The following is a 144179-nucleotide window of genomic DNA, read 5'->3' on the forward strand; positions in this document are numbered from 1 at the left end:
GGCAGCGATGCCCACTTTAGCTTAGTCTGTTTAGTTTAGCAATTACCTATTGAAATGTATGCCTTCATGCTCTTTATGATTTCATGTTTATTATACAATTACCGGTATGAAGCCCATACCGGTACTGAGACAGCTATTGTTGTAATATTGGGCTGTATAAATAAAATTGAATTGAACCTTGTCGCCTCAAAAATAGCTTGCTTGCTAGTGTGGGGACCCTGGTAGTGTTAGCTACAACCTCCCAGGTGCAGCGTGTCCGTGGAAAAGAAAACCTTCAACCTTGCTCAGGCTTTCACATTTCACTCTTTGAGGGTGCAACTATCTGCCACTGACAAATAGTTTTTTTCAGTTTGCATTACCATTTTTAGTGGTGCTTTTAGTGGATGTCATATTCTGATAAATATACCAGGTTGCATATCAATTACCCCATTGAATAAAGCAAACCCAGAAATGTGTGTGTATCTACACAAAAAACCATAATTAACAATGCTAACAATCTAGCATCTTGAAAATTACATTAAAAAGTGCTTTAATTTAGTTTTTCTAGAAAAGACCAATGACTGTCTCTGTCAACCAAACTGAATCCCCAGGCAAAGCTTTCTCTGCAAAAGCCTAGATTTGACTTATAAAAGATTGTCGAGAATCTCCATCAAGAATTGCAGGCTTTATTAGACACATTCCAGTCATGCTTATGTATTTGAAAAATGCTCAGTATGGCTGTTCTACAGTGGATGGCCTGAAATTCTTGTCAATCAAATGGTCACACCCTTTGAAAGGGCATTATCGAATATAAAACATGAAAGTTGTAGTGAGTATAGAATCTACTGACCTGGGGAAGGAAGGTATTTAAGCCACAATGACAGGCAGTGTGACAGCTGGTCTTTTTTATATTAATATAAATAGGAACTCATTTTCATAATAAGAAATCTAGTGGTAACCCTTTGAACTAACCTAGTTTCAAAAAATAAAAATAGTTTCAAACCCGAGAAAGTGGTTGTCCTGAAGAATAAAAAAAAAAAACCGTCATCCATGTGAATGTTAGTCAAGCCCCAATACACCACAAAAAAGGACTAGACGGTAGAACTGCTGGAAATTGTTCAAGACCCACTCTAAAGAAAATTGTGACATGTTTTTGTAATATTTTCTTAAAAAAAGTGTAAAGAAAGAAAAATGTAAAGAAAATGAAGATTAAAAAAAATGCAGTTGGAAAAAGCCTATAGCAGTGATGTAGGTGCTAGGGTCAGCAGGCCACAAGCCCCTCGGATGCATTCACAGACGACTAAATCCATGTACGTCTTTGTTTTCCTGGTCTGAGCTGGTATCTGGCTCAAAACTGTAGAGCTGGATCAATCCAATATAGCTCACTATTTTCTGTTGCAGCGATAATATAGGTTGGTGTTGTGAGGGTCTATAAGCTAGCAGGAGAGTTTGTAAACAAAGGGATGATGGGAAATGGGGAAGGCTTATTCCATGCCAACAGTCCTAGAAAATAACTGTTTTTTTATTTTGCCTGAAAACAATATTATAATTTGAAAACCACTGGTAACGCTGTGAAAATAGATCAAAAGATGATCGGATTGGGACTTTAAATGTTACCCAAGAGAAAATTTAAGGTCTACAACTAAAGTTTAGTGAATGCAGAATGTTTTTTTACTGCAAGTTAATGAATAGAACATATTTAAGATCATATTGGTGGGTTTGTAAAATGGCCTTAACTTTTTGAAATGATCCCAACGGTCATTTTCTTATTTAAACAACAGTTTACTGAACATAAATATGGCATATTTACAAAGACAGAAGTCTATTTTTCAGCCTGAGAGTGTGTTTGTTTGTGTGTGTGGCCCCTAACTCGACCATGTGCTAACCCCACACAGCTGCAGAGTCCCCTAGAGGGTTTGTCGCACAGGCAACAGAGGAAGGGCGGAGGAGGGAAATGGGGGGGGGGGGGGGGGGGGGGGGGGGGGGGGTGCAGCGAACACTCATTTCCATGCCATAGTGTTCTGGCAAAGACATTGTACACCTCTGTGGTTGTGCGTCTCTAGTGCTATTGCTCAATCTTTTTAGACCTGTCAGTTAGGGTTTTCATCAGCGAATTCTCCCGGCGCCAAGGTTGGAAGGCTGATTGTGTACTTCAGTGTGGTAAATGTGTGTTTTAATGCATGCAAACAGCAGATAGAAGAGCGGGCAAGTTGTTTAGAGAGGATTGCAAAGTAGAAAGCCTGTTTGTTTTTCTTTGTGGCACATCAAAAACCCAATTTCAATTAATTCTACTTTTTCTTCCTGCTTTATCAGACTTTTTTTTATCAACCAATTTGTTGATCAGTTTTGCAAAAAACACAATGGCAGTTCCTAACAACGGCTTCTTGGCGACATAAGACAAGACATAAGGCAAAAGAGTCCAGCCTAAAGACCGCAATGCAGAAAGCTAGGAGTCTCAGGTTCCTCAAATATCCCTGTCAATCAAACACCGTTTCCTCTGAGTGCGTTTTTCTATCAGTCAAGGGTCATAGAGAGTGAGGATGAGACCCATCCCTCCCTCCTCCACCTCCATCCCTCCTGTCCTCTTCTGCTCCTTAGAGGTGTATCTCTACCTTGTGCATCACGTCTGGGCATGACCTGTTGCTAGGTAACCCTGGGTCACAGCTGCACACTATGGCAGACCCTTTTTTTTTATTTATCAGTGAGTTATGTGGGAGACGGGGGCTGTAATTTATTAGTTTGATATTGGGCAGCCAGCGCAAGTTTGGGGATTGTAAAAAGAAGAGACGTGTACAGCTCATCAAAATGCTTATTCTGATCCGGGGCCTCGGTCCGCTGAAGAGATTCACAACAGAGGGGATTGGGGCATTTTAAATTCATCCGCTTTTTACTAAGAAAATCAAGCATCTCCAACAACAAAGCCAATGGTAATGCACTTTCCATGCTGGTAATTGAACAGATGTGGTCAGTGCTCAGAGGACAGATGAACAGGAATTCATCTCGGTACAATATGTGACTGATTCATGTCCAAGGATGAAGTGGGTGCAGGCGAATAGTGTTAGCCAGCTTTGTGGTGAAGACTGAAAAACCAGGACAGAATTGATTAAGAAACTTTCATGTCAACAAGCATCCTAAAAAATGACATGTTGGCAAAAAAGTGACAACAAATCCAATATGTCACAAACAATGTAAGCTTTATTCCAAGTTGTATATCAGATGGAAGTTGGTGGTTCTAGGCTTTGGAATGAGCTTTTCCTCCCCAGATCATCATTACCTACTTTTAAAATTATTCTAAAATCAAATCTTAATTTTGCTGACTGACTGATTTTTTGTCACGTGTATGTTCATGGTGTTATATTGGTTTGCTTATTTATAAATGGGCTCTGCATCTTGGTGTGCCCAAAATAATTCTCCTAGAATTGTTTAAAGGTTTAAGGAAGAAGTTTCAACCAACCAGTAACAAGAACAGTAACAGTAAAAACTGATATTTTACTCTATTTCTTTGAAAGAACTAAGGTATAGTCAAATGCACCTTACATGGTTTGACCTGTATGGGTGCTGTGGAGTTTGGGTTGTCAGGGCCCGAGGAGGGTCGTAGAGAGGAGCGTCCGGTGGAAGGTTTATCATATGCTATATAGACACTGGACCTGTGAAACGTGTTCAAGAACACCCTGAACGCAGGTTATGAACGTGCTTTAAACATATACTAATTGGTCAAACTTCAACTGGCTTAACTTTCAGTGCTCGTTCAATAGTCACGCTTTTTATACAAAGAGCCCAAAAATAGACTTAAAAACTTGCCTAGCTATGCGTAAATGCGAGAGCTTTGAACACAGAAGTTGGAAACAGGCATTTTTGGCTGCTTACATAGACTTTTTGTTGGAAGTGGTATTTTAGCTGGTGTGAATATAACATTAACAGGAGTGTAGGTGTAGTTACAGTTCCCTTTAGGCTCATTATAAATTGAATGTACGATCGTCATCCATGTGGTTAGTGTATGGGGAAATATTAATTAGGATAATGCAAGTTGCAAGCACTTAACAGTTAACACTGTCATATGGTTAGCCATGTTACAGTCATTCGTAAAGCCTTTGCCACAACTGCCTTTACGGTTAAATACGGGTTTTTGGCGAAAAAATGTCAAACCTCTAAGGAAGACGCAAGGAGCATGCACTTATGGGTCAATTGCGCAGTACACATTTGGGAGGGGGGCCTAGCCAAATAGCTAAATCAGCATTGATCTATCTGTGTTGTTATCTTCTTCAAGTAACCTAAATGTTTTTGTTTTCATATACAAAAGTACATTTAGGCTAAGAGCCATTTGTGATCATTTCTAAATAACGTTTCTATTTTCTTTCTGCACTACAACTATTAAAATCAAAATTTAGTCTTGTGAGAAGATGTGCTCAACATGCCCTTTTATGTTTAAATTGTTAAGAATGAACCCTATTGTTTATGCCTTAAGGAACCAAGAAAACAACTAAATTAAATGGAAGTATAACCTATTCTTGCACATTTTCTATATTTTTTGTAATTTTTTTAGATGCCTCTAAAAGAGCAAGTGGACAGGTACAAACAGAATTTAGGCATCAAGTTGATTACCAAATTTCCATGATTGAAGTTTTAGGTGGGTAGAATATTTACACAAAAAAAGTACAATAAAGAGAGTAAATTAAAATATATAATGCATGCTTTTGTAAACAGTAAGAGAATATTTGCACGCATCCTCTGTGCTACATTGACCATCTGTGATCTGGACATGAAAATGGAAAACCAAAAGCCTGTTGCTTTCACACAGAGCTCAATTTGGAAAGTTTTTTTATGTAAATTTAATTTATTTGATGGTTTTTATAGTAGCCTTGAAAATATCCTTGATGCTCTTATTTGTACAAAGACGTAATAAACATAATTTGTGAACACTTGGGTACCAGTTAATGAAGCACACATTGAGTCCTTCATCATAGAAAGTGGGAAGTATTGTTTTGAGCTGTTACATTTTTGAATGTGTTATTTCTTAATACATTTTTACTCTGATTATGTCCATCCGTTGGTTCATTTTCCATTCTTACTTTGTTCTTTCAGGATTTTACTGAGGGGTAGTGGGGATGTAGGCATTGGAGATATCAACAGACAAACAATAATTGTATAAAGCTATTTTACTAAATATGATTTGTAAATTACACATAACTTGGTCGTACTGTAACCCTTGTTCTATCTTATGGGGTCCAGATGACCCCACCCTTACATTGACGTGTTATCCCTACCATGACAAAAGTGGATAAAGGTGGAAAGATTTCATGTAATCCATGGACACCAGTGAAGATCACAAATCATTGAAGAAAAAAGGTCAGCGTTCTGTCTAGTGGGGTCCAGATGACCCCACTCCAAATGTTAAAGTGCCTTGGATAGCACCAGGGGTAAAAACTTGCCCAACGATGTACTTTGAATGTTTTTTTAAATGATCAACAACACGTTACTGCGTCCAACACTGCAGTGCATTGTAACAGGATTATGTAGAGTTTTAGCAGGAGGATTTGCTGCCAGCCGCTAAACTAGCATTAGGCTAGTTGGGCAGCATTAAGCTAAAGGCTCATGGTAAGGGTATCTTAATTTTTTTTAACAGATTAAAACACTACAATAAAAATATTACACAAAAATTGATGAATTTGATCAATGTTTAAGGACAATATGATAATCATTTTTTTTGTGGTGTATAAACTTGATGTTTCCGGTTCCTATCTGTGATTGGGACTTAAGGAAATAATCAAGATGCTTTCAAAGTCCGACTCCAATCGTCTTTTGATCTATGTTAAAAGCTTTCCCAATGGTCTTTTAAATTTAATTATGCCGTTTTTAGTCAGCACATAAAAATCTGTCTGTATATAGGACATAGTTTCTGTTGAGCGACAGTAGTTCATTAAAAAATCACCTCTGAGTTGTGGGTGGGACTGTTGATACACCAACTACTCTTGCCCCTATGCTGAGAGTTCTCGGTTTACAAGCTCTCCAGCTAGCTTGCAGCCCCTTAAACCCCCTTCCTAACATTAGTGGTGCAACAAAAATGGCGAGCTAATAGAGCTATCCAGCCATACAGTTTTGAGCCAGATCCCAGCTCGGATGAGGAAACATGGATCTAATAGTCTACATGTGGATGCATCAGAATGGAGCAGAGCAGGGAGCTTTTGGCCCGCCCAACGTATTTTCTATGTAACAAACACAATTTTTTTCAATCAATAATTTTTCAACTGCTCCATTTTCAGAAAATGCTACAAAAGCATGGTAAAAACACCAAAAACACAATTTGTATCAGAGTAAGTTTTTAAGAGGTGTTTTTTGCATTTATTGATCTTTTAGTGATAAATTGGGATCCAAAATTTTCTTTTACAAAGAAATATGTTTAAAAAAAAGAAAACTTAAGTATTTTACAACATGAAAGAAGTTCAACAAAAAAAAAACTGACGGATAGTACGTCCAAAATATTCTGATTCTACTTGCAGAGTTCCTTCATTACCAAACCTTCGAAATCAGATCAGCAAATTTCAGGACACTTCCATTTCCCCCTAGTTTGACAGCTTCTGCAACACTTTTGCGTGACATTAATTTGTGATGCATCTGTTGCTGTCGACTCAGTCGCCCATCTCTGCCGTCGCCCAACAAAGGCTCCCCCTTCTCCATCCCAGGTCTCACCCACTACTCTTCTTTTAAACTCCCCTCTCTAATGTTCGTCTGATGAATATTTCTCAGATGCTTCCTCTAGGCCACGGATGATCAAAACAAATGCACCTGCACTTTTTTTTCCCTCTCCTTGCAACTGCAACTCCCCCAGGACGGGTAAAAATTGACTCCCTGGCTTCCTCCGCCAGGCAATTATGTGCCATCTGTTCCCATCTTGGTTGTTCCAGCTCGTTTTGTTTCTGCGATTGTTCATCTAATATTATAGGCCTGAAAGTGTTAGAGAGGATGTGTGTGTGTGTGTGTGTGTGTGTGTGCAGGGAGGTGTTTGAGTAAAGGCGAAGGGGGTGGTTCAAAAATGAGGAGTGGCGTGAAGAGGAATTAATCGAATCTAACAGCCGATCCAGATCTTCCCCTTTGAAAGGAGATAGTCCCACAAGAATGAGGACCATTACCATATTCATCATCTAATATTGCTGTGGAGGAGAAGCGTGCAATATCTTTTTTGACCGTCTTTCAACGTGAGCGTACAGACTTAATTTTTAATTGTTTGTTAGCAACAAGTCCGCTCAACAGAGTTGCTTTGCTGTTGCCGTTTGGTAATAAAAACCCATTAACCTTGCTGTCACACACTGCACAGATAAATATATACATATGTGGTTGTTACACTGCCATGCTGAATCACATTATTGTTTTGTTACAGTAACTATTGGGCCCATTACTCTCTGCCACGGCGACGGGCTGGAAGCAGCGTGGAGATTTAATTGTAGGCGAGGCGAGCAGCTGGATTGAAGAGTTTTAACAGTGATATCAATAACCCAGAGCCACCTTAGGCCCGTATAATTTTCCATCTCTCCTGACAGAGCGGAAGATGGAAATAATCAGTCACAACACCAGAGAGACAGCCTCTAGGACCCCGCGTGACATCCAGCGACATTGGTGTCCAGAGGGCAAGGCTCCCTGTGCGACTGTGTGTGTGTGTGTTTTTGAGTTAACGATAATTGGCGAGATCTCACCGGTTCTAAGCAACAGATCCTCAAAAAGCAACATCTATGTCCATGTGGTGCCTAATTTGTAACTTTTAAAGTTAGGATGAATCTGGAAAATGAACTTACAAAATCTTAAACTTTGTTGTAAATATTAGAACCAATATTAACATTCAATTAAACACTACCTCAGATCTCCATCTAGCCATTTATAGTAATGGAAATGTATTCCCATAATGAGGCAGAAGATCACAGGGCCAATTTTCAAACCAGCACAGCATCGGGAAACCCCCCCCTTCGTCCCGATTGTCGCCAGAAGTGGCAAAACCTGTAGATTTGGAGCAACCTTACACAGATTTCAAGTGTAATTGAAACTCCAGTCAAAACACAAGGAGGCTAGGCAAGTGTGATTCTTTAATTGGCTCTGATTTTGTCAAAATCTGTTCTGAAAAAACATCCCACTACACCACAGATAAGACTTTTTATTGAACTGTTTAAATTGTTACTTTTAGTTCAGTTTTAAGGATTCAGATTTCCAATAATCATAATTAACAAAAAAATGATGATTATTATAACTATGCAGTTTTATTTCAACACACTTTGCTTATAAACCTTCATTAAGAACCTTGCCATGCACAAAATAAATTTAACATGACAATTTATTTAAAAAAAACGTATTTTTGTGACAACCATTCAAAAGGATGTTCTCTTATCTTTGTATTTGCTGACACCTTGTGGTGGACAGGTGCACTGCCCATTTAATCAGCACGTTGAAAAAATATTTGAGGAAACAACATTATGAGATTCGGTGCATTCAGAAATTAATTTTCTTTGAGTTTATATTGTAAAAAACAAAGTGTCCACATTAACACTGCCAGTTTCAAACTGAATTTCAAGACAGAAGTCTTCACGAGGTTCATGAGTCATAGACAGACATGATTTGTACACAGACCAAAAGCTAATAATTTCCAATGAAAGCCATTTACATTAACCCATAAGAACCCATGGTGACATCAGTGTAACAGAAAAATATTAGAAATGTGTTATGTGTTCCACTTGGTTTTTGGTATATTCCACATAATTGTATATCTAAAGAAAATGTATCTGGGTTCTTATGGGTTGCACTGCAGAACATAAGTTAAATAAAAAAGGTAGCTTTTTGCTGTAGTGCTTCTTTTAAATTTCTCAAAAAGTCACTGCAATTGAACCTGTAAAACTTGACTGTACAAGCACACATTACACATCCCTTCTAAGACATAGATGTTTATGATAAACATGTATACCTTAATAGGGATGTGTACATACAAAGATACCTTAAACTGAAACAGACCAACAAACTTCAATGCAACAGGTTTTTTCAGCAGACTCCTGGCTGGCCAAATCCTGATTTATGAAGCAGTTTTATGGCAAAACCCAGCTTCACATAGGACTGTTACTTAAAGCTCTGAAGAAGTACAACTTAACTAAACCTCCACAGTTCGATTTCTGCTAGGGGTATAAAATAAACTACATCCACTACTGCCTTGCAAAAATATATAACTTTGATAACAAGAAACAACTACTTCACAAAAAACACAGTTCTTGAGCGTCTATCACACCAGCCAGGTGTGAAAAAAGTTTTTTCCATTCTCGTTTTAACTTGTTTTGTCAGCAGTCTCCTGGCTGGTGAAGCACACGCTGATTTACAAAGAAGTTTAGTTGTAAATCCATCTTCTTCATTTAAAACTCTTAAACCTCCACAGTGGTGTTTCTATTAGGGGCCAAAATAAATTGCATCCACTACTACCTTGTAGAAATATTTCTTTGGCAACATTAAGTAACTACTTCACAAAAAACACAGTTCTTAAGCATCTTGAATTTAAAAAGTATTAGTTTTACTAATATTATTTATTTACATCTATTTAAAAATGTCCTTCAATAATATTTGTAATTAACTCACAGCAACAATTGTTAAAAACCAACCCATGTCATTCTTATAATGATACCTTCCATTCTTCCCAAGTTAAATTAAATTAAATTAAATTAAATAAAGAGGTAAGTATTCAATGCAGAAGTTATACTCCTTTCTGTACTGGATATGGTAGTATATCAAAATGTAAGTAAAGCTATGAGGAAAAACAAACTTAAAACAGCAAAAAATAATTGATAACTGAAGTACATTTGGCAACATTTGTTTAATCAATTAAAGGGAATGGGAAGAAATGTTTTTAAATAACATTACTTCTGACAAAGTTTTGTGGACACGTGGGATGAACAATTTATTTTTTAAGAGACTCAAATTACAATTTTGTCTTACAATAACTTTGCTACATAAAAAAGTACCTTGAATGACTGTAGGGTAAAAGAGGGAGGGAAGAAGGGAGAGGTGGAGGTGTGACAGAGAAAAGAGGAGGGGATAAAGAGTGAAGGCTGCAGGTTAGAGAGAGCAACAGAGACCAAAAGCCTGAAACCAGGTAAGAGTTGATTGTTTCCTCATATTCTGATATAAAAACTGTTTTGCCTCATAAAGTTTACAAAATTTATTCCAGATCAAATTTTCAATATGTACTAAGCGGGAATATTATGCCTTAAAATGGTACAATTTGCTGGAAAACATATGTTTTTCCAAAAGAAAACCCAACTTTTTCTATTTCTATTGAATTAAAGTCCATGTAAGCCAGCACCTTGAAATGACGGTGAACAGCTCGATTGTTGTGGATGCTGGAATGCTTCTAAACATCCCGGATAGTATCATTCCTATTTTGGTCTGGGCATCTCTGTGAAGGTCGCACGGTTACTTAGCAACTCCCATTCAACATTAAAGTAGGTAACCGGAGAGGACTCTGGGATTTATTATTAAAAGACCCAAACAAAGCATCCATAACTTACGACTAATTTCACTTTTTTTACTACATTTATTCAAAGATTTAAGACATTTCACACACATTTATTATATTTTCAAACCAAAAGAAGCATTACTTTGCAGGAAGAAGGCATTCTTATTGTGAACAGGTGATGGTAAACTGACACCACTTTTTCCATCCTTCTGAAAGACTTGTTGTTTCGGTCCAGGTGACTGAAAACCTTTCAGGTCTACACTATTAACACACAACTCAGAATATGATCCATATGTGCACAAAAGAACCCTTTTTCGTTGCTGATGCCTCCCCAACCTTGTTAGACGGATGAAAGAACGAGTTCAGAGCCAGTCCAAGTGACAATGGGGGTATGTGCTGCAGTCGGAAGCAGCAATCTGAGACGACTGCTGTTGATGAGTGGAAAGGATTCTGCACAGTCTGTGCGTCAGTGCTCATTTAACGCTAGGAATAATTAAATGATCCCTTTCAGATGGTTTTGATACCAGACGGAAGGCATGTAGACATGCTGACTGAGGTGAAGATAATCAGGTGAAGTCTGACGAAGACCTCTAGGTGGAGGAACGGCGGTCATCTGAGAGGAGCACCCATGAGAAACTGAACACTGACTGAAAGAGATAATGAAAGGGAGCCTGTGACCCAGTTTTAACACAGACGGGTCCCCTGATGCAGCTCCTTCAACAGGTGGGTCGAGTGTTTTTCCAGTGAACAGAAAGGTACATTTACAAAACAAAGGAGTGTGAAAGAAAGATTCTTGAGGTGTGATAAAGGCAAAAAAAAAAATATATATATATATATATATATATATATATATATATATATATATATATATATATGCAGTCCCATCCAACTACCGGCCAATAACCTGTCTGTCCACAACATGGAAGCTCATGTCAGGCATCATTGCAACCAAGATAAATAGGCACATGGATCAATTCATGAGTAACACACAGAAGGGCATTGGTAGAGACTCCAGAGGAGCCAAACACCAACTCCTGGTCGACAGAACAGTCGCTCAAGACAGCAAGTCCCGACACACCAACCTGTGCACAGCCTGGATTGATTACAAGAAGGCCTATGACTCAATGCGACACACATGGATCACTGAATGCTTGGAGCTGTACAACATCAATAGGACTCTAAGAGCCTTCATAGGAAACTCAATGAAGCTGTGGAAAACCACCCTTGAAGCCAATCGGAAGCCACTTGCACAAGTGTCCATCAAATGTGGGATATACCAAGGTGATGCTCTGTCCCCACTGCTGTTCTGCATAGCTCTCAACCCCCTCAGTCAAATAATCACCAAGACTGGCTATGGATACCGACTCAGAAATGGGGCCAACATCAGTCACCTCCTCTACATGGATGACATCAAGCTATATGCTAAGAGCGAGCGTGACATTGACTCCCTGATCCACACCACCAGGATCTACAGTACTGACATTGGGATGTCATTCGGGCTCGAGAAATGCAGCCGGATGGTGACAAAGAGAGGCAAGGTAGTCCACACAGGAGGGGTCTCACTCCCAGAAGGAACAATAGCAGACATCAAGGACAGTTACAAGTACCTTGGAATTCCACAGGCAAATGGCAACCTGGAGCAGGCAACAAGGAAAGCTGCAACAGCTAAATACCTCCAACGAGTAAGGCAAGTCCTGAGAAGCCAGCTCAATGGCAAAAATAAGACCCGGGCAATAAACAGCTACGCACTGCCAGTTATCAGATACCCTGCAGGAATAATAAGATGGCCAAAGGAACAGATACAAACCACGGATGTTAAAACACGAAAGCTCCTCACCATGCATGGAGGGTTCCATCCCAAATCCAGCACCTTGAGACTGTATGCTAGCCGCAAGGAAGGAGGCCGAGGACTAGTGAGCGTAGAAGCCACTATCCAGGATGAAACATCCAAGATCCATGAGTACATCAAGCTCAAGGCCCCAACTGACAGTGTGCTCAGTGAATGTCTCAGGCAATGGAGAGCAGAGGATACAGTCCTAGAGGACAGATCCTCATGGGAGGACAAACCCCTGCATGGGATGTACCACCGGATCATAACTGAAGTGGCTGATATCAAGAAGTCCTACCAATGGCTGGAAAGGGCTGGCCTACAGGACAGCACAGAAGTGCTCATCCTGGCAGCCCAGGAACAAGCCCTGAGCACCAGAGCAATAGAGGCTCAGATCTACCACACCAGACAAGACCCAAGGTGTAGGCTGTGCAAAGAAGCGCCTGAAACAATCCAGCACATAACTGTAGGGTGTAAGATGCTGGCAGGGAAAGCATGCATGGAGCGCCACAATCAAGTGGCTGGAATAATATACAGGAACATGTGTGCAGAATATGAACTGGAAACCCCAAGGTCAAAATGGGAAACACCTCCGAAGGTGGTAGAGAATGAGAGGGCAAAGATCCTGTGGGACTTCCAGATCCAGACTGATAGGATGGTAATGGCAAACCAACCAGACATTGTAGTGGTGGATAAAGAACAGAGGAAAGCCGTTGTGGTGGATGTGGCAGTGCCAAGCGATGGCAACATCAGGAAGAAGGAACATGAGAAACTGGAGAAATACCAGGGACTCAGAGAAGAACTGGAGAAAGCCTGGAAAGTGAAGGTGACAGTGGTGCCTGTGGTAATTGGAGCACTCGGGGCAGTAACCCCCAAGCTGGAGGAGTGGCTACAACAGATACCTGGAAAGACCTCAGACCTCTCAGTCCAGAAAAGCGCAGTGCTAGGAACAGCTAAGATACTGCGCAGGACCCTCAAGCTCCCAGGCCTCTGGTAGAGGACCCGAGCTTGGAGGAGAAACCACCCGCGGAGGGTGAGAGGGGCGTTTTTTATATATATATATATATATATATATATATATATATATATATATATATATATATATATATATATATATATATATATATATATATATATATATATATATATATATATATATATATATATATATATATATATATATATATATATATTTTTTTTTTTTTTCTCCTTTCTAGTTTTAAAGATTTCCATTTTCATGTAGTATTTACACTACGAAATGGTGAATCGCCTGTTTTTGTCCCTTTCTACCAGATTTTGCTGCAGTTTCTACAAAGAACATCCTGGTGTTTTTGGTCATTTAAATAGCTTCGGGCACACAGTGGAGAAAACGGAAAAACTGGAGTCTAAACTTCAGCAAAATAGAACATATTACAAACTGTGAGCTTTTAAAACGTTTGTTTGCCACCTGATTTTTGGATAAGTGGTACATTTTTTCAAGGCGTCATAGGTTAATGTGTAGTGGCCAACTGTTACCTAGATACATTTGCATACTTGAATGTTTGAAATACTTGGTTGTCCATTTCTGGACCTAAATCATTTCCCTAAAACACATTTTTATATTTCTTTTTGTCTTTGTTTTAGCTTAGGTTTTTTAAGCAGCTTGTATATTTGTAGGTACTTTTTATTTAAATGAAATGTAGGTTTGTTATACATATTTGGGTTCAAAATAGAAGGTTTAAAGTTAAACCATATTATGGGAACCTTGTTTGGACTCTTGTTTTTGTTTACATTACAAAACTTTAGCACCAGAAATCCTCCCCTGTTCTAAAAATAATATTAAGAGTTAGTATAAGGTTATGAAACAAATTCAAAACAAATCCATATTTTAAGTAGATACTTCTAGTAGAAACTTCTAGTATACACTTCTAGATGACTCCTTTTTGCATAAAGAAACTTTCCAAAGATGTTTGCTTTTTGGGAGTTTGAGGGTTTCAAATTAGTGGGATTGTCACCAGCAAGAAAGTATTTAAGACATGAGGTAAAAGGTTAAAAACTCTGGTTCTAATGTGTTTCTATGTCCTCTTTTCTTTCCTTCCAGGGCCTTAAAAGGAGTAAAAATCTACTCATTTCATAATGTTGATGAGACCGCACTCTGAAAGAAGAGCCCTGCCTGGGTTCTCGGCCTTGTTGTCCTCTAGGTTTTCCAAGCAGTGGAACACGAGCTCCTCACCCTCCTTGTCCTTCCTCCCACAAAAATCTCTCTACGCACCTCCAGCTCCTGCTTCGCCTCCTACTTGGGTGCAACAGGCACTTGTTAACCTGGAGCAAGGAGAACAAGAACTTCAGAGCCTCAAGGAGCGACAACAAGCTGAAGTAGAAGAGGTAAATCGCGAATTGGACAACGCCATGATTGAGGCTCAGCGGGAGGAGCGGCGCCTTCTTACAAAGATTGAGCAGGACCACAGGGAAGCCCAGCGGCACCTCAGTCAAGTGAAAAGGGAGAATTCTGCAGCTGTAAGGGTTGTCCAGTCACTTCTTGATCAGCAACTTCGAAAGATTGGGCAGATTAGGGAGCAGATTCAAAGATGGGGAAATACAGCTGGTGAAGCTAATAAACATCAACTACAAAAAGGTGTAATGGAAGTCACTCAACCATGGGAAATCTCTCTAACCCTTAAAAGGGTTATATTCACCCCAAAATCCCAATCCAAAACCATTAACTTTGGAGAAGTGGAGGTTCGGGAGCAGAGTATGGCCTACCCCGTTGGTGTGTGTGGTTTTCAAGGGCAGAAGTGCCCCTTGCACTCAGGTGATAGAGCACTCTCAAACGTGATTCCTCTAGAAATTAGAAAGGAACCTAAACAAGCAAGAGGTGGGAAACGGTGCAGCATAGAGGAGAACACGGGAAAGGCTTGTGTTGTTTATAAAACCAATCTGTCAAGCTCAACTGAAAACAATGAAGAGCGGAATTCCTCAAAGTCCCCCACACCAAGATCCTATGGGGTTTCCGAGTCCTCTCAAGATGAAGATACAGGTTCAGACCTATTCGTTGATATTCCACCAATCTCCAGCCAAGGTGAATCAGAAGGTGATGAATCAGATGGAAGACAAAGTAAAACAAGGAGGCGCATCACCATGAAAGGCAAAAGAAGACAGAAGGCCTTGGTGTCATGTGAAGAATCATCCTACTCTCCTAAAGAAACAAAGGACAAAAGCAGGGATTCATCTATGTCTCCAAAGGCTACTCATAAGAGCTTACTGTCTAAGCAAAGTCTTTCCAAAAGACATCTTGCCCTTTCAGAACAATGCCTATTGAGAAAGAAGAATTCAAACGAATCATCGGTGGACAGTGAAAGCCCTTCGTCCCCCATAGAAAGTGAAGATTCCTATTCCACCTACACATTTAGCACTCCAATTAATGGATCTCTGAAGCAAGAGCGCTCCCGTTCGTTTTCTACAACTGATCTCTCAAGCAAGTTACGCCCTTTGATAAATGGGAACAGGACCGAATGCAGAAAAGTTAGAAAGGTCAACAGGTTACGTCTCACCTCTGAACCATCAACCTTTGAGCAAAAAGACAGAAATAAGCTAGAATCTGACAAGGAAATTGCAGATTCTATCAAGGGACCATCTGCTACCCAAACCTCTGCTGCACAGAATTTGAGCCAGAAACATGTGAACAGATCTCAGTCTATGCCAGCACTTGAATGTGATGAATTACATCAAAGCAAAGAACGACACAAGTATGACAGCGAAACAATCTGGCCTGACCTGAAAAACACAAAGGAAGAAGGCGGTTCAACTGCTCTGGGCTCTGCTCATCTTGTCAAGCAGTTTGGAAAACAAGGTTCTGGCCGAACTGACTTTAACCTGCCAAGCGGTGTCCATGCAACTGTCAGAGGACAGGTGTTTGTGGTGGATTGTGGCAATGCTCGAATTCAAGTGACTGATCTAAACAAAAATGTTGTACAACAAGTCTCTCCCTCTGGATCAGAAAGGTCTTCCCGAATCTGCAACTACTTTGACGTGGCAGTAAATTCAAAAGGCCTGATTGCCTTGACCTGCGCTGCAGAGCGAGCTTTGTTGGTGTTCAATCGACACGGACGATTCTTGCAAACATTTGGAGGCACAGCGATTGGTTCCACCAACGAGGGGCTGGATGCTCCCAGAGGGGTCACCGTAACGAGTCAAGATGATTTCTTGGTTGCTGACATCAAACGAGGCACCCTGACAGTGCTGAAACTGGATCCCAAAACTGGGACCAGGCTAGAGCGCACAGTTGTAACTGGATACCACAGACCCTACCTGGTAGCAGCCTGCCTAACCACTGGGCTAATGGCTATATCTGAACGAGGGAATGAGTCCGGACGAGTTCCTTGCATTCGAGTACTGGAGCCTGGCTGGAACACTATACATATCCTTGGAGTGTGTTCTGGCATGGGGCCCGTTCTCACTTGCCCATGGGGCCTTTGCATTGACAGCGATGGCGATGTCTTGGTGGCAGATTGGGGCAAGCAGCGCCACTGTGTATTTATCTACCCCTCCAAGGGCGTTGGCTGGTCTCTGGTGTCTGAAAACCTCAATAACCCACGGGGTCTCGCACTTCTCCCAGACGGGCATGTAGTGGTGTCAGACAGCATGAATCACTGCATCAAAATCTATCGCTACAAGTAAACTTTTCAGTACAGTCAAGGCGTACTGCCTTCCCAAACGCTGTGCTAATATGAGTTGAATCTGCTTCTCTCTACCTCTTTCATGTTTAAAACATTTGTGTAGAAAACAATTAAACATTTGATGATTTTTTTTTTAATGGTTAAAATATGCCGGAATTTCAGCAATAGAAATCACCCTGGAGTATATGTTGCAGCAGTCAGAAAATTCCTAATAATGAAGAAAAAATACACAGGTTGTACTATAATTTAAGTCACACATTTCATCTTGACAGGCAATCCATAAAAAAAAGAATATAGGCTAAAAATGTCTACACTTCGCTAACGTAACCCATTGATGCTTATTAGCTATATGAATATAGAAAATGATTGTCAGGTATGTTCGCACAAAACATTAACAGTTATTAAGAAATACATAATAGCACAAAGAACATGCTAGAAGGCCAACTAAGACTCTTGGTATTGGTCCTAGTCATAAAATCCATAGATTTCCTCATCCTCCATGTCCCTTTTAACTCCACCAAACTCGGTATTAGACAAAGTGACACTTCTTCAGCAAGGCTTTCATCAACAGACTCCGGATCAATTCTACAAACTACAACATCAAATCTATAATATATACGTTGACACTCCTTATTCTACAGTGTGATCAGCCCTCTATGTGCCCAATTACTTTATGATAATGAACACCTCGTCAGGCTTTTCCCCCCTAGAAAATAGATAATAGTTGTATTGTTGTTGCTTTGTTTTAGTTCTGCTAAGAACAACAAAGTCGCACATTGATGACATCAAAGCAGCGACATGTCCAAAACAAGCGCCGAGAGCAATGTAAGACGCATTTTAAGCTGTGTAAAATAAAAAGTTAATACAAGTAAATAGTTGGACCCTTGTTTTTTATACTTGAGAACACAACAAAAGCTATGGATTTAAATTGACGATGCCCTAAAAAAAAAAAAAAAAAAAATCAATAAAAAATTTAATTTTTTTTTTTTTTTAAATCACACGCTAATTTGTCTGTACTTAATTAATTGCGATTAATGTGATAAATATCTCTGATACGTAAATAAAAAATAAATCAAGCACTGGGAGTAACAGCAGCATCGAAAAACCCTATACAATTCACACCTAAATATAAATTGAACCCACGACCAAACGATACAAAAACGTGACTTATACTCTGGAAAATATGGTGGACAGAAACATAATAGCAAGGCTTCAAAGTCATATGACAAGTTTTTTTCTTTGAATACTTAAAAGATCATACTTATGTTGGAATCATACATAATATTTTGTCTTTATTTATTACTTATGAATAAAATGTGGCATCATTCCTATGAAAAACAATAATGCTTTGTAATCCTGCTAAACCAAGTGTTGTTTGCAGACAACATTAAAAGTTGATTCAAGTTCAATTTTGTGTTTTCTGTCTATTGCAAATCTTCTCAATAAGACTTGAAAGTGTGTAGAGTAGATTCACAAGACGCCATTAATGGGAAAATAAAGTCTGTGTAGAGGACGCAGTAAGAAAAAGTGACACAATGTGTCTTAAACTGACCAACATGCAGCTATCAAACTTAAAAGGTGTAAAACATTAACCTAATGGATCAATAGTACACTACATAGACTACCTTAAAGGGAACACAAAACATTTGTTTTTACCTAATTTATAACATATTATTTCCAGCGAGTGATGAAGGGATTTCACAACAGATGACAGTGAATAATTTAAAATATTTGCATTAGTTTTGTAACTGCAAAACTTCCAGTTCTTTCCCTGTGCAAACAAACACAGAACCACACACACAGTTTCCTAACATCCAGCCCACACAGATTTGAGGATAAAAGAGCATGTTAAGCTGCTGCATAGCTGCACTTCACAGCTCTTTGCTCCAGTGGAGAGATTTCCGCAGGACAAGGATGGCGCTGACCTTCAAGGCTGCTTTTCTGGCCCTAATGCTAGCCCTGACACGGGCAGCCCCATTGTAAGTATTGGTGACACTTAATGGGCATTACAAACAAGTCGTGGGAGAATGTTTATGACCACATCGTGTGTATTTTTTTAAATAAAAATTGTCAAACAATAGTCAACAGAAATTTGGAGTTTGTTTTATGTATTTAAATTGAATTCAGTTTCACCCTGATGTAGTTAATTTCAGCTATTTCTGCTGTGATCACCAACAAAACGAAGCATGTTATTAGGAAAAACAGAAATGTCAGTGGATCTATCCACTCATTTTGCAACTCTGTTGGCTGGAAGACAAAGTTCAGAGTTTGAATCGATTAAACCGTTCGAAGAGAGCATAGTCACGGTATAATCTCCCTGTGTTGCTCATTGACTCACAGTTCAGTGCTCTGATGGTGAGTAAATCCAAAAATTCTGTTTTGGTTTTTTTTTGTCATCCACAGGGAGGATTCAGCAGCAGGCGGTGGGTTTCATACTGAGGATCTTTTGCATTTATTTTGCCAACTGTTTTGTTGTTATGTAGCAGTATATTATGGGTATCAGTTATTTTAATCTCGCACCCAGATGGAGATTCCGCTTTGCCAGATCGATGTGCAGGTATCGAGTTCGATGCCATCACTCCTGACGACAAGGGTCAAACTTTTTTCTTCAAAGGTGCGGGGACAAAAAATTGTTTTAGCTTAGTGACATTCGCATTTGACCTTGTTTGTTGTTCATGCATATCATTTTAATATCCATAAATTGCTTATTATATTGTTTTTCTAAGGAGATCATGTTTGGAAGGGCTTTGACGGTGACGCTCAACCATCCAGTCAGTATTTTAAGGAGTTAAACGGTCATGTTGATGCGGCTTTCCGTATGCACAACCCAGAGAACAAAGGGGACCACGACCACATCTACCTTTTCCTGGTAGGACATAGATATTGCTCATTTATGTTTCTGTTTATTAAAAAAACATTATTTATGCATTTTAATTTCCTTTTTTTTCCAAAACTTCATGTATTCTATAAAGTATCCACTTGGGGATGTGAACACATCACTAATCACTAGGTCTTAATTATTACACATTAAATTATTTTCAGTAATTTCATGGTTGAATAAGATTATACTGTGGATATAAGAGGTGTGAGTCTAGGAGTACTTCCGTAGATATTTAAGGTTCATTGATGAGAAATGTTTTAAGAAACTACACTTGATAACATGGAAGCATTTCCTAATAAGTTTGCACAATAGTTTTTATTTTATAGACCATAATAAACAATTTAGTAGGTGTGCCACAAGGCAGTCTTCTGGGCCCCCTACAGTTTCTCAGTTATAATCTGCAAATAATCAACACTGTATGTATTTCAATACCAATCGAAGAAAATGGGACTAACAAATAGAAGTGGGCCTAGAAGCCTGCCTTTCGGCACACCTATTGTACAGTCAAAAAGTGACTTTTTTTTTAACCAACCTGGGTTTGTTCTAGTATTCTTTAAAGTTTCCACTTGAGGGAATAGTTGAATTACTAAATTATCCATAAGGTGTAATTTTAATATATATATAAAATTATATATATATTTTTTTTTTAAATAAATTTATTAAATTATTCCTTATAAAATATCTCTGTTGCATAATAATATAAATGGCTTGCACATCTTTGACAGGATTTTTCCTAAAATAGCTATTGGACTTTTTATGAAAAAGCAGGAAGAAACTCAGACTTTGAATATTGGAATGATCTGAGCAATTTTCAACTGGTAATTTTTTTATTAACTCCTGATATAAGTATTTAAAAAGGTGCATGTGAAGCATCACAAAGAACACAAGTCAAAAGCTACGCAAAAACAAGATAAAAAAACAAATAAAACATGTTTAAGATCAAATATGCCACGTCATTTTTGGATTTGTTCATACCATTAAGTATAAACAGGAGCATTAATACCTAATTTACCTTTTTGTGCAACAATGATCATTTCCAGGATGACAAAGTGTTTAGTTACTTTGAACACACTCTCGAAGAAGGATATCCCAAAGAAATCCAAGAGGATTTTCCTGGAGTTCCCACCCACCTGGATGCAGCTGTGGAGTGTCCCAAAGGAGAGTGCATCACAGATTCCGTTTTGTTCTTCAAAGGTATGCCTATGCCGCTGTATCCACCTGTGTCCGTCTAAAAGAAAATAAAAAAATGTAACAGATGTTGGGGATCCCTTTCCCATCAACCCATTGGAGAAATGGTTGTGACATTGTTCCTGCAGGTCCAGATGTGCATGTTTATGATATCGTCACAAAGACAGTGAAGACCAAGACATGGCCCCACCTACCTGCCTGTACCTCTGTCTTCCGCTGGTTGGAGCACTATTACTGTTTCCATGGACACAACTTCACCCGTTTCCAACCCGTAACCGGGGAGGTGACTGGTAATTATCCCAAAGATGCCCGCAGGTATTTCATGCGCTGCCCCGACTTTGGTAAGAGGTTTTTTCTTTTACTAATTAACATTTGCAAATAATAAATGATTTCTTAGCTTTATCAAATTTTGGGGGCATTTAATTGCAGGTCACGGAGGCGAAAGAACAACTTTGAAATGCAGTGACTTCAAAATGGACGCCATCACTACTGATGATACCGGCAGAATGTACATGTTTAAAGGTAACTATTTTATGTACGCGAGTAGTTTAAAGTTTTATCCAATTATGAACTATTAGTTGTGGATACTAAAATACCCTTTTGAACATTTTTCAAACCACTTCACTGTCATACATTTCCTTTCCTCTGGAGAATGTCGTTTCTGCAAACACAGTTATATACAAATAGAGACCCAGGTTTGATCAGTTTTTATCTATTCTAATAAATGATGGTTTTTATTATAAAGCATCAATTTATAACCAAGGTTCTCTCAATGCATTACATGAAAAGCAATTTCTAGAATTTCAAACATTTTATTTGAAGTGAAAATCTAATTCATTTGAGTGTTTTACAACAATTATTTATGAATTAAAACATTGATAGTTTATTAAAAAATACATTTAAATACATTTTTTTGAGCAAACGTTGTTCAGACACAATCCATTGAGGTCTATATATTCACCAATTAGTGAGCATCAAGCACACTGGTTTTTCGCAGAGACTTCTGGGAAATTTCTAGGGCACAACAAACAAGGTTAAAAATGATTGAAAAATTAAAGCTTAGCAAGTTTTTTTTATTAGGTATACTTGAGTATAAGTATAGCATATTTACTGATTATCATGTGTAGGAAGTATACTAACTGAATACTACCTTAGACTAAATTGAAACATTTTAAGTATACGATATATAAAAAGTATATAAAAAATAAATTTTAGGGACACTGCCTCACTTTAAGAATACATATTGATTAAGGTTTCATTTATCTTGAAACACGTTTTTCATTCAAAATAATGTTAGAGAAAAGCAACACTTTCAGAAATGTAAAAAAAAAAATTGTATAAAAAGTAAGATAATGACCAATAAAAATTAAGATTTTCCCACTAATTCATACAAAATGCAGCTTACTAGCAAAACACTTGCAAGTCTCTGTTATGCTAGTACATCATGTTAGCATAACATATTAGCATTTGGCACGTATTAGCTTGCATTCAAAAGGGAAACGTTGATCATTTTAACGGTAATTTCGAAGATTATGCACTTAAATATATTTGCAATTTTTAAGCTTAGCAGCCACTTAGATTAATGAGTAAAATTTTGCATATTTATACTTTTCTAGTAATCGATTTTTTATTTGCTTTGCTAAGCTAATGTTAATAGCAGATGTATGTAATTTTGATTCTTTAGATGAAAGGAATCACATAAAGTTGACTTAAATATGCATTTTTTTTAACTTACTTTTAATTTTGAAAGGTTCCAACTACATGCGTTTGGACACCCACCGTGATGGACTGCACGCCTTTCCAATAACCAGGTCGTGGAAAGAACTGACCAATGGCGTGGACGCTGTTTTCTCTTATAACGACCGAATCTACTTGATTAAGGTGGACTCACATCCTCTTCAGAATAAAATAAAATAAAATTAAATTAAATTCAAATTCAAATTTTTACAACCAAATTTAAATTAAATTACATTAAATTAAATTAACATTTAATTTAATTCATGCATTTCGATTTAATTATTTTATGGAGTCGAATTTAATTTATTTTTATTGTATTTAACCACAAGCCATCTACTTAAATCTTACAGGGAGATCAAGTTTACATCTATAAGGCAGGTGCTCACTTCACCCTGATCGAAGGCTATCCGAAAACGCTGAAGGAGGAGCTTAACATTGAAGGACAGGTGGATGCTGCTTTTGTGTGTCCAGGCCAACGCACAGCTCACATTATTCAAGGTAAGCTTTCTACACCTCAGGTACGTTCTGTCCAACGGGCCCCTCCAAATCTTCACAAACCAAAAGAAATGCTAAAAGCTGTAGTGCCTATAGTGGCCTCTGGGGGCTGGTTTCATTTGGAGTAAGTTCCTATTTGCTTGTGTGTTTAAACGTTTTACTTTACACCAAAACAAAACAAAGTACAGGCAGGCTTTTTTTGTGTGTTTTTTGGTTTATTTTCTCATTGAACACTAATAAAATTAAATCAGCAACTGACTCAAGTTGATATGGCTGCTTGAGGCTTTTATTTTTGCCACTTGAGGTTTCATTTCATCAAAAAGTCTATGGACACCCAGTCACAGCGCACAATATGAAGTCCAAAAGCTGCAGCTGGGGGATGTAGCAATTAAAGCAGCTTTGAATACGCAAAGTACCAACACTGCAGGCTCTCACATATTCATCAAAGGTATGAAACAGACACACTTTTACCTTTTTAACTGATTTTTTTAACACATGTGTTCTTCAACAGGAAGGAAGATTACCTACATCAACCTCGCTGCCACGCCCAGGGAAATCACCCTCGACGCTCCTTTGCCTTTTGGCGACATAGATGCTGCTTTCTGCTCTTCAGACGGCATTAAAATTTTCCAAGGGTCCAACTACTACCACTATGATAGCCCGATGTTACTGGTTATGAGCAGGATTGCCCCCATACCTCTGAAGGTCACATCGGCGATGGTGGGCTGTGAAGATTAGGAAGTTTAAATAGAAGACTTTCTAATTTAAAAAAAAAAACAACAATAACTGAATGGAGGGCCTTTTTTTACCATATGGTAGAATTTAAATTAAATAAAATGATTGAGAAAAGATGGTCGTTTTCTTGGAGTTTGCTGGAACAAAATAAAAAGTGACAACAGCAGAGGAGGATTCTACAGTTTTGCCACTAGAGGACCTTCTGCACAAAAAAGTGTACCGCTGGAAATAAAGCACTGAACTAAACCAGTAACAAATCGGATTCTTTGTTTTAATATTTTCAGTGGGTTTTGTTCAGTTTTACCTGGGAAATGTGCATCCATAGATGCATCTAAAACACTTGTCCTTTTGCAAGAAAGTTCAAGCCATCAAACTGACACTTTAAAGGTGGAAATATTCAAATGTCAAAAATGAGTCAGAGTTTTTAATCCACCATATAATAAAAATTGTGTTTACTTTGAGATTTAGATGAATGAACTGCTTTTCTGAAGACATTTTTGTACATTGACTAATACTAATGGTGTGAATGCTATATGGGAAAAAACAGATAAAACATTTAAATAAATGCAATTTTGTTTTTACTACAAAACAAGGAATAAGCTTCTTAAAGATACATTGTTTTGACAATTCAGTATCACACATTTAACTGTCCTTATGATTAAATGGCAGTTTGATTAGAGTATGGATGATTTGGTGGTTTTTACTATAAAAATAAATCAATATCTTAATGAAAAATACAGTTTTACAATTTAAAGACTAAAGAAAGTTGAGCTTCATTAAAAATCAATACTTTATCATCAAGCCCCTTATAATCAAAGTCTTGAAGAGCAGCAAAGCCTCACTTGGCACAACAATTCTCCTAATTTAGCCACAGTTGTGCTAATCTATAACCTTTTTTTTTCCCCAAACCTTCTCCATTCGTTCATCTGGACGGACGCAGCAGCATCAATGTACAGCTCAGAACAACATCGGTTCTCATTCAAGGGCCTTTCTCTCACTGGAGGGTTTTGTTCGTCCAAAATCCCTGGGACTGTCAGCAAGCATAAAGGAAGCGCTGGCCTCAGCGGGTTTTTAGAAACCAGGCCAGGAGGACACAGATATCAGGGCACGACAGACAGTATGGACCATTTTCTTTTTTGCTGCAGGAGCAAAACATGTTTCATGCAATATTATTACACGGACATGAAAAGTTGCTACTTTGAACCATTTGGGGAAATATTTTTTGCTAATTTGTTAATAGCCTGATTGAGAATTATTTTTAGTATTTTTCGAGTTGTGCGAAAAAGCCACCAAAAATCTTGTTTAGTAAAAAATAAATTTACAATTATTTGGTGATTGGTATCATGTTTATTTTTTCTAGAGCTTCTTTTGTGTGTGTCCTTTTTAAAAGTTAAAAAGTTCTCTTTAGAGTTGAGTGTTTCAACAGTATAATTGTACATTATTTAAATATGAATATGCACAGCCCTACCACAATAAAACACCAAAAAAAGGGTATTGGTGGAAAAAAAATCTCAAAGGAACCAGTGATAGTGTTCCATCATTTATACATGAGAAATTGAACCTTCAAAATATTTAAAAAATAAAAGAAATGGTTTTTGTTTTTCTTAACCACTTCTCTACTTTTTTGTATTTAAAAAAAGAACAGGGAGTCAGAAAAATGCGAAACACGAAAATCATTAAAGACTCACTCCAAAGAAAATTGGTGTTCTAACAGAATTTGTGGCATTTTTCTGATGATAAAGGACAGATAAAAAGAAAATTAAGCTCAAAATTGCATTCCAGAGTATTTCTTTATTTAACCCTTGTGCTATCCTAGGCACTTTAACATTGGGAGTTGGGTCATCTAGACCCACTAGACAGTGCTGTGAACCTTTTTTCTTCAATGATTTGTGATCTTCACTGGTGTCCATGGATTATATGAAATCTTCTTCACCTTTATCCACCTTTGTCATGGTAGGGAGAACACGTCAATGTAAAGGTGGGGTCATCTAAGATAGCACAAGGGTTACAACGTGAATCTGGAGCATAAAAAAAAAAAACCACCGCGTTTTTGGAGACAAAAACAATATATCAGTTAAAATCGCTAAAAACACAACCAGACCAGGCATATACGGTACAAAAAGTTTATTCAGTAACAGTTCTGTAAACATTTGAGGTAAATGAACATTTACATCAACGTGTTCTTTTCACAAAAGCTTTCAGACGCTAGGCACTTCTCTTCTAAAGACGGTCATTCTAAAAGTGGGGAGTCACACTCCCTTTGAAACTATTTGCGGTGACTTAACCTGCCTGTGGGGGGCGCTGTGTGGTTCTGCAGTGTCAAAGCTTGAGGGGGGGGGGGGGGGGGGGGGGTTAAAAAGTCTATAAATCCATGTGCAAGACAGAAAAAGAACAATCAATCCATTTCTCGCCCATTCCAAGTCTAATTTGGTTCGTATTAATTCCATAAGTAAACACACATTATTCATGTCTCTGCAGAGCTATTAAAGTGTGCAAATCTTCTACACATCAAAGGCTTGAAACAACAAGGCTAAGGAAACACATTTCAGCAAAAGAAGTAACCAAAATAAACCTTTGTTCTTAACAATGAAGACAACATTTTTGTCCTTTGCAGCAGTTCAGACTTATGGAGTTGGGAGTCTCAGCTGGTGTTTTAGCTGTTAATCGGGTTTTATCAGACAGCTACTCAAATTCCCGAAAAACAGTCGGAAGTTGCTATAAAGAGATTCCTTGCCTGATTTTAAGCTTCTATGTGCAAAATCCTGGTGCCTTTTATGGTGAATTGGGTCTATCTCGAGTGTTTAATTAGGCTTACTTATCTTGCGAAGCTGCATTCAAGAAAAATGGAAGATAAGAACTTAAAAACTTTATACTTTCAGATTCTGGTTAAAAACCTGATTCCTGGAAAGCTCCAGTATTGCTTGCTGTTTTTGTTGCACCGCATCTACGAGCTTGAAAACTATGCACCAAATAGGGATTGGCTGTAAGAATATCCCAGGGGGTCAAAAGTTCAAAGCAAGACTCTCCAAAGAGCTCGATCAAACTGCATGGTGATTCACAAAACACACAAATTTGGATTGCAAACCACAATTTAGTCTACTTGGCAGAACAAAGAGGTATTTAGGTTATCTGTGTTTAGCTCTATAAGATCAATAACTGGTCATTTAGGCATTCACAAGACCTTTCTTTTCATTTTGAAAAATATCAAACTAATAAAAAGACTAGATTGGACAACGGATTACAAGTGGAAATAGTACCTCTTGGAAGAACCATGCTGAGTTCACCTCAAGACTACATGATCCATCTTTTTAATTTCTGACAAATCTGTCATGGTGCATTAGCTGGGCTTCTGCATCCATGCTAGCATTTTCACTGCATTCTTTGAAGTTTTGGCTCTAAACGGATCCCCGAATTTGAAACAAACCTCAAATTACAAAATGCTGCAGTACCTCAAATGGCCACTGGAGGCTGGTGTCAGTTTTTCACAGTGAATAATGGGTTTACAAAGTCACTAAATGGTGATAACTGTATTATATATTGCAAAACTTTCCCTCACAAATGCATTTCTCAATATTTATCTATTGAGTAGCAACATTTTTAAGTATTTCAGTGAATTCCAAATTGCTATGAATGCAGCTGAGCGACTCCTCCTGAGGTCACTCGTGAATGTTATAGGCACTATTTAAGGCACTTTGAAAAACATTCATAGAAAATCTAGTAGTTTTCCACATCAGCACCATTTTGGACAAACTAAAGTCTTCTTTCTTTAATTACAGCAACACATACCTAGAAAAAAAACACTACATAAAAATACAAAAGGGAGGAAAAGTGTTTTTTTTTTAATCAGATTTTTTAAAAAGTCACTTTTTTGGTATTTTGTAAGTCTGGTTATGGCCTAATATTTATAAATAATCTATTTCAAGTATGATTTCTTAACTATTAATAACTAATATACTGCTTGCAACACATTAAAGGAGGACATGAGGGTAGTTAGTTGGAGGCGGAGGACTCGCCCCCTAAAGGGAGCAGAAGGAGATATTGCTGGGAAAAAATGAGGAAGTGTTTTAAATTAGATATTGTCTTAAAAGTATAAAATAAATGAGTAAAATCTGCTTTATGTTGCAACACTAAAAAAAATGTTTTCTAATTGTTTTAGTTTTGGCAGGAATGCATTTTGAAAACAAAAAATAAAGGAATAACCATAAACAGAAAATTACCTTTTTTTTGGATCATTTTGCTTTTTAAAATTTATTTTCTAAAAATCTAATAGTTCTGGTATACTTTTTTTTTTTTTTTTTAACGAAACAGTGGAAACTTGAGAGTTCTGAATCACACTGCAAACACAACCACTAAAGAAGGTTTACTGAGTTTATGCTCCGCTCAAGCTGCAAAACCTACAACCTAAACTCGTCTTTTCTGCTGCAGCTCTTTAAAACTGCCTGAAATAAAAAATTGAACCAGTTCCAAAATGAATAATTCCGCTTTTTTTGTTGGATGTTAATTGCACCTTGAACAGAGAACAACTTTCATAATTAAGGCCGCTCTGCATCATGTGATGCATATCATATATTTACATATTTATATATTTTGTGCAGCTCTCATGTAAATGCAGAAATGCGTTTAAGAAGACAGAAGACAAGAAGAAAGAAGACACACTGGCAGCCTGAAAAGCCTAAGAGAGCATTGTCTCAGTGTGGGACTGCATCATTGCTTTCTGACAGTGCATCCCCTCTCTTCATTGAAACTTCAGGCTGGATGAGAGCAGTGCACATTCAACAGACACATTCAACAGACCCACAGGCTGATCAGCTCTATCGTCACAAAAAATTAGGATTAAGAAGTAAAAAGGAAAGAACAAAAGTGCAAACCTCTCCTGTGGCGTCTCCCATCAAAGAGCCAAAATAAATATAAAAATATGAATAAACATTATTAATACCTCTATGCTCCAAGTCCAATCATCACCATAATAAATAATCTTACTTTCCCCAGATCTGTGCTAAAAATATGTAAACAGTACCCGTGTCTACATACACGTAAAGGCACATAAAATAGCCTTCAGTCCTCCCTCATCCCTTTCAATAGATTTGGCCTCTAACGAGCTACCAATACCTATGTTATTTGTATTTATAAATTTAAAAAAAAAATTGAAAAATAATTATTTTTGTTCAAAGTCAGACAACATCAACGCCACATCAGTAATTTTGATTTCTAGGATGAAACCAGCAAAAAAAAAGTTACCTTAGCTTAGCATAAACACCGAAAGCAAGGGAAAGAACTAATTAGAATAGATGAAAAAAGTGGGACATATTCTGAAGCTTTCTTGTTAGCCTTAATTACCTTACTTTAATGTGTAATTGAAGTATATTTATTCTTTCCTACAGCTGTAAGAAATTTTCTGAAGCTTTTTTGTTAGCTTTAATTTGCTCACTTTAATGCAGGGGTGGGCAAACTGTGGCCCGGTGCCCGTATGCGGCCCGCCAAACTATATTAGGATGTTGATAATCCTTAAAGTTCATGTGTGTTTTCTGAGTCGGATAGTCATTTTTCCAATCTTTCCAACACCACATGAACGCAGCATTTCTTTATGTTGGCGTTTTTCCCTGAGGGACATCAAGTGATCAGTGGTATTGGCACTAAAATGAGAACTAAAGCCTCTGTTGTAACAATTGAGCGTTTGGCCGCCACATTCTGCTTTTCTAAATTTGTCCAAATTAAACCCTTTTTTCGTCCAGATTTCATGTCATTTCTTTCTCTTATGAGGTAGATTACCAAAACACTGATCTCCGGCCCTTCTGTTAAATTTTAGACCCCTCTGTGGTTCCAAAGTCAAAAAGCTGGAACATAACTGAAGTGTACAGGACTTTTTGCTGCTTATAAGTTTTTTGAAAAATGTTTACCGTTACATTGTATTAATCTTTGTCAATAAGGATGCTAACATTGAAGTAAAATGGGGGGAGGGCGGTTTGCTAGATGGGGCACCTGCTCCCTTTTGCTCCCCTATAGCTCCGCCCTACTATTGGACTTTGGCTCCACGAGTAGTTCCTATTTGGAACACAAGAGAGGAGGTAACACTCAGTCCAGTTCTCTTATACGGTTGTTGGTACTAACACCTAAAAAACTAGAAAAAGTTCTTAAAAGTACTCAATTTCCATTTGACTTCTAACTTGATTTATCAATAACTTGCAGCTTTTGACACGCATTGTGGTTCAAATGTTATAAAGGACACAGAGAAGGTGCATATATGTTTGTTATTTAACCCCAATAGCTGGTCTCTGACGTTGATAATAAACCATTTTCAATTCCAATGTGTACAATTATGATTGTTAATTCTAAAAGAGCGAAAATGCCAGTTAAAGATTTCTTTTGAAGTAGACATCATAATTAGTTCACTCATAGACTTGGAATTCTATTTATTGTATTAACGGCAAGTTAAAGAGCTGACAAAAAGTAGTTCAGCCAAACTTTTCACAGATTTACTAAATATGAGGCGAGCTGCTGCCTTGTTTCCAGTTGCGTATGCTAAACTGAGACAAATGACTCTTACGAGATTTCCTGCCTTGACCAATCGCATGTCTACACACGGCATTTTGCAAATCAAACTGACTTTCTAAGGTTAGGCGTCCTTAGATGTTTCTCTTTTTGAAGATTTTCTGTTTCGTCTTTTATACAAATTGACATTATTCACCCATGACGGAACCAAGTGTGTGCTGAGCTCCTCAGGACGTCTGGGCCTTTAGAGTTGGAGAGGCTTCGTACTCTGTTGGTCATGCTCTGCTTCTTTTCCAGTTGAAGCATCAAAGTGTGTGGATCTAGAAAGCTGCATATATTTGTATATTTATGTACCCTTTTTGCTGTGTAAAGAGTAGGTTTGCACTGTTGTGGTGAGTGTGTACGTTTTAGCTACACTTCCAGATCATCGGGCCGGGCTCTGGCGCCGCTGTACTTGCACGCCCGGCTCGGCCTCCTGGTGTCAGCAGGAGGCGGATGCATTTCTGCTGTGGCGTCCTCGTTCTGGACCGCCGGGCTTTCCTCGTCCGCTGCTCTCACCTCTGGTGCAATGATTGAAAGAGGCGTGTTGCGGGGGAGCGTGGGGAACATGGAGAGTTGGTTCTCCTGCTGAAGGGCCGCCTCGTCTTCGGGGGAGAACGAGGAGGCAGAGGTCGGGGAAGAGGGTAGAGGTTCGGCATAGGATGAAGATGACGAGGAGGAGCTATTGCCATTCGGATTGTGGAGCTCCAAAGCCATGTTTCTCCAGTTTTGCTCCATTTCCGACAGCTGCCCATGGCTGCCAATGCTTACTTTCTCCCCATTGGTGGAAAAAGAAGGAGACCTCACCTCCAACAGGAAGACATCCGAATGGAAGGCACCACCATCCACGTTGAGTTCTGAAGGCGTTGGGGTTGTAGCCATGTTGGGGTTGAAGATCACAGCTGGACTGGAGGCTCCTTCTTCGGCAGCTCTATCCCCCATGAAGCTTGCATTAGCATTACCATTAGCGTATTCCGGCAATCGGTTGAGCGCGGATGGCGAGACCTGTTCAGGGATCGTCTCTGCATCCCCAGGCCCATGTTGACCTAGAATCGACTCACTCTCAGGAATAAACTCGTTAGTAACCCCTTGCTTGACCTTCTTCCAGCCCAAGTGGTAGATCTCCAGTAGGTTGAGGACCAAAGAGACGCATGCAACCACCAGCATGAAGATGATGAAGATTGTCTTTTCAGTGGGCCTGGTGGGTAAAAACAGATTTAGTTAGCTAAAGGAATAAAATCTGGAAAGTAATGGTAGAAAAATGAGAAACGTTGCTCCTTATGATGTTTTTTAATTTGCTTAACCCTTCCAACCTTGAGCTTTAGTGTAACTCTTCAACTGTTTACGCAATGAACATAATTCCGGTGAGTTCTGAAAGCTGAGAAAAGCAGCTTTCCGCTGCTCTGCAGCATTTTACAGGAGTGAAGTGTTCAAGCATTTAGCGTAGAACCAACTGAAAGTGGCGCAGAGAAAAGCAGCTTTTCATCGATATCACAGCAAAGCCACTTTTTTGGTGGTATACACAGTCCAAAAATAATGGTAATTCAAAGAGTTTTGATGTCAAAGGGCTTAGCATTTTTGTTTTTGCTCTTAGGTCGAATGGTCTTGAAGTAACGTAACTCTTCTACTGTTTGCGCAATTAAGGTAATTCCAACGAGTTTTAAAAGCAACACTTTTTTTTAAACTTAACAGTAAAAAAAAAAAAGTGTTGTGAATTGGTGCAATACACAACACTTGTCCATACCTTGGAATTACGTTCTTCTCAATGACGTTAAGAAAAAAGGGTTGAAAACTTACGTTAAGACGAAGAAGTAAGAAATACATTTGGGATATGTTATTTCTGTTTACACTGAGACAAGCAGCCTTGTGATGATAGTGCTCACTCAATCAGCGTAAATCAGATAATTCTGTCACGAAGAAAAGCGGCTTTGCGCCACTTTACACTAGTCGTGTGTTGCTTAGCCGGTTGGAAAAGCTGCTTTTCTCCGCGTCATCAGCTGATCAATGTGAATCAGCTGATTCACATGGATTGCGTGAACGGTCGAAGAGTTACGTCATGTCAAAGAGCGTGTGTCATTTCGGTGTCATCTGCTAAGATACATACACACCGGACGTTTGACGTTTAGCCCATATTGTTCACACTAGACAAGCAGGGAGGGGCTTATTTCTTATTAGAATTTTACTAGCACGTGTCCACCACCTGCAGTTGGTAGGGGCTTAGTGTGAAATATTGCGATTTGGTTACAAAATGGAAACAGTTCGTTTCATTGCTACCGTCCTCGCAATGACAGACATGGATTACCATCATGTCAGGAGGTTGGCCTTGCCTATCTTTATTAGAAACACAAACACAGGTTAGTCGCCGTGTCCGGGTTCACCAGATAAACTAGCTACACTTAGCTTGGCGAGTTCCATCGCATCCCTACCAAATTAGATTGGTCAAAGTTTAACCTTGTTTAACTGGCAACATGCGTTGGAAGGCCACGCGTTTTGTACGTAGAGCCCAAAAACGTTCACATATAGTTGCTTAGCTATGCGTGAATGCGAGTGTGCGTTTACGGACTTTTCCTCGGAAGTGGCCACTTGAATGGCCTTGCAAAGGGTGGTATGAACGTAATAAATTATGAGTCAGTCATGTTGCATACCAAACTAATTATCTAAAGGTGACAGTACAGGAATGAAGAATAAATGGTATCCAACCCAGGGTCTTTTTCTGAATCTGTTCTTCTATGCATCTTATTTTAAGTTAAAGTACAATTTGAATGTTCTAAATACGTATGTGGAGCACATTTATAGTGTTATTTAGATAAAAACATAAAAACCGGAGAGCTAGGATTTCTCCATTTGTTCTGAAATATTCTTCTAGTATTAGAAAGGTTGGAACAAATTCAAAAAGGTGGTTTCTTTTCAACTTTGATTTTCAATTTTGAAACTTTTCAACTTTATCAGACAGTTTACTGAAAAGCAGTAACCTGGAGATGAAGCAGTCCACAGTGTTTGGGCAGGGCCAGCGGGCGCACTTATAGAGCGGCCTCAGGCGGAACCCGTACAGGAAGTACTGTCCTAAGATGAAGCCCACTTCAAACAATGTTTTGAAGATGATGTTAAAGATGTAGGTCCTCAAAAGGGCCCCACGAATCCGGATCTTTCCGTGCTCATCCCGGATCGGGCGCTTGTCCTTCTTTCCTCCTTTGCCGTCGCCGATTCCGTTGTGATAGAGGGGGTCGTGGTCCCCCTGGAGGCGCCCGGCCTTCCTGAGCTCCTCCTCCCTCTCCCTCCTCTTCTCCTCCATGCGTACGATGTGAAGCACATGGCCCAGGTAGATGAGGGTGGGGGTGGAGACGAAAATGATCTGCAGCACCCAGAAACGGATGTGGGAGATGGGGAAAGCCTCGTCGTAGCACACGTTCTCGCAACCCGGCTGTTGCGTGTTACACGTAAAGTCCGACTGCTCGTCCCCCCAAACCTCTTCGGCGGCCGCGCCCAGCACCAGAATGCGGAAAATGAAGAGGACCGTCAGCCAAACCTGAAGAGGCGACAAAGACAATCACTTAAAAACGACCCCAATCTATTGCATAACTGAGTATTAGTGACAAAACTAAAGCTAAAGTGGTTCCGATCCGTCACCTTTCCTATCACTGTGGAGTGTTCTTGAGCATTCTCCAGCAGACGCCCCAGAAAGCTCCAGTCACCCATGCTTCACTCGATTTTCTAACCTAGGGGAGAAAAAACTGAGAACTTTAGAAAATCTGTGCAAATCTTCCAATTGGAAGTGAAAAAAGATGAAACCCAGTCTTTAGAAACCAGTCATATCCAGTTTGTTTGTGTCATTTAGATGAAAACGTAGCTCTTCCTTGCTATTTCAAAAAAAGAAAAAAAACATTTAATTTACAATAAAATTCATTTTGCTTGTAAAATGATTAGTTATAGTTACAAAAAACAATTATAGTTTGTTAAAACGAAACAAAAACCACATTCATTTTGTTGTTCCACTTGTTTTATTTAATTTCGTAATGTTTTCCTTTACTTTTTACTTCTTAAGGAGATTCCAGCAATGTTTGTTTTTTTTGTATATATTGGTAACAATGTCAAAACCGTAAGGCTGTGATATTTACAATAACAGTGATCATGGAAGATATTGCTAAATTTGAAACGTTTTCTTGTAAAGTTGGCAGTTGTCTTTGGTTTGTGTTCCGTTTTCGACGTCTAATGGACAGCTTCACATTTTTCCTTAAGTTCTCCAAACCATGCCCATATCAGCATACCTCCACCGCTGTGCTTTAGAGTTGCTAAAGTGTCTCTTACTCCATTTAGACATCCCTCTTAAAGTTCATTTTAAATGTCAACTGACATAGACCCACATACAGAAATCATTTTTTAAACATGTCTTTAGTATAGATAACATTAAAAAAAAGATGCACACTCACTAAAATACTGTTGCGTTGTCAGTGGTAAATCCATCGACCAATCAGGAGATTGTCAATATCTAGAACAGAAAGACAAAAGGTTTCTGTCAGAATTCCATGGTAAATTATCACAAAATATTATTTATAATAATATTACCACAATAAAGTCCCTTTGTGATAACTTATAAACATTTATAATAGATGGGAAAAAGTCTTATCCCTTGTGCTATCCTGTGGGGTCCACATGACCCGATCCTTACATTAACGTGTTATTCCTACCATGACAAAGGTGGATAAAGGTGAAGAGGATTTCATGTGAAGTGAAGATCAAAAATCACAAATTGAAGAAAAAAGGTTTAGCACACTGTCTTGTGGGGTCTAGATTACCCAACTCCCAATGTTAAAGTGCCTAGGATAGTAAGGGTTAATCACACCTATCCTTAGAGTACGGCTGAAGAACCTGTATGAGGGATGCGGGTGAGCCACACAGTATATACCAAGTCATAGATCGATCCATGAGTCCATAGAGAAAATGTTAAGCTATCTCATGTCATCTTCTTTGTCTACTGTTTACTAGTGCATGTCTTCCACCTACAGTTGGTGCGAAATGTCGAAGCGATGTAAATGACATGAATCGTGCTGCGGGCTTTTTCTTTCGCAGCTCTATTCCAATTCGTGAAGGATTTGGCCGGGCACAAACCATATTTATTCATGTCTCCTTCATAATCAATTTTTAAACGCCACCCATATTTCACTACCAAATCCAAGTCCCTAATTGGTCGGTTAGACCGGGTTTAACTTGCAATATTTTGTATGTAGGGCCTGAAATCGGTCGTAAAAAATTGCTTAGCTATACATGAACACAATAGTTTTGAATGCGGAAGCCCAAAATGCAAATATACGTGCGTTTACAAGACTAGAAAACTAGAAAAGTTAATTGTTCCAGACCAAGTCTATTTAAATTAGTCCAGATCAAGTCCTGAACCTTGTGTTTGGTCTGCCTTTCAACCGGACAGTTCCGAGTCAAACCAAATCTTGTAAACAAAACCATGTGACTAAAGATCTCTGCAGTCATTGGCCAGGAAATTAGGCGGGTGGGGCAAAAAAAATGAAAGAATAAAGAAAGTCCTGCGCTTTGCAATCCTTCTTGGCATAATGCACTTATTCAAACTTTATATTTCGCTGATCAATTTTGAACGTCTGCATCAAGGTCTGGTAAAACACTTTTTACTTGCTTGGTACGGCGAAGGCTGCAAGGCGGTTGCTAAGGAGACGTTAGCTAAGAAGGTACGCTGATCAGTGTTTATGACACATAGATTGTCGGGAAAATAGTGTGGGAAGAAATGTGTATCACGTTAAAAGTCGTTTTAATGAGCCTGAATTCATCCGATCACGTTTCAGTGAATTGCTGTGTCTCATTGGTTGCTACATTCCAACTCTGCTTGCATCACGTGACCACCGGCTACGGTGGCCGTTTCGGTCCATTTGTTCCACTCCGAATACGGAGATGGAGGAATATCAGAGCGAACCAAAGCTCAGTCCAATTGGAAACAAACAGAGACTAGGACGGGTCCAAGAGCGGTTCCTGGTACTAGACCAGGGTCCACTTGGGTGTTTTCAGACTGAACTGAAATTTTTTTTTTTTTTTTTTGGATTCTGGTTCACTTTAGGCAAACCAAATGTGTCCAGTCTGGACACACCCATAGACTTTTTATTGGAAGTGGCTGCTTGAATGGGCGTTGTCTAGGGCAATGTGAACGTAGCTTCACACTTTGTGCTTCTTCTATTCCAGAAATTTATTTTTTTTAGGGTCAGAGCAAAAGGCTACCTAATAGTTATGTGTGTAAATCCCACTGTAGAATCCAAAATAAGACCCCCCCCCCAATATTTCCAATTGAAATGGTTAGCTTGAAAACGTTTTCATCTTTGTCGGTTTGTGTGTATTTGTGTGTGTGCGATGTGTGTCAGTTGGACAATGGCGGGCCATCTGCGGGAAGTGAATGTGTGGATAACAAGTCGTCCCGGTTGAATGCTGGACTCATCACATCCCAGGAATGCTGAGGGGGGCAAATGTTTTCCCGGGACTCGCCGACATGGAGCGCACACTTAAACCGACTTCCAGTTGGGGCTTTTTTTTTCTTCCGAAAAACAAATTCGTGAAAGCATTTTGGTGCTTTTGAAGAGGTTCAACTCAATATTTCTAAAATTGTATTCAAGCAAAGTTTGGAAACTGTCTGTTTTGTTGATAAAATCCTACATTTACAACCAAATTCCCAACAGACAAAACTACGGCGAGTACAGTAAGTGTGCACGCCGGTCTCACGGTGGCGTGTACATGATGTGTTGACATGATAAAATCCCGCCTGTCAAAGCGGGACAATGGAGAAGCCGCCAGATGGACATTGTTCTTGGCTGCTGCGTGTTTTCGATGGATCAGAGCTCTTTGTGCTCAAACCTCCCAAACCATTAACTCTTGGTCTGCCGTTTGCACCCTGGAACCCTGCAGAGCATGTGCAGACAGCCCAACTTCTAAGCCCCGCCTCTTTCTGTCCACTTTATAGACGTCAGTAGTTAGTTTGACCTGTAAACTGGAAATTATTTGAGTCACAGTGACAAACAGGAATCAAAGAAAATGCATTGAATCCAAAAATATAAAAAATAAAATGACAATTTCATGATTACACAAAAAGTAAGTCAAATTTTTAACATCTACAACTAGAATTACAAAAAAAGAAGAAAATGAACCGTAATAAAAATCTAAAGTCAGATTTCCTTAAATTAAATTGATTCTAGTATTTAAATACTTCAATTATGATCCAAATGTAATGATAAATAACTGGAGTTTAGACCTGTCCGTACCTAAACGCACAAATTTTTTGAAAAAGCAATTCTCCACTCCAAACAGATTGTGAAGCTTCTATCTCAATCACAAACACATTTTGGGATAAAAAATCTCTTGATAATAACAAGATTTGCGTCATAAATATCATGTTTATGATGGCTTTCAGAATAAAAGTCTCAACCTTGTGAAACAACTTTACTAGTTGTGATAAAAATGTTTTTTAAAACAGAAAAATTGGGTTTTTAAATGAAAAATTTAGTTTTTATGAGAATTATAATGAACTGATTTTGATTTTTGACAGTAATAAATACGATTTGATATAGTAAATACTTTATTTTTGCTGTGAAATTCAGCTTCATTCATTCAGGACTTTTTTAAATAAAACAACCTGTAGTGTGTATAGAGATAGATAGATAGATAGATAGATAGATAGATAGATAGATAGATAGATAGATAGATAGATAGATAGATAGATAGATAGATAGATAGATAGATAGATAGATAGATAGATAGATAGATAGATAGATAGATAGATAGATAACACAAGTGATAAGTAAATGTAATAGTTGGCAATTAGCATAAAGTTCCACTGCGTTATTATAATTTTTTTGCTTTAAACTCCAAATCAATTGTCAAAGGTCATCATCCACATCAGGGCTCAATCTGTATTTTGTACTTTTGTGTATTTTTCAGGGCAAATTTTAAGTATTTAATTAAGTAAATAAAACAGCATAGGCCTTAATTTCTTAACGATAGGGAAACCATTAGATAAAACCAAGAAAATCACCTGATTAAGTTTGCTTTTAAAGAAATTAAATGAGTTTTTGAAGTCTAATACTTCATAATTCTACAGTACCACACACGTACTGAGTATTTTAAATGCCCTACTTGATTACTTTGTGATATTCTGTAATCCTGGGCTTCAATTGAAGGCGTCTCGTCTTTCCCACGGGGTCGTGAACGCAGCATTTGATAATCCAGCAGGTGTAAAGATGCTAATCCCTCCTTTTCCCTCCCACCTCGGCCCCTCACTCCAGCATCCACCTGCTTACCTCTGCAGCGGCCTCTTTTTCCCCTTCTTAGACCCACGCGTGGGTGTGGGAGGCGGCGGGACAGGAGGAGGAGGTAGAGGAAGGTTGTCTCTCCTCTCCTGGTTTCAGAGAAGATGCTGAAAAAAAGAAAAAAGAAAGCGCGTGGAAGCCGTCCCGCGAAGGCGAAGCGCAGCGGCTGCGTCCCGCGTGGCCAAGGCCATGCGCCACTCTCACGCATTTTGGTGCCCTCGTGCATGGGGCGCACGAGGGGAGCGGGGCGGAGGGGGTGCTTGTGGGTGCGCGCGCATGTCACATTCCAGACAGAAAACAATAAAACAAAAGGTTCAACTAACAGTTATAACATTAGTCATTTAAAAACAGTGATATTTACTAAATGACGTCACTAAAAAGACATTTTCTATTATTTTATTGACTTTTTCAAACACATTTTATTTTTAACCGTTTCATTCTCTGTTTAGGACTGTAAAAATAAGGATAAATTCCTGTTTTAACTTCTTAAAATACAAATTGAGCAGATTAAAGTGTGTTTTGATGTTTCACAAAAACGAACCAACATAAAATGAGTCCTAAACATTCTTTATTGACAACTTTAAAGACAACAGATTGAAGCAAAACAAAAACCACCTGTAGTCAACTGTCTCTCCAGTTGTTTTCACTTGCAGTCACTAGATGGCGCAAACGCTACAGAACATGCTCCTCCTCGCTTTCGTATTTGCACATTCTCATTCTCCAACTGCACAAACTCAAGTAAATTGTTGAATTGATGAGGACTTTTTCACTTTTTACCTCAACACTGAAGGGATGGTGTTACCATAGCAACAGTCAAAGCCCCACTCTGAAGAAAATTGTGTTTTTTAACACGTTCTTGTGGAATTGTTCGTATAATGGAGGAGATATTTAAAGACAACTGAGCTTAAAATTGCATTTCTAAGTATTTCTTTATTCAAATGGACAGATGGATAAACAGGTTGATGACAGGAAGGGGGTGGGGTTGCTGTGCCCCAATTATCCCGCCCACAACTCAAAGGTAAATTCTTCTGAACTATTGCTTCTCTGCTGAAACTATATCCTAGAAAACGATACAGTTTTTTTTTTTTTTTTTGCCTTTTTATCTAGTTGCAGTGCCTTAAAGAACCAGGTGACCTCTCGTTTGTCCCTCGCCACATTTCTCTCTGCTGGTTAGCGTCTCGTCCTTCTGCCGCCAGAGGCTCCTGGAAGAAAACCAGAAAATGTTTTAAAGGAGCGAAAAATTCTCCAAAAACGTTTCTTTACTCCCAGAACACCTGAGGTAACTGACATCTTCTGATTAGTAGTTACAGTCTTGAAAAATCACTTCTATCTATCCAATCTTAAAAAACGGTGCCTCTACCGGCCGGGCGTTACCTCTACCTCGCGATGGCCTTGGTCACGAGGTAAGCAAGCTCCGCCCCGTTGAGGACCATGCAGATGGAAGAGGTGGTGGCCATGAAAACCGTGAAGATGGTCTTCTCTGTAGGCCGAGAGATAAAACAGTCCACCAGGTTTGGACAAGGCCACTGGTCGCACTGCACCAAGCGCGGCATCCGGAAGCCGTCGTAGACCACATACAGGGCGTACCTGAAACGCACGCAACGGCTTGATTTCATACAAAATCGCGGTGGAGGCGGGAGGAGAAACCCAAATCGCCGGTTCTTACATGAATCCGACTTCAAACAGGAGCTTGGCCGCCACGCTGAAGAGGTACGTCCACCACAGAGGTCCGGTTATCGGGAGTCTGCGCCTCTTCAGGGCTTCTAGCTCTTCCTCTTGGTTTTTGCTGCTGAGGAATCCGGTTCTACCAGAGCTCTGTCAGGGTGGTAAAGTTTGGAAAAACGAGCAAACTGAGGAGTCAATAAGGTTTCATAACACTGGTTCTGAAGATACAACCTCAACACTTCTAACCAGGAGTCCCCAAATCCAGGCCTTGAGGGCCAGTGTCCTGCTGGTTTTCCAGAAATCCTGCCTTATTTGCTACTGATTACCTGGATCAGGTGTGTTTAGCCAATAGGGAGCCTGCCTCCGGGCCTGGATTTAGGGACTGCTGCTCTTTAAACCACAGATTTAGAGCTTGGGATTGGTCAGTTGATCAACTGCTCCAACTGTCCCAATAAATCTGACATGACAACCATTAAATCATATGAAAAGCCGATTATCAGTTCTTTTCATTTTTGTCTTTAAAAGTAGAAAAAAATGTATTTTTTAACAGGTATTTAAGGACCAAGTCCACTAAACACACGTTTTAGGAACATGTACCACTGTTCGCCACTGTCACTGAAACAAATTAGTGCTTGATTTCCTTCATCGAGACCCATCAGTCCATTAGAACATTAATATCACTGCCTGGTTTTCAGCTATTCCCTTCCTACTGCCTGGTACCAGGCTGGATCTGAGGATTGAAGGTTCTGGTTCCAGAGCCTATCAGATCCAAACACTAACTATGCAAAAGGAAGTAGAAACTGAAGCTAAAGTCCTATCAAAAGTAAGATCAGGTGACTTTGTGGCTGTGACAAAAGGTGTTTTCTTCTGCCAGACATTTGTCAGCTTCATTTCCCTGACTTAACCCACATGGATCACCAAAATAAAAGCTTGGCTGTCCTGACTTTGTATAGTCTCTACAGAAACAGGAAGGAGCATGTAAAAATGAAAAATAAAAGACTGGAAGCATTCTTGATGGTCAAATATTGTGCACACACCTGCAGGAGCTTCTTCCTGTCGCCTTGGTTACGGTAGGCCACATACATGGAAACCAGAAGCGTTGGCGCGGCGACAAAGACGAGCTGAAGGCACCACAGGCGAATGTGGGACATGGGAAAGAACTGATCGTAGCAAACGTTTTCACAGCCGGGCTGGAAAGACAAGAAAGGAAAATAAAACAAACTTTACTGCTCGATTCCAGGACTTGCAACGGCGCACGAGGATCTTGTTGGGTAACCTTGAAGCTGAAAGGTGTCATACATGTAGTCATATAATAAGCATTTACAAAGAAGTTGATCTTTAAAGACAAATCAGTCAGATTGTTCTGCAAAAAAAGAACACATGATCGATTAAAGATAGGTGTGAGAGACGGGTTTATCAAAAACCAGTTTTCCAGATCCTTGATTGTCAGCACTTTAGCCAAATAGATCCCAAAACCCCAAAGAGCTCTAAAACAAGCAAACCTGACAGCTTTAGATAACGCCCAGAAAGATTCTTCTAGCACAGTGTTTTTCAACCTTTTTTGAGCCACGGCACACTTTAACCTTGACAAAAATACCGCGGCACACCAGCATCCAAAAAAATAGATAAATAAAAAAAAAAAGAAAAAGCTCAGTCTGTATTGATCTACAGCCGCTCTGCAATCTCACATGCATTTTTGTGATAATTGTTGCAGAAAACGCTGGAAGCTGCAGCTGTTTTTTCTAAAAGATGTATTAAAAATTAAGTCAAAAGATTCAAAAACTGTTTGATGTGTGTTCGTTGTTTTAAGACGTTGAGAGGAGAGACTCATAGACCTTTTTCGCAAAAACCGGAAACACGTCAGCAACGTGTTAACTTAGTTCCGGTTTGTGCTTCGCTGGCGGAGAATGGCAGAGCCTAGAGTGTTTTCGAAGAGTCTGAGTTGTGTTCCGAAGGTCATCAGCGCCGATGTAGTGAATAGTGTGAAGATGCATTCGTCCACTAAAGGAAACAAATTGGACAAGGGATATAAATTCGTCCACGAAGAGTTTATCCACCATTACCAAGGTAAGTTTCAGCTAGCTTAGCCATAGCCGCATCACCGGTAACTCTGTGTGTTTGTTTACGTCAACTGTAAATCCTGGTGTTATTTGTAATATAAAGAATAACACATCGCAGTGAATATGTTGTGTGTATGTTTAAGTGAAAAGGCATGAGATTAACATAACACCCCAAAATTTGGTGAAGCTTTAAATAAGAAATGTTAAGTTGCCCGTTTGCGTCTTCATTCTTTTTGCTGCGCCTGCGGCACTTTCTTCACTTACTATTAGTATTATTTTTCTGAAAGTAGGGTGACCAGACGTTCTCTTTTCCTGGACATGTCCTCTTTTTTGATACTTATATAATAAAATAACATTGAACATAGATGAAATGCAATCATATTTGCTTTATGTATGCAGCTCTGAACACCAATTACTCTCGATGAAATATCTCACAAACTCACTTCATTCCTCTTTTTTACTAACTCAAATCTGGTCACCCTACTGACAGTTATAGTTTCGTGTTACATTGATTAAGCAACATAAGTATGTCTTAATTGTAACCTATTTAATTTATTATGGTTAGATATCACTGGATGGATGCAGAAAGTGCCAACCTGAAAGCTTTCTCCTGCAGTTGTGCGGCTGCTAAAGGATTCTGCAATGACATCCTTTTGCCATCCTGTTCCGCACATTATTCACAGGCTGCCCCCCCCCCCCCCCCCCTGGCCTGCACGAGTGGCTTGCAAAGATGGCACAGACCAAGAGCACAGGTGGGTTTGTGATCAAATTATCATTATGATTTAAGAATGGATGTGTATCCATAACAACTATAAATTATTATAAAAACACCCCCAGTAGTGACTACAGACTGTAATTGCTTTTTGCCTTTTATTTATAAGGGAATCCATCCTGAACCGGTTAGTGAGCTGGTGGTGCAAAAGCCCAAAACATTTGGCAGGGACGGTCTGAGGTCCACACTGTACAAGGCATATACAGGTGAATAATTTAACTTTTTGTTGCTTTGTGAGAGCAAGTTAAGTTTTTTTGCTTGATGTTATGACCAACCAAATTATGGTTACAGCAGATATAATGAATTAAATTTAAATATAGTTATGCACTTATGTCTAACTTTTGTGTGTTGTGTTTCTCTTGTGTAGGACCACAGCCAGATCCATATATGATGGCATCTGGAAGCAGATTATGCCAGGTGCAGCCCCAACCTCTCATGGCTGTGTTGGATGGGGTTTCTGAGATGGAAAGAAAGAACTTGGATAGATATTATAGCAAATGCATGAATGCATACCTTAAATTACACTTATCTTGTCTTTAACAATCAGTTCAGCCTTCTGTCTTACTGTTGATGATCTGTAATGTTCTTTTTAATTGTAAATCTTTGTTATTTGTGTTGTGATTAATCAGTTGTTGTTACGCATACCAAAAAATTAAATGAGGCACAATTTTGACCAAAATTGTTTTATTTGTTCATCTAATTTTTTTGTGAAGTCAAAGTCACATTTCAACAGAAAAATATTACGAATATAACAATTGTATTTAATTAGATTTTAAGAATATGTGGAAACACTAAATTTTTCCATACTATTTGCACATTATACATTATTTACATACCAAACATTAATTCACTCTTCAACACAAAAAAGTCCTTGACAATTTGCCAAAACACGGCATTTAAGCCAGATCTGATTCACACTGCCCATCAGTGTGAGCGGCATGAGAGAGTCCCTGATGTGAAAGGACTTTATCCTACAGATCACTCTTTCCACCATAATTCTGAGGCGGGTTATGGCTTGGGTTTGTTCTGTTTCCTCGTTGCTGATGGAGCTGAAAGCTTGAAAGGTGGAATCATGATCTTAGATCCATTGTCAGTAAGGAGGTCTTCAATGAGGAACTCTTTGTCCGCCATGACATCGTCTCCTGGCTCCAGCAAAGCAACTTGGCTTCTAAGTCATGGATGTAATCCAAAGCCTCATCCAGAGCACCTGTGAAGATAAAGAAATTAAAAATCAGTCTAAACATATTTATTCTACCTTTTAACACAACACAGTAATCATGTTTTGAAAAGTATGTGAAGTATTTAATTACAAATGCGTTTCATTTATTTTTGTTAATGACAAAATACCCCAAATTAATTAAATACATGTAATTAAAATAGGTGAGAGCGTGAACAGCTTTTATTATAAACATTCATTTGTTCAGGTAGAAATGCATTTATCCAATAACAGTACACATAGTTGACTAATGTTAACTAAATACATTATGAACAACCTTACCTGCAGGTGGGTGTGTCACGTAGTGGTGATCCATCTTTACTGCCTTAGCTTAGCCACCGTGTCGCTAGCTTCACAGCACAGCTGCATAGACTGACGTTTGAGGTTCTGTCATACTGACTCCCTTCTCCAAGGAGCAGTAAAGTTTTTCCAAGGGAAAATACTCGGGACGACACCACTCTTCAGGCAACGAACGACGCAGCCGCACCACATCCGGAGCGAAGTGCCGGCAGCAGACGGTGCTACCTGTGTTTACATTAAAACTATGCCCTTCTTCTCTTCGGATCGCCTGTATCCATTTGGGTTTCAGGTTTGGATCCACAGGAAAATAATGAAATGAAAGGCTGGGCTGTTTTTGGTTGGAAGACGAACAGCCTGGAACACAACAGAAACTGCAACTCTTCGACTCTGCCATTCTTCATATGTGCCGCTATGCTAACAGGAAGTTGTTTTACACGTCATTGACGTATTTCCGGTCGAAAAATGCGGAAGTGTGAAAAGGTCTATTGTGCGCTAAGACAGTCACTCCACTGCATCATGGGAGATGTAGTGCCCGTAATCCGCCGACCGCAGAAAGACCAGCGTCTTTGAGCTTCATGGTTTTGTTCACTTGTTCCAGTCTGATACCAGATTCTGTGGGAAGCTACACCGCTAAAGACGAGCTTTAGCTGGTATTTTTGTTAGAACAGAGAGACTTTTTTGCGCTAAATCGAAACAAGGAAGTGAATACTTTAACCACTTCTGATTGGTCAGACTGATGACATGTGATTAAGCCTTCAAGAATGATTGGTGGAGACAGTTAAAGGGGCGGGACTTTTCCTTACACATTTATAGCTGCAGCTAAATCACGCTATCCCGTTATTCTTATCAAAATATCTTTAATAGAATCATATAAACACAAAAAAAAAATATTTTATGATATTTCATATTCTTAACTTCTCAGTGTTTTATCAGGGCCTGTTTGGATGAACAAAGAGCTGATTTCCTGGAGATGGTAATAATTGCTTTTAGATCAGTTAATGAGGGCAATTTCTCACGGCACACTTGACCATCTCCCACGGCACACTAGTGTGCCGCGGCACACTGGTTGAAAAACACTGCTCTAGGATTCATTGCTAAAGGTGAGGATAAAGAGGCCCCACCCCCCCTAAAAGCACACATTTGATCTCAAATATGAATTGGAACCAGATCATCTCAGTTTCATCATTGGTCTTCTTGGGTCGGTTTCATGTTCCGCTTCCCTCCGACTCCAGTTTGGACATAAACACGGGAACCAGGTTAAAAGGTTCAGTTCACTTGCAAGTGAACTCTGGTACAACTCACTTTTTTGTGAATGACACACGGCTTCCTGAAGGAAGATCAAAAAGCAGGTTTGTGAAATTGAAATGAGTTTGAACATCATTTGAATTAGCGTAACTCTTCGGCTGTTTTCCAAATGAGTGTTATTCAGATGGATTCCGATAGCTGAGAATAGCAAATTGCGCGGATGTATAACACTTTACTTGTAGTGAAGTCTTTACGCAATTAGCGTAAACCGGAAGATTCCGACGCTTTGGTTGGGTTATTTTGGACTGATTGCTTAAATGGTTGAAGAGTTACGATAAATCAGGGAGCGTGTGCTGTGTGCTGAGAGTTAAGCATGTTTGTTTGATGAAGAGTGAATTTTTGAGTAACACCCCCCTGGTGGTTACTCTGGGAACTACATCTGCATCTAGCTGGCCTGATTTTCAAAAAACCTTATAACTGAGAAGCCAAATGGCTGATTTTCGCATCAGTTTTTTATCCTCACTGTGCTTTTGTTTATGTATTTCGGAGGCTATCGTGCTTACATTAATTTCATTTTATTTTAACTATTTAGGTTTAACTATTTGAGATCCCAACAGAGAAAATGTCCATTTCAAAGACTGGACGTCCTACCTGTAGTGTGTTGCACACAAAGTCCGACTGCTCGTCCCCCCAGACGGTCTCCGCGGCAACCATCAGCACCATGACCCGAAAAAGGAACAGCACCGAGAGCCAGATTTTACCCAGAGAGGTGGAGTGACGATTGGCCCCCACCAGCTGAGCGTACAGAGCGGGCCAAGACATCCTCTGGACGCGCAGAGGGGCAGCAGCTGCGGCTCCGCCGGGCTGAACACAGGTCCAGCCTCCAGCCTGGAACACGGAGAAGGAGGATACAGGGGATGAAAAGGAATGAAGGGGTGAGGAGGCAGGAGACGGCCCGCCGCCAGCATTCGTGTGAACTGATCAACCCCCCTTCCCACTGGACCGAGCCCACTCTGAGGAAAACACACGGATCCCAGTGTCCGAACCTGAGCTCTGCCGCCCACACAACCCACGTTTCCCTCTGGGATCAGGTCACGCAGAGGCTGCAAACCACAGAAAACGGTGAAACTTGAAGGACTTGAACACTGCCGACTTTAGCAAACTTCCTAAAGACACTTTTTCTTGTAAAATGTCCGATTTTTGTTTATTTTTGCCACTCATGAAACCAAAAACAAAAAAACATCATGACTAATAAGATACAATCAAACACTCTTCTGCCTTGTATGAATGAAACTTTGACATACACTTCCAAATTGATGTTGGCTCAAAAATTGACTTCCTGTTATAGATTACCAAAATAAAACCCACGTCGGAGGAGAAAGTTGCACAAAAACAGGCAAGACAAAGAGAGAACATGTTATTTTAGATAAAAAAAATACAAAATGATTTACTAAGATATTAAAAAATAATATTATAAATGTATATATACTATAGATAGAAAGACAGGTAGAATTTATCCAATCAGTTAACAAGAACATATAACCAATAAAAACAGTTCTTTGAGTACAGAAATAATACTAATACTAATATTAATAATATTACTACTACTAATACTAATAATAATAATAAAATAATAATACATTTTATTTATTTGGTATCTTTCTGGGCACCCAACGTCGCCTTAGAAGTAAAAAAAACAATCATAAAACGCAGTTACCGGAATAAAACAGTAGTTAAATTCATCAAATAAAACAAAACAACATAAAAATATAAAAAATAAATAAATAAAAGTGCCATGAGTACACAGGATGACAAAAAAGGAGAAATACAATGGTAAAAGAAAACTACAGAAAGTAATACTATTGTTTTAGTATTTATGCATCAACTATGGACATTTGGTTTGAGATGTTTCAGCACTAAATGAGACTGTATTTTGTTGATAATTTTACAGTTTTTCATCATCAACACTCTACAGTTGCGTATGTTTTTATATTTTGAGCATTCATACGTTTCAAGGAGCCTCTTTTAGGGACTCTTAGAGACTTGAAGGACTGTAAGTTTACCTGAAATGTAGGTGAGGGGGGGTTATGTAACTCTTTGTGTTCACACCTGTCCTCAGGTAGAGGCCTAGGTGGGTGTAAAGACTCTTGGAATCGGATCAGGGCACCTCCATGTTCTTCTCATGGCAGTGGAAAAGAAGGTTTGTGTGTTGAAAAAACTTCCTGAAGTCAAAAGTGGAAAATATTCTGCCTCGTTTCATCTACTAATAATGGTGCAGATGATGTTGAGGCATCGGTGACTGTTAGGGAGTCTTTAGTGAGATAATAGAGCCTCTTATTTCCGATGAATATCGGTGAAGGGGGATCAGTGTCGGGGTCGGACTCAAAGAGCCTCTGTTTGATGCCTCGGTCCCAGCGGCTGGTCCTGGGTCAGCCAGCAGGAGAACAGAGGAGGGCCTGTCTCTTACTGTACAAACACACTGTACAGTGCTCACACTCACGCGAGTGCGTATCTGTGTGTGTGTGTGTGTGTGTGTGTGTGTGTGTGTATCTGTAGGGGGGGAGCAGGGCATGTGACTGAATAGTAGGTTTCAGGTCTGTAGGTGGTTGACTGATCCCAGACCAGCCATCCTTTGAAGAGTTGGACCAGTTTCTGGAGTCTTTTGACTTCCTGTTAGTAACATACCAACAATGGGATTGAATGGAATTCCTGCTGTAGTAAACAAATGACTTATTTATTTTAATCTACTATTATTTTAACCAAAAATGAATGGTTTCTCCCAGACTAAACTGAAAGGCTGTGAAAACATGATCCTATTAATGCTTCTAGGGAGGCTCTTTGCCCCTTTTGACACTGTGATCTAACATTGATCAAAGCAGAAGGTCGTGAAAAAAAACAACAACTATTTGGCACTTTGGGAACTGTCACAGAAAAGTTTAAAAAAGAATCACAAAGCGGTAAAAGGTGCTCTTAAACCTTGTGCTATCCTAGGCACTTTAACATTGGGAGTTGGGTCATCTAGACCCACTAGACAGTGCTCTGAACCTTTTTTCTTCAATGATTTGTGATCTTCACTGGTGTCCATGGATTACATGAAATCTTCTTCACCTTTATCCACCTTTGTCATGGTAGGGAGAACACGTCAAAGTAAGGGTGGGGTCATCTAAGATAGCACAAGGGTTAAGCCGACTTCTATAGAAATTAAAACCAACTTTTTATTTTGAAAGAGCAATGCACATCTTATTTTGAAATTTGTAACTCAGGAATGGTTTATTTATATTTGTCAATATTGATTATCTTATGTATATATTATGGTAGAGTATTATTATATTTAGTTTTTTAGTCAATCTGTTCAAATATATATATATATATATATATATATATATATATATATATATATATATATATATATATATATATATATATATATATATATATATATATATATATACATAATTGAAAAGTAGTATTGTTATTTAAAGTTGAAAAAATACTCAGAGAAAACAAAAAGCACAAAAGTAACTACCAGACAAAAATTGATATTTTACCTCAGTTAAAAGTTGAACAAAATAGATGAAACTTAAAAATAAAAATTATATATTTTACTTTGTTAAAAATAAATAAATAAAAACACCGGAAACGGAAACTCTAGTAATTCGTTGCTTCTTCGTTGCTGCAGCCTTGACTCTACAAACAAGAAGTCGGAAGAGTCTGTCTGGATTTTTCTTTTCTTTTTTTCTTTTAAAACAACACCACCGAGAAACGTAAATGGCTTTAGAATCCAGAATCACTCAAGAAGAAATTAAAAAGGAGCCAGAGAAACCCATTGACCGGGAGAAGGTAAAAACAGCGGCTCGTTAGCCACGGATGTAGCTAGCAGCCTGGTTTGCTAGGCTAACAACATGCTAAAGGGTATTAAACACAATAACGTCCAACGCCGAAAGCAGCAAAAATTACTATTTTTGTGGCTGAATTTTGCTGCTAAAGGTAGTTTATAAAAGTCTATTTAAATTAACCCAATAAGTGATTTAATGGTTAAAAGAAATCAACCGTTTTGGTGACATACGCGTGCTAGGGTTAGCCTGCTAGCTGATGGCTACATCATGTGAGATTACCAGGGTCCTGGTCCCTCGTGTCCCCCTACATTTGGGTCGCGTGGGCTTATGTTCTGAAGGGAGGCTTTATTCATGTGCTTTTTGGTCGAACCTGTTTAATCGGGTTTCCCGAACTTTGGATCAGTGGGTTCTAGAACCTCAACCCCCCCTTCCCCACCCTCCCTCGCTGAGACTAAAGTCGATACTACGACATTGAACTGGAACCACTTGGATTGTAAAATAATTGTAAATTATTTACTTAAAAATGCAGTACAATACATTTATCACATGCAGTGGTTTTAAATGTATCAATATAGCGCGAGGGGCAGGCAGTCTAATAGAATTCAGCAGCTGGCACACAGTACACTTCCGTTTCACTTGCAAAATAAAAGCATTTAAAAAAGGTCTTTGGACCCAGTATTTCAGTTACTGTTTAAATGTAATGCCTGTATTCTTTTTTGCAGACCTGCCCTCTTCTGCTGCGAGTTTTTACCACCAACAGCGGCCGCCACCACAGAGTAGACGAATTCGCTCGAGGAAATGTTCCCTCAAGTGAACTGCAGATTTACACGTGGTACGTAACTGGTTCCGACTTCCTGGTACTTTAACCCAAGAGTCCAAATGAAATCTAAAGTGAGTCTATTTCTTTCATTTTTTTTTTTTTTTTGGCCAGGATGGATGCCACTCTGAAAGAACTCACCAGTTTAGTGAAGGAGGTTTATCCAGAGGCCAGAAAAAAGGGGACCCACTTTAGCTTCGCTATAGTCTTCCCTGATCTCAGAGGGAAAATGTACAAGTACGTATAATTGTCGTAAACAGCTGTGAATTGGTTTTTTGCTTTGATTGAACCTGTTTTGTTCTGTAGGTTCAAAGAGATCGGCAGTACGATATCTGGCAGAAAGGGTCCAGATGACTCCATGACCTTGCAGTCTCAGCGGTTCCAGATTGGGGATTACCTGGATATCGCCATCACGCCTCCCAACAGAGCCCCGCCTCTTGGCCCACGAATGCGTCCTTTCTGAACCCATGCTCACCTAAATATGTGCTTTGATTGACAACTCTATTTCATTTGTGTCTTCAGTAGTTTTGTGTCATTTTCTAATAAAAAAAAACTTGTGTTCAATAAAGACTTTTCATTTCAAAAATTCACCCTTTTGTTTTTTCTTTCTTGGTCACTAAAATAGTTCGTCACTTTATTTTGAAAGGTAGGCCTACAGATTGCAGTCTCCGGTCGCGCATGCGTAGATTCTCAAACAGTCAGCTAGCAGCAAACTAGCGTAGTTAGCTTTGCTGCGGCGTGAAAACACGTTTTCTCTATCAGAAAATCTCCAAGGTGAAATGTTTCGTAGAAAACTCACTGCTCTGGATTATCACGACCCCGACGGATTCGATTGTTCGGGTAAGAAAACGTTTAAATACGGCGAAGGGGGGAGAAATTCACCCGTTTCCAGCTGACGTTGTCATTATTGTGGAGCCGAACTAAAACTACCCTTCTAAAAATAGCAACTTTATAAGTTATGTGTTCAAAATAGCAACAAGAAAGATTCAAATGTCGTTCTATTTATAGTTTAGAAAGTTTACTGTACCATAATTAATTCGGCGTAGACAGCTTCATGATTTGATCTACTTAATTGAAGAAATTATAACTTTTTTTTTAGCTGCTTGCTAGTTTTTCTAAAACGTTTGCGTTCGTGCATCACTATGCTAGTTTATACAATTGTTTTCAGGCTCTGTGTCCAACTACACCCAAAACCCATAGCTACTAGTACTTAATGCGCATTTCAAAGTAAACCAGGTTGAACTTTGACCAGATGACTGCAGTGCTTCTACATGATCTGCAGATGAGACTCAGTTCAGGAACTGCATCGTGTGGCTGGAAGACCAGAAGATCCGACACTACAAGATAGAGGACCGAGGTAACTTGAGGAACATCCCCAGCTCGGACTGGTCCAACGCCTTTCAGAAAGTGAGTGTCTGCTGTGCTGCAGCGTCCCCCCACCCGAACCTTCGGGGTTCTGACTGTGTGTGTGTGTGCAGTATCTGCAGGACCTGAACTGTCCGTTTGGCGCAGAGGAGAGGAAAGAAGCTGTGGACTGGTTACTTGGCCTGGCTGTGCGATACGAGTATGGAGATAACGGTGAGATTCAGCAGTGGCAGGAGCATTTGTGGGGGGGTGCAGTACTCAACAATGACCACTAGATGGAGATAGTAAAAGGAAATTCAACTAGTCTGATTCAGAAGTCCCTCCAAAATAGGGGCGATTAAGCCAGTAATTATTTTCAAAACAAAGAAGGGGAGATACTGCTGTTACCCTAAAATCATCCCCTCTACCCCTTTTTTCTTTGCTCTTCTTTATACAAACAAAATACAAAAGAAGCTGCATCACGCAAAACCCGGAAAAAATTTAATTCTGAACATTTACCATAAAATAGTAAGTTGCTAATGACTTAATTCCCTCACCTTTTCAAAATAAAAGGAGGAAATATTGCTTGGACTGTTGACCACAAGATTTGCGGTAGCTTTATACTGAAACATCAATCATTGTTTTTGAACAAGTGCAATGACACATATTTTTGTGTCTCTCTAAACCCTTTTAGATTATTTTTAGCGTTTTTGTTTTATTTTGTTTTTTTAAACAGTTGTAAAAAGAAACTAATGTGAAGTTTTGTATATGTTTTTCCAAGTTACACACTATAGCTCTGTGGGGGAGTATTTAGCATCACCCCTGTGTGTGTGTGTTTTTGGTTTTCTTCTGGGATACTTTGTTGCCAACTTTTCAGCTCTGCAGCATCAAATTCGCCCACAAAATGAATTATTCTGAACGTTGGACGTTGGTAGTTGTTGGAGCGCGCTCAGTAAGGCCCTTTAAGGGTTGAGAAATTACAGGGTAAACACCCCGTTTTGATTGCAAATACTTTTAAAAAACAATCAAATGAGGTCTATAGAGAAATGCATCAATAAAATGAGTAAATATTAGCCATAAATATTAGCAGACACTAGAAGTGAAAAGGGATCAATTTGTTTCTGGAACCAGTCCCCCAGTGGCAACCTTGGGTACTACATTAACTTCATATTATTGTATATTTCTGTTTAAAGAGCTTTTTTATTTCACCAGACAAAACTCCTGTATTAAATATCTTAGTTTTGACACTAGGTGGAGCTGCTGCCCCAAACATGTCAGCTTCTGCAAGAATGAGGAATTGCGGAAGGAAGAACTGTTTGTGGGCAACAATAAAGCACATAATTTGCAAATAATTTATGTTTTTTTTCATTTTCCCCCTGTTTTTGCTGTCAAATAAGACAAAAAACACCAAACTGAGATCACTCTAGACATGTCTTGTAGTCTGCAGTTACTGCAGGCTCACAAGGTGAAAATCTTGGCTACATTTTGAAATAATTCACCACTTTCTGTGGTCGTCAGGGGGCAGAAGTTGGATCACCGTTTTTGTTGTTGATTTATTTTATCAGTTGAAAAGTACAGGAACTGTCAGCCGCTGGCGTCCGGGAACAGCGACAAAGCGGTGGATCCGCTCCTCAACCTCGACAGTAAGTCTCTGTTTTCACTTCTGCTACTGGAAAACTTTTTATGTTATATTTTTTTTACATTTTGTCACATTCTTTTTCCAGGTAATTCTCCGGATTTCAAGGCAGGAGTTACGGCTCTGGCCAACATCCTGAAGATCCAGCGACACGACGATTACCTGGTCATGCTTAAGGTGGAATGAAGAGAGGGTTCATTCCCCATTTGAGTCAAGTTTGAAATGATTTATCCTTAATTTATCTCAAGTTTTTGCCTTTTTTTTGTTTGTGTTGTTTTCCCATTCTCAGGCCATTCGCATTCTGATCCAGGAGCGATTGTCTCCAGAGGCGATCACCAAAGCCAACCAGAGCAAGGAGGTAAATGGTGGCCTTAGTGTTCAGCTATGTTTACGTCGCCCTCGGCAACGCGCCTTCAAGCTACCACTTGCAGTGAAAAGTCTATGTCGTAGATGCACGTTTAGGGGCTACCGTGTTAGTTAACTAAAGTGCGTTAAAAGTTAAACCAGTTGAACTTTGACCTGTCAGGGACTCGGATTTGGGAGTGTCAACTTTTTGAAAATTGATCGTGGATTCATACGATTTTTTACAGCTTGAACATTTTGCACCAAGACTTTTCCAACTGCAGGTTTGCTAGTAAACGGTAGAAATGGGAAAGAAGAAGGAGGAGTAGCCCCTCCCTGCTAGTCCAGTGTGAACATTCCAGAGGCATTTCTACATCTTGTTCTCCTCCCCCCCAGGGCATTCCGGTCTCCTTAGAAAAGCACATCCTGGGTTTCGACACTGGAGGTGAGATCTCTTGATCATTTTTGGAGGCGTCTCCTGAAGTCAGAGGGGCATAAAAATAAAAACGTCTGGTCGCATTGCAGACGCCACTCTGAACGAGGCGGCGCAGATCCTGCGCCTGCTGCACATCGAGGAGCTGCGGGAGCTGCAGACCAAGATCAACGAGGCCATCGTGGCCGTGCAGGCCATCATCGCCGACCCCAAGACAGACCACCGGCTGGGGAAGGTCGGCAGATGAGGGGCGGCGAGGAAACAGGAAAAGGATAAACCAGTTTTTGTTGCCATAAAGGAGGACGGACTTTGGTTTTGTTTTTTTTTGGTTATGATGAGATGAAGCAGAAGTTCCGATTATGAAAAACTGGTTTTAATGGCAGTGATCTCTGCCCAGACTGGGGTTTAAACCCGTCCCCCTCCTGCTGTTGCGTCTTCCTCTCACACCTGTTTGTGTTTTTTGTTTTCTGCAGAAAAGATGAAATAAACGGTTATAAAGCAAATGTTCCTCACAGGCTCCTGTAGCTCTTTTTTTCTTTTCTTCTACCGAATCAACAAGCTCCCAAGGCGCCGTCAAGTATCAAATCACATTTTATTGTTATAAATATCTCATCAGCAGAAAAGGGATATTGAAATTGGAACCAATAAAAAAAAAAAAGGGGGTGGAGTTAGTGCAGAGGTGAGTTCAGGCAGTGGACACGGTGACGTTTGGCCTCAGAGTTTACAATCTTTAGGCGATTGTGGCTTTTAATCGATACAAAATATAAAAAAATACAGTAAAAACTTTAGGAATGAGGTATAAAACAAATGTACAGAACTGTGGGTTATATCTTCAGAGGGACTGGAGGGGAGCGGCTCTCCTGGACCGCAGGAAGTCCTTCCGTCCGTCTCCCGCCTTCTGTCCGGGGGTTTTGCCCCCTCCACCACTGAAGCGCCGATAGCCCCGCCCTCCCCGTAGCTGCAGGCTGGTGGTTAGTGGCTCCCTGTGAAGCGGGACACACAGGACCGTCTTTAGGAGGACGCTCAAGGTCCGCTGCCGCCGCCACCTCTTCCAGATGTGGGTGTCGCTTTCTGCCACGACGACCTCCAGGGCGTCGCTTTGGGGATTACGGCGCGTTTAGACGACTTAAAGGGAAGGATTTGAAAGGTGTGCTTTAGGGGGGGGGGGACTGCGCACATCAAACGGGATGAAGCAAAAACACAGGTAGAGGGGTGCAGACAGCTGTGTAATCACTGCTCTTTGGTCTGCGCTGCACTGATCACAAGCGGAGGGTCCCGCACAGCTGTGTAATCACTGACTACAGGGGCCAAAGCACACCTATGGGTGCAGGTTGCTATGGCGACGGTGGAGCAAATCACTAGATTCTGAAAAAAAAAAAAATCTATTTTCTGTTGGACAGCTGGAGCAAAAAAGGCTGCATGTTTTTTGGACTTGCGGGATCACTGAAATCATTTAGACGGAGGAACAAATCTGATAAAAACTAAAATTGATACACATTTTACTTTAACCCTTGTGCTATCTTAGATGACCCCACCCTTACATTGACGTGTTCTCCCTACCATGACAAAGGTGGATAAACGTGGAAACTCCCAATGTTAAAGTGCCTAGGATAGCACAAGGGTTAACATTGGGGATGGGTCATCTAGACCCACTAAACAGTGCTCTGAACCTTTTTTCTTCAATGATTTGTGATCTTCACTGGTGTCCATGGATTACATGAAATCTTTCCACCTTTATCCACCTTTGTCATGGTAAGGAGAACACGTCAATGCAAGGGTGGGGTCATCTAAGATAGTGCAAGGGTTAATATATCGTCTTATTTTTCATTATTTTAAGGTCTTTTTCTTGTTTGTTGTACAGTGCTTTATCAACAAAGCTAGACTGGATTCCGCCACGCCCCCAGATTGAATTAAGACCTGTGTTGACTTTCGTTTACACAATAAACATAATTCCATTGGTTCCGGCGACATTTCCGGCTTTAAAGTGTTCATTTGGGATTGTACATTGCTTTATTTACACATTTTGTGTTGTCTCGTATTCATTCATCTTTAGGTTTTTAGCTTTAATTTAAATTAAATTTAAATATTATTCTATATTTTAATAATTTCTTCTGTTCCTGTTTGTTGTAAAGGGCTTTGTTAATAAAGGTGGATTGGATTTCAATCTCATAATGTTGCAGTTCCTTTACTGTCCACCGGAGCCAGGAGCGAGCAATTTCCTATTGACTCCCATGTTAAATAGTCTTTTTTTATACCAAAAAAAAGCCTTTACAGTCCGGTCACTAGTGTGATTTTTTGTTTTTGGGCTCTATTAGTGCATTAATATATCTAGCAGTAGTTTCATGGGAGGTGGGTGGACCCAACACAGACGAGAACTTTGTCCCGCCCAATTGCAGTTTAACGCATATTTCTAACTAGGTTTGGGCGATGTCCCCTAAATTGGCCGTTGATGATGTTTGCTGTCAACCATCGGGATGGACGATGACATCGTCGGGGGGGGGGGGCTATTTTTAAATTTTTCGTTCTTATACAACTGCTATTCCTTATTTTACTTTTTTTATTTTATTTCCCAACTAATGACTAATCCGCAATGATCCAGTATAAACTGAGGGAAGTGACTTTAACAAAAAAAGTAACAAACAAAATAGAAAAGAAGTAGTCCACTCCTGCACTTAACTAGTGAAGTGGACTGGCGGAGCGCAGACTTCCAGCTTTGTGTTCGATGGGAAGGGAGGGGGGGTACTTTGTTACATGAGCGGTGTGTGTGGAAGATTTAAGACTGCGATCCGTCCCGCACCTCTAGGGGTACGAGGCTACGAGCTACCGAACTCAGAACCGGGTCTAAAAGTGTGTCTGAGCACAGCTCGGATCGTCAGCAGACACACAGGGGTTTGAGCTTCAAAGCAGAAATGCCGCTCAGTCCTTAGAAAATAGTCAAACAATGACGTGGATTTGTGTTTCCAGTTGTGTCCCGACTAAATAAAGGCTGATGTTATTCCCACATGTTTACGTGCAGCGCCACCCAAAGCTAATGTTGTTAGCCCGTGTTAGCATACTGCTAATCCTGGCTTCTTTCCGGCTCCGTCCAGAAAAAGCACTGACCACACGGATTAAAATTCAAATGATAAGCGAACAGGTGTTTCATAATAACCGTAACATTATTAAAAGCACGTTTAGAAGATCGTTTCGTATATTACCGAGCTGACATGTCAATGTATATAGCCGCTCTGCGCTGTTTAACATCGTTTTGTATTGAATTGTTACATTCAATAAAGTTTGGAAAAAAAAGCCGCTCGGCGGAATTTTCTCCCCTTCCGGTTTTCAAACCCTACTGCGCATGTGCGAATGATTTATTCCGACGGAAAGTGTGACCTTAGTGAACGTTTTTATATTCTGAAAACATTTTTCTGGGCCCATGTACACGGTTGGATTCTAATCCGACCATTGATCCCATCAAGATATTTTGTACATGTAACCGCGGCTTATGGTGTCGACTCGCAACGTGGCGGGGGCGTGGCATCACGATGGTGTCTCTCCATCGGGATGTCAGTCACCCATCACGATGATATCGTCCATCGGCACAACCCTATTTCTAACCCAACTGGTCCCAGTAAGAACAGAATTGGGTTGAACACTCTCAGCAAACCCTGTAAGACGTGGATTGATATCAATAATGAAGAAAAAGACGTAAATAATCCAATAAATCTAGGGAAGCAACCTAAATTAACAATTTCGAGGAAGTTAAACTGATCAAAACTGAAATGTCTTCTTTGTCTTTCATCATGTTTCATCGGTTGGGACTTTGAATCTCTCTGCTGTGAGTGTTGACCACACAACAGGAAAACTGCGACTTTTCTTCATCTCTGTGAGACCCTCGAACGTTACCTTGTAGACAGTGGTTGGTTGCTACAGCAATGCCGTACAGGTGCGAGCGCTGGTCAGGTAGATACTCCTCCGTCAACTTGTTGCTGTCTCTGTTCACTGCAATCACGCCATCCCTGTGAGGAGACGAAACGAACATTTTGAGGGAGGCTTTGGGGTCGGCTGATGAATGTGTGAAGACAGGAAGGGCTGGTACCTCCTCCAGTCTGTGTAGTAGAAGTGGTCTCTGTAGTAGACCATGCTGAACGGGTAGTTCAGGTTGCGGTGGATCACTCTCCTGCCGGAGCCGTTTGGAGATACGCACTCTAAACGCTTCGTACCTGGAAGAAGAAGAAACACTAGATCAGTGGTCTCCAACCTTTTTAAGGTCGCGGACCAGTTTAATGTCAAACAATATTTTCATGGATCGGTATGAAGCAAAAGTTGGCGTCCTATTTTTAATTTTTGGCCCGCAGCAGCAGCAGTCACTGACTGCAAGGACCATGTTGTTTTCACAACAACAAACAAAAACTCAAAAAGGTTAAAAAACCTCTCAAAGGACAGGAATAAGCCCAAAAAGAGATGAGCAATGTGTAGTAAAACACAAAATACAAATACCGCGCGCGCCTAAACGATGACATCACAGCGAGAGATGCCATAAAAAAAATGAATGGGCTGAAATTTTTTTTTAAAAATAAGTTACAATACAGTAACGAAACCAAAATACAGGTGTCGGGGATATCCCAAGGAACTATTATGGGATGGCCAAACAAACCCTACTGGCATTTTCTGAGAGTTTAAGAATTTTTTTTTAGACGTTTAGAGAAAACAACATTTTTGTTTGAGCGATCTTCACGATATTGTACGCACATCACCAACTTGCATTTTCAAAAAAAAAAAACACCGTTAGTTCCAGATACAAACGAAAACTCGTTTTTAGTTTCTCTTAACTTCTGAGGGTAAAGTTTTATCTTCTGTAAAACATCTGCAGCTGCTTTAAATTTTATTTGTACACTGGATTTCATGTATTAGATATAGACTTTCCTTCAACCCATAGCTGTCAAAGTGGAAGCTAAAAAGTTAGAATTTCCGCCTCCGACCTTTTTTTAAGGATGTGACATATAAATAATTAATAAACACCAAATAAAAAAAGGTCACTACAACTGGTATTTTCTAAATATAATCATAAATCCATAATTTGAGCAGCATCCTTGTAACATTACATCTACCCAATGTCGACGTAATGAGCACCCCCGCAGTAGAAATGGTTAAAAGTTGCGGTGTGTCAAAGAGCGTGTGTTATGTAGGTGTTGCCATTTTCTGTGTGAAAGAGTTCAAATAACAGTTACTCCAAAGGCTTCCATTCTAAAAGAAGATACAATCTTTGCATTCTAAAAGTCGCAGCAGTAAAAAATAACACTACAAACAAGTTTCTTCCTACATCCTGGATACAGAATAGAATTAAAAATGACATATTGAACATGTAACGCTATTAATATTATAGGGCTAGGCGCTAGGTTTACCTGCATCGGCCCAGCACACCTGATCAGTCGCGTGGTCGTAGGCGAGCGCGTTGGGTAGGCCGACGCCATCAGACACCACCACTCTGCGGTTCTGGCCGTTCACCGTCGAGCACTCGATCTTAGGAGCCTCTCGGTTCCAGTCTGTCCAGTACAGAGTCCTGCAGGGAGGATCATCGAACACTCAAAGCTCCTTTATCCAGTGATTCTGAAAGCTAGCGTTGACATGTGGACTCCATTTCTGGTGAGGGAGGTCAGGGCCAAAATGTCTGCAACACCTTCTTAAGATCCTCGATAATGAAGATCTGGAAACTAACTTCTCCTTGTCCCCTGTGCTGCCAACGTTAACGTGCCTCCGTTGGGAATTGGGTCATCTAGACCCACTAGAAAGTGTTCTGAACCTTTTTTCTTCAATGATTTGTGATCTTCACCTTTATCCACCTTTGTCATGGTAGGGAGAACATGTCAATGTAAGGGTGGGGTCATCTGGACCCCACAAGGATAGCACAAGGGGTTATTGTTCAAACTGCTAAAAAAAAACCTGCTCAGCTTGAAAATTAGAGCTTGTGAGCGCGGTCAGAAATCTCCCTGGCCACCTGGAAACACACATGCAACTTGGCCTGGAGTCAGGAGGATAAACTCAGAACGTCCACAGCAACACAACGAAACACACATCAGAGGTTTTATGATGGAGGTTATCGCCGCCGTTTCTAATGCTGGATCCAAATCAGCCGTATTAACAAACACCTGTCTGCACGACTGCTGTGGGTTGCGATGATGAAAAGCAGATGCTTCTCCAGCAGAGAGGACCAACAGCTGCTTTCATCGTGTGTGTCACAGATGAATAGTCGTAGTAAGGTTGTACATAAAATCCCTTCTATGAAGGGAAAAAATGGGCTGTACTGTTTTGGTGGGTTCAGTACAGACCGTGTTGACTCATAGGCTTTTGTATGATTTGTCAGTCTTAATGGTGGCCTGAAAACCACGTGTTTTCCTGTGACACCAAAACTGCTACATGACTCATGCCGTCTCAGCGGAGCACCTCCAGGATGTTTTGTTTCCAGACAGAAGCGTTCCAGTCTTTTGGAAACTGACACTTAACAATTTTTGTACATTTCCCCCCCCCAAAAGAGGTTAATGATGGTGTCTAGGTAAAGTTGTGTCTGATGCAAAAACCCTGTCTTTAAACACACGTTTAAAATTCATAGAATTCCTAAAATTCAGCATATGAATCAAAGAAATTGTTAGAAAACACTGAGAAAACGTCAAAATGACACGTGGACAGCAAACAAAATGGTGTTTATCGAGAACATCAAGCAAACTGTTTCAACACAGAAAAGGTTAAATGTTCTCACGCTAACTAAAGAATGCTAACGGGCTGTTTCACATCTGACTGGAACTTTTCTACGCAAATAGTTTTTGAAATTGCTTAAGTTAAAGGGCCTATACCATGCTATTCTTAAGCCTTTCAAAGCAAACTATATCCATATCTATGATAATATATTACCTTTGTTACACTAAACATTTTTTAATGTAATATCCGTATATATCTGTATTTTTGCAGCTCATTTTCTAACCCGGTAGTAAGAAGACTCATTCTCCAAGGCAACGCCTTTCTCTCCTTTTGGGTGTCGCCCGTTGCATGATATCAAGTTAGAGTCGGCCTTGGCAAACTTTTGTCGATCGCTGGAAAGTGTGTGAGTGTGTGTGTGTGTGTGTGTGTTAGTCTGGGGGCGGAGCTGGCACCAGGCTCTTCCTGTAAGGGGCGGTTCTTCACTTTGTGATGTCACAATTTAGTAGAATGGTGCTTAGAAATCATTTTTTAGAGGAAAGTACACTTAAAAGCTCAAAATGTTGATTTAGCATGATATAGGCCCTTGAAATTTCTACTTTACCAATATATGAAGATGAAAAAAATGTTTTTCATCAGCTTAACTTTGCGGCGTCACTCTACATTAATGTGAATAGTCTCTCAAGTTACAGCCAAAGTGGCCCTAGAGCCACTTAGCATAATCTCACTACACTGGTATGAAGCACACTAGACAAATAACATTTGATGGACAATCTTTTGCTGCATAAACTCACGATTAAAAGGATTGGAAAACGGTTTTACCCTTTGGATGAAACCACTATTATGGCTCTAGGGTTGACCAAATCCGTGTCAAACAGGGTCCGCCTCTCGCTGCCGTCCAAGTTGGCAACTTCGATGTTATCGGGCGATGAGTCGACCCAAAACATCAACCTACGCTGGACGTCCACGGCCAAACCCTCCGGACTCTCGAGATCTCCAAAAAAGCAACGAGGCCACATAAGAAACGTCGGATCCATGATTTACGGCACAAACAAAGGAAGTAGATGGGATCTCTTACTTGAGCTGATGAGGATCTCAGGCTCTGATCCAGAGACCAATGAGGCTCTGTTTATTGTTCTTGCAGACAAGTCTGTCCAATAAACTTGATTTTCTCTGCAGTCGTAGGCGATGCCGACAACAATAGAACCCTGGACATAAAAAAACGTTACGATTTACGGTTAGATCCACGTTCACTTTGACCCAATTGAGATGTTATTTTTGTGATTAAGAACTCAAAAGGTTGTAAAACTCCTTAGCTGAAAGCAAAAATATTCACCTGTAAATTTGTGGTAATGGTAAAGACATAAAACTAAGCCTCTTTTTAACGGGTTGTTTAATCGTTGCATTAAAATCATTTATTGTTATTTACATTTCTTTTCATAAGAAATTCGTAGTTAAGGACCCGTTACAATGAAAATTGTGTTTTCTGTGCTTTTATGATGTTCTTTTTTCCTTTTTCTAATAATGCATGAATAGGACATGTAAAAAAAAATTAAGATGAAAATGACTTAAATCTCTAAAACTCAAACCGTTGTGAATCAGGGGCGGACGAAAATGAAAAAAGTTTGAAAAAGAGCGTATGGTGGAGAAAGTGCACACAAAGGGATTATGGGAAATGAAGGCAGGCTTACTCCACGCCAACTCAAAGATGAATTTCTCTTGTTTTTCGCTAAGAACGGCATAGTCCAAAGACCATTGGGAATGCTTTAAAATAGATCAACAGGTGATTGGAGGGGATCTTCAAGTCACACGACCGGACCTTTCCTCATTTTAGTCTTTTTTACTTCCTTATTTGTGTTTGTGCTGGGCTCATACAGTCAGTGTTCATTGATTAAGTGTTCGTTTTCCCCATGTGAAAGTAAACTAGCTCTGTTCTAGAAACGCTGCTATTGTTTACGAATGAACGCAGCTCTCTGCCTGTTTTTTTCCGCTCTCACATGTAGAGTCAACAGCGTCTTGGAGCCGTTCGCATGAAGCTTGGTCCCGTTCAGAGGAAGGGCGTCAATTTTCTGTCCCTGAGCGTAAAGCAACGTCACATCAGCATTTGTAGGAGGAGTCACATCTGGGCGGGGCAATGGAAGAACTGTGGGTGGGGCCACTGATGAGAGACCTAGGAAGTAAATAAATAGGTAAGACAAAGATTTTTATTTGGTTGCTGGGAGAGAAAATACCAAAAATATGAGATTTAAAATAATAAAATAAAGTAATTTGTGTTTCTTTTCTTTTTAATTTTTGACTTAAAAATGTACAATCAGGGTAAAATGTATCTTTCTTTTCTCAGATTTCTAGTGTTTTATAAAAACTCTAAATGTAATTCGGGGGAAGATCAGATTTTACATACCGGTAATTTAAAAAAATATGCAAAATTTAAAATTCTTTTTTCTGTTTTTTTAAATTACTTTAAACATTGTGAATTAATTTTAATTCCTGAATTCTTATATTGAGCTAATTTGAAGCAAATGTCAGAATTTAGACATTGAATTCGTACTTTACTATTAAAATTTTGACATGTAAAATGTGACCAAATTTAAATTGTCACTTGGGTGAAATCTGACTACAAAATCCTAACTCTGAATTATATTTATTTCAAATTGTGATGTTTAAATGTCAAAAAAGGAAAAAAAAATGTCATAAGAAACATAAAAAAGTCAAATGAATTTAATTTGATGTAATAAATAGAGATATTTCTCTCACATGCAGGCTTGACCGCATCATGAGATCGAGTCCCATCAATCTCCCGTCCGTCCTGGTCCACACACCAGCAGTACGTGGTTTCCCCGTAGCACTGAACCGGACTGTGGCACAAAAATCCTTTTCTCATTTACCTGTTGAGTTTGAGAACGAGGATGCAGGTGCGGGGGCGTACCTGAACTCTCCGTCCGACCGGCACTGAGGTAAATACTGCTGCGGCTGGGGTTTGCCGCCGTAGTGCTCCATCAAACTGGCCCTCCATCGTTCACACACGCTTTCAGGGCGAGTGTATGGAGGCTCTGGCTCTACAGCAAACACAAAATCCCCTTTTATATCTTTTGATCATCTACAAACGCTCACCTTCCGTCCACATTTATCCGTATTTCTGACGGGCAAAGTTGTTTTTGTGGTTGGCTCAGCCTGTGGTGCAGCGACAGGTGGTGAGCGGCGTTTATGGCGTGTGAATGTTTAAAGAGGTGCGCAGGCTTCGTACTTCAGTCAAGACTGTTTACCATCTTGAAATCCTTCCACTTCACTGAGGGGCTTAAAAACTGAACCTGAAACCACTTTAGGTCTCCGCTCGTGTTGACATCGGTCTGTCCTCGGTCATTTCCGGAGTCGGATTTAACAACGCAGAGACGGAGGCGTGGGAACAAAGAGGGAATACGAGAAAAAAATGGTGAAACAAGTTAAATAATAATAATAATTATTATTATTATAGCAACAGCTGGATCCATCAAACATTTTAACGAGATCAGATGTGCTGGTTTCAGACGTGGATTCTCTAAAAACCCGTTGACTCCTAGCAAAACGCGTCGCTGCTTATCACGAGTTGGACCAGTCACTCGGAGGGTGTTGTGTTAGAAAACAGTGTCCCAACAAAACACAACCATGAACACAAAGGAAGGTGGGTTATCTTATTCCAACATTTGCACGTTTCTGAGGTAAACAGGGAAACCACATGTGTGCAGGACTTAGAGACGGCTCATTTTACCACAGCGTGACCGCTTCAGCGGTTAGCGAGGCTGTAAAGGTGATTTACGGAGCAGAGTGAGTTTTTGGAGAAGCCTCTGTTCAAGCCGGTGAAAAGACAAGGGTGTAGCCTGAACCTTTTAGCTCTTCCAGGTTAATCTGACACAACTGCTTTGATGTTTTTGATCGTGGAAAAAAATCAAAAGCCAATCAAAGCTTCCCTTTTCCCTTTGATCTACATTTAAGACAAAAAAACAATTAAAGATTAAGGTTAAATCCTAGACTTACCTGTTTGCAAGATGTTTTGGGATTATTGGTTTAGCTTGACTTCTTAGCATACAGGTTGGTCTCTACATTATTCGGGAAGTCAGGTTCTACCCTTTTATTCTCCTGAAGACACTCGTCATCTCCTGGTTTGGTTCCTGCATGGATCCTCTTAACTTACAGAATCACGCATCTAGAAATCTAGAATTTCTAGATGCGTGATTCTTAGAAATTTTCGCTTTTTTTAAATGATCAAAAGGGTTCGTCTTGAATAAGGCCCTGACACTCACTTAAAGAGCGGTTGGACCTTTCTACCTGAACCTTTCGCTTCAGAATAGTAGCAAGAGGTTCTGGTACCACACAGCAGAAGGTCACAGATAATGAAAACATTTAAGTTTTAGAAAATCTTAAAAAAAATCTAACTTTAAAGTTTCTTTTAAATTGGTTGAAAACCCCTTGACTTGGCCACCGCCTCACCTGGTCTTTGATAACAGTCTACTTGTGCGACTCCAGGTGGAGTCCTGGTTCCCGGCCGCTCCTGTCCCCTGCTGTCAACGCACCAGCAGTGTCCGGTAGAACCGTGGCACTGAAACCGTTTGAGAAGACCGTGAACCGCAACTCCACAGTTACAGAACTCACAAGTCTGAAACCCTGCCCTACCTGTTGGGACAGATACCGGCCTTCTGCGTCGCACTGGGGGACAAACCGTCCTGCTGCAGGGACTGCTTCTGGACTTGAAGCCATGGCGCGCTCTCTGAGCAGCTCACATTCGGTTTTAGGGGCTTCAGGTTCTTCTGCACAAAACGAGGACGCAACATTCAAGCAAAAATGTTAAAGTTAGCATCAAGTTATGAATCTGAAAACGAGGGGGGAAATCCACAGCAATGCGCTCCTCCTTACTGGCAAATATTCCTGCTAACCAGAAACTGATACCATCGGGTCCTCTGCAACCACTTAGTCCCATATGAGATCACAGGGATGCTGGAGCATCCTACTGTCAGGAGCACGGCTCACCCGTCCATCGCAGGGCTCCGACACACAAACTTTCCCTCCTAAGGGACAATCACTGTCATCGCTTAGCCAAATAATATCCTTGGAGTTAGAACGCTTGCATAAGTAAGGGTGCAGTTGGGATTCGAACCAGGACATTTTTCTGTGAGGTGACAGTGCTGACCACTACACCAACACCATCTAAAAGGTACAAATTTAACTTCAACTGGAAAGCAGTCTTATCTAAACATGTGTCTCAGGACCAACGCTGGTTTAACTGCTTTATCTGCGTGAATAGTTCCAAATGTTTATGATATAAACTGATGACAAATCAAAGATAAAACTTCTACGCTGCATCTAAACTGACCCCAACAGTCAGTTAAAGTGGTGTGTTTCGCATTGGAGCCACATGCAGTTCACCAAATACCCAAATACCTACAAGCTAGTCCATCTTTTACTAATGGGACTAAAATATTTTGGAATACTTTCATCCTTCTGGCTGGAATGACAGGATTACCAATCACAGCTTGTGGTGTTTTTTTTTTTTAATTCGTGAAGTCTTTTGATTGACATGTCATCATCAAATTATTGTTACTTCTTAAAAAAAAAAAAAAAAAAAACTCTATGCCCACTTTTCCCGACATATTTTGTTACAAACCATCAAAACTGTAGCATCGTGATGTCATATCATGTGAAGATGGTGAGACAGGAAGACCTGTCCAAACCTTTTGTCCATTATTTTTTACAGACACGGTCAATTCCAAGGACATTTTTGCAAAAGTAAGTAAAAAGCAACTCTTTGGTTCATAAAGTTGCAATTTACCTGGTAAAGGTTTATAAAGTTACACCTTTTTTGATCAAAGTGTAAAAACAAATAACTTTGTAAATCAAAGTTATTAAAGGTGTAATTTTATACATCGAAGGGAAAAACGTTGGAACTTTATTAACTAAAGTCAATAAAGTTACAACTTTATTAATAAAAGTTAATTAAATTACGTATTCAATAAACAAAGTCAATACTGTTACAACTTAATTGATCAAAGTTCATAAAGTTGCGACTTTATTAATTATAATGTATAAACATATACATTTATTCATCAAAGTTATTAAAGTTGCCACTTTATTGATCAAAGTAATTTTTTTTTAAACTTTATTACTTAAATGCAATTAACTGACAACGTTGTGAATTCAATGTAATAATATTACAACTTCAATAATCAAAGTCAATACTGTCGCAAGCTTAATGATCACAGTTAATAAAGTTACAATTTTATTAATCAAAGTCTATTAACGAATAACTTTATTCATCAAAGTGATCAAAGTTACAACTTTATTAATCAAAGTTAGTAATGGTTAGAACTTTATTAATAAATGGTATTAAAATGTTCAACTTTAAATAAAAAATGTATGCCAAATGAAAAATCAAATCCATTATCATTAATATTATGATTATTTTTTGTTGTACTGTAGTTGCTTTTTCTCCCTACTTTTTTACATTAGTAGTATATACAATTCTGGGAACACAAACAAACATGTTGAACGTTTGTTTTTTCACATATTCAATTTTTTCTTAAGTACAGATAAACAAGGTTTAAACGAGTGTTTATGCAAAAACAGGTTAAGCTAATAAAATTCCAGTTATTTAAGTCCATTTCCTCACCTGCTCTGCTGCAATCTACAGACGGTGCACCAGGTGAGGTCCTGGTTCCTGGTCTCTCCTGTCCACTACTGTCCACACACCAGCAGTATCCACTGGAGCCGTGACACTGAAGCAGACACGTCAAAGGAACGTGGGCATTAGGACTGCAGCACAGACCCACGTGGAAACGTGACACGTGCTTAACAGATGCTAACCTGACGTGGTACATAGTGTCCATCTTCATCACACTGCGGTGCGTACGCTCCAGCTAAGGGCCTTCCACCTGCACTGCTGGCCAGCACACTTTCTCTGAGCCGCTCGCAGGGAGTCTTCGGCTGGAGGGCTTCATCTGAGGGGGAGGGGCTTAAAGTTACGGATTTTGGATGGTGAATGTAAAGGCGTGGACTGAGTCTTTGCAACATGTCTGTGCTTTTGTGACTTTGATGCAAACTTAAGACAGAGGCTGCACCTGGTTTGCTGCAGTCCATAGACGGTGAACCAGGCGCGGACCTGGTTCCGCTTCGTTCTTGTCCCATCCCGTCCACACACCAGCAGTATCCAGTAGAAGTATGGCACTAACAGAAGAGCAATGCCCACTTTAATCAAAGCACGCACATGAGAATCTGTTCCACTGAAACTTCTTCTGAGATGCTAACCTGCTGAGGTACATACTCCCCGTTTTGGTCACACTGTGGTACATAGGCGCCGACTGAGGGGCGGTCCTCTCGCTCAGAGGCCAACACATGTTCTCTGTGGCGTTCGCATCGAGTCTTATAATGCGGTTGTTCATCTGAGGAAACAAAAGAGGTTAAAATGGGATCAGCATAATACAATTTTTCATTTGAATTCCCTCAGTAACTTCAAGAAATTCTAAATTAGTGGCTCAAACAGTCGTGCTTCCATCACCATGGGACAAATACTAATTAAAACTGGTCCTCAGTGATGGGTCAATTTGTGAGTAAATAGCACAGCTTCTTGATTAACACTACCTTTAGAAAGCCCGAAACAAACATGCTGTCCATCTCCCTTAATGCTAAAAAGGAGATGGAGCAATCTATTTCTCTGTCTACTCTCTCTCCGAGACCGTTTGAGGGCGTGTGGAGTATGAGGCGGGTCAACGCAGCTAGTTAATTAGCAGCTCGGCTCTCGTTTCCCACTATGAGTGACAAAGGTCGTTACAATGTATATGCGGGGAAAAAAAAGAAAAAAACGTACCGAAACGGTACAGAAGGGAACCGAAACGGTTTGGTTCGACCACGTGTATCGGGACTTTTCCAGGCTCTTGGACTCCATCAGACTGTGCTTGTATAAAATCGCTCTTATCTATTGTCATCAGATCTCCCATGAACCAAATCCCAAGACCAGGAGTTTGGTTGTCGAGGCAACCCAAACCTCATTACACCAGCCTCATTTGAGCTCTCCTGCAGGTGATAGGTCCACGGGAGAGGGGTCCTACATTTAGGCTGGACCCAACCTGAAGCCCATGGGAAGGGCCCCGGCCAACACTTGGTTCCAAAATGGGGTCAGGGTAACAGCATTCCACGGGAAATAACTGGGTCTTGCCTTTTTGCTTTCAAACAGGGGTTCTGAACTGCTGTTTGTCGGGCTCATCACCGAGGGCCTGTCTGCCATGGGAGACCCCGCCAGGGGTGTTAGTCCCGCAGTTGAGCTCTTGGGATCACTCAAGCTCTCAAAACCCTCCACCATGTTTAAATGGCAACTCATGGAGGGACTAGAACATCGGGTCTGGCTGCCTCCCTGGGGAGGGGAGCATGTCTCACTGGTTGGAGATCTCAGGGAAGACCAAGAACACGATGGAGAGACTATGTCTCTCAACACCTTGGAATCCCCCCAGGGGAGCTGGAGGAAGTGGCTGGGGGTGAAGGCAAAGACCCCACTGCTGTCAGCTTGAAGATGCCAAAGTCATGGGTCTCACCTGTTCTGCTGCAGTCTACAAGCGCTGAACCAGGTGGCGTCCTGGTTCCGGTTCTTTCCTGTCCGGTACTGTCCACACACCAACAGTATCCAGTAGAGTCATGGCACTGAGGCAGAAGGAAAACTCTCATTTAGTTTTTTTATTTGTCATAAAGACAAAATAAAGGGAAGCGGGTGAGGGGCATTACTCTCTTTTTTTTGTCTATTCTTCACATCTTTGTCCGGATTTCTTTTTTTTGCTCACAGTTTTAAGTTTTGTTTTAGGTACCGGTAACTGTTGTCTATTATGTGTTTATTCGGCCCAAGGATGAAGTCATTGAGTCTCAGTTAAAACTTCTGTTTCGGGGGAGAAAGTCTTTTTTCGGGGGGGGGGGGGGGGGGGGAACCAAGTTTGGAAACAGTTTGGGGTCAGAAAGTCTATCCAGAATGCATTCCTTCCCTGGTCACGAATTAGGTTTCAAATGTAAATTTGATGGTACGAAATCCCTTCAGGAATTGGCTGACCCCTCATCTTCATCGAGTAAAAACGGAACAGCTTATTTATGTACTGATTCGTGATCTTTATAAATGTAATAGAGCATAGTATATAAATACAAATGACGTACATAAAGCACATAAACTAAACAAATTAAACATGCTACTGTCACTGGAAGTAAATGCATTTTCAAAGTAAAGTGCCGGTAAAGGTTCTAATTTTTCAAAATAAAGCTATCCAGTGTTTTATATGATGGGAAAAAAACAAGACTGATGTTCAGTTTACATAAAGTATTTAGGAATAAATGACGTTTTAATATAGTCACAATTTGAATAAATAAGTATAATATATGGGAAATTATAAAAATCTTGTGATCAGTTAGGTGACGTCTTATCTGCAAGCGTGGTGGAGACGCCGTGCCGGAACACGTCTGCAAAGTGTTCATCTGGGAGTTTTTTCCACTAAAGCTAATCTAAGCTGGAAATCAGTTTTTATTAAGAGGACTGTGGCTTTTTTTTAGTTGTTAGTCATTTTTAATGGGGCGCTGCTGTGTCTTTATTTATTACCTTCTGTAACCGTAGTCAGCTAAATTTGAATATATTCAGGATTATTTGCTAAAACTCTACGAAAAAACATTTAAACGTTTTGTTTATTGTGGAAATTAACCAGGGAGTTAACAGAAAAAACTTTTTGAGTGTGACATTGTTTTAAAGTGACAAATACTGTTTTTTTTCTTTTAATTCTTTGCGTTTTTATCAGTTATATTTCGTTTATTCTGATGTCCTGTTCTAAATAAAGGTATACAAATATCATTTTCATATTCTTCCATTTAATAATAAGACATATAAATAGGTATACACAGTATATTGATTCAAGTCACGATCAGCAATAGAATATGACATAAAACCATGTAAATAAAAGCGGTCATACCTGCTGAGGTAAATACTTCCCACTTTCATCACATTGTGGTACATAGACTCCAAGTAAAGGGGCTCCCTCCTCTGTGGTCCTCTGCACGCTCTCTCTGTGATGTTCACATCGCGTTTTAGGACGCGCTGGAAGATCTGGGGGGGAAATAATCCAGATTTAACAAAAACGCAGTTCTTTTTCTGTTCCTTTTTAATGCATGAATCAGCCAATTAATAAACACAATTAACCACCAACCAGTCATGTGGATCTTTAATTACAACTTTTCCCACTGAAAGAGGCGGGAATTGTTTTTTTTGCAATGTGCCAATTGGATGTAAAGGAAAGGACGGAGAGTTTTATTTTGACAAGACTAACAAATCAAAATGCAATAAATTCACATAGGTCATGGATGGATTTTTAAAATAGTTTTACAGCAAAACAATATTTTTATCCTAGTTTTTAAAGTAACAGCACCTAATAAAAGATTTTTGTTGTCCCTAAATCATTCAAATGTGTTTAAAACAAATAATCAGATGGACTTCAATCCAATTATAAGTTGGCTGGAACCAAATTTAGATTCCTGATCAACATGGCTTTAGAGTGTTGAGTCGTTTTTGTCCAGCCCTATTTCATTAGTCTAAAATGTGGGAAAATAGTCGTGAATACTAAATTAAAAGTTCCATAGTTCATGTTAAGTTGTCTAAAAAAAGAGGAAAAACCAAAAGGACAGAGAGAAATAACAAGAAGAGACTCAAACTTTTAGTAAGTGGAGCCTTTATGGGGCACAACTGATGCTTAAATTGAAACTAAATAGATAAAATTAACATCTTACTTGGTGTATTTATCATATTTCTACCCAAGATAATCTATTTTACCTAATAATTTAAATTATACCCTTAACTTCTATGTATTAAATTAGCCCATATTTGTTCTAATCACAAGTTCTTTTTTAGGTTTTTCCTGAATTCATATTGTTTTTGCCTATTTTAAGTGAAAACCGTTTATGTTTAGGACTATTTTGATTTGTCTTATTTTGTTTACACAAAGACAATCCAGAAAAAAAGACAGTTTTATACATTACATCATGAAAAAAAAATCATTTTTAAACCTTCCTGAAGCCTATAACTGATATACATGGCAGCAATGCAGAGGACTTTTCTGTCAGTCCGTGATACAATTGCTACTCAGAATCTTTTACTTTGAAAAGTCACACTTCCTGTCGTGCTCCTCCTGCAGACCAAACACTCTAAGATCGAGAGTTAAAACACATGAGAGATTTACTAGAGAAGTCTTAATTTAATTAATTACAGGAATAATCTCAATCCCGAATCTACAAAGCGGACCATTATACTACCGCTAACATGCTTTACTGTTGGTACGACATGATAATGTTAGTTATTCCGCTAATGCGATGGGGCATACCATACCATACCATACCATACCAAACCAAACCAAACCAAAGGGATTACAGAAGAATAATCCAGATGTTTTTTTTTTGTCAAATATGAGACGGGTTTTTGGGTTTATCCCAAGTTTTTCTTTGCCTTTGCTCCATAATCTCTGCCTATCTTTTCACGAGCTAAGAGTGGAGGTGGGTACTAACAAGTAATTTGTGCTAGATTAGTGTTTTAGTTTTTTAACAGCTCCAAACTTGTACTTTTACCTGAGTAGATGAGTGATAAAAGCCGTATTTAGATACATTAGACTCTATACTAATTACTTTTTTCCCTCCCAAAACAAACAATAGAGAACACCTAATTGTTGCTAAAAAAGACTTTAAACAAGCAAATGTTCCTTTTTATTTAGTTTTAATCAAACTTTTACTTCAGTATTTTAGAAGTACTAGAAGTTCAGTGTTTGATTATTGGTTGTTTTTTCATCTTGATTCTTTATTGGAACTATCTGTTCTTTACAAGTTTGTTTTATGACTCTGGGTTGAGTCCTTGGACTCTTCTCTGGTTCTGCAGAGTCACACAAGAACTCAAAATGGGATTTTAATCTGTTCCTGCTCAAGTGACTGTTTCTCATCTGTTGTGGGGATTTTTTAATGTGCTTTTTAAAATGTGCTTTGTCAGTTTCTGTAGAACCAAGTTCTCGATTACTTGGTTTGACAGTGAAGTAGAAACACAATTTGAGTGGTGGTAAAGGCCAGAATGTCATCATGCTCTCTGCATTTAATTGACATTTATTTGACAATAGATGTTATTCTGATGGGATAAATGTGTTTTAAGGCATCGTTTAGAAAAAAACAACAACAAATAACCATCTGCTGGCTAATTTGATAGTTTATCTATAAATCCTCTGCAGAGACCCTACAGAAAGAATTCTAACCTTCCTGTTGGGAGCAGAAGAAGCCATCTCCAGTAAATCCAGGCTGACACAGACACTGGAAGGATCCCAGCTCGTTGATGCATCTGGCATTGATGTGACACGGAGAAGAGCTGCACTCATCGATATCTGGAGTCAAACAAACAAAGGCCAAATAACTACTAAATATTGGTGTTAACGGGGAAATATAGTTCAGAAGTTCAACCTCATAGTAGAAACAGTAACACATATGTTTTCAAGCATAGGAGCCTCCAAACCAACTGTTTTTTTTTTCCTTCATCCTCTAGCTAGTCGCTTGTTCGAGCTGCCGCCGCAGCTGCTGTGACCGTTTTCTGCCAAACTTCGGAAAAACGTGGATTTTCTCCAAATATATTGGAAGTACTGCAGGCTCCAAAGCACAGATTACATCAGCTAGGCGTTCCTTGCCTTTTAAAAAGACCAATCTGTTAGTTTGGTTTACTGAACGACCCCAACTCTGATGAAAATGGTGTTTTTGAGGATGGAAGACATATATAAAGAAAACTGAGATTAAAACAGCATTTTTGACTGTTTCTTTATTGAAATTGTTGAGAATCAGGAAGTATGAACAAATGCTGGATTTGTGACGTAAAAAATAATCTGGGCGAGCTCACTTCTTTGCTCCATTCTAATGCGTCCACTTGTAGACACATCGATCTATGCACATCATCGTGGATCCTTTATTGTCCTCATTTAAGATGGCGTCTGGCTCCAAACCTTTGGAGCTTTTGGAGGCTCCTATATTGCTTGCCAGTGTTGTTGTGATGTTAGGTTGGGGGTCTGAGGAGCTGTGAGCTAAACAGAGAGCTCTAATCACAGTCTTGGCACTGAGAGCTCCCGTTTATGGCTGATGGGAAGGGGGATCGGGGTTGCTCTGCGCCAACACAACTCAGAGGCCAATTTCTACAGAATTCATGCCACTTTGCAGAAACTATGTCCTAGAAAATGGCACAAGTATTTGAACATAATCATAAATGAAACACAACTAGGAATGCTTTTAAAATAGATTAGAAAATCAACAGCTTGGGTCTTTAAAATACATTTTTTTGTAGTCAAGAGTGCAAAAAATATTATTTTATTATTAAAGGTACCTATTTACTTAATTTGTCCATCATTTTTCCCTCCATGGAGGATGTCAGATTTTTTTATATTGACCTATATATATATTTTTTAGCCATAATATAACATTTGGTCAAACATGGTTTCCAGTTCAAACTCACACAGGGCAGAATAAACCGTCTCAGGACTCACCGACACAGGTCCGCCCGTCGTAGGCGAACTCAAAGCCTCTGCTGCAAAGGCAGCGATGGCTACCAGGAAGGTTCAGACACTCCGAATGCTCGCCGCACGAGCTCACACCCTCAGCGCATTCATCTATGTCTGCATCAAACAAAAGGGAGGGACAATTAGACGGTCTTGTTATGAAGTCAGGAGTGCGTAAACCTTCGTCTGAATGCAAACAGCCTCACAGGCTGTAATTAGGCCCATTACTGCTGCAGATACAAGCATTGTGAGACATACGGGGCCAAGAGAGATCAGAAGATGTGTGAAAAAAAAGTTTTTGAGCCCTATCCATGGGAACTGAGGCTGAGCCTGAGGCTTTCCTGCTGCTGTCAGCAGGAAAGAAAGAGCTGCTAATGATAGAGCAGCTAGCTGCTTAAAGACCTTGAAGATGCTTTTAACTTGGGAGTTAACAAAGATGAGAAAAGGAGAGACGACAGGAGGAGTAAGGAGTACCGCTGGCTCCATTTACGAGGTCCAAACATGATCCTGGCTCAACAGATGGACAGATGTTGAGGAATACCAACAAAATCCCTAAAGCTTTTTCAACAGTTTCAGTCAAACACTGTGTTAGTTAGTGGCAACTTTCTGCAATTCCCCAGATCATTCTGGTGATTCGATTGTTCCTCTATCAAGATCCAATTGTATGAGAAGAACAGTGCTATTTAGATATTCTGTTGCTTGGAATCAACTTCATGGGAGGATAAGGCTTATTAGTGACAAATATCATTTCAAAAAGATTTTAAAACTAAGATATATGGACTACTTACAAAAGCTAACGATTTGTATGATTTGTTGTTATGAAATGTATGTGTTGTTGATATTCTGGTGTGTGTTTTTGGTAAGGTGGTACAAAAACGAATTTGTTTTTTACTTATTTTTACATGTGAAGCTTTTTAAGGTAAATGTGATGAATCATTTTCTATTTTCTGTCTGTCTGTCTGTCGACTGCAAAAAAGAATAAAATAAAAAAAGGAAAAATAAATATTAGAAAGGTGCAACCCAGTGGGAATCATGATGATCTTTGCTGATTCAAATCTCTTCCATTATTGCAACAATTCCAGCTTCTCCCGTGAAAATCAAACTCCAGATAATAGGAGTGAGTTCTGTGTTTAAGTTAGTCCTGCGGTTCACCTGTTTGTGAAATTGTTGTTTTATCGATTTTTTTAAACAGTTCATTGTCTTCTGCGTCCTGATTGGCTGTAGACTGTTATCAATCAAACTCCTTCGTGTCATGTCTCCTGAATGTGTTCCACTTGCAAATCGCGAGCAGACCTTTGGTTTTATTCTATAGTACTGACCTCAGTTTTAACGAAGGTTTGAACAACATAAAGCTAGCTACTTTGCAAATTTTGCCTATGCAGGTAATCTTTAGAACACACATTTTTGGATAGCAACAATAGCAAACACTATATAGTACGTGACTACACCTTTTTTTAGTGACATTTAAAGTTTTAGATCCCAAATTCTGCAACCCCATTCTGAATTCAAATTCAGAAAATTGCAGTTCCTCAAACGACCACTAGAAGACTGTTTTAAATCAAATTTTACCAATGACTTCCATGTGACAAAAAATTAAAAAATGTCCTGGTTTATGGCTTTATGGCTTTATGTAAATTGGTAACGGATAAATTTGTGGTCTCTGATTTTTATTTTTATGATTTTAACTTTGGGTGTCTTTTCATTTTTCTTTTATAAAGAAAAACGAGTAGAGCCATGGCTAGCCTGAACAAAACCTTCACTTAACATTATGTCATCAAATGGCCTATTTTAAAAAATATTCAGTTGGACGAAGTAAATTACCAACAATATGGCTGCCTCTTCAGGCTTCATTTACACCGTTCAAAATGAAATCGAGTGACATCATAGCTTGACAAATTGTGAGTCGTTTCTCTCTAAGACAAATCGAACATCTAACCGTCCTTTTTTATGTATTGTATATTGCTCAGGACAGTAGCAGTTGTCCTTTTCCACCTTTACGATCGCTACCCTGCTCCTATAACTTCTATCCCACGGTGTTTTCAATGCTAGTTAGACTTGTTTTTGACATGAAAATCACAATTTTGAGGCTAGAAAACAAAACTCCTAACAGCCTTTAGTTAGGGCAAAGAAGTACAGTAAAATTTTACCGTAACAGTTGCGTCCGTCCCCTCCATAGCCAGTGGCGCACTGACACTCGTAGTTCTGGTCCTCTTGAGGGATGCACATGGCTGTGGTGTCACAGTCGTGGTTTCCAGAGTAGCAAGGATTGATCAGTTCTGGCGCCACAGGGTCAGCTGGGAGTCACGGGAAGAATGACAACTCATGGATTTTACAGACAAAGCAAAATAGTATAGTGACGAAGTCCATGGCAAGACCACATCGTCGAGACAGATCTAAGAAAACTCTCATGTGCCCATTCCCATGAACCATATGGATACAGTCAGACACATTTTGTAAAACAAGAACCAAGTGCCCAAGACACACGGCCAAAGGTCGCCTGAAACAACTACAAAGTCCATCATTGACGTCCTGCCTGGGGTGTCCTGATGCCACCTGTATTGATGGACACGCTTGTGCTCGAACATGGTGTTCGTTATGAACAAACCATGACGAGCACAGAAGTCTAATAAAAAAGCACCGCTCTGGTTCAGATCAGGGAGGCCATTCCAACCAATCAGGCCCCTCCAGATACCACTGTCATTGCCCACGTGGGCATTCAAGTCCCCGAGGAGGACAACGAAGTCCCCCGTTGGGACACTTTCCAGTACCCCTTCGAGAGACACCAAGAAGGTCTGGTACTCCAAACTGCTGTTTGACCCGTAAGCCGAAACCACAATCCCCCACCCGAACGCGGAGGAACATGACCTTCTCGTCCACCGGGGTGACCTCCAACACTTGGCGGCTGAGATGGGGGCTCACGGGTAAGCCCACACCAGCCCGCCGCCTGTCACCATGAGCAACTCCAGAGTGGTAGATAGTCCAACTGCTCTCTAACGACTGAGTTTCAGAGCCCGGCGTCTGCTTCACTTCACAGCCTGCAATGTAACTGAACAAGAAATATGCAAAACACACACATTTCGGGGAAAAATAGGTATTGAAATAATTCATATAAATTGCATTTATGGAAAATATAAGTGAACACATTTATTTCATAAGTTGCTCATGATGGCGAGGACGATGACCACAGAACCGACCCCAAACCCACCAAAACAACCCGCAAATTCAGGACCAAATCTACCCAATTGGGCGGGGCAACCGTCCAATCTGCCAACACTGCTAAACGGCGCTTCTTCTTCTGTGTTGCTGTCAATAGCGAATACTGATACACACACCTACAGTGCCCTCTAGTGGTTGTTGCTATCTATTCTTATAAAATCACATAAAAGTTGCACTATTATGGTTTGCCTATTGTGTTATTAATATGTGGGTTTTCTTTTTTCTCTCAGCTGTGACTTCTACTGGAGTCCCTGACCCTGGATTCTCCTGGAGATGTTACAGCTGTTTCGAGTTATCTCCATAGTCCTCATTATTTAAGAGGCTGTCCTCTTATGTTCGGAGTCGGAGCGTCTTATGTTGTTGCAAACTGGGTTTCAACCTGCTCACCTTTCTTAACACGCAACTGAGAATAAGTCGCTCCCCTGGGACTCATACCTCAAAAAAAATCAGAAACATTTTTCCCACATAAAACATGCAAAACAAACAAGCCTTTTAAAAGAATCCAGTTCTAAGTGGAAATATAGTTTAAAAAAGATTTAAGTAGATTTAAGGGTATACAGTATTCCGCGAGTACGCTTAATCCATCTGAAGAATGTCCGTTACTGATCCATACTCATCAAATCACTTCTAATCAAGTTTTGTAAAACCTTTATTAAAGAACATTGCATTGTATAGTTGAGTATTGCTCAACATAAAGAGTTCTTTTTAAAGATCCAGAACTAAAGACTGTACAGCAGCGTACTTTATGACGCAGATAAAGGGGGTCACTCTGTCACTACGTGCCTTAAAACCAGGAGCTCGTACGAGACGGCATCTTCTTCCAGAAGAGGCCAGTTTCCTCCATGATTAACGCCTGTTTCGGATGATATTCATCCTCCGCCAATATCTTCTTCAGCACATCCGGATTTTTTTTGGCCACTTCTGAGTCAGCTGATGCCATTTCTCCATGCAAGGGCATGGAGAGAGAGGAGGGGGTAGCCAACTGGCCGGCAAAAAATTCTAACAAGCGTCTTGAGGTGTCGAGTTTTTGTGACTAACCGGAACTGAAAAAGATCCGCGAATACGTGAAAGCACGAATAAATAAACGCGAATAAGCGGGGGAACACTGTAATGGATGAGCAAATGTAAAGTTTTGGTGATTTTCCACTGCTGTAAAAAATGTAATTTAAGGTCAAACATAAATCTTTTTTGTTTTTTATCCAAAAAACATTGATTCAAGAGGTTGAATGTTTGATTTAAGGGCAAAGAAGCGCAACAAGAGGGACAGACCGCAAACGATTTCACAACCACCATGTCTGTTCTTAATGAAGAGCAAGCAAGCTTTAGTCTCCTTGATCGACCATAAACAACAACAGCTAAAACTTCTTTTTTTATTTTTTATTTAACACAAACAAAGCGCACAGCTTGCTTTCATCTCCTGAGGCCACGGAGCAATTTTAGGCTCATTTGTAGAAACGGAGCGAGACTCTTCAAAGTGTAATGCGGCAGGGAAGACGGGCAGATGAGAAGGGGGAAATCCAGCAGGACTGGAGAAAAGTCTGAGGGGATAATTAGAGACAGAGAGCGAGAGAGAGGGAAGCAAGGGGCGCGGGGGAGAACATCCACCCCACACACGAGCTGCACGCCATCAAAATGACGGCCGCACGGCCCACCTGTTACTTTTTGCACAGCTCCCCCACATCTACAGGCTTCACAGATGCAAGCAGCTGAGCCTGAGAGGCAATGACCACCACTGAGCGACCACGACCAGACGTTTTTACGTCCGCGTCAAAAAGTCTCAAGTTTAGAACTTCAAAGTATGTGATTTCTATTAAGAAAAAAAGAAAATTCGGAATCTATTCTTTGCACGGCTTATTCCAAAAGAAAATTGTGATGAAACCCTAGGCAAAAAAAAAAAAGACTTAATTCGTAACCATCTTTTATTTTATTGAGTTTACAGACTGTCTGGTCTCTGACCAGATTAAAGGAAGATGGGAAAAGTTTAGACACTTCAATTGATCAGAAAATGCTGACAAAACTTGGTGTGTTTGGATTTGCTTTCACACTGCACTTTTGAGAGGGTACCAAACTGCATGTTTTCTGCAACAAAGACCTCCAATAGGCTAGCTTTGATCATTCCCACTCTTGAAAGCTCCTTCTCATGTAAAGATCTGGACCCATCGATATACAGTCAGGTCCATAAATAATGGGACAGCGACCCGATTCCAACATTTTTGGCTCTATACACCACCACAAGGGATTTAAAATAAAACCAACAAGATGTGCTTTAACTGCAGACTGTCAGCTTTAATTTGAGGGTATTTACATCCAGATCAGACCAATTACTCTGTTAATTTCAAAATCAGTTGGGATTACGTTCATTGGTCACATTAACTCTAAGAGCATGACCACCAACTCGGGTGGTAAAGGGTTAAACAGTATTTAATTCAATTGAATTTTTTTTGCATACCCTAAAATCACAACAACAGTCGTCTCGATGGGCTTCGTACCGGTAATTGTAAAAACTAAAACATACAATCAAAAAGGATCATGAATACATATATTTCAATAGGAAAGTACTAAATTGAACTAACTAAACAGACTAAACTAAACGGTCGTCCGTGCCCTTAGAGCCTACTTCACGGATAGAAATAGAAATAGAAAAAATAGGAAAAAAGAGTTAATGTTCATGTCTGACATAGAATAGGGTTTAAAGTGTGTAGTGAGGGTTAAAACATCTAACAGTAAAAAATAAGGATGACTACTTTGCAGGTTTTGGTTAGATAAACGACCATTGTATAAATTTACAGACAGAACAAACATAATTTTAGCTTAATTTGTTTGTTTAGTGCCTTAAGATGACCTCAGCTTTTGTTTTTACAAAAAATGTACCGTAGTTGAACTTTTTTCAATATAACTGAGATCAGATGAAGTAAAATAAAACTAAAAACTCAGAAAAAGAGCTAATTGTGTTTAAGATAAGGAGACTGGAGCTTGACTTGTAGCATCCTTTGCTTTTCTAGCCTCACACCGGGAACAAAAATGAAACACAAGTTGTTTTCTTTCTTGCAATACCACTGTTTGTGTCGCTCCAGCGCCTTTAGGGTGTCTACGATCTCTGATTCTCATGACCTCACGGGTCAGCTATTACCCCCCCCTGCACAAAATCTGTCATTGGCCAGGATATTATATTTGCAGGGAGGGTAGAAGACGAACACAGACACACACACACAAACACACACAGAGGACTCGAGCTGTGTTTACAAGAGGCCCACTCCTTAGAGCTCTTCCAGCTGTGTCCTGGCTGCATCACCGTGAGTGAGGCTGTGCATGTGTGAGAGATGTCATCATAACCTTCTTAATCAGAGTGTTGACGGTCAAATAGCAGAAACTTGGTTTGTGTCCAAATGCTGTAGAAAAAAAGAAAAAAAGCACCAAAAAAGGCGAACCCTCAGTGGGATTTCTGCCCTAACCTGCTTAATCTCCGTCACTTTCTGGTTATCATGAAATGAAATTATAGTCATGACTGTAGTTCACTTTCAACCCTAGAATGAACTGTTTTTCTATTTACCATAGTTTGTCAGTGAGTAGAAATGATTGTTAAATCATTTTTTTCAATTTCTTTTTTTTTTTTTTTTTTTTTAAACTTGTCCTGTCCAACAGCTGGGCAGACAGATGAGAGCTGAGGGCCTCTTGTGTTGGACATATTTTACTTTAACAAGAGGGGTTATTAATCTTCAGACAAACCAAAGGTATGTCTGAATAAACCCCTTTGTAATTGAGGCCAAACTTTATTAATTTCAATCATGTCTGAAAATCTTTGGTGTTGGACCGGACGGAAAAGGATAGAGGGGAAGAAGAGAGAGGGACGTTAGAGAGAGGGGGGGGGGGGGTAGGGGGTGATAATAGGAGGGGAAGGGGGATAAGACCATGAAGCAAGTTTACTGGTTGTTAATCATTATGGTAAGGTTCAAATGTAGTGAAAAAAAAAAAAAAAAAAGGGGCGGAGCCTGTCCACACACACACTCAAATGTTATAAACACACCTGCTAGCTGCAAAAATGTCCACCTGTCGACATGTACACAAAACAGATAGTGTTCACACGCATACTTATGCCTTAAAACCAACTAGTGTGAAATATTTCAGTCATTCAGTCAGTCATTTTTTTCAATTTCAAATCAATTTTGGGGAAAAAGTATGTCATAAATGAAAACATTTGGCCCACGCTGTATTATTAATCAAAAATAAAATTACATATACATCCATTCTGTTCTGTTTCAGTATTTATTGTGTATTTTAGTTGTTTTTGTGTGCGTTTTTAATTCTAATTCTGCCATTTTCCTATTCTCGTCTTTTTTTTGTCTATTCCATATTTATTTCTGAAGCTCTTTTATTTGTCTCTGTGCCAAAAATGTGATGTGTCGACTGTAACAGACCCAGTCAATGGGATAACAATTAGAAGAGAACACATGCAGTAGGTGGCAGTGTGCGCCAAAATTGTTACCTTCAGCTAATGAAGGGTTAGAGTAAGTGCTTGCAGTTATATATCAATGTTGTTTCAATTTTTTCCACTGTGGATGTTTGGAAAACTAACTATGTTGTTGTACAGAGGTATAGTAGTTGAGTAGCTTGAGGGCCCTGGTAAATCCTGGCTGGGACCTTTCTGCATAGACTTTGCCTGCATGAATTAAACTGTCCAGGATTTAAATGGGCCGTGTCAGAGCACGGAACAAAGCAATGGCAATTTCTACTTTTATGCTGCGCTCACACCGAACGGGATTTTTCAAATTTCTGGCCTCTGTCTTGACGCGCGTCAAAATTCTCTGCTAGGTGCTTGTCCAGAAGTTATGCAAATTTGTGTAGGAAAGCGCCACCGTCAAACGCTTTTAACGGCCTTTTCGCCACACTTTTTTGAAGACGTGGATCATTTCGAAAGAGTAACATGGGTCATTTTAATTTGGAGACCTCAACAAAGGCGGTGGCAAGCACGTCGAAACATCTGGGTCCTTGAGTTCATTCAGAGACACTGAAGTTCACCATCTACTGCAAAAGCATCGTCTGAGTGACGGCCGCTTTCAGCAGTACTTCTGTCTCTGTGACCCAGTTTGAATTTGTTTTATAATTGTCTTGATACAAATATGAAAAAACATTGTTTTGGGCAAGCACAGACAATATACTTGTCCTCCATGTTGGTTATAGAATCAACCTGCTGTTCCCATCATCAACTCATCCACAACTGGGAATATTTCTGGATCCGGGTTACAGCACAGCCGCGTGTGGCTCACGGCGGCTAAACAACTATCTTCATGTGACTTAAAAGTTGATTTTCTCAAAAAAAAGAGAGCTGACCATGGCCCCTAAGAAAAACCATGACTACGAAGACCTTAAAAAGACTCTTGATTATATCCAAGCTGCGTTGTATCCTTTCATGGAGCAAGTGACCAGCTAACTCCTCTCATGGAGCCAATGGTAGACTTCCGAAGATTCCGAGCTCAAAACGGGCAAAAAGATAACCGGGTCGACATTTTGGAGAAAAGACTGGATGATGTGGAACAACAAGCAAGGCTGACTAATGTCATTCTCACTGGAGTACCGATCAAACCTCGGACAAAGCCAAATGCAGCTGGACTTACTTAGCATTGCCTGTGCTAATAGCGCTAGCATTGCTAGCAGTTCTTCTGAAACGGGGAGTGATGGAGAGTCTTGGGAACACCAAGTGGAATCATTTCTCACGTCTAAAGGGATTTCCCTGGATCTAAATACCATGGTGACCTGCCACCCACTCCCCAGGAGAAAGGAGACAGATAAACCAGCGATTCTCATCAGGTTTGTGAATCAAAAACACAAGCTAGCTCTGATGAATCAAAGGAGGAATCTGAAGGGATCTGCTGCTTATCTGAACGACCATCTGACCAGAAGGAATGCTGAAATCGCCAAACATGCCAGGCTTCTCAGGAAGCGTGAGCAGATTGAGAACACTTGAGTTATAGGCTGCAGGATTTAAGTCAAACCACTCGGTCCACTGGACCGGTCCAAGGTTCTGGTTGTTAACATCATGAAGGATTTTGAGAAGTGTTTGATCACGGTCGTCTGAACCAACATGCAGTAATAAATCAAAGAGCCAAATCTTCTTTCTTTCTCTTTCGGCTTTTCCCATCAGGGGTCGCCACAGCGAATCATCCTTTTCCACCTCACTCTATCATGGACATCTTCTACCCTAACATTAGCCAACTTCATGTCCTCTGTTAAGACATCCATGTATCTCCTCTTTGGCCGTCCTCTTGCCCTCCTGCCAGGCAGCTCCATCTCCAACATCCTTCTACCAATATATCCACTATCCCTCCTCTGAACATGTCCAAACCATCTCAGTCTGGCTTCTCTGACTTTGTCGCTAACACAGGCAACATGAGCCGTCCCTCTGATGTACTCGTTCCTTATCCTGTCTAACCTGGTCACTCCTAAGGAGAACCTCAACATCTTCATCTCCGCTACCTCCATCTCAGCCTCTTGTCTCTGTCTCACTGCTACCGTCTCTAACCCATAGAGCAGAGCTGGTCTCACCACTGTCTTGTACACCTTTCCTTTGAGTCTTGCTGGCACTCTTGTGTCACACAACACTCCTGACACTTTCCTCCAACCGCTCCAACCTGCCTGCACTCGCCTCTTCACCTCTTTTCCACACTCCCCATCACACTGAACTGTTGACCCCAAGTACTTAAACTCCTGCACCTTCTTCACCTCAGCCCCCTGTAACCTAACGCTTCTACCTTGATCCCTCTCGTTCAGACACATGTATTCTGTCTTACTACGACTGACCTTCATGCCTCTTCTTTCCAGAGCAAACCTCCACCTCTCTAGCTGTTCCTCCACCTGCTCTCTACTCTCACTGCAAATTACAATGTCATCCGCAAACATCATTGTCCAGGGAGATTCCTGTCTTACCTCATCTGTCAGCCTGTCCATCAGCATAGCAAACAAAAAAGGACTCAAAGCTGATCCTTGGTGTAGTCCCACCTCCACCTTGAACTCCTCTGTCTGACCTACAGCACATCTCACCACCGTCATACTTCTCTCATACATGTCCTGAACTACTCTGACATACTTCTCTGCCACTCCAGACGACCTCATACAGTACCACAGCTCCTCCCTCGGCACCCTGTCATACGCCTTCTCTAACTCTACGAACACACAATGCAGCTCCTTCTGACCTTCTCTGTACTTTTCCATCAACATTCTCAAAGCAAAAATGGCATCAGTGGTGCTCTTACGGGGCATGAAACCATACTGCTGCTCACAGATCTCCACCTTCTTCCTAAGCCTGGCTTCCACTACTCTTTCCCACAGCTTCATTGTGTGGCTCATCAACTTTATTCCTCTATAGTTGCTGCAGTTCTGCGTGTCACCCTTGTTCTTAAAGATCGGAACCAGAACGCTTCTCCTCCATTCCTCAGGCATCTTCTCACTCTCTAAAATCCTATTGAACAACCTTGTTAGAAATTCCACTGCTGCCTCTCCTAAGCACTTCCATACCTCCACAGGAACGTCATCAGGACCAACGGCCTTTCCGCTCTTCATCCTTTTCAGAGCCTTCCTAACCTCATCCTTTCCAATCTCTGCTACTTCCTGCTCCACAACAACCACATCTTCCTGCCTTCTTTCCCTGTCATTTTCCACGTTCATCAGCTCCTCAAAATACTCCTTCCATCTTTTCTGTACACTCTCCTGGGTTGTTAGCACCTTTCCATCTCTGTCCTTAATCACCCTTATCTGTTGCACGTCCTTCCCATCTCTGTCTCTCTGTCTGGCTAGCCTGTACAAGTCCTTCTCTCCTTCCTTTGTGTCTAACCTGTCATATAGCTCATCGTAAGCCTTCTGTTTGGCCTTTGCCACCTCTCTCTTCACTCTACGCTGCGCTTCCTTGTACTCCTGTCTACCTTCCTCAGTCCTTTCTACATCCCACTTCTTTTTAGCCAACCTCTTCCTCTGGACGCATTCCTGTACTTCCTCATTCCACCACCAAGTCTCTTTACCGTCTTTCCTCTTTCCAGATGACACACCTAGCACCTTCCTACCTGTTTCCCTGATAATTTCTGCTGTAGTTTCCCAGTCATCTGGAAGCTCATCCTGACCACCCAGACCCTGTCTCAACTTCTGCCTAAATTCCTCACAAGTTTCTTCATTCTGTAGCTTCCACCACTTGGTCTTCTTTTCTGTTTTCCCTCTCTTCTTCTTCCTGACCTCCAGAGTCATCTTACACACCACCATGCGGTGCTGTCTGGCTACACTCTCTCCTACCACCACTTTGCAGTCAATAACCTCTCTCAAATGGCCTCGTCTACATAGGATGTAGTCCACCTGGGTACTCCTACCTCCACTTCTGTATGTCACTCTATGTTCCTCTCTCTTCTGGAAGTAAGTGTTGACTACAGCCATTTCCATCCTCTTCGCAAAGTCCACCACCATCTGTCCCTCCAGATTCCTTTCCTTCACACCAAACCTGCCCATCACCTCCTCATCACCTCTATTGCCCTCACCAACATGCCCATTAAAGTCTGCTCCAATAACAACTCTCTCTCCTCTGGGGAAACTCTGTATGACCTCATCCAACTCACTCCAGAATCTCTCCTTCACTTCTAACTCACAGCCAACCTGTGGCGCATACCCACTGACTACATTCACCATCACCCCTTCGATTTCTAACTTTAAGCTCATCATCCTGTCTGAGACTCTTTTCACCTCTAGAACACTGTTTACAAACTCCCCCTTCAGAATCACTCCTACCCCGTTTCTCTTCCTATCAACACCATGATAGAACAGTTTGTATCCTCCTCCAATACTACGTGCCTTGCTGCCCTTCCACCTTGTCTCCTGCACACACAGTACATCTACCTTCCTTCTCTCCATCATGTCTGCCAGCTCTCTGCCTTTCCCTGTCATTGTGCCAACGTTAAGAGTCCCTATTCTCAAACCTATGTTCCTGCCTTTTCCCTTCTCTCTCTGGCCACGGGCCCTTCTGCCTCCCCTCCTTCTTCGACCAACAGTAGTCAAATTTCCACCGACACCCTGTAGGTTAACAGCATCGGTGGCGGTCGTTGTTAACCCGGGCCTCGACCGATCCGGTATGTCTAAAGTGTTGTGGATGATTCGCATGGTTATTTTGGCAATTTTTACGCCGGATGCCCTTCCTGACGCAACCCTCTCTATTTATCCGGGCTTGGGACCGGCACAGAGGCAACTGGCTTGCAACCCCTGTGGCTAGATTAAATCAAAGAGCCAAATAATATCAAGAAATATATTTCTTGATATAAATCAAAGAGCCAAATAATATCAAGAAATATGACACCTGGATTCTTTGCTTTCTCCAAAAGTCTGAAGTGATCTGGATTTTCGGCAGAGAGTTCTGACCTGCAGACAACTTGACCACAACTTTCAGCGCCGCTGGTATCAACTGAAGAAGGAAAAGGACCTTAATCTAATGTCTGCAGACATAACATCGAAGAGAACTATAAACTCTGTTTAAACCAGAAGAACGGCTGTTAATCAGCAGAAGAAGGAATACCAACCTTGGTCATTCGACAGAATATGGACCCTTTTTTATTTTACTCCACAGCATTACCTTATTATTAAAAAATAAAAAACAAAAAAATAAAAATAAATGCTTAATCAATTATTGAAAATTGTTAAATTGATTGATTTCTAATGATATTACTTCACCAGTTCCAAAAATTGAAAAATGGATTCATGATTTTTCTAATGTAGCATCATTTTGCACATTTTTTAACTTTTGATACTTGATCAAATTTTGCTATGAAAATTTTTTAAACAATGTTATGTCTATTTTACTGATGTAGTTTTTTATTAATCATATACATGATTTTTATAATGAACACAATCTGCATAACTGATCTGCATTTGCCATGTTGATTTCTAAAAGTTATTTTTTACATAATAATTTAAGTAATTTATCTTTGTCATGGGCTTTAATGATATTTCAGGATTCTTAATTCGGTCAAAAAAAAAGCCAAGAACCGGATAATAATAAATCATGTAATCAAATGGTTACAGTAGAACAGGGGTGGAACTACGGTATATAAATTCGCTTCCTTCCACTCCCTTTCAAGCAATATTTATTAATATGTCTAAGTTTGATTCGTCATTGTATGAATGTATAACCAATGATTGTATTGTTTTTGTGTATTATTCTTATTTGATGGCTTGAAATAAACCATTTCCAAATCAAATCAAATCAAATCTCTATCAAAGCTGACTCCCTGATTGGTTGATGTGATGCAAACATTCACCAAAGTTCAGATATTTGAGCCTCGGAAATATCAAGTTGCATGCCAAAAATTTTCAGAATTCTTTACGCCCCACCCAAAACATGCTGCTACCGGACACTAAATCGCACTGCGGGATGTCTTGCAACATCTGTGCTGAGCATTGAAACAGTAACTCCCCAGACGCAGGAATCGCTCATTGCAAACGCAGCAGTAAGAATCATCTCCTTCTAAGTTTGGCTTTACCTCCAACTGGGCCGATCTTGTTGGTGACAGCATATCTCAGGATCCGCTCATCCTTGTCGTACATCACAAACACCCTTTCCATGGTGATCTGCAGGGTCTCTGGATTGCTGGCGCGGTTGTCATGGCGACACTCACGATAAGTGATGTTCTGTTTCAGGTTTAAGGAGTAGGACTCTGCCCCGCGACTCGCTGAAACCACCTTAATTTCTCTGGCAGAGGTTGAAGTCACAACTGCGGAATAAAAGATAGAGTCAAATGACCTGGTGCTGACACTTCATATCTAGAGTCTTGTGTTGCCATGGTTACCAGAAGGATAGTACTGATAGGTCTCCTTGAAGGGCTCCACGGTGATTTCAGCTTCAGGTGGGATAAATGGCACGTTGCCACTGACAACAGTATCCACGTTGAGGAGATTGTGCTCGTCCAGACCCCGCCCTGTCTGCAGAATTGACAGGCGGTGGTTCCCAGGGTAAAATTGTACCTCCGCATGGCGAGTGAACTTGGCACCTGGCAACACAAGTAACCAATTATTACTGTTTGTTTGCAATTTCTTAAAGAGTGCACCAGCTGCATATCGCACACACCCACACACAAACACACTCACAGCTGTTTCTGATTAGAAACGGGGAGGCGGAGGCCTGACAACACAGCCGGCCGGCCGGGTGACCAGCAAGATTTATGCACAGACAAAGAACGCCATCGTTTAACCGGAGTTCTCTTCAGCCTCTACTGAGACAGAACTGATCAGATAGATTTGATCGGGATTACCTGTGCTCTTGAATCCTGCTTGGCTATTGGGCAACTCCAAAGCAAACAGCCATCCAAAGAGCTCCCCTATTGGTGAAACTGGCATCAGGGCCCAACCCAGAGGTTCAGGTACCTGTTGTTTAGGAGAAGGCATTAAATGGCAGTGATACCTGCTTATTTCAAAATGTTCTGCTGCTGAACGAGTTGGGCATGCTGAACTTCTATCAAGAATCTACCTCACTGATGGCGCTGTAAGCTCTCCCATCTCCGACCACTATGTAGGCATGAAGATCGATGTTGTTTAGTGTGACTGGAGTTGACTGCACGCTCACAGTTCCGCTCACCTTACCGCTGACGCGCTGGGGGGCACCTGGAGGAGCAGCATAAGGAGTAAAATAACAACATTAAAACTGAGAAAATAAGTTTGGAGTTTATTGAAATTTGCTTTCTAACCTTCAGGGAGACAGTCACGCCCGTTTCCATAGAAGCCAGGTTGGCAGTGGCAGCAAAAGCCTGTGGCGTAGTCGGAGCAAAATGCATTCTGGGAGCACTGCTGTTGGAATCTGAAGAATAGGATAAGATTTGTGTTTTTCTACTGTATCTGCAGGTATAGTTTTGTTCTGCATTTGTATATCTGAATGAAATGATGGGCTTTGTTTTGTTTGTCCTGTCATCTGCATCTGAGTTTTATGCTTTTCTGAGGTTTGAGTCTTATTATACAGTAAGCAAGTTAGCAGTCTGGATTCTTTTGAAGTAACTAAAATATTTGCTAGCTAATGCTAACTATCATTCTACGTGCACTTTCAAAAATCTCCTTTCGTTTTGCATTCACTTTCAGCAAGCTCCCAATGCATTTTACATACTCCCTGAAGCTAGCAGTTCCCTATAATTCTATGCTACAAAAGCAACAATCCAACATACTTAGTGAGCTAACTTTTAAAACTGCACCAATAAACTAAATGTTTAATAACAGTTTGTATAATTAAGTTTAGAGAGCAAAACTCTCTTTAAAATGTTTGGATTAGGATGCCTTGTCTGCTACAGATATAACTGTTTATACTGAAGCTATGCTATAATGTTAGTATGCTGCCTCAGCTCCAGCTACAACAAAACAACCAGAGTTGTAAACTATTATTTTCCAAACAAAATAGATATGTAAAAATGTCTAAATAACCTTTCAGTTTTAGCCTGTATCTTTCTCTATATGCTATGACATTACCTTGCCGCATTAGCTCCAGCTAAGAGTGTTGCAAACTTGTATTTGTACGTGTAATTCCGAAAACAGTAGATACATAAAATATCCAAATAACTTTTGGGTTTAGTCTGCATCTTTCACTATCTGCTATGACATTATCTTGCATCATTGGCTCCAGCTAAAGCAAAACAACCCATGCTGCAAACCAGTATATGTACAGTTAATTCTGCAAACACAATGGGTTGAGGTTTTATCTCTCTAGCTTGCTTAAAGGTTCAGAAAATAAATGTTTGTCAGCATATGTTGTTTTTTATTAGGTAATTAGTAGCAATTTAGCTTACATGCTTACATTCACCATATACTATGAAATTATCATGTCACGTCAGCTCCAGCTAAAACAAATGAAGCTATGGTACATACTAGCATTTGTAAGAGTAATTTTGCAAACACAGAGCATGAGTAAAAGAGGTCTTAAACAGCTTAGAGACTCCAAATAATCTTTAAGTAATCTTTAAACTATAACAAACCAGGTTTTTAAAATTCTGGTTCACTGAAATAATGGTAAATTACTTTTGGGTTTTGCCTATATTTCTTTAGCCTACTGCAAACGTATAAAAATCTAAATGTTAGTTGGCATGACATGTCTTTTATTACCTAAATATTAAAAATGTAAGTATTGATAGAACTTAGATTCTCTGGATATCTTTTCAAAGCAGAAAATCACAGGTACCACTATTTCCCATAATGCATTGATAATCTTATCTCTTCATTTTAACTACTGGAAGAAAACAACAACAACAAAAAAGTAATCAAAATATATAAAGTTTGTATACCTGGCACAGGTTTCTTTATTATCTGTGGTGTATTGAATAACTAGGAGAGAGAAGAAAACAGTTATACTATTAAAGAATCACAAATAATGAAACAAAAAACTTGAAGTAAGACTTTCAAAATTTTACACCGTAGATTTAGTCACATTTTATGGGTTGGTTATTCTAGGTTTTTATATAGAGAATCCCAACTTTTTTAGTTTGTCTAGCTGAAAAAGGAAGGACTTAACCCTGTATGAGTTACCACCACTCACTGTTGACATTTATTTTCCAGCATTGTTTATACTGACTTGATTCCAAGATTTACGAGTCCACTCCTTGTATATACATTGTAAGGAGACTTGAGGAGGAACAGAGGGAGGAAATTAAATTATCTTTTTATTTATGCGCGGACAGACAGAAGGAATATATGGACGAGGAGATGTGCAGATAAACACAAACACATGTCAGATTGGAAAACAAACCAGCTGCTGCTCTGTGTGTTCACTTGAACCGCACAACCCAGACGTAACCCTGAAACATCGCTTCGGGACGTGAAGACCAGCATCAATGCAAAGGGGCCACTGCTTTCTTCCCAGAAATAATTTTGCACACAGGAAGTGAAGCGTTTTCTCTGGATGGACAGTTCAATGTATTGAAGGAGAACATTGTTTTGAACACATTTTATTCAATATTACAATAAAAAACAAGAAATTTTGATGCCTAAATGATTGAAAGTAATCTTTCTTTTTAGGCTCATTGAAAGAGTCGTCCCATTGATCTGAAAAAAGTCTTAATTTATGTTCTGTTTTGCCGCTTACTCTTCAGTTTTTGTTACTTCATCTACCCGGCACATGATAATAATTGCTTCAGAAAACATGTTCTCCGGCTTGCCTCGTATGTTAGCAGTTAAGATTCTTGAGAAAATACCAGACCGAGCAGCCAAGTTCTTGGTTAAACTCCTGGCTGCATTGTTGATGCATGCCATTTCCTCTCTTTCAGAGGCCGCCCCCACTGTGCTATCAAGCTGAGGCAAAATGCCAAAAAATGATAACTGAAAGTGCGTGTTGTTTTCCTTCAAATGGGCAGGAAAAATGGTTTGGTGGAACACTGGGACTAAATGGTGGAAGAAGGAGGGAAAAAAAACACCTTAGACTTCTTGACGGGAGTCGGCTGAGATCGCGTTCTCGTTTGTGCCCCCATGGGGGCAGTTCTAAGGGAGGGACGGCTGCAAACGCACACCTGGGAGCTGCCCCGTACAACAGCAGTATTGTGCTGCCAGCTGTTGAGCAGCTCTGCTCCACATGAGTGAGGCGGTTTTAACCTCCACCCAGCCCTGAGCTAAAAAAAAACAAACAAAAAACCCCCAAAAGTTGTATTCGATACGTAGAATTGAAGTTGTTTTACTAAAGTTTGAAAAAATAAAAATAAGATTTCGCCGGTTTCCGTTATTTGCATAAACACTTTATGACTGTAAAGTGTTGCATATTGAAGCGAAACCACTCATCTTTGTCTCAAAAATCAGCTACTTTAAGTCAACTGCAAAAGGACTGTATGACTATAAAGTGTTGCACATTAGCGCAAAACCACTTTTCCCTGGAACAAAATCCGTTGGCTCTCGTTAATTACGTAAGTACTAATTCTTTTTTTCCCCCCACTTGTCCTGTCCAACAGCTGAGCACACAAATAGGACTTTGTGTTGGACACATTTTACTGTTACAACAGGGGGTTTCAGGATCTTCTGACACACAAGCTGTATATTTGTATAAACCCCTTTTGTAATTTAGGCTAAACTTTATTTGTATTGGTTGCATGTGTATCCTTTTAGTTGTTGTTGGACCACACGGAAAAGAAGAAGAGGAAAGAAGTAAGCACTTTTGACCTAAAACCACTTTTCTTTGTGTCAAAATTAGCTGGTTCCGTGAGCACTTTATGACTGAAAAGTGTTACATATCTATGAAAATCTCCCTTTCTCTGCGTCAGAGTTAGCTGGTTTATGTTAATCCCAAAAGGGGTTTATGACGAACGTGTTGCATATTAGAGCAAAGTCGCTTTTTTTACACGCCAGAATAAACTGTTTATGTTCATCTAAATTGAAACATTGCATATTAGCGCAAAGAAGAAGAAGAACCAAAAATGACATCTTAGAAATTGCTAACCCGCAACAAAGTCACAGACCTAAAAAGTTTTAATTATTGCAGACGACAAAGACGGGTTGTATTTACTTCTTACCTCTAGTGTCAAAATGAACGTCGTCTTCCTCCACGTTGACCACGTAACCGCCAGGTGTATTTCTATCAGGGGGGTACAAATCTACCACCTCTAGGGGGAGCTTTAGAGTGAGTAAAAATACATTTGTTTACAACAGGCTGTGTAATAGTTACGTGTTATCCATTTATAGCCATAAATAAATACAAATACAAGAGACTTTTATTTTGAAATCCCTCTAAACATTAAAATATAGGCTGCATGCTTTAGTTCTTGTGTGTTACCTGTGGTATCTGCTCCTGGCCCTGTCGAGCACCTCCCTCCAAGACTCTCTGTGGCTGTTCAGGAGGAGCGTATTGCCTCCCTGCTGGCTCTGGTCCATACCTGGGTTCAGAACCCAGCAGAACCTGATGACCTGAGTCCTCTGGAGGAGAATAGGAAGGCTCTGGACTTCCAGGCTGGAGGTACTGGAAGTGATTACTTGCAGCGGGACCCCTGCCTGTCAGTGAATATTCATCATCTTCGTGGATTTCAGGGCCTAAGGTGTATATAACTTCATACTCAGGAGTTGTGGTGTCCTTTACGGAAGAAAGAAACAGTCAAACCAGAAAAAACATTGAATATTTTAAGAACATCAGGTAGCTTCTTAGATTTAGCAGAACAGTAATTACCGGGACAAATCTTCTGGGGGGCGCAGTGACAATGGGTCCGCCAACGGACGCAGGGATCACATTGTCAAAGGAGTAGCGGTGTCCAGTGTGGAAAAGCCAAAGACCTGGAGTCCCAGTGTTACCAACCCTAAAAGGCAAGAAAAAAAAAGCTAAAATTCTATTGTTTTTTGAGGGATTTTGGGTTTCTGTTTCCCTTGAAAACATTTTCCACTAGCTCTTATTTTAACAAATTTACAAAATTCTGGAAAAATAATGTCTATATTTAGCACAAAGAGCATTGCGGTGTCCTGACAAACTTCTACCTTTTTTATATTTGACGCAAGCCAGAAAAAATAAATGTTGCAGTTCCACAAAATGCCACTAGAGGCTGGTGTCAGATAAGAGCAATTTTCCATTGACTCCAACGATAAAAAATCAGATTTTACAGCAAAATTTGACTTGATTTCTAACTAGGATTTGAAATAAAAATGCTTTCCACATAACTACTGTTTTAAACTGAAAAAAAGATGGGACTCGATAGAATTAAGATTTTATACATTAAAAACTAAAAGATAAAAATATTGTTCCTCTGAAACAATACAAATACTTCTTCTAATTGATGTAAATCAGAATATTTGACAATAAATCAGAAAAGTGTGAAACCCAAATTGTTCAGTTGTGTATGTAGCATTAAATATTCACTAATGTAAATCTGATTAGTACTTACCGGTTGAGGTTTTTAACACTCTGCTCATCACTGGTTACACTGTAAGAGGGTCCTTCACTTCGGGAGAAGAAAAAATACGTCACCTCTCCTCTGCTGAATCCAACTCTAGCTGGAAGCTCAATCTCAACATTATACGACTCCTAAAAATTAAGACAAATACAAGAATAAGAATCAGGAACAACAGCAAAACTCGACTCTTATCTGTCCAGGAGATAATAAAATAAACACCTTAGGTCTCGTCCCAAAGAAGTTTAGACCATCTTCAGGGTACAGGAAGAGAACGTAGGAGTCGGTCTCATCGTAAGCGATCACTGCTTGGAATGTATTGACCTTCAAAAACAGAAAGAAGAGAATTGATTGTAAAATGATTTTGTTTTTAAACATAGAAGGTGGGTAATGGAGGTTTTTTTTGTGGATTTTCAACTTTGTTTATTGAACATTTTACATATTGACAGACATACAGAGTGTATAATGAGATGTCAGAGCAGGGACAGTGCTGTGTAAAAAAAAAAAAAACATTGAATGTCCCACCCACCCACTCTGTTCAACAACCCCCAAAAGGCCAGGGCAGACAAATCACTTAGTCATTTAGAAATTAGAAAATATAGAATATTAAAAAAAGTAATGCTAAAATAAGTGAGAAAACCAGGGTAACAGCCTTAACTGTTCGTCACAGCAGCGCTCAGTCAACCTCCAGATTGTGAGGAAATGTCAAGGACTCCATGTATTGTAAAAAAAAAGGGTCCCATGTTATACGAAATAGCTTCTTAAGTTTGAGATCATAAAGCACCTCACAGACCCAGATGATTTATAATAAATTGCATACAAACAGTGCAATAATCACGCTCGGTTAATGCACAATTCGCGTAATGTGTGATGGATAAATAGTCTATACTGAGGTGCCTATGAGTACACATCTCTGTCCATGACTTCCAGAGGACATCACCATTTTGTTTATAAAAATAAAATCAAACTTTATTAATAAAAATTAAATTAAACTTTTTTATAAAAAAGCGATTCTCATTCCTTGCACAACTCAATGCGCTTTAACATTTATTGTAACACAATGAATACTTATAAAAGTAACTTCTAAAAAGTACCGTCTGAATGAGGCCATGGATCGGACGTGGAGTGTTCTATGTTGATTTACGTGTTCTTTGCGTGATTATTCGGACTCTTTCGTTGGTTTTAAAGTGGTTTATTCATGATACTTCTGTGAATATTTTTCTTACAAAAAGACCACAACTTGTCTCACTTATTCCACGCATGACCAATTTTCATCTGCGCAATATGGGCAAAAATGAACATGGTGACTGTGTGAAGGTGGGGCTTTTACCGACGTTTCTTGCCCGTTTGACCCCAATCTGATGGCCTCCTTTTGTTAAAAACAACCTCAGTCATTCCTGAGAGATATAATCTCACCAACTCCTGGATCTTCACTTTGGTCACTTCAAGGTGGGACATGTCTGACACACCTTTGCTGGAAGGCCTTCTGACCACATGACCCAAACGCTTTAGATCTCTCAGATGCAATGGAGCAGATAACTGCTCTCCTCACTCTGTCAACTAAGTGGAAATGTTCACATGCTCTTTAGAGGAATCTTTTCCATTTATTTTGAATGGTCCTTCTAAAATTTCACCTTGATTTTAGTCCACCAGTGATTTGATTTGCATTTGAATTTAACTATTAGATTTTCTGATTCAGAACCAACTTTTTTTGGTGAAGAAAAACGGTTTTTCATTCAAAAAAAAATTAACAAAAACTAAAACAAAAGTGGAACTTTCATCACTAAAATAATGAATTGTTACATTAAAATAACTGAATATAACTACAAAACACAGACAATACTTGGAAACAGGCACACATAGGGTTCTATGAGTGCCCTTTTTGCCTCATATTAAAAAGTGCCGTCTGTGTGTTCTTTTTTTGTATTAACGTTAATAAATTTCTGTTAGAGATACAAGAAAGAATAGCGGCTGACGCGGGGGGGAGAGAAGCTGCTGTCTCACAAAGAACTGAAGAGACGACGTGACAGTGAAGCAACTTGTGAGTTCTGGTCTATCTAGTGGCCGTCCACTGATTTAACAAAGCTTAAATATGCTTCATATTTCAGAAAAAGTACGTTTTTACTTTTTCTAGACGTCTGAGCGGCGCATCAATTCAACAAAGAGCAGATCGTGCAGGGACAGGAAGTTGGTACTAGGTACAAAATAAAACACCGGGGGAATTTTCAAAATGAATGAACAGAACTGATGCGAGTTCGTAGCTACGGGTCTGACACTAAATGTGTCTGTTTAACATATTATTTTATAAATAAAAATGTTTTCTTTAAACTCTGTATCATTCTGTTTTACCCTTTTTTTGTATTAAAATCTTTCAGATCACAGCAAAAGTTTGTGTTTAGAGGATGAGATGCAAAAGAGAATTTAGCTATGAGTCCCAATTTAGAACCAGAGTCACATTGGATCCAGCAGTCAGGAAGTGGAGGCGTAGGAGCCAAAATGCAGAAAAATGGGCTTGAAGACGGAAACAAACATTGAATAAATACACTCAAACAGGACAAAAACCGTGGAAAAATCAAAAAGGGGATAAAACAGATGAACTGAAAACCAGACACTTGTACTGACTGAAGACGATGAACAGAAATGAAGACAGCTGTGGACGGTAAACATGCAGGGACTGATAGAGGACAGAACACGACCAAAACCAGCTCTGAAAAACTGAACCGTAGAATCCTCACAGCAACACTGTCAGGTCAATAAATGTTTTTGATCATTTGTACAATAAATAAGCAGCCTCCAGTGTTTTATTGCTTTGATGTCTTCCAAATCTATGATAAAGTGAACAAACTCATGTTAACAATAGTTTGTTTACATTTAAAAAATAATGACAATTGTATCGCTTTTCCCTACACAGGTATCATAACTGAGTAGTTATCTATTACTAAAGATTTACTTGATTTCCTTATTGTTTAAACGAAAACAAAAAATGTGTTTTTTCTGACCTTCTCTGACTTTGAGCCCCTGCCTGTCAGAAGTCAGAACTCAAGCAGCCCCAGCACACACTTCCTGGATGCCGCACACCTGACTTTCATTCATTCCATCAACCACAGCATACTTAAGCACTGCAGTGAGTGAAGCTCAGTGCAAAGTACTGTTTGTGTATCTCATGGCTCCTGACCCTGTGTTTGCCTGCCCTGACTCTCGCCTGGATCCTGACTACCCGGTCTCTGATGATCTCATGCCTGTTATCGCCCCATTTTAGCTGCATTTGGATGCAGCCGTCTGCCCGTTCTTGTGACAATGCCCCTCTAAAATCCTGTGCACGTCTCTGCTTGGATTTGATCAAATGACATGGTAATTTCCAAGTTTAGGTTGTTACACGTGGATTTATTGTTGGATTGTTGTTAGAATTCCTATTTTCAAGTATTTGTTAAAACCAAAAACTAACCTCTACCAGGCTTCTACCAGGCTACCAGGCTTCATCCGACTGAGATGTAGGTTTATTTAGAAAAGAAAAAGTGTTTCAGACAAACTGACATACTGTCATATCTCCAATGTCCAGTCCTCACACCAGTTCAAGACAACTGACTTTAAATTACTGCTTCTAAATTACTTCATGGGCTGAGGTCAAAATGTTTCCAAATATTCTTCTTTGGAAGAAAAACTGTTATCTGGAAGAACTTTGGGTCAGAACCAAAGCATATATAGTTGCAGATTGACGGAGCAGCTTTCCTAAAATACAGGATTTGATTTGATCCAATTTAACCAAATTACAAATATTTGCTCACCCTTCTATTAAAAAACGTTTTTAACATAAACTATTTGACATAATGAGTAAAAACAGAAATGATGAATGCTTACAAAAGGCAAAATCTTAACCCTGAAGAACCCACAAGGTCAAAACTTATTTTTTAGCTACTGTTAATTGCTGCTACCTGAAATTAACAGACAAAAATAAAAATTGTCAAATTAACTTTAAAAGCCCAGAAATAAATTGGTTTTGTGTTCTCCACGGTTAGAGGTGGAATAGATATTTCCTTCTCCAAGTAATTGCCGATTGAAAATGCTTCATTGTTTTAGTAAGACTACCTTTAAGTCCCACATCGAGAATCTTTTGATCTATTTTCAAAGCTTTTCCAGTGGTCTTTTTAATTATTATTATGCTGTTTTTAGCCAAAATCAAAAAATGGTTTCTAGGACGTACATCATCAGAAATTCCCCTCTGAGTTGTGGGCGGCGCTGTTGGCATCCTCAGAAATGCAATTTTAATCTTTTAATTTTCTTAACATAAGTCTTCCATCATGAGAAAAAATGTTACAAGAACCCGTTAAAAACACAATTTTTATATACTTCGAGAATTTTAAATAGGAAAACATTTTTACTTGACACGCCAACTCAAAAGTACATTTTGGTTGTTTGTGTTCTTACGTTTTGTATTGTTTTTTTGCTGACAAAGCTGCAAAGAAATGCACTGCCTTTCTGTGTGAAAGGAGCTTAACAGTTAAAGCTGTTTAATCATCCCTGCACATGAAAATATTTCAGGTTTTTTTTTCCTTTTAATTTGTTCTTTTTGTTCTTCATTTCTTGGTGGTAAAACCATTGAAACTTGTTGGGTAACATGTGCATCGTAGAGGTGAAGTCATCTCCTGCACACTTCAGTTACTGCAACACTCGGTCCTCATGTTTGAACTTCACACCTCCTTCATTCCTTCCTGCACCTCCTCCTCTTCCTCCTCTCTCCTCTTTTGGGTTAACAGCATCTGCTTTGGTCAGTGTGGATCCTAGTCCCCCCCCCCCTTTTTTTTAAATTACTTTTTTGCAGCCGTTTGTTGATGTTTTCCAAACATCTACAAGTAGATGGATTCTAATATCAATGTAAACCTTCCCAAACCTCACAGCCCCCCCCCAATCCAGATGTTGACATCTCGGTCTGTCTGCCTGTGTCTGAACATCTTTCCCCATGACGGTACAACTCCCAAACCAGACACTGCTCCACGGAGCCTCGGGCCGCAGGCAAACACAGACGTTCCTCAACCTATACTCATCCCGTCCGAGCATATGTGGCTCTGTTCCTAATTGTTTACATCAACATCTTCCAGCTATCTTGTTGTTTGTGGGCGAGGAGGACTTTGTAGTTTCCAGACTCTTTGTAATTAGTGACCGGGGGGGGGGGGGGCTCTGCTTTCCTATATATTTAAGTTTGTAGGCAAAAGGGATGAGGAGGTGTTTGTTTCCTGCTTTGTTGCGGATTATTCTAAACAAACACCTTCTTCTTTTTTTTAAAGAATGGAGAAGAGGTTGAGGCAGTGCTTCTCAATTATTTTTTGTAAGGCCTCCCCTAGGAAAAAGAAAATGCCCCCCCCCCCACACCTTATCCCCCCACATACACACTCGCAATATAAAAAGCAATATAAATCCGCTTTTAACACATTAATTTTATTTTGCCACAGAAACCCTGTTATAGCCTAAAACAGAAAAGAAGCTTAAAGTGCCTGAAATAAAAAAATCTGTCAGTCGTTATTTAAACTAGAAACATTTTGACCAACTGAACTGTTTGATGCTGAGAAAATTAAATAAATCAATCAATAATATTTATATTGTCTAGGGGTTTTCTGTAATAACCTGAAGGTGCCATCAAGAAATAAGGCCCGGCTTTGGCGCGTGCCGTTCATCTCCCGTCGTGTTCAAGAGAGAGCCGTAGACGGCTTTATTCGTTTCTAGAAGTGCACCAGTCCTCTCTGCTCTCTGTTGTGTCAATTTAGCTTATTTAAATGCAGCTGTTTTTGTAAAAAGTAAAACTTAATATTTACTGGTACCTTAGCTCAGTGCTTTTCACGCTAGTGTGCCGTGAGATACGGTCAGGTGTGCCGTGGGAATAAAAAAAAAAAAAAAAAAAGTTTTTGTGAATCACCTGAAAGTCCATATTAAAAAGCCCATGCACACTCAAATATGCGCTATTCGTTTGGGATTTTGTATTTTACATTTTTTGGGAATATCCCATTTGGTGCTGAGGAGTTAACCTAGTGCGCTCTAGGCTAACATTTGCATGGTTCTATGTTGTTTTAATTAGGGGGACGTTTTTAAAACTGTATTTCAATAATAAACAATCTGCACGCTTTAAAAGAACCCTTGGAACTAGAGTGCCCAGGAATCTTTAGAGGTCTCGATTCTACCTTTATCTGTCTCCAATCCTCCCTGGACCATTAATCTGAACCAAAATATCAGTTTAAATGTCATTTAGATTTATGGAACACATTTGACGGCTAACTTCTTGTCATGATTTGGCAATAACTGTTACAAGGAAAACCCTCAAATTTTGTTTTTAAACTAAAATAAAAAACAGCTTTGTGTGTGAACAGACTGAGTCAATGTCTCCTACATCTCATCGGTCCACCTGTCAGCCTTGCTGTTACCATTTCATCTTTAATCTCGTTTGAAAACACATGAAAAATGAACATTTACAGAATTGGTAAACGCAGCCTTGTTCCCATTTCTTTTTACATTTCTTTTAAACAGGTTTTATATTTGCAACTGTAGCAAAGTTTCTTAATCATTCTTTTATTTTATATGTAAATGGAGAAGTTCTTGTTTTGATTGATCCACCTGCCAATCAAATCCTTAGAACTGTTAGCATAGTAGCAATCAATAAAGCTACATTTTAGTTAAATAACTTTCTTTATCCCTGAAAAGCCAGATGATTTGCTCCAAGTATTCCTAGTGTTTGGCTTAAATTGGCCACAAAAACTGCAGAAATATTGAGAAACATAAGGAGACCACTTCCTCCCAACAATTGTGAACCTCACGTTTATGTTTGTTTGTTTACTACTGATAGGCGGGATATTTTTTAGCCGACTCACCGCAGCCAAAAGGTTTCTTTTAGTGGAGCCGAGGCCGTAAACCCCCTGCAGGCACTCGGTCACCCCTTATTTTTCTTTACTCTGACCAGATGCCGACGTTTATTGTGCCTGGAGACAACAAATGTTTGTTTGTGGGTTAAGTGACACCATCACCCGACTGCAAACTGCTGGTTAAAGGGAGAATTTGGAAAAGGGGTTTTAAAGAAAACACTAAAACGGTTTAAGTTCTCCATTGTTTGGAAGGTAAAACTCAATTCTGGAGCTTTCTGGGTAAAATGCGTAAAGGTGGCTGGTCTGTAAGCACAGCTGCAAGCAGACTGCAGTTCGGCCGACGGACTCGACAGATTTGCTTTAATCACATGACCACTGCCAAAACTTTCAGTCAGGGGAGCCCTGTGTAGAGTTTCACTGCTTTAACTTTGTGTGCATTTTTAGGTCAGATTTTCAGTTTATGTCTCACTTTGATTTAGTAGCGCCGTCTTTGCTTTAGATTTGCAGGTCATGAACAGCTTTCCAAAAAGCTTTCTGACAGCTTCCTGCAAGCATCTCAAGTACGTTATGGGGTAAAAGCTGACACTATTCATGCCATGATCCAAAATCTCCTTGAAGTCGTGTTAGTGGGAATTCTGTGCAGTGGAGCTCGGCTGTCTGCTCACGAATCTGTAGAAGGAGGACAGAAGAGCCATAAAAATGAAGAGTCTCTGAGGAGAGAGAGCTGGAGGGGCTCAAAAGCAACAAATAATGCTAATCATAACAACACCTCCTACGAGCTCGCACAGTTCAACTCAAGCATGACTTTTTGTACACACATCAAGAAACAACCGAGCTCTGGTATTTTTGGAAAAGTGTGTTTTTTTTTTTTTATTCTAAAGCCTTTGATCATTTTATGAAGTAAGCCTCCTTTATTTCAGGTAAAATGTTCTTATGACTTCTTATTTTGAGTAACACAACCAAGCCTGAGACACAAAAAAAAAGGTTTGCCCCCAAAAATTCGGATTAAACTATTAACATTTATAGCTGTTCTTAAGTAGCAACAAAATAACAAATAAACTCTTCAGACTGAAGAGGGTTTCACACTGGGTTGTTTGGACTGCACCAAACCTCATTTCCTTGGTCATTTAGCTTTGCTTACAAAGTAGTGAAAGTTCACCTGAGCTCTACTGTTGCCCAAAATCTCACCACAGACACCTGCAAATGAACCCTGGTGTGGTTTAGCAACAGCGTGAACACAAAAGGACTAATACTACTTTCACACCGGGCTCAGAAACGCGCGTTCAAGCGACCACTATCAATGAGAAGTCTATGTAAACGCACCTTTATGCGCGTTTTGGGCTTCCGCGTTCAAAACTCGTGCTTCATGCATTGCTGCACATGTTTTTGAGTGACATGTTTTTTACTCAACGACAATGCGTTAAGTAAGGGTTGATGGCCGACGAAGTTTGCATTATCAGAAATTAACACCCGACGCGAAGCACACCCAGCAGCCAATCGGAATCGAGAATTCACCCAGACCATGGAATAAGTAAGGGTTAATGGCCGACGAAGTGTGCATTATCACTTTTTAACGCACGCTGTGGAAGCCTGGAGTGTCCGACGTGAAGTGGAAGTGCGTTAAAAAGTCACAATGCACACTTCGAAGGCCATTAACCCTTACTTATTCCATGGTCACTTACAAAAGAAAGAAATATTAACTAGTATTTAGTCCTTAATTCGTGTTCTTTTCCGATTTGGATTGCTTTTTTCATGAAAAGCGGACTATTTGTTACGTGGTGGGGCGCCGTGACAACGCGCCGCACCACCGCTGCAGTCAAGACTTGAAAGTTCACCTCTTACCGCTTGTTTTTGTCCAAATGATGAAGCAAAAGGTTGTTTTAAAGAAGCCGACGCAGTGAAACAAAACATTTAAGCTATGTGGCCGGAACTCCTTTTTTCCCCGTGCGGTCATTCTGTGGTATATCACTTTTCTATGCACACCCAGCAGCCAATCAGAATCGAGAATTCACCTGAACCATGGTATAAAGCTGAATACACGGTGTGCACAAGTGATGTGTGAGCCCTCCATAGGATGGACACACATTCTACACTTTGGTTGTCTAATTTCCCAACTCATTTCCAATAGCTAGGCCGCATGCATGGAGCGCACACTTATCACTAATAGCGCTAGCAAGCCTTCTGAGCAGTCTGCAGGATTCGGGTGCGCTAAATAAAACGAGTACACAACACGTTTGTGACTCACATAGTCCGTTATCTTCTCATCCTCCTTTCATGTAGTATAAGTGTTTGCAGCACGCCCAAATGACTATAGCAATCTGAGAACCAAAGCACTTTTTGGTTGTAATGACTTTATTTGTTTCCATTTTCCAAGTTGAACGTTAAACGTTGCTACTTTGGTTAACGTCTCTCATGCTCAGCTGCACTCCAGCTATTTCTCTCCATTCCGTAGCATCCTTCCCCCTTCCCCCAAAATCCCATCTCTTCCTCAGGTTAAGCGGTTCACACACATACCACCCCCCCACCCCCTTCAACTCTTCCTAATCTCCTCAAAGGAAGATGCTATCAACAACAACAACAACAAAATCACCTTTTAGCAGAACTAAAAACTTTTTTGTTGCAGGAGGGTGACACTGGTTGGCATGGTGATTTTCTTTTCACTTTCAACTTGAAGTCAATTTTTTCCGTTGGAAGGAGATAAACCGAAGCCAAACAATGGAAAAAGAAAAAAAAAATCATCAAAACTGTAAAGATGAAAGGTTGGGACAATCACAGGGAGAAAGATCCCCTTGTGTTTTGTTTTTCTGTTAATCCACCACCCCCTTCATCCCCCCATCCCACATGCACCCAAAATTACAAAGCACTGTTTGATCGATAACCTCATCAAGCTTTCCTCTGGGAGGCTTTCTCAGAGTCCGCCTTAAACAAAGCCTTTCATGCAGCCGGGGGTGAAACTCCGGATCTGTAATTAATGAGGGACCTCCTTGGAGGCGATATGAGGCATCCGAGCGTGGCGGTTTGAGGCGCTGTGATGGAGGGGACACCTGTCCCGGATGTACTCCGCCTCTTTCTTAGTGACGGCTGGGGTGGTGGGTTCGTTTCCCCCCCCCGTAACTCCAACCAACATGAAGGTGGAGCGGAATATGGACGGAGAGTTGAAACGGCGTATATTTGTGACCGGAACTTCTTTTTTAGGTGTGCGTTATCCCTGTGCGTTATCACTTTTTAAAAAGTTTCAAGATTTCTTTCACATTTTTCAGATCAAAATAATTTTTTTCTGATGATGGAGAGCACATCTTCAGAAAATTAAGCTCAGATTTACATTTCTGAGTATTTCTGTATTCAAATCGTTGTGAATCAGGAGCAGACAAAACAATGCAGATGAAAAACATTGCATTGTGATGTAGAAAATACGCTGGGCGAGCTGCCGCGCTCAATTCTGATGCGTCCGCTTGCAAACAAATAGATCTGTTGACATTGTTGTTTTCCTCATCGGAGCTGGAATCTGGATGAAAACTGTACGGCTGGATTTCTCTAATATTACTTGCCATTTTTGTTGCACCTGTAATATTAGGTTGGGGTTCTGTAAGCTAGCGGGAGAGTGCTTACAACGCATAGGTGACGGGAAGTGGGGGCGGGAATACAAGTCAGAGGCCAATTTCGGATGAACTCCTCCAGAAACTATGTCTTAGAAAGTGACACGGCTTCTTCAATTTAGGCTAAAAATGACATAATGCCGAATAAAAGACCAGTGGGAACGCTTTTACAACATGACATGAAAAGTGGAGCTAAGAGGAGGACCCCCTCATGACTCCTTATTTTAAAGCCTCCTCTTTTCCCTGTGGGAGTTCCTTTCTTTTGTTCCAGAACTAAACATTTGATTGTGGACGCAACCAAACAAACAGCTCCTATGGTGTTGCTAAAAGCTAAACGACTCACATCCGCCCCCCCCCCCCCCCCCCCCCCCGTAGTGATTTTCTGTGTCCCTTACAGGTCCAAAGGGTGAGATGTTCCCCTTTTCAAAAAAAAAGGGAGTAACTGGGTTAATTAAATATCAGAGCCTTTGATTCGTCTCCAGGGTTAGAAGGGGAGGGATGGTCAACGCGTGAGTGCTCAAGGAATGCCGGTGTCTACCTGTGTCTGAACAAGAGAAAAGGGGACTCTGTGGTAGAGGGGGGGGGGGCATGCTGATGACACTTAAAGATGACTTTTGACCCCCTGAGAGGTCAAAAGGCAGATTAGGAGGGATTACAAATGGAACCCCTGCCCCAAGATGATAATAACAGGAGGCGTAAAGCTCCAGGAATTTAAGGTTTGTGTCTCCCGAGAAGACAAAACATGGCGGTCAGGAGAATGTGGGCTTCTTATGGAAGGAAATGCAGCCCCATCGCTCCTGGTTCGACTGAGATCTTACTCGGTTTGAAGACCCGGAGCTTCGCGACGGCTCCTCGTACGCGGCGACGTTCTCCCAAGTGGCAACAACGGCGTGCGTGGGGGTAAACTTGGCATCGGGGAACCCGCGAGAAACCTCCTGAATGAGGAGATGAACACACAAGTGAGCGCAGGGAAGAGGAAAAAACAAAACAAAAAAAAAAGAACATAGAAGGTGATCAATGCAACTCAACCAATTGATCATACCCATGTTAGTCTGTTGAGCACGCTGGGAGTTTCCGTCACCCGGTAATAAATCTGCCCCCGCCCGCCGCTGGTGTCGATGTCAGCCAGGAACGGCGCCACAACAGGGAAATCCGTGGGGAAACCATCGTCTACGTACTGCTTTTCCATCGGCAGGTCCTGGGCTGATACGATTCCGTTGGTGGCCACCTAGAGCGACAGGTGGACGCTGGTAAGAAACCATTTAGTGAACTCACAGCCCCCCCTCTATAAACGACTACGGCCTCTTCATGGCCCTCACAAACCAGGACCTGAACCCTTTCATTCTCCTCATAAACCACAGGAAGAGAATCCCACCATCCAGGCCATGCAAGCTGCTTTCAAATGAGTCGACATGTCATGGATTTCAAAGCTTTTTCTGCAATTTTTGACTTCGATGTTGCGAACAGTCAAACTGACTGTTATAAAGCAATGACACGGCCAGCTTTCATTAGAAACTGAAGTGGACGAGTCTCTATTTCAACGATGCAAACATTAAAAGTGACTTAAAAATGCATGATAAGTTTTTTGTTTCACTGGATGTCTCACAAGTCAAGGGGGTTTATCTTTAAACCACTGATAAACAGCATCATGTCCTTTTTCCAGGATCTCATTTGCTGTTTTAAATGTCTGCTTTATCTACGTACAAGTAAACTTGACATGGTTTACAGATAAAAAAAGAAACATTTTCCATTTCAGTTCCTGTTCCTTTAAGACCCCATAGAATGCGTTTGGTCAGCCACATTTAACATTATTAATATTCAGTTTATAAATTTACCTGAAAGCCCCTAAAGTTGTCCATGTACTTAAAAATCCCACTACAAGTAAAATACGACATTTACGTAATGTAATTCAAGTAATAGAAAAAGAATTAAGCAATTTGGAAGAAATATATTGAATGATTTAGATTTTTTATTTTACGTTTCCAGTCCCATATTGTTTAAAGTATTAGTGGAATTTTAATTAAAAACTGTAAATTACTCAAGAACAATAAATTAGAAGAGAAACCTAGAAAGCTAGCTGCAACTGTTAGCCAGAAATGCTAATTGCTCAGTGTGCTTTTTATGTAAATGCTCAGTAATGATAGTTTAGCATTATTTTACAGGGTTTATTTTAGCTTAAGGTGCCTATATCATCTATACCAAAAAAAACCTGCTCTCTAAGGAGCTGCCCATCCCAATCCATGAAAACAAGCGGGTTCTCACATTGTGACATCACAAAGTAAGGAACAGCCCCTTCCAGGAAGAGTCTTCACTGCCAGCTCCGCCCCCAGTCCAACACACATTTTCTCAGCTGAGCGAGCGGTGATCAGCTAAACGCTTTTTTATTTTTTACATGCACAATATGCACATCCATCTTTTAAAAAGTTCGGATTCATTCTTTTTTCGTGAGGCCAACACAACGTTGATGTCATGAAATGGAACGTGCCTCAGAGATCGAGTTGTCTTACTTCCGGATAGGAAAATGAACTCGCTAATATTTTTAAACAAATCTATTGTTTAGTGTGCGAAAGGTAATATATTATCATATAAATAGAGATAGTTTACTCTGAAAGAGTTTAGTAGAGCCGAATGTAGGCGCTATGAGGTTTTTGAAACGTTCGACTTCCTCCTATTTTTAAAAACGCTTCCTTTTAGGGTTTTATTAATAATACACTTTTTTTTTTTACACTTGAGGTAACTGACATAGTATGTTTTTGTTTTTTGGCAACTTGAACCTATTTTAGTTTTTAAAATGTCACACTTTTTGAATATTTTAACTAATATTTACTTTAAAAAAAATAAATGTATTAACATTTTAGCATTTAGCTAGTAGCAGGTTGCATTTGAAGCCATTTATATATGGTATTTATACGGTATTTATATATATATATAAAGTTTTGTTAACACGTCAGTATCTGTAAACAATCAAATAAACTCTTTTAAGCTAAATGCTAACGCAAAAAGTACTTAAATTTAAATATTTATTCCTTTGATTCAAGTTTATATGAATATGTTATACTTTCACAATATATTTATTCATTTCTATAATATATACAGTTTAAATACGCGTTTAATTACACTTTTAATAACACATTTTTACCTTTCTTTCACGTTATCTTAAGTGACATCACCTGTTGAGAAATGACACTCCAAATAATAATTATAATAAAAAAATCTATACTCACGTATAACAGGGAGAACTGGGAGTTATAAAAGTAAAAAGGTTTTGGCAGGATCAGCACTTTGGACGTCTCATCGTCTCCTTCCGCCAGGAGAGAGTCCCCGCTTGAGGTCCCAAAGGGGAAGAGGTCAGCCCGGCGGATGGCGGTGACCGCACCGCAGCTCCAGCACAGCAGACTCACGGTCAGCAGCGACCCTCTGTCCATGGCGGGGCAGGGAGGACCGAGGAGCGGGGGGAAAAGGCTCGGTCAGGCTCGGAGAGGGAAGGAGAATGAAAGAGGGGGCCGGTAGGAGAATTCGCCCCCTGTTATTTCGCGGAGGGCCAGCGGGGGGGCGGGGGAGGACCTCCGGCCTCTTCTGATTGGTCAGGGAGTGACAGCTGGAGTCAACATCTGGCTCAGATTAAGGAAAGGACAAATGGTGCATTTTTAATCCGGATGTAACTGTATCTGTTTCTCAGACTGCCAAGAACACCCACACATTTTAACACCGTCAGAAATATTGATTAATAATTATCTATCAAAATTAGAATTTATCAATTTTTTCTGATCATGTGTTGTTGTTTTTCCCCACTCAAACAGACTGGGGTTTTTTTTCTTTAGTTTGTTGCAGCAAACCACAAAAGCCACTTGTAATAAATAAAGAGCGTATTACTGCCACCTAGTGTTGTAAAGTAATCTGAAATGCATCTGAAAACCTTTATTTTGGAAACAAAAAAGTTTAATCGATTTAGTTTAATTTGACCAATTTATTTTCAAAATCGTAAATTTTCAGAGTTTCTTTTTCATGAAAGTACAGTTTAAATGTTTTTGTATTTGTGTCTGTTTTGTAGATTCCTGGACATGACATTTTAAAGAAAAGTTCACTCAATTTGGCATTTTGTGCGCACAAGTAGCATCGCATGTGCACAAGTCAGCATTTTGTGCGCACGTACTAACACTGTCCACACACAAATGGCTTTTTGTGCCTACAAATTAGCTTTTTATTAACATTTTCTGCACAAAAATTAGCATGTTGTGTGCACAAGTTAGCCTTTTGTGCACATAAATTAGTATCTCCTTTGCGCAAATGTGCATTTCTATACTTTTGCACAATTTTGTATTAAATATGAAAAATGTATTCAAATTTTATATAGTTGAAAATGTTTTATTTCAGTTGCGTAATCAACCCTATTATGTATTTTTCAGTTCGTTGAAGAAACTTTGCATGAAATTTGCGAAAACTGATGAAATTCCTGTTCAACATTTCAAACAAAACTGATTCCCCAAAATTTAAAATCCCTACAGCTACTGTTTAAATCCATGAGCTGAAATTATACCTTTCTGAAGATTTTGCATTTAAAATTTAGATTACAACCTGTTTACCTTTAATAGGTTGTGTGTATAAACTAGGAAAATCTTACGCCTAATTTTAACAAACTTGCAGGAAATTATCAGCAAAAAGAAAAATCACTAACATGAGCTAAAACTCTCAAAAACTGAAATTCTGGAAGAAAAAAAAGGAATCAAAACAAAGTTAATCTTAAAAAAAATTCCAATGTATTACTCAAAAAAGAAAAGAAAAACAACATGAGTTGAGTGTATCTGGCTATGTGTCAAAGTGAACCTTGTTCATACCCATAAAAAGTCCTTTTCTCGTTACGCAACAGGATTTCATTGCCCAAATTGATGTATAAATAAGTTTAAATAAAGTTTTCCTCATTTCTGAAATAAAAAAACAAACAAAAAAAACTATTTGAAGCAGTTAAACCAAAATTAGCCTGCAGGTGGCAGCAAACTCAAATAAGAGATTAATCACTTGTTTCCTCTGAACCATCCATCCAAAAATGATTTCAAGTTATTAAAAAACTGTTAAAGACGACAAGTTCAAAACACCAAAGCATCAATACAATAAAATGCAATGCAAGGCAAAAGCTGACTTTTGATTTCAATGAGAGATCTACTCTGATTAATAGCAGGTGACTTCTATGCGACTAAATGAATTTATAAAGACAAAGAGAATTTGTTCTCACAGATAAAAGAGACTCCAACCTGACTTTTAATTATTGATCAAAATTGTTTAAACAGTCTAAAATATCAACAAATGTATACATTTCTGAGATATATTTATGATATTTTTTATGCAACTTCAGTCTGAACAGGCATTATCACAGGTATTGTGCCCTTGATTAACACTTTATAAAAATGAACCTGATGGACAAGAAAATAAAGTTTTACAGTCACTTAAACTCATTTATCCGCATGAAGTTTGTGGTTTTGTATTTTATCTTTTTTCCCGCTAACAAAAGAGAATGGGCCCAATGGTGAACCCTGAGGGATTTCATTACTTAACACACACACACAAAAAAGAAAAAAGAAAAGGGAAAACCATCTTTTAAAACTATAGTTGCAGACTTAATAAACAAGATTTTTTTTACTTGACAAATACTTTTGTAAATCCTATCATCAAACTGTAAATATGTCTTTTCTGTAATGACAAGATAGCATCTGTGAGGTTCAGATGCGATCCATTAGCAGGCAGACGTTGGCTGTGTTCTACTGTGTGAAGGATGTCAGCAGAGACCAATGCTAAAGAGACGCCTCGTGTCATCACTTTCCCTGAAGCAGAGCCTACAACAAAAGTCCTGATCGATACTTCATCCATTCATAATTCATCACCTGGATCAAAACCAGAATGAGAAACTGGGATATAGACGTGAGGGAGACTTCAGCTTTGAGGTTCTTGCACTGGGGGGAAATGTGGAATGACTGTGATGTTACCATTCAAAGGAGCTGAAAAGGTAACGCGGCATGGAGCTGTCAGAGAGAAGACAAGAAAGAAAGAAAAAGGATGGGCGGATATAAAAGGAAAGTTAAAATTAAGAAGGGAGCCTGTTGTGTTTGACCTTACAAAACTTTACGAGTCATGTCAAAGACACAAAACTTCTAAACTGGATTCTATTGAACGGCGTTTTGTTTTCTTTTACAGTTGATAAGAGAACAAAAGAAAAGGAGTTTACGTAACATTCTTGGAAAAAAGTCATGACATTATAAGAATATGTCATCAATAAGAATTTGTTAATGCATTTTTGTCATTCAAGGGCTTTCAGCATTCATTTTATCCCAACATACAGATCCAATTTAATGTCCATTTCACTTTAAAAAACGGCTCAAATGGCACGATTAAAAAAACATTAGCAGGCATTATGGAAGAAGTTTCCATTTTTTTGGGTTTTTTTTTACTGGCGGGTGGACTCATGGGGCAGGAGACGGCACTTTAATTTATGGAGACACGATTGCTGATTGGGTCTCAGGTTGCTACGGGTCATTTGGAAAGAGGAGAGGAAGAGTCAGTTCTCCAAATCCACAACTGTTTTAAAAGTATATCTTAACAGAATGATGTAACTCAAAAGTCTACACTGTAGAGGATTTTTCTTTTTCTTTACTGTAATGCGTTCATGTAAACTTGATTTACTATCTAGCCATATGAACAATTATTTGGATTAAAGGAAAACGTTCAGTTTTTTGCAAATTATACATTGTTATAAAAATGTTTAAAAACTAAAAACAAACACAATCCTCACTCTTGGTATCAGAGAATCTCTAAACAAGTCTTTAAATTCAGGAAATATACAACTAACCTTTAAACAAATTTTACTTTACACATACACTTTACATATTTACTATACTTTACATGTACAGGTTACATGGGCGCTTTACACATGCAACCTTTACACTTTATATGCATTTTTATATTACATAAGCTGTTTACTTTACATGTACACTGTATTTACATGTACACTTTACATATGCACTTTAAATGTGTGCTTTACATGTGCAGTTTACACACACACTTTACTAACTTTTCATTGACACTTGACATGAACACTATAGTCTTAAGGCTAAAGGTTCTAAGAAGACAAAAAGGTACTCCTTCTAAAATAGCTGACTCCTTCCCCTAAGGCAGGTTTTTTTTAAGTAATATTCTTTAGGTGCTATTAAAACCTTCTTTTTACAGCACAAAATGCAGCATCTTTTTGAATAAAAAACATTTATCTTTGACTAAACCACACAGACACGTTTGAGTTTAGCACAGTGCTTTCCCTTAAAGAGCCACCCCAATGATTATTGTGTTTTTGATGTTTCTGACAGGTTCTTGTGGCATGTTTCAGATGATGGAGGACATACAAGGTCAAAATTGCAATTCTGAATATGTCTTCATTCAAATCCTGAATCAAGAGCAGATGAAGAGCATATTCGTGATGTCGAAATATGCTGACGTGGCGGCAAGCTCCATGCTCATCTCCACTATATAACAAGGAAGGGTAAGGGGGGCGGGGTTGCTCTGTGGCAACATTTCTGCCCACAACTCAGAGAATTTCTAATGAGGTACTGCCGTTCTGCAGAAACGATGTCTTTCAAAACCTTTTTGAAATTTGGCTAGAAATGGCATAATCATAATTAAAAGAAAGCGTTTATATCGATGAAAAGATGATCAGAGTGGGTATTTACTTTTGTAATGTTTCAAGAATTTGTAAAAGTAAAATAATAAAGACAAGAAGCTTTGTATTTATTTTCTTCTTTTAGAAACCTTGTGATTTTTTTTCAACTAAATCTCTTTTTGACTGAGACATAACACTTTGGAATTGACATGAAATATTGTTGAAATTTTGTGTTAAAAGAGTAGTAGATATCATCTATTATCTATCACACATGACAAACCTTTCATAACAATGTTTAAATAAAACAGGAAAACGAACACTTCCTAGTTTGACTCGTGCTGGACTGCAGTTATGCAGCAAACACAAGTCTGATCAGTTCCTGGAATATTATTCTGCGCAGTTTCAACCCACGGTGGGTGTGTTCGTCTTGAGTGACGTCACCGCGGTCCTCGTGCCTGTTCATGCCCGCCTCTTTGTCATTTCGCCGCGTGCCTCTCCCTGCGTCCACACCTGACGGCGCATCGGCTCTGCTCGGAACACGGACCGGGTCAAGTCTCGCGGGCTCGGTTCGTGACTTGGATTCTACGACAAGGACATAAAGGCGCGCGCGGTTTTTAAAGAACAGGTGAGGACAATGGCTCGTGCGCTTTTAATTAGTTATTATTGACTTCACAAAATAAATGCTTTTTTTTGATTAATCAAAACAGTTTGTTAAATAGTAGTTTGAGCTATTAAAGTATTGTATTTGTATCTTTGAAACAAAATGTTTACATTTAAAGTTAGTTTCTTTTTATGTTTGTTTTTCTCTGTAATTACGATATGAACTTCAACTTGTTTTAAATATTTATCTTAGCAGTCAAAGTAAATAAAGACTTTAAGCTTAACTTACTTGTTGAAGCCACCTTTATTTAAGTGTGTGCAGGTTTGTTTGCATTGCCTGTGTGTGCACATATGTGAATAGACGTGGAATGTAAACTTGTGCGGGTCCGCACCGATAGATATGTGTGTGTTTTAGGAAAAAACACAAATATAAACAAACAAAAATTTTGTTTTATGATTTTCATTTTCTTGTCTGGAGCACAATAATGAACGAGAATTTAAGTTAACCTTTCATTACAAAAAAAAAAAAGGGGGTTTATGGGTGAATTTAGGTTAAGTATCTAAAGGGGAAGGTTGCACAACTACTTTTAAAACAAAAATAAATAAATAAAAATGTAGCGATCCAAGTCACAGCTGGAAACATCTACCATAAATCACTCACAAAGCAGCTGCAATCCAATCTACTGTCATCTGTGAGGGCTTTTTATAGAAAGTGCAGAGTCATTTCAAAGCCTTTTTGACATTTAGATAAACCCCTTATTACTAGCTCATCTAAATTCAAGTCCAGTAAATCATCACAACAGTGGAAAACCATACAAACATACATATGTAATAGTAAAGATAAAAAGGGAAGTTTTTGTACTGCTTCTGTTTGTGGTTTCGCTTAAGTGCAGCACAGAGAGATGGGAGGCTATATAGACGTTAAAATACTTTTTAAAAGAAATCTTTAAATGTCTAAATCTTTATTGGGTCTGCAATATTTTTCACTAAATGCAGTGGAGCAACAGGGAAACCACCTCCCCATGTAAAGCATTTGAGTAGTTCTTGCGGTTATGAAGGCATTGATCACCATCTCAAAAAGCTTTAAAATCTTTTTGTGGGCTGTTTGTCGTTAGCTATAAATCCCCAGAGAGATGACGCTTGCATGATCTGAGTGAGGCAGCAAAGAAGAATGACACATCATCGCCGTAAAAGTGAATTATTTCTCGGATTTAAATTCCTAGAGAACACGGCATGACATCGGGAAACGCTTCAAGAGCTCCCATCTGAATTATCATTCCGTCAGCTGATGACAGCAAAAGAGCAACATGTTCGCTTTCACATCCCACAACCTGACAGTGGGGCAGCTTTTCGAGATCTGTAACTATTTTTATGTTTAAAAAAATATTCAAATCTTGTTCCCTTTTGGGGAAAACAAATTCATTCATCACATTCAGTTAGAAAGGCTGCAAGTAGAAAGTAACATTATTGTATTCTAAATTGTGAAAAGTGAGTTGAAAAACAAAACTGGTCGATGTTTTTTCTCCAAAGTCAACGGCACACTTTAAAAATTCTGGAAGTTTCAGTTTTCTCTCAAGCTGATAAATGAAACTGAAATGACTCAAACGCCTACAAAGTTAAGAAAACCTCTGGCAAAGTTGGTCATTTCTGATTTAATTATGTGTACAAATAAGTCTTTTTTAGGTGCTGGACCTTTAGATAATTTATATTTTCAATAACAAAAAGATTAAACGGACACCTATTTTACAGAATCCATAAATTCTCTTTTTTCCAGAAAATGTTTTTAAAGACGATATTGGTTGATATGTTGGCAGGAAACAGTTTTTTAAGGCAATAAAAAAAGAACCGATTCAGCATGATCACTCTTTATTAGTTAGCTTTATCTGATAAACTTTAAATGACTCAAACACTTAAGACATAACACGAGCATCCTGAAGAAAAAAGCTAGTCACTGGAGCCAAGATGATTGTGCTTTCCTTTAAATTTTTAACTCAAGTCTTCTTTCTCTTTCGGCTTTTCCCATCAGGGGTCGCCACAGCGAATCATCCTTTTCCACCTCACTCTATCATGGACATCTTCTACCCTAACATTAGCCAACTTCATGTCCTCTGTTAAGACATCCATGTATCTCCTCTTTGGCCGTCCTCTTGCCCTCCTGCCAGGCAGCTCCATCTCCAACATCCTTCTACCAATATATCCACTATCCCTCCTCTGAACATGTCCAAACCATCTCAGTCTGGCTTCTCTGACTTTGTCGCTGACACAGGCAACATGAGCCGTCCCTCTGATGTACTCGTTCCTTATCCTGTCTAACCTGGTCACTCCTAAGGAGAACCTCAACATCTTCATCTCCGCTACCTCCATCTCAGCCTCTTGTCTCTGTCTCACTGCTACCGTCTCTAACCCATAGAGCAGAGCTGGTCTCACCACTGTCTTGTACACCTTTCCTTTGAGTCTTGCTGGCACTCTTCTGTCACACAACACTCCTGACACTTTCCTCCAACCGCTCCAACCTGCCTGCACTCGCCTCTTCACCTCTTTTCCACAATCCCCATCACACTGAACTGTTGACCCCAAGTACTTAAACTCCTGCACCTTCTTCACCTCAGTCCCCTGTAACCTAACGCTTCTACCTTGATCCCTCTCGTTCAGACACATGTATTCTGTCTTACTACGACTGACCTTCATACCTCTTCTTTCCAGAGCAAACCTCCACCTCTCTAGCTGTTCCTCCACCTGCTCTCTACTCTCACTGCAAATTACAATGTCATCCGCAAACATCATTGTCCAGGGAGATTCCTGTCTTACCTCGTCTGTCAGCCTGTCCATCAGCATAGCAAACAAAAAAGGACTCAAAGCTGATCCTTGGTGTAGTCCCACCTCCACCTTGAACTCCTCTGTCTGACCTACAGCACATCTCACCACCGTCATACTTCTCTCATACATGTCCTGAACTACTCTGACATACTTCTCTGCCACTCCAGACGACCTCATACAGTACCACAGCTCCTCCCTCGGCACCCTGTCATACGCCTTCTCTAAATCTATGAACACACAATGCAGCTCCTTCTGACCTTCTCTGTACTTTTCCATCAACATTCTCAAAGCAAAAATGGCATCAGTGGTGCTCTTACGGGGCATGAAACCATACTGCTGCTCACAGATCTCCACCTTCTTCCTAAGCCTGGCTTCCACTACTCTTTCCCACAGCTTCATTGTGTGGCTCATCAACTTTATTCCTCTATAGTTGCTGCAGTTCTGCATGTCACCCTTGTTCTTAAAGATCGGGACCAGAACGCTTCTCCTCCATTCCTCAGGCATCTTCTCACTCTCTAAAATCCTATTGAACAACCTTGTTAGAAATTCCACTGCTGTCTCTCCTAGGCACTTCCATACCTCCACAGGTACGTCATCAGGACCAACGGCCTTTCCGCTCTTCATCCTTTTCAGAGCCTTCCTAACCTCATCCTTTCCAATCTCTGCTACTTCCTGCTCCACAACAACCACATCTTCCTCCCTTCTTTCCCTGTCATTTTCCTCGTTCATCAGCTCCTCAAAATACTCCTTCCATCTTTTCTGTACACTCTCCTGGGTTGTTAGCACCTTTCCATCTCTGTCCTTAATCACCCTTATCTGTTGCACGTCCTTCCCATCTCTGTCTCTCTGTCTGGCTAGCCTGTACAAGTCCTTCTCTCCTTCCTTTGTGTCTAACCTGTCATATAGCTCATCGTAAGCTTTCTGTTTGGCCTTTGCCACCTCTCTCTTCACTTTACGCTGCGCTTCCTTGTACTCCTGTCTACCTTCCTCAGTCCTTTCTACATCCCACTTCCTTTTAGCCAACCTCTTCCTCTGGACGCATTCCTGTACTTCCTCATTCCACCACCAAGTCTCTTTACCGTCTTTCCTCTTTCCAGATGACACACCTAGCACCTTCCTACCTGTTTCCCTGATAATCTCTGCTGTAGTTTCCCAGTCCTCTGGAAGCTCATCCTGACCACCCAGGACCTGCCTCAACTTCTGCCTAAATTCCTCACAAGTTTCTTCATTCTGTAGCTTCCACCACTTGGTCTTCTTTTCTGTTTTCCCTCTCTTCTTCTTCCTGACCTCCAGAGTCATCTTACACACCACCATGCGGTGCTGTCTGGCTACACTCTCTCCTACCACCACTTTGCAGTCATTAACCTCTCTCAAATGACCTCGTCTACATAGGATGTAGTCCACCTGAGTACTCCTACCTCCACTTCTGTATGTCACTCTATGTTCCTCTCTCTTCTGGAAGTAAGTGTTGACTACAGCCATTTCCATCCTCTTCGCAAAGTCCACCACCATCTGTCCCTCCAGATTCCTTTCCTTCACACCAAACCTGCCCATCACCTCCTCATCACCTCTGTTGCCCTCACCAACATGCCCATTAAAGTCTGCTCCAATAACAACTCTCTCTCCTCTGGGAAAACTCTCTATGACCTCATCCAACTCACTCCAGAATCTCTCCTTCACTTCTAACTCACAGCCAACCTGTGGCGCATACCCACTGACTACATTCACCATCACCCCTTCAATTTCTAACTTTAGGCTCATCATCCTGTCTGAGACTCTTTTCACCTCTAGAACACTGTTTACAAACTCCCCCTTCAGAATCACTCCTACCCCGTTTCTCTTCCTATCAACACCATGATAGAACAGTTTGTATCCTCCTCCAATACTACGTGCCTTGCTGCCCTTCCACCTTGTCTCCTGCACACACAGTACATCTACCTTCCTTCTCTCCATCATGTCTGCCAGCTCTCTGCCTTTCCCTGTCATTGTGCCAACGTTAAGAGTCCCTATTCTCAAACCTATGTTCCTGCCTTTTCCCTTCTCTCTCTGGCCACGGACCCTTCTGCCTCCCCTCTTTCTTCCACCAACAGTAGTCAAATTTCCACCGACACCCTGTAGGTTAACAGCATCGGTGGCGGTCGTTGTTAACCCGGGCCTCGACCGATCCGGTATGTCTAAAGTGTTGTGGATGATTCGCATGGTTATTTTGGCAATTTTTTTTACGCCGGATGCCCTTCCTGACGCAACCCTCTCTATTTATCCGGGCTTGGGACCGGCACAGAAGTTACTGGCTTGCAACCCCTGTGGCTAGATTAAATTTTTAACTCAAGTAGTTTTGTTTATTATTTGGGTTATCCATTAACCCTTTAATGCCACAGCTGTAGCTCCAGTGTTGACGTTCTTTGATTAACTGTAACTCCTCAGTTGTTCACATAAATAATGTAAATTTAACAGATTCTGAAGTGGAGAAAAGAGGCGTTGTGCCGATATGCAACATTTTGGGTCAGCCGTGGTGCAGAGGTAGATTGGGGGACCTCTGATCCGTTCTAGAGATTTTTTGCTCAAACCTGTGAAGATGGAGTTGCAATAATCAAGATGAAAAGATAAATATGCGTGGATGAGCATCTCCTTCTCAGAACGTGACACAATTGGACTCAGTTTGACAATGTTTTTAATTGATAAAAACAAGAAGGAACAAGTGACCCGACATGAGTCAAGAGATAAAACCGGGTCTATTGTTAACCCGAGGTTCCTGACAGAGGGCTTGATAAAGAAGGCACGTGGACCAACCCACAGGGCTATCTGGGGGATGCAACTGTCAGGAGCACCGACTAGGACCTCAGTTTTGGGTTTATTTAGTTGGAGGAAGTTATTATTTATCCAACTCTTGACTGAATCCAGACATCTGCGTAAAATCTGTATTTAAAAACATCCTGAGGTTTAAAAGACGCATAAAGCTGAATATCATCAGCATGAAAATGATAGGAAATATCATTAAATGAACTTAAAATATGCTGCAAAAACACAAGTATATAAGTTCACGCACACACTCACTCGCGCGGTGACAATATATGTATCTATAAAAATTGAGTAAGTATACCTGAAATTGTATCTTTTAGCAATTAAAAAAGGAAAAAAACAATATTAATCCACTTTCAACACATACTAACTTTATTTTGCCACAGAAACCCTGTTACAGTCTAAAACAGAAAAGAAGCTTAAAGTGCCTGAAATAAAAAAGCCTGTCAGTCTTTATTTAAACTAGAAACATTTTGACCAACTGAACCATTTGATGCTGAGAAAAATAATTCAATCAATAAATAATATTAAATGTAAATTGATCTCAAACATTAACACAGCAGCACCAATATATTTACCGTTTTTAGTCTGAAGGAACAGATAAAAAACATTGTGCTGATTTTTTTTCTAAATGATGGATTGTTTATTTATGATGTCAAAAAGTGCAGCTGTTTTCCTGGATTACCCGCTGTCTGTATATCAAATACTGACACCGACTAAACCACAGGCAGACAAAGAATACATTGATGGAAAATAAAGACACGTCATCAAAAAATGTCTACAATGGTTAATAAAGAATGACATTATTAGCATGAGCTGAGTAATGTAAATGCGATGATCCTGGTGTTGTGCAATAGAGGCTGCTCGCATGCGCCGTTTCACCTGGCAGCCTGAGCCCACACTACCCCTCCCCTTTCGTTCTCACAAACGCAGCCGCGTGTGACAGGAGACGGGAACGCGCACCTGCATGGACGGGAATTCACAGGTGTTCCAAACTCTGTCATATAACAGATAATAGGAAATCCATATTGGCGCAGATTTTTTTTCACTCACTGAGCCGCTGTCACCACCGCCCCCCCGTTAAATTTGCGCTCCGGACAATTGCCCGTATTACCTTTGCCTAAAACCGCCACTACTGCGCGCCCCCCCTGGCATCGCATCGCCCCACTATTTGAGAAGCACTGCACTAGTAGAAGGTTTAAGCAAAGTAAAGTAAACCAAATGGTTCTGACGCGGAAAAGCAGCCTTGTGTTAAGATGTGACACTTCACAGTAGTAGTGTTTACGCAATTAACAAAAAGCATCTGATTGTAAAGTAGCTGTATGCCGATTTGCAACATCGTACAGTAGAAGAGGGTTTAAGCAATTAACCTAAAGCAGCGGATTCTAATGTTGACAAAAGCAGCTTGGCACTGATACACAACGCTTTATAGTAGTTGTTAATTAATTAATGTTAACCAGTTGATTCTAAAGCAGCTTTTGGCTTTTTCTGAACACTTTACCGCAAAGCTGCTGTTCTCAGTGTCATAATCCGTTGGAATTACATTAGTTTCGTAAATATTCGAAGAGTTACAGCACTCTTTACAGCTCCAGTATTCAAGGGTAAACTGACCGGTTGTGTATGGCGGGAATAGTGTCCAAATTGAGCCGTCAAAATAACGGCAAAAGCAGCAAACCCCTGGCTAGCTTCTCTCTGACATGACGCTACAAAGCAGCTGCAGACGACATTTGTTCATTAAAAACAAATTTTTCTTTTGTTTTGTTTTTTACAGGATGGATGCAGATAACCACTTGGACATTCACTTTTGAGGCCTTTTTATTAAAAAAACAACAACTCGTGTCCTGATCACCCAGGTCAACATTTGACTATGCTGAATGACTCATGCCACAACAAGTCCCATATCGACCCCAGCCACACCCCTGTGCCCAGCGCCATCATGTTCGCTGCAGGCATCTTCGGCAACGGGCTGGCCTTGGTCATCCTGGAGCTGCGGCGACGCCGGCAGGCCAAGAAGGACGGCCAGAAGCACAGTGCGCTGTTTCACATCCTCATCACTGCTCTGGTGGTGACCGACCTGACCGGGACCTGCCTGGCCAGCCCCATCGTGCTGGTGGCGTACGCTTACAACACCACTCTCATCTTGTTGTCATCCACAACCTACCACAACCTGACTTTAAACCAGACGGTCACTGTGAGCAAACCGATCGTGTGTCAGTACTTTGGTTTCACGATGACCTTCTTCAGCCTCGTCACGTTGTCACTCCTCTTTACTACAGCCCTGGATCGATGTTTCGCCATAGGGTACCCCTACCTGTATAGCCGCCACGTCACCAAGAAATGGGCTTACATCATAATACCGCTGTTGTTTGTTTTTTCTACATTATTTTGCCTGCTTCCATTCTTTAAATTCGGTTTATACGTGCAGTACTGCCCAGGCACGTGGTGTTTCATCGACATGAACCCAAAGGAGCCCGAACACCGTGCCTACGCTAACCTGTATGCCACGGTAATGCTGGTGCTGGTGCTGACCATTGTGGTGTGCAATGGTTTTGTGGTAAAGCAGCTGTTCATGATGTACCAGCGCCGCAAAAGGCAAGGATCCATCGTTACGTTGGCCAAGAGGTCCAACAGCCACCGCAAGTTGGTGTCCATGGCAGAGGAGGTGGAGCATCTCATCTTGATCTTCATCATGACCATCATATTCATCATCTGCACACTACCGCTTGTGGTAAGAAGCCAGCTCTTACAACTTGTTTTTTTTGATTAGTTAATCAGATTTAAAGTTTGCAGAGGACTAAATTAGTTGAAAGTAAAACAGGATCCACAGGAATAATATGGATTTGTCCTGGCTGGGGTCGTCTTTTGAAGTAAAGAGGTTCAGAGCAGGCCAATTGGGTCGACAAACTCAACTATGCTGCTGCATTAGCCTAAAGCAGGGGTGGGTAATTCCAGTCCTCGAGGGCCAGTGTCCCTGCAGGTTTTTTGGTGTTTTCTTGCTTTAACAACCATGACAAACATGACTGTCATCAGCAGAGTTGTGCAGACCTTGGTGCTGTGGGGATGATGATTGTTAATTAAAATCAGGTGTGTTGAAACAGGGAAATATCTCAAATCCGCAGCTCACCCCTGGCCGCCCGCGGCAAAACGCATTCAAGCGACCACTTTCAATGAAACGTCAACGTAAACGCGTGTTTCGGGCTTCGGCGTTCAAAACTCTCACATTCACGCACGGCTCTACGTGCCTCTACGACCGTTTTCGGGCTCTACGTGCAAAAGACGTGCTTCCATTGAACGTGCATTGAAAGTTAAACCAACTGGATTTGACGGTGACATATGGACGGTGTCTCTTTTCATTTCACAGAATTCCCAATGGCTTGAAAAATGATCATGGAGGAGAAATTAACAATTGCAATTTGTGCCCGGCCAGAATTATATGATAGCAATTCTTTCATAATTTGGAATAGAGCTGTGAAAGAAACAGCCTGGGCCAAGATTTGCAAGATTTGCACCACGTTGACATTTTTTCTTCCAACTGTAAGAAGCACTAGTAAACAGTCGAAAAAGAAAAAGAAGAAAGCCTCTCCCTGGTTGTCCAGGATGAACACCATGGGCTAAACGAGCATTCAAGAAAGCATGTTTAGCATGAGCTTGAACACGTGTCAAATGCCCAGTTTGAACGTAGCATTAAATGGGAGAAAATCATATTTCACAAATGTATTTTTGGAAAAGGAAATTCAAAAAACAAAGTTTGATTAAGTGCTTTTTGAAAAAAACAAACAATGTTTTACAGGAAGTGTTCTTTTCAAAATAAAAGTCTTAATCCAGTTACACATTTAGGCAGTCAGAGGTTCTTTTTGCTGAGCACAGCAGTTGAACATCATTAAATAAAAATGAAAAGAATGAAATAGATTAGCAGCTTAAAATATTTGGTCAAATATTTTTTTAAAAGTAAAAAAAAACAAAAAACTATATTAGTCAGAAAGATGCGACAGCTTTGTGGTTATAGATCTTTTGCAGGGATAAATAAATCTATGTGGTAAATGTATGAATGTCACCCAGAGGAGGTTTTTACCGCTGCTCTTTCTGCATCACGCAGAGATGGTGATTTTAAGTAGTGATACCATAAGCGCTTGCTTGGTTCTGTCGCCAAGCTACGAACAGGAAATGCTAAAGCAGATCTGTCTCTGATGCGCACCGAGGGGCACAGGTGTAAAATTCAAAATAACAGAAATATTTGCCGTCAAATTTGGAAATTCAAATAAGTCGCTGTCGGATAAATACTTGTGGATCTTTATCAACGATCAGAAAATCGAAGTTTCCGTTTCCTCTGCCGCACTGTATTCGCTCGGGAAGTCCCAGCATCATCAAATGTATCACAGTCGTAACAGTAAATGTAGATACAAGAAAGATATGATTGTAGGATGGCATAAAAAAATTGGACTTACATAATGTTTCTTTAAAAATGTAAGGAATAACTTTTATTGCGTGAAAATAAATAGCCAAAACGTAAAATTTCGATTACTATGACTAATTTCCTAATTCATCCCAAAATAACGCAAGTATGTAAAATTTGTAGCATTTCTAGTATGTCGACATAAAACTCTTAATACTTTTTTACTATAAATATCCTAATGTACTATAATTGATTTTTACTTTAGAAGTTTTTTAATTACTTTTTTAACCCTCCTGTTATGTTCATTTGTGAGGAACAGAAATGGTGTTCCCGGGTCAATTTGACCCGTAACATAACAGGAGCGTTAAAGGGACATTTCAGTCAGACAACTCATGCAGTAGTAATAGTATTTATTTTCACATCTTTTAGTTTTGCTTTCACATTCTTTGACATTCACTTTCCTTTAAGTTAGCATTCACATTCCTCCAAGTAAGCATTTCCCATTCCTCTAAGTTAGCATTTCCCATTCCTCTTAGTTGCCATTTCTCATTCCTTTATAATTGGCATTACACATTTTAGTTGGCATTTCACATTCCTTTAGTTTGGCATAAGACTCTGTGCAATTCCATGAGACAAATTTCCATAAACTTTTGGGTAATAGCTACCCCTAACGGAGCTCACAGGTGGGAGCCAGGGAGGAGGGTGGGGCAAAGAATGCAGTGCTGCAGTAAAGAAGGATGAACAACTTACACACCTGGACTTAAATAGGATGCTGCACAGGTGATTTGATTAACTGACCCGCCCTAGGGGAGTGGCCTAAGTAAAAGCCTGCCGGAGTTGACTGCCCGAAATGCTCCCAAGGTCGCTCACATTTGAAATTTAAATGTAATCATTTTCATGCTTTTATTATTGTTTTCTTCCTTGTAGTAGTACTATAACCACATTATACATACTGTAAACTTGTGATCCATACTATAGTAAGTTATAGCACGAATAGAAAATATTCTTCCTAAATAGCTGATGAAGCTGGTAACTCAGCCCCTCCCACAAAATGCTGAGGAAAAGAGTTTACTTTTTCAGTTAATTAGTTTTAAAGTTTCTACTCCAATATCCCCTCACATTGAATGACGTTTTATAATGAAAGAGGTCATTATAACTAAAAGTACCCATTTGTTTTTGTTTTTTTGTTTGAACTTTGGATTTGTGCCGTTTTTCCTGCGTTTTTACGTGCTTTTAGAATCAGCACCTGGTATGTGCAGACCTTAAAACTGCTTTAAATAAGGTAGGCGATTAAAATAGCTTTGTATAACATTTCTGGATGCATTAAGTAACTAAATAGATAAATTGATCACCAGATTTAAAGTTTTCTGTTCGGGAAATCTCTCATAGGAAAGCTCATAAGATGGGAAACGATCTTCCGGCACACACAAATAAAGCTGTATAGACGGAAACGTTTACATCTTTGCAGTGTCTTTCCTACTGTCAGTGATGTGATCAGTAATGTCATCAGGAAACGGTCTGGATTGAGCTCCTAATGAGAGGATGAGGGTATCTGGCTCCTTAATTGCATGCATGAATCACGCGTTGCGTCACATTTATGACTTTTGACGGGTCAAGATGGACCGGCTAATCAGCGACTCTGGCCGTGCAGATGAAGACCGCATTACAGGTCAAAAGATTCATTAGGAAGCCATGTTAAACCTCCTGTGTTCTGCTTTCTATCAAAGAGGTTTATCATTCCGACATTAAACGTTTTAGCTTAAAGGTTTTGTAACTAAATAATATGTTCTCATAAGTGTGGACAAATGGTTTGTTGTTTTTAACCATAAATAGACTACGGAAAGTCAGCAAACGCACAAACTCTGCAGACTGAGTCAAGCAGCCTGTTTGAACTAAAAAAAAGCTGACTTCTTTTTAATTGTCAGCTAATAAAAATATCTTTTCTGTAGGTTTTTTTCTCATTGTGTGGGGAGCGTCAGTCTGGAGTGTTTGTTAACACAACATTTAAACTGAGCCATGAGACAAACATCCTGTCTGTCTGTTTGATGAGAGGGAGCTGCACCAGAAAGCACAGCTATAAAACGCTAACCTTTAGAGATTATTTTGCAGCAGCTCTGTACAAATGTGCAGCAGCTACAGATTTTTAGTGCATTAGCTCATGGGTTTAACAAGGAGCACCAACCATGACAGAAAAGTACCGTCTGTGCAATAAAACGCTGTAAAAATGCACCAAAAAAAAAGCAGATTTAGCTTTAAGATTGCAATCTTAAGCAGAAATTAAATATACATGATTTAGATTTTTTCAGTATAATGCTATAGAAAAAATCTTTTGTGTCATGATAAATAAGCAAAATAACTTAAATAAATAACTTTTACCATCAGTCCACGAACAACAAATTTGTGCTTGCATGACTTTTTAAGTGTCACTTTGGACATGAGATGTGAAATCGATCATGTTGTTTTTTCCTGGCGGCATGTGACGCTGCAACTCTAAGTGAAGGCGGCAGTGATGGACCAAAGTGGCGTCTGGAGAGCTGCTGCCTCTCAGCTCCCAAACACAGAGCTGTGACCTTCAGCCGAGCAGAGGCGGCCAAACTCTGCGTCCTGTCTCATTTGTCTGCGCTCACAAAGACTCACAACAAACAGACGCTGCCCGGTCGGAGAGAACATTACTAGGTAGAAGGTGATGGCTTTAAAGGAAAAATAAAGTAAGAAAACAACAAACGACAAGTACAGGAGGTCAAAGTAGGTCTTTGCATAGCTTCTTAATCTAAAAACTCTGCATTAAATTAAAAAAAGTCTGCGTATTGCTCTTTTTTTTCATTTATTCAGCTTGTATTAGTGCTCTGAAGCATTTTTAAAACCCTTTTATCATATGTAAAATTTTGAAATCCTGTTGGTATTGAAGATCCAGGGAACTGATAGTAAGAATACACATTTATTTGAAAGGATTTCAGCTAATAAGATGAAAAACAACAGCAAAACCCCCAATACTAAGTAGTGCATTCAAGGTGCAGTTAGGTGTTGTATTGGTCCAATTAAGATGGATTCACAATGAATGCAATTCACGTTTCGGGCCGCACACCAAAGAATTTGAAAGCTCCTCCCACAGACGGTGATCACGTCAAGTTCATGAACCCATTTTTGGACAAGCGTCAAGGCGGACACAAATTTGATGCACAAATCGTGAAATTACAGCTATAAAAGCCTCGCTGATTACATGACGATTCAACTTTGAATAAGCTAAACTGGGGTTTTTCGAAAACCAATGCCTTTGGGGTCAAATTAAATAAGGTTCTAATCTTTATTCAAAAGGATTTTTATATCATTTTTATACCATGGTCCGGGTGAATGCCCAATTCTGATTGGCTGCTGGGTGTGCGTTAAAACCTGATAACCACACGGTGAAAAAAGAAGTTCCGGTCACCTAGCTTAAATGTTTTGTATCACTGCGCCGGCTTCTTTTAAACAACCTTTTGCTTCACAATTTGGACAAAAACAAGCGGTAAGAGGTGAACTTTCTCTCTGAACTGATGCTTTATTCAACCCATCCATCGGGACGATTAGCATATATATATCGCCGAATCTTGACTGCAGCGGCAATACTCCTGCATCACGTAACAAATAGTTCGCTTTTCGTGAAAAAAGTGATCCAAATCGAAAAAAAACAAGAATGAAGGAATAAAAACTGGTTAATATGTATTTCTTTTGTAAGTGACCATGGTATAAGCGGGTTAATTGCCTCGGAAGTGTGCGTTATTACTTTTGAATTTTAATTTGGTAGTTTAAGTTTTTTTTAATTTATGTTTTCTGTATTTTTTTAATTAAAGTATTTTTAAATCCAGATAGATGATGACTTTATTAATCCCACAATGGAGAAGTTTCTGTGGCAGCAAAAAACGACATTCAGAAATAATATATATAACATCAAAAAAGGACATAAAAAATGACATTCATATTAAATTATTAAGAATATTAAATTATTAAAAATCATAATTACAAGTATTATTGAAATTATTATCGAAAATGAGATTCATAATAAATAAATAAATATGATATACTACTACTAATAATAATAACAATAATAATAATAATCACAATAATAATAAAAATAGAATATATACAAAAAATATGTGGTCAACTGCAAATGCTCGATTCCTTATGCAACCCGCCGTTGTCAAAATTTATTTTTTTTAATCGTAAATTGTACAAATTGTAAAAACAGCAACAACTGCCAAACCAAATATACAATTCTTCTTTTTAGAGTTTCTGAATATACTTTAAATCAGTGTTTTTCAACCAGTGTGCCGCGGCACACTAGTGTGCCGTGGGAGATGGTCAAGTGTGCCGTGGAAAATTGCCCTCATTAACTGATCTAAAAACATTAACCATCTCCAGGAAATCAGCTCTTTGTTCATCCAAACAGGTCCTGATAAAACACTGAGTAGTTAGGAATATAAACGATCATAAAATACTTTTTTCTTTGTGTTTATTTGATTCTATTAAAGACATTTTGATAAGAATGACGCGAAATAGCTGCAGCTATAACTGTGTAAGGAAAAGTCCCGCAGCTTTTACTGTCTCCACGACTCCACCAATCATTCTTGAAGGCTTAATCACATGTCATCAGTCTGACCAATCAGAAGTGGTTAAAGTCTCCACTTCCTTGTTCCAAATTAGCTCATAACTAAGTCAGTTCCGACAAAAACACCAGCTAAAGCTCGTCTTTAGCGGTGTAGCTTTCCACAGAATCCGGTATCAGACCGTGTAACAAGTGAACAAAACCATGAAGCTCAGAGACGCGAGTCTTTCTGCCGTTTTCTCGCAGTTTTTACACTACATCTCCCATGATGCATTGGCTTAAAGGGACAGCGTCTTGAAAACACAACGAACATACAGCTTGTATGTAACTTAACTTTTATTACATCTTTTAGAAAAACATCTGCAACTTCCTGCTTTTTCTGCCACAATTATCACAAAAATGCACGTCAGATTGCCGGGGGGGGGGGGGGGGGGGGACTGTAGATCAAAACAGACTATGAGTTTCTGCTTTTTTTTTTTTTTTTTTTGGGATGCTGGTGTGCCGCGGGATTTTTGTCAAGGTTAAAGTGTGCCGTGGCTCAAAAAAGGTTGAAAAACACTGCTTTAAATACTGTTTTCAAATTTTCGATTTCTTTTTTTCCCCCCGTTTATAATCTGGTTTTCATTCATTTTAAATGGATCCCGATGACTATAGTTTTTTCTCTGTGCCTCGTAGTATGGGACAGTTCGACTCCTCCATGGATTTACCGGAATCCTCTTCTTTTGCCTTAAAAGCACGTTTGTATTTACTTAAGTTTTTGCCTCTGGTAGGGGGAAAAAAACCCTTTTATCAGACATCCAGATGTTTCCATTGGTCATGGACGTCTTTCTTGTGTCATAGAAGTCATGCATAGTTGGTCTCATGTCTGTCTCCTCCTCTGCTGTTCTCTTAGTTGTTGAAGCAGCAAACGCATTAACCTGCATGACATCGATAAATGATTCAGTTCACCGCCCGGAAGGATGATGAGGGGAAAGCTTTTTGCAATATTTCCACCTGTGGTTTTTAACAATCCACTTCAGCTCAAATCGAATTTTCTTTATGATCCACGTTTAGATTTAAACCTTCTTTGCTGATGTTTCTCATCAGTGTTTTTTTTTTATTGTGGTGTCATTTTCAGATTTCCATTTAATTTATGTGTCTAGAAATTCAATTTTTGGAAAATTCATCTAAATATGTTTTAGTTTTTGGTAAAACTTTCTAAATGAAAGCCAGCTGCGTCTGTGACATGAATAAATACCCTTAAATATTCCTAAAAAATGGAATAATTGCCCCCAGAGATTGCAGAAACGTGCTACTACAACTGCATAATTTATCAAGAGCTTTATATAAATTCTCTTGGTGATCCAAGTAAGTGATACATGAGTTTGCACACACACAGACGCACACACACACACGGTAAGATCATATTTCAATTTTTCTGCCAGCATGAAACTGTAGTATGATGTTTGAGTGTAATGCGCCTCCAGGTCTCTCTGATCACATTAAATATTTAAAAAGGCCAGACTTTTGCACCGAGAGCGGAGACGAGAACCAAATGTATCTTTTTGTTTTTTTTGTATTTTTTGACCAATCAAAAGTGCCATAGAGATATGGACTGAAACAGAGTGTGTGAGGCCTCACAGACGCTTCACATTAAGGCTTTTATTGAGAGAGGAAGCGTCTGGCAGTGGGAGTCGGGTTACGTAGCCCATCCGGGCAAAACTAAAACAGAACATTTTATCTGATATTTTGTTTCGGAAGTAGCCGGAAGATAAAATCTTAACTTTGGATGAACTCTTAAAAACAAAAACAAAACAAAAAAATTACAGATACTCTGAGAATCTGCAGGATGGCTAAAAGGGAATCACGTTATATAAAAATACAAATTAAAAACAGCGTTTCCTTTGGGATTGAACTGCATATTGTTCACCTGCGAGCCCTCGGAGAGCAGCAGCGGCAGGGGCGAACGAGTCACAGCTTCCACAGATTGTACAGAGGAGCGGGTTCCCAAGCTCCTGAGCATCAGCCAGGGGGGGCTTAACCGCCTCTGGTTCCATCCCATAAATGCCTGCGCCGCGGAGTTATTTCAGCCACAGAGAGGAGGGGGGAAATCTGCAAGTGGTTCTCAGCGCGCCAATGAAGCCGTTGTTTGTGAAGCAGATGTGGTTAAAAAAAAAAAAGGTCACATTTTTTACAAGTGAATTTTTATTGGTTTCTTTTGGATAAAAATAGCAGAATTCAAGTTTTTAAAAGCACTTTTCCTACCGTTTTACCCATCCTTTGAGGAATTACAGAATATAGAGCTGGATTAAACTAAATCAGTAACCCTATAACTGTAGGTGGCATGAATTAACTTTGGTTTAGGGTAAATGTATGTTATTTTTGTTTATGTTTTGATTATAGGTCATTGAGTGGGTAATCAGCTGGTGGGTCACATGTTTGTGGGCGGAGACATTAATTGATTTGAACTCACCTGTGGTTTTTCTGTGTGTAAGATGGAAGGGGGGGGGGGGGGGGGTGAGCTGGGTTGCCGTTTTTTTGTTGACTGCTTTGATCGCTTTTTTCACTTTTTTCGCTTTTGTGGGTTTTTTTTTTATTCTTTGTTTTTTCTCTTTTTGATCACAATAAAATAAGTGGATTTAATTACTTTCTTTTTCATTATTTAAAAGTTCAAATAAGAACTTACGTAAAGCTTCATGGTTTTTTGAGCATGTCATCCAATAACCGGACCCAGCATCAGCCTCTCAGCGACTCTTTGTTTTTGAAGTTGCTACAATAAATATGCGTATTATATTTGAAACTTGTTTTTCTGAGACCCCTGTCTCATTAGCATTAGCATGATGGAAATGTTCCTTAAAAACCCATTGTATATAATTGATATATCATTTGATCCATGTTTTCTTCCCTGTAGTTCATCATCATACCACTAGGGGCAGTAGAAGGGCTTTTCCTGATCTTTTCAAAATGGCTGCTTTAATCAACATCTTTTGGTGGGGAAAAAAATTCAAAACTTCCTGAAGAGAAAAGCTCATCTTTTGTTTTTTGTTTTTTAAAATAAGCACTCGCTGTATTCATAGAATGCAAAATGTAATGATAAATAATTCTTTATGATCTAGTAATACCATGTTAAAAAATGTGTGTCTCTTTGAGACAGTGGCTAAAAAAGGTACATTTCTGTCCTTAACACTAAAACTAACATTTTATGAGCAAAAACTTACCAAACCACCCAATGTAGTGGTTTAAAAAAACATCTTACTTCTCAAAAAAGTGAATTTTTCTGTCAATTCTTTGGTGCAGTGGGCTTTACTCGGGTAAATAAAATAGATGTTTTGAAACAGATGGACAAAAATTTCACCAAACGTCATCAAACATTTGCAGCCAATTTCTGGCTGCAAATGTTTGATGACGTTTGGTGAAATTTTTTGTCTATAAGAAGCTGAAATTGTTGGATTGTCAAGCGTTTTCTAAGTAAATGTTCTTAATAATTTGGGTTTGTTAATGCAGTTTTTACTTTTCTCTGTTGCAGATCCGGGTCTACATGAACTCCATATTCAGGGAAAAGGAATCTCACATTTTGGATCTGACGGCGCTCCGTTTCATCTCCATCAACTCCATTATCGACCCCTGGGTCTTCATCCTGCTCTCGCCCAGCGTGGTTCACTTCTTCCTCTTTTCCGTCTGCCACGCCCCCTTTGGAAGCTCCAGGGATTCTGTTTGTAAAGCATCGTTGGTTAGGGAAACTGAACTGACCAGCGCACGGCGGCCCGGCGAGGACTTTACTTCTCGGGAAAACATTTGACTGGAGCTAGACACTTTATTTAATTTATATTTATTGGTAACAGGAATGGAAAGGCTAATCTCCACTCCGGGAAGGTTTGATGGTCTGCAGCAACCATATGGTTGGAGTTTCCAGTCGAAACCTCTGAGACCTTCTCTAATTCGCCGTTTCGCCGCTGGGAGTGAAAGCCATTGGCTTCAAGGAGCGAGCCGACGGTTTGTGTCAGTGTTAGAGAAAGATTTGACAAAAGGAAATCATTCAGTCAGGAAGAAAACTGGTAGCAAGGGTCTAGAAATAGAATACAAAGGTACTTCACAAACAGTTTTCTTAGGCAAAACAATCAGAAAAGCAAAGGTCGAGATTGTTCAAATGAATCAATACCTGCTGCTTTATTTCATCATAAAGAAATCCTTTAAGGATTGGCAATCCTTTAAGGATTTAAGGACCTCAGGCTACCTTTAGTCTGCAGCTATTCTAGAAGGAGAAAACCGCAAGAAACCTAGAGGCAGCAATTTCTCTCTTAAAAACAGTCCTTGATACTATTCATATCAAGGAATTATTGCCCTGTAGGACAGCAGTGATCTTGTAGACCACTGTGAGTGACTGAAGGTTTATTGGACAATTTCAAACCTTTGTACGTTTAAGAGTGTATTTGTGCAATTTTCACTAAAGTAGACTTCACGATACTCCTAGTTCAGGTACCCCAAACCAAAAGTGCCACAGAAGTAGGATGATACTGACATGTATTGTATTAAATCAAACCATGCTGACGCCTTCAGAAATTTGGCCTAAACCTTAGTCACGTGCACTAGGGTTGACCCGCACAAGTGCAGGTTTTTGGGTTGTCTGGAGGGCCGTAGAGAGAAGTGGCCGCATCTCAAGGGGGGCGCAGGTGTGAGGTTCCTACCGTGACCTCAAACATGAAAATGGATTTGTTGTCTGTTTGTTAAATGTATCGGGAGTATTTGTAGCACTTATGATGTAATCTGTCTTACGGTGCCCCCATACAAAATTCTGGTCTTAAGTAAGGTGCGAGTACTGGCCCTTTACTAACCCTAACCCGAATGGCGAATACATGGCGTGTCCAAGTAAGGAGGCCCAAAGGATTTTCACACAAACTACGCTCTGATTGTTTAATTTCCTGTTTTTTAATAGTTGGGCACCAACAGACCCCTTGCGCAGACCACAGGATTTGGAAGGGGGGAGTCGAAAAGCAAAATAATCTGTCCCACACACCGGTGTTTCACCTACTCCACCCTTACTTACCCTTTTGCTATGGCTTTTTGCCTGCAGCATGCCCATAGAAAAATGTGCTTGAACAATTCGCACTACGGGCTCATTCTGTGACCGTGTCCTGTACTGGTTTTCCCATTTGTCGACCTGGAAAGCCCATATCGAGTTGCAAGTGCAGTTTTAGTGTTCACACTGATCTCTTTAGGAAGGGTGAAACCTCTGAAGTGGTATGACCCGATCATGCCAGCCATGTAGTACTAGAAAACAATGGTCTCAGTTGGTTTGCAAGTGAACTTTGGTGTGGTTTTCTATCATCTGAATGCTGGATTTTCCAAAACACTTTGAACGTCAGCAATCAAAAAGAAAATAAAGAAAAATGACTACAACTCAAATCCGAAGCAGCTCCAATAATGACACACTTGGAGAAGGTCTCATCTGGAAACGGGATACAAAGGAAAGGTGAAGATGATTAATCGCTAGCTACTCGTTTGACACTGAAACGAGCAGCTTTTTGTAACGCTTTCAGGCATTTAAGCTCTCTCAAACCCATGACTCTCCACAGCAGACCATCAACACTTATGGCAGCTCACTTTTTTTGTGTCAATGTGAAAATGCTCTATAGAAGAATAAAAAACCATTAATCATAGCAAAACAGTGCTCCTACTTCATTTCATGTGTATCACGTGTGTAAACCCATGATTGTACCTTAAAGAAAATCTGCCTTAATGAAGAATTATTTTAAAAAAGTGTCTTTATTGGTGTGCAATTATATTCATGCTAGACTTTTCTGGAAATATCAGTGGTTCTCACCACTTCCTGCCTGCATTTCTCTTAGAAAGATATCCGGAAAGAAAAACATTAAAGGATCTACTTAAATCTGAAGTGCCACTTGATCTCCATTGACTTTACAAGGGATCCTCCTGAAACGCCCATTTGACGTGTGATTGTCCAAAGCACTGTCAAAAAAACATGGAGCCAAATGGAAAGTTGAATGAATCCTCTTGTTTTGGGTCAAAGATCCACTTAAAAAAAGGTTTCTAGCAGAAGATTGACCAGATGCATAAGTATATCAACTGGAAGTACTTAGACGACTACTGAGCTTCCAGGAAAATAAAGCAGCTCATTTTATTTGTCTTCCAGTTGCTTTAGCACTACTTTCCTTCAAAACATGTTTCAACAGAGTTCAGAGTGTGGCATTAAAATGTGCTGTAACCCATTTTTGGGGGACCTGAGGGCATAGTTCTCTAATAAAAAAAAAAAGCCGAATAGGAAGTTTAAATTGGTTTTTATAACAATTTTAAAAAATGGTTAAAAAGTGGTAAAGAATTTACCAAATTTATGATAAGTGTTTACCGTATTTATGAGATTTTCTTGTGCCCGTTCCAAATATGCTTTTAATTTTTTCTTGCTTTCTTGTGTGTATTTCGTTCTTGTTCTTTTTTGTACATTTTCATGTGCCGGCTAGCGCAATGTGGTGTGAGTATATGTGAAAAACAAAAACAAATGTATGTTGAAGAAATGGTTTTAAACCAGAGTTGTGGCTGATGCCTTTTAAGTACTGTAAACCGATCTAAATGCACTGAAAGATCCCGCTCTAATGCTGATGTAAATTAAAACCTCATGTGGCAAATTTTCTGTCTGACCTGCTTTGTTACACTATGTCAAAGTGCAGCTAATGTCTGTAAAAATGAAAAAAAGGCTTATTAATTTGTGATAGCTACATGAAAAATATCTTTGGGTATGTAACATTTAAAGACCCACTCTAATAAAAATGGTGTTTTGAACATGTCCCTGTGGACATCTATAAGTAATATTACCCTTAAAATGGCATTTCTGAATATTTCTTAATCCAAATCGCTTTGAATCAGGGTGCTGGAAAAAAAGCTATTTGAAATAGATCAGATTTCTGATGTAGAAAATATTAGAGGGGAAGAGGGGGCGACCTTGCTCTGTGCCAGATGAGTAATCTAAATCAATAAAAACGCTATTTTTTTAGTATTTAAAAGGGTTTTGCAATGTTTATTTAGGGAAATGCAAAAGTTACAAATTAAACGTATTTGCCATAATTTTCCTTTAAGGAAAAAAACATTTTAGATCAATTGTTTACCTTATATGTTTCTTCTGTTTCAACAACTTTTGTTTAGTAATTTTATAAGAGATTAACTATGAAAATGTTTTTTTTGCTCACTAAAAAATAAAAGCACGGCCACATCTTTTTTTTTTAAAGCAGCCTGGATCAGAGGCAGCTAATTCAATGTTTATGTGGGGATGATTCAGTGGTGTCAACGTTAGATGTCACCACCCACCACACAAGCCCGTCTCTCTCCCCCACCCCTTAAAAAAACAACACTCAGCAAATGAAATCCCTCCTCCAACTGTCCAGCAGTCATCAGTGGCCTCAGGGTCTGGTGTGAGAGCTGTAGCTTGAGTCAGATCCCGTCCAAAACCACAGATTTATCTACTCCACACTCTTCTGAATCTCATTTATGGCTTTTTGGTTTGTTTTCAAAGATAAAAATCCTCAGAAATGAATGGTTTGGTTTTAGGTTATGAAGAACTTCCGGTGATTTGATTACTCTTTATGTGCACCATCGGTCTGTGACCACAACATAAACAGCAGTAAAAGTCAACTCACATGGGTTTTTATTCTAAAAATACATTTGAAGGGGAATTTTTCTTTTTTTAAACTTAAGCGCCTCAGAGGCTTTTGATATTTTTGAAAAAATATGAGACTTTTGTTGCTATTGGGACAAAAACATGCTCTTTGCCTTCACTTATTTATTTAGTTTAGAAAATATTAAACTTGTATATTCACTATTTTTTGTTTTTACAGCAGCTCGGTATACCAGTTGTGGGGTTTCCTCAGGGCTCCATTCTAGGCCCCCACTTTTTTCTCAGAAATTGCAAAACAGCAAGGTATTTTATGTCAGTAATGTCCATGATTTTGTTTAAATTTTATTTTCAATTAATTAGAAATGCTTCTGTTAGCAGCTGTTTGAATGGTTGTTGAACAGAAGCTTAAAAAATCCTGCTGGACTTTATTTGAATTTTTTTGTAAGTACGAGATCTTCTTTGTTTTTGCTTTTGCTCTTCTACAGTGAGTCTAAATTTTAAAAAAGTGCATTTTAACTGCTATTTCAAATCAATTTTGATGTTCAATCCATGAGATCTCCCACTTTTTGCTTTCCCTTTTTGTAGAATATCAAAACCAACACAAGTTAATGGTTTTGGTCAATCATATTGTGATTAATTGCCTTTTATTTGAACTTTTTTGATGTCCTTTTTTTAATTAAAAATGTTCTGTTTTTACCTTACCCTTTTTTTAAAAGATTTTTGGTCAAAAATCTGAATCACACTGAGCAAGAAGTCAAAAAACTGGAATTTTAGTGCTGTTGGGATGGCTGGAGCTTCATCTGGATCTAGTGTTTGCTCTCAAAAAATGAATTTTTGCTGGTAAAGCTACCAAACTAAGAGATGGACTAAAAATAGGAAAGGAATTTAATGAGGCATAATGAGATGACACACTTGATGACCATGACTGAAACTTCAATTTCTAATCACCCATAATTACCGTTGCCTTTTCTGTGTTTCCTCCAATCATTTCCCACTGATAAAAACTTATTGTCCTTTAGATATGAGGCAACACGATGCCTCTTATTCAGTTTAATCAGATAATTGATTAGCTCATTAATTAATCCTTTCTGGATAACTGAATGAAGTCAGGGTCTCTTGCACTGTGATTAGGTCAAAGGAAGGATGTGTGAGGGCTGCGGCAGCGTATCGCTACGTCTAGAGGATGACTCAGAGTTTCAGAAGCAAACATCAACTTTTGCACCATTATGAAAGAAAGAAATCCAATCCATGTTAGACAACTGCAGAACCAGATTGGAGTGAATGTTGGGCTTAATGTTAGGAGGAAACCCAGGAGCAGGGAGGAACACGCTGAAGGCCAGGAAGCAGGTCCAATGAGTTTAATGTGTGGGAAAGCTCCAGAAACACAAAAAGGAGAACCACATCCTTAGAGGATAATCCAAAACAGTTCATGGAGCATAAAACACCCAGACGACAAACACAGGAGACTCACAAACACCACTCTACACGCCAATCTGCACAGACTCCAAACCAAAGGAAGCCCAAACGCAGCTTCTTAGCTAATAAATATGTAAAAAATATGAAGATTTCAGGGGTCAAAATGAGGTTTAATCAAATTTGTGGCCCAAAATCTGGGGAAAAACTGGTCCACAGAGTTCTCACCAACCACCTGATCCTCAGATTAGACCCAACTTCAACTGCACACAACTTTATTGACAAGTTCAACAAAGTCCAGTTTGATTAACCCTTGTGCTGTCCTATGGGGTCCAGATGACCCCACCCTTACATTGACGTGTTCTCCCTACCATGACAAAGGTGGATAAATGTAATCCACCGACACCAGTGAAGATCACAAATCCTTGAAGAAAAAAGGTTCAGCGCACCGTCTAGTGGGGTCTAGTGCCTAGGATAGCACAAGGGTTAAAGTCCCACGTCATCTTTCGATCTGTCGTAAAAGCGTCCCCAGTGGTCTTTTAATTATGATTATGCCATTTTTAGCCCAAAAAGACTGTTGTTATAGATTAGATTAGATTTAGATTAGATTTAGATTTATTAATCCCAAGAATGGGAAATTTCCTTGTCACAGTAGCATGGAGTTTGGCACAAGTATGTACAGACAGTAATGACGAGTTAAAATCAAATGCACATTTTGAAAGAATATATACAAAAATGAGAGTGTTCTGAAAGATAAGCAGGGAAAGAGATGTACAGGAATATAGAGATGTACAGGAATATAGAGATCATCTGTATATGACATAATTTCTGCAGAGCGGCAGGAGTTCATTAAAGTTCACCTCTGAGTTGTGGGTGGCCCAACCCCGCCACCTTTCCCTTCTTTTCCCCGTTGCTGAGAGCTCTGAGCAGGGAGATTGTGGCCAGTATGTCACAAAACACTCATTTTCAAACTGCATTTTTCCTTCTGCTCCTGATTCGCAACGATTTGAATAAAGAAACACTCAAAAATGCAATTTTAATCTTAATTTTTTTTTATTATATACTGTATGTCCTCCATCATAAGAGACATGCCACGAGAACATGTTAACATTTTCCATTGATTGAGCCTTTTAAAAACAATGCTGATTTCCGATCACACATTTCGTTATTAGGGGAAGTAAACAATAATTTAGTGGAAATTATCAGGGAAAAAAAAATTGTTCTTAAAGAAAGGATTTTTGATGATCTGGTCCAAACATCTTGAACCTGCAGCTCCTGTTCCTAATTATTTCTTTTTTAAAGAAATGATTATTCAGATATGTGTCATCTAGTGATGGTTGTTACGAATAAAAAGGGGAGAAACTCAAAACCTCCCACTTTAAAATCAACATTTTTATCGGATTCGTTTTTTTTAGGCACGAATCTGGTTTTGTTTCAAGCCTAAAATTATTATTTTTTTTTTTTTAGAGATAACAAAGCAAACAGTTGATAACGCCTCACAGTTTGATATCAGGGAAACTACAGACTTAAGCAGATATAATCTGTTCAGTGTCACTGGGGTTTACTGCAGCAAGCGTGGGCTGAAAACAGCAAGCATGCAGTTTTGGTTTTTACTTTTTTTGTGTGTGAAGTGACAGTAGCGACAGCCCACATAAACCCACGCAAATGTGGGGTTTGGAAACTGCACACCACCAAAACATCCTCGTTTTCTGCATCTGCGAAAAACTATTAATAAATCTGCTTTTATGCAGCTTTAAACCTCAATAGTAGATACGGTGAAATTCAGTTTAGGTTAAAAAATGTGGACTTTTTGTGAGTCATTCCTGTAGATTTTGAGGGAAGTAACATGTTAGCCTCAGAGTTTTTAAATGCTAATCCGATTTCTGGATTAAGCATATTCTGATAAGCAAAACGGGTGTCAGATTTAAAGCTATTTTTACCCTCCAGTTGTTTCACATGACAAATTATACTGATGAAGATATGTTACTCTTTAAGTTATGAGGAAAGAAGGTCAAAAAGTTCATGTTTGTGCTCAAAAAAGCTTCCTGCTCCTTACTTGATTTTCTATTTTGACTGGATCATAATTTGTTCTTCGGTTTTAAGTAAAACCCATTTTAACAAAAATGTAAAATTCCAGTTTCATTTTACCAGTTTGTTTAAGCTTTGGCTTTCAGCCAGGCCTGAATTCAGCCCCACTATGGGGTGCATGTAGAATACAGGGGGGGGGGGGGCAGAGTGCTCCATATCTATCTTTGCCTTTGATCTACTTGATAAGTCTCATAAGTTTTAAGTTGAATGCTCCTCCTGACACTACTCCCTGTGTTTACCGGGCTTGGGACAGGCGCAGGCAGGACACTGGTTTGTGCCCTGTTAAGGGTGCACTTGCCTTTTTTTTTTCTTTCTATGTGTATTCGTCCATCCTTATGTTGTGATTTTCTACTTTTTATTTATTTATCTTTTCTCATAATTTTTATTTCTTTTATTTAAGGGGGATTTTTCACATTTCGCATTTGAGGGAGGCAGCCAAGGCATTTAGGGGGTGGGGGGGTGGGGCTTTGCCCCTCGCCTATGTCCATATCCAGCCCTGGTTTCAGCAAATAATTCACCCTTTTTCTCTTTTTGACGAATGTTATGCAGCAGTCTGCAGTCTCAATTCACTATGCAGACAATGGGCGCCGATGCATTGAAGCCGCTGCACGTATAACACAAAAATGCTGGTTAACAGGAAGTCAGAAAATAAACCACAAGGAGTGAGTTTTAAGAAGAAAAAAAACGGCCTCAAAGCGAGAACTAGGGCAACACAAATTCGCAAGAAGAGTCATTGTGGTACTGCTGGAACCCAATAATTCATCTAAAGACTTTCCATGGAAACTAAGATGTAGAGATGTGTTGAGACTTCAGTTTGTAAATCCACTGTGATGTTATATTGGTTCTTGAAATTGTGTGAGTTTGACTGGTAATACAGAATGTGAAAAATAATTCACATTGTATGATTTTTAAATATTTTATTTGTAAATAAATATTCACACCTGAGAACAAGCAAGACTTCTGCTCCTCACTGACCTGTTATTTCTTCTTTAAGAAGCGCTTCTATCCTCAACTTGTTACCTGTATTAATGTCACCTGTTGAATCTGTATAGAAGACGCCTCTCCACACTCGTAAACAATATGACTCCAACTTCTCCGCCTTGACCAGAAAGCTGTCGAAGGGACAAATCCGAGACCTGAACAAGACTGGGATGAACCAATAAGCAAGCAGTTTGGTGAGAAAAGATCAACTGTTGGAGCGATTAATAGAAAATGGAAGAAATACAAGATCACTGACAATCACCCTATACCATGACGAAAGATCCCACCTGGTGGAACAAATGATCTTGGGAAGGGTGAGGAAACAGCCCAGGACTATACAGAGGACCTGATGAGAGCTGGGACAACTGTAGCGAATGTTGCTATAGTAACACAGCGTCATCATGGATTCCAGCCCTGCAATGCTCCAAACCTTTCCCTGCTTTTAAGCCACCACATGTCCAGAACCGTCTAAAGTTCTCCAGAGATGATCTGAGTGATCCAGGAGACAATTTGGTCTCATCCGGGTAAAGTGAAACTCCTTGATATAAACGTTTTTGGAGGGGGAAGAATGCTGAAATGGATCCCAAGAACACCAAACCCACTGTGAAGCATGGATGTGGAAATATCATGGTTTGGGGCTGCTTTTCTGTAAAGGACACAGGGCGACTGATCTGTCCTAAGAGTCGTTTATATGGAGCCATGTATAAAAAGATTTTGGGTAAAAACCTCCTTCCGTCCGTGAGAACATTGAGACTAAAATGTGGCTGGGTCTCAGCATAATCCCAAGCACGTTGCCCGGGCAACGAAGGAGAGGCGGTGCAAAAAATATTTCAAGATTTGGTTCCAGTCAGACCTCTATCTTTGATAGAATTTGTGGAGGAAGATGAAAGTCTGTGTTGCCGAGCAACAGTCCCAAAACATCACAGCTCTCGAGAAGATCTGCATGGAGGAATGGACCAAAATAGAAGCTACAGTGCAAACTTGGTGAGGACCTACAGGAAATATTTGACAACCAGGGTGGCATTACAAAGTATTGGAGTTTGGCTTTTGACCAAATATCTATTTTCTGCACTATCAAACAAATACTTTTTAACATCATACAATATGATTTTCTGGATACTTCCATTAACTGATGTCTCCCGGCTGGAGTGTACCAATGATGAACATCACAGACCTCCCATGTTTGTAAGAGGAACCACTTGTAGAATATAGGGCTGATTTTACTTCAAGACTACACTCATTACTTGATTTTAACACTTGTGTGCTCTCCCAGACAAGCCCATGTTACCACACTTCCATCACCATGCTTTGCAGTAAGAAAGGGACATTAATGCTCAAAAACATCACTCTTCTTTAAGCGCTTCCTAAAATGTTTCTTCAAGAAGTCTTGTAGTTTGTCGATTTTTTTCAGGCCAAAAACATTAAATCCAGAAGTCGCCCACAGGATTCTAAATGGCAAAAAAATAAAAGCTGGACAACTCAACATTTCAAAAATGGCAGACGGAAAAGTTTTGTTGAATCCACCCACCTCTTGGCTCTCTTTTCAACCAGTCTCCAGTGGTCATTTAAGGTACTGCAGCATTGCTTCAAATTAAACATAATGAAAACAATGAGAATGTAAGTTTTTTTTTTAAGTCAGCAGTTTTAGTCTTTTTATTAAGATAATGATACTTGGTTATTTTACTGTTCTTATACTTTTAAATAATTGTTTTTAATTTTCCTATGTCATTGATTTTTATACTTTTATGACATTGTTTTTCTAAATACTTTTTTATGTCATTGTTCTCGTTTGAGTGTTTTATTTTTATCCTCAAGTCTTTTATATGTTTTGTGCATTTTGTGGCAAATTTACCTAGAGACTGTACTAAAGCTTATGATTATTTTTATTATTAATAATATGGTATTTTTTCATTTTTTTCAACATCTAAGTTTTTAGCTAAGCAAAACTTAAAAAGCTAGATGGTTCATTAGTCACTGCTCTGTAACTAGTTAAACAAATATTGAGTTTTTCTGCATCAAATTGTAAAAAAAACATTTTCCCACCCATTTTTTGAAAGCTTATCATCAGCTTAGCAGACCCAGCAGCAGCAATACAAGTAAATGGAATGACTGACAGATCAAACTAACCACAGACACAATAGTGTTAGTTATAGAACTTTATTGTTGCCTTATTAAATGTAAAGATGGGAGCTAAAGTGTTGTGGAGGAGGGGAGAAAAATCCCCTGGAGACATTCAGAACACCAAAGCTCCTATTGTTTTATATCGGTATTGAGTGCCTGAATAATGATACTTAAGGCTTTTGTGATGGTCTGGTGGAGAAGCCATGACTGGCTGGGATTGAGCTCCGCAAAATGTTAAGTGGCATTAGGCAGGCACAAACAGGAAGTCCAAATATGGTAAAGCCTTTTAAGTCCACGATAATAAAAGGTTTGCAAATTGTGTTTTTTTAAGGCAACCATTAAAGCATTCCATTATGAGTTTGTTCTTTCTGTATGCAAGCCAAACAAAAATAAAAAAATAAAGGGGAAGTGTCTTTCCCTTCCCATTATTTGTAACTATTTAGTTGACATTTGTGCATGAAGTATTAGCTTCTTTTAAAGCTCCAGTAAGACCGCTATTAGCAGCTGCAACGAGGTGATGGATAGAAGATCACTGAGAGCTCCTGGGCAAACTGGCTATTGATTTGAATTTGGTCCATCCTGCTGCTCTGACAACTAAAAGTGTTTAAGCTCAGCATGTGCAGACACGGATAAACAACTTCTTTTTTTTTTGCATTCAGATGGAGATTTTTCTGGGGAATTTTCCAACCTTAACCCATACAGAAGCATCTTTGAAACCCTTTCCCAGGAGGATAAAAAAGGTTTTATTAGTTAGGACAGGAATAAATCAAAGTTTGATCAGGTTTACAGTCATACGCTGTTATAGAACACAGAAAACATGAAAAACATGTCCGCTAACCGCAGAGTCCCAAGACTGGGAATCTTTCTTCTTGCAGAAATAAAAAAATAAAATAAAAATCTTGTGATGAAATAAGAACAGAAAAACACAAGCCAGCTTCAGTACTGGCCTCTTCTTTTGTTGTTGTGCCCTTAAGGTTCCACATGCACAAACGTCTACGCACAAAAGGACTAAGAACACTGATGCTGCGTCCACAGCGGGCATGTGAATGCATTCAGCACAAACCACAATTATTCATTATTGTTCTTTGGCATTTTGAAAAAGACTCCACCCGTACGTCACTACCAAACCCGAGTCCCTTATTGGTCAACATTTGACCCGGTTTAACTTTCTACGTGCGTTCTATGGACGCAGGTGTTGTGCGTAGAGCACGAAAACAGTCATAGAAATTTGTGCAAACGCAATAGCTTGGAACGTGGAAGCCCAAAACGTGCATTTAGACCCACGAACACAGTCTTTTCATTGGAAGTGGTCGCTTGAACGCTTGTGTGAACATAGCATTAACGTCTGACTCTATTTTCAAGAGTACAATTGTGTCCCGCTTGTGCACACATAAAAACTGTGTGCACTGTGAAATTTGTGCCAGTGCACAAATAAAGGCGTTGACATGCACAAGGGCTGCAGGCTGCATTTCCTGGAAACATAAAATTATATCATGCCAACAATCAAGGACACAGAATCTAGCTCTATAGTTCAGTTAACTACACATTTGTACTTGTTACATAGAGAAAATTTCAGCGACTGAGTCACTTTTCTAATAGAAATCCCTCAGATTGAAAACAACTGTTTGACTTGAGTCTGGCCTGAACTTCACATCAAAGCCCAAAATGACTTAATCGCCTTCATCATATTAAGACTCAATGGTTCTCATGTACAGACAAGATCAGAGGAAGCCAACTGTCAATTTCACCTCCAGCTGATTCAGAAGGCTGCTGCCAGAGTTTTTACTAAACCCAGTTAGTCCTTTGTTTCTATAATATCTATAAGTTGGCAAGAAATAAGCACTTTTTAGGTGAAATTGCTATTTATGTTCAATAAACCTTGTTTCCACTAACCGCTATGGTTCAGTCCGGTACAGTACAGTCTGGTATTTTGAAATGGACCCATAAAGCC

General features: G+C 39.7%; 7 protein-coding genes across 9 annotated transcripts; 4 read left to right on the forward strand and 3 right to left on the reverse strand.

Annotated features, from left to right (window-relative positions):
• The first annotated feature begins 18761 nt into the window (after positions 1–18761).
• Positions 18762–24086, forward strand: wap65-like (warm-temperature-acclimation-related-65 kDa-protein-like-protein). The gene is given in 10 exon segments (NM_001104852.1): positions 18762–18915; positions 19340–19359; positions 19461–19550; positions 19663–19805; positions 20858–21011; positions 21134–21346; positions 21435–21527; positions 22756–22886; positions 23093–23240; positions 23749–24086. Coding segments are annotated over 10 exon segments (1284 nt in total). The 5' UTR covers positions 18762–18850; the 3' UTR covers positions 23976–24086.
• A 4120-nt stretch (positions 24087–28206) lies between these two features.
• LOC101173533 (gap junction alpha-3 protein-like) lies at positions 28207–39016 on the reverse strand. The gene is made up of 5 exons (XM_004066675.4): positions 38801–39016; positions 34928–34986; positions 34128–34216; positions 33473–34026; positions 28207–31698 (listed from the first exon to the last, which is right to left on the reverse strand). The coding sequence occupies exons 3-5, from the start codon at positions 34194–34196 to the stop codon at positions 30873–30875; spliced, it is 1449 nt and encodes a 482-aa protein (XP_004066723.1). The 5' UTR covers positions 34197–34216; positions 34928–34986; positions 38801–39016; the 3' UTR covers positions 28207–30872.
• A 345-nt stretch (positions 39017–39361) lies between these two features.
• LOC101165708 (gap junction beta-6 protein-like) lies at positions 39362–47623 on the reverse strand. Of its 3 annotated transcripts, none has more exons than XM_011484404.3 (5): positions 46719–47623; positions 41512–41664; positions 40476–40624; positions 40190–40396; positions 39362–40011 (listed from the first exon to the last, which is right to left on the reverse strand). In XM_011484404.3, exons 1-5 carry the CDS (start codon positions 46887–46889, stop codon positions 39927–39929), a joined length of 765 nt encoding a protein of 254 aa, XP_011482706.1. In that variant the 5' UTR covers positions 46890–47623; the 3' UTR covers positions 39362–39926. The 3 variants fall into 3 exon arrangements, 2 of the variants coding, with proteins under 2 accessions (XP_011482706.1, XP_011482716.1); XM_011484414.3 differs by having other exon boundaries at positions 40184–40396; positions 46719–47615; XR_002292066.2 differs by lacking the exons at positions 41512–41664; positions 46719–47623 and adding an exon at positions 40801–40972 and having other exon boundaries at positions 40184–40396.
• A 2090-nt stretch (positions 47624–49713) lies between these two features.
• sap18 (Sin3A associated protein 18) lies at positions 49714–51310 on the forward strand. The gene is made up of 4 exons (XM_004066565.4): positions 49714–49907; positions 50626–50735; positions 50835–50957; positions 51027–51310. Exons 1-4 carry the CDS (start codon positions 49836–49838, stop codon positions 51181–51183), a joined length of 462 nt encoding a protein of 153 aa, XP_004066613.1. The 5' UTR covers positions 49714–49835; the 3' UTR covers positions 51184–51310.
• Positions 51311–51387: 77 nt separating this feature from the next.
• On the forward strand, positions 51388–54978 carry rtraf (RNA transcription, translation and transport factor). The gene is made up of 8 exons (XM_004066562.3): positions 51388–51560; positions 52003–52127; positions 52199–52298; positions 53630–53707; positions 53789–53877; positions 53990–54058; positions 54439–54487; positions 54568–54978. The coding sequence occupies exons 1-8, from the start codon at positions 51500–51502 to the stop codon at positions 54720–54722; spliced, it is 726 nt and encodes a 241-aa protein (XP_004066610.1). The 5' UTR covers positions 51388–51499; the 3' UTR covers positions 54723–54978.
• A 70-nt stretch (positions 54979–55048) lies between these two features.
• nid2 (nidogen 2) lies at positions 55049–108762 on the reverse strand. Its single transcript, XM_011484430.3, has 34 exons — positions 108417–108762; positions 106235–106420; positions 106011–106127; positions 94974–95075; positions 94746–94885; positions 94040–94166; positions 93653–93946; positions 93393–93492; positions 91185–91224; positions 89610–89719; positions 89393–89526; positions 89178–89289; positions 88716–88916; positions 88410–88640; positions 76839–76985; positions 74680–74808; positions 73414–73539; positions 71104–71237; positions 69700–69805; positions 68420–68553; positions 68233–68338; positions 67979–68112; positions 67785–67890; positions 65795–65928; positions 65612–65720; positions 64074–64203; positions 63902–64002; positions 63145–63317; positions 62226–62355; positions 61970–62141; positions 59860–60017; positions 58554–58677; positions 58361–58473; positions 55049–55458 (listed from the first exon to the last, which is right to left on the reverse strand). The coding sequence occupies exons 1-34, from the start codon at positions 108615–108617 to the stop codon at positions 55448–55450; spliced, it is 4572 nt and encodes a 1523-aa protein (XP_011482732.1). The 5' UTR covers positions 108618–108762; the 3' UTR covers positions 55049–55447.
• Positions 108763–113138: 4376 nt separating this feature from the next.
• LOC101174008 (prostaglandin E2 receptor EP2 subtype) lies at positions 113139–134642 on the forward strand. Its single transcript, XM_011484438.3, has 3 exons — positions 113139–113456; positions 120819–121775; positions 131528–134642. Exons 2-3 carry the CDS (start codon positions 120915–120917, stop codon positions 131798–131800), a joined length of 1134 nt encoding a protein of 377 aa, XP_011482740.1. The 5' UTR covers positions 113139–113456; positions 120819–120914; the 3' UTR covers positions 131801–134642.
• The last annotated feature ends 9537 nt before the right edge of the window (positions 134643–144179 follow it).

Source organism: Oryzias latipes, chromosome 2 (genome assembly GCF_002234675.1).
Source record: "Oryzias latipes chromosome 2, ASM223467v1".
Taxonomy (NCBI): domain Eukaryota; kingdom Metazoa; phylum Chordata; class Actinopteri; order Beloniformes; family Adrianichthyidae; genus Oryzias; species Oryzias latipes.

Coding starts and splice junctions, on each gene's coding strand:
- LOC101174008 (XM_011484438.3), top strand. CDS start 120,915: ATGCTGAATGACTCATGCCACAACAAGTCCCATATCGACCCCAGCCAC. Junction 121,776..131,527: donor TCTGCACACTACCGCTTGTG/GTAAGAAGCCAG, acceptor TCTCTGTTGCAG/ATCCGGGTCTACATGAACTC.
- rtraf (XM_004066562.3), top strand. CDS start 51,500: ATGTTTCGTAGAAAACTCACTGCTCTGGATTATCACGACCCCGACGGA. Junction 52,128..52,198: donor GGTCCAACGCCTTTCAGAAA/GTGAGTGTCTGC, acceptor GTGTGTGTGCAG/TATCTGCAGGACCTGAACTG. Junction 53,878..53,989: donor ATTACCTGGTCATGCTTAAG/GTGGAATGAAGA, acceptor TCCCATTCTCAG/GCCATTCGCATTCTGATCCA.
- LOC101173533 (XM_004066675.4), bottom strand. CDS start 34,196: ATGGGTGACTGGAGCTTTCTGGGGCGTCTGCTGGAGAATGCTCAAGAA. Junction 34,027..34,127: donor ACTCCACAGTGATAGGAAAG/GTGACGGATCGG, acceptor TCGCCTCTTCAG/GTTTGGCTGACGGTCCTCTT. Junction 31,699..33,472: donor GTGGACTGCTTCATCTCCAG/GTTACTGCTTTT, acceptor TTTACCCACCAG/GCCCACTGAAAAGACAATCT.
- nid2 (XM_011484430.3), bottom strand. CDS start 108,617: ATGGACAGAGGGTCGCTGCTGACCGTGAGTCTGCTGTGCTGGAGCTGC. Junction 94,886..94,973: donor TCTTTGGGACGAGACCTAAG/GTGTTTATTTTA, acceptor CTTAATTTTTAG/GAGTCGTATAATGTTGAGAT. Junction 58,678..59,859: donor GGTGTGCTGGGCCGATGCAG/GTAAACCTAGCG, acceptor TTCTTCTTCCAG/GTACGAAGCGTTTAGAGTGC.
- sap18 (XM_004066565.4), top strand. CDS start 49,836: ATGGCTTTAGAATCCAGAATCACTCAAGAAGAAATTAAAAAGGAGCCA. Junction 49,908..50,625: donor AACCCATTGACCGGGAGAAG/GTAAAAACAGCG, acceptor TCTTTTTTGCAG/ACCTGCCCTCTTCTGCTGCG. Junction 50,736..50,834: donor GAACTGCAGATTTACACGTG/GTACGTAACTGG, acceptor TTTTTTGGCCAG/GATGGATGCCACTCTGAAAG.
- LOC101165708 (XM_011484404.3), bottom strand. CDS start 46,889: ATGTCTTGGCCCGCTCTGTACGCTCAGCTGGTGGGGGCCAATCGTCAC. Junction 40,397..40,475: donor CTGTTTGAAGTCGGATTCAT/GTAAGAACCGGC, acceptor CGTGCGTTTCAG/GTACGCCCTGTATGTGGTCT. Junction 40,012..40,189: donor GTGACCAAGGCCATCGCGAG/GTAGAGGTAACG, acceptor GTTTTCTTCCAG/GAGCCTCTGGCGGCAGAAGG.